This window comes from Clarias gariepinus, chromosome 18 (assembly GCF_024256425.1).
Source record: "Clarias gariepinus isolate MV-2021 ecotype Netherlands chromosome 18, CGAR_prim_01v2, whole genome shotgun sequence".
In the NCBI taxonomy this organism is placed as follows: Eukaryota; Metazoa; Chordata; class Actinopteri; order Siluriformes; family Clariidae; genus Clarias; species Clarias gariepinus.
Window position 1 is genome coordinate 30,215,870 of NC_071117.1, and position 128,575 is coordinate 30,344,444.

The 128,575-nt window shown below is 41.6% G+C and overlaps 7 protein-coding genes across 10 annotated transcripts in view; 6 read left to right on the forward strand and 1 right to left on the reverse strand.

Moving 5' to 3' along the window:
- lratb.1 (lecithin retinol acyltransferase b, tandem duplicate 1) overlaps positions 1-1,302 on the forward strand; it is a 12,480-nt gene extending 11,178 nt beyond the window's left edge. The window contains exon 20 of the mRNA XM_053477505.1: positions 739-1,302. Coding sequence (XP_053333480.1) covers positions 739-813 — 75 coding nt within the window. The 3' untranslated portion in view covers positions 814-1,302. The remainder of the gene's footprint in view (positions 1-738) is intronic.
- Positions 1,303-8,674: 7,372 nt separating this feature from the next.
- On the forward strand, positions 8,675-15,358 carry LOC128506220 (lecithin retinol acyltransferase-like). Its single transcript, XM_053476560.1, has 2 exons — positions 8,675-9,364; positions 15,026-15,358. Exons 1-2 carry the CDS (start codon positions 8,780-8,782, stop codon positions 15,176-15,178), a joined length of 738 nt encoding a protein of 245 aa, XP_053332535.1. The 5' UTR covers positions 8,675-8,779; the 3' UTR covers positions 15,179-15,358.
- Positions 15,359-16,222: 864 nt separating this feature from the next.
- On the forward strand, positions 16,223-28,723 carry LOC128506573 (probable RNA-binding protein 46). 3 transcript variants are annotated; one of them, XM_053477095.1, is made up of 6 exons: positions 16,223-16,849; positions 21,970-22,117; positions 23,319-23,656; positions 23,733-23,862; positions 26,856-27,683; positions 28,324-28,719. In XM_053477095.1, the coding sequence occupies exons 1-6, from the start codon at positions 16,352-16,354 to the stop codon at positions 28,515-28,517; spliced, it is 2,136 nt and encodes a 711-aa protein (XP_053333070.1). In that variant the 5' UTR covers positions 16,223-16,351; the 3' UTR covers positions 28,518-28,719. The 3 variants fall into 3 exon arrangements, with proteins under 3 accessions (XP_053333070.1, XP_053333072.1, XP_053333071.1); XM_053477096.1 differs by lacking the exon at positions 16,223-16,849 and adding an exon at positions 20,272-20,561 and having other exon boundaries at positions 28,324-28,723; XM_053477097.1 differs by lacking the exons at positions 21,970-22,117; positions 23,319-23,656; positions 23,733-23,862; positions 26,856-27,683; positions 28,324-28,719 and adding an exon at positions 19,566-20,197 and having other exon boundaries at positions 16,260-16,849.
- Positions 28,724-46,178: 17,455 nt separating this feature from the next.
- Positions 46,179-49,629, forward strand: npy2rl (neuropeptide Y receptor Y2, like). The gene is made up of 3 exons (XM_053476803.1): positions 46,179-46,810; positions 48,701-48,857; positions 49,306-49,629. Exons 1-3 carry the CDS (start codon positions 46,179-46,181, stop codon positions 49,627-49,629), a joined length of 1,113 nt encoding a protein of 370 aa, XP_053332778.1.
- Positions 49,630-60,980: 11,351 nt separating this feature from the next.
- eif3f (eukaryotic translation initiation factor 3, subunit F) lies at positions 60,981-80,680 on the forward strand. 2 transcript variants are annotated; one of them, XM_053476434.1, is made up of 9 exons: positions 60,981-61,082; positions 76,839-77,059; positions 77,299-77,369; positions 77,578-77,657; positions 77,732-77,869; positions 78,980-79,071; positions 79,785-79,921; positions 80,355-80,468; positions 80,576-80,680. In XM_053476434.1, the coding sequence occupies exons 1-9, from the start codon at positions 60,997-60,999 to the stop codon at positions 80,651-80,653; spliced, it is 1,017 nt and encodes a 338-aa protein (XP_053332409.1). In that variant the 5' UTR covers positions 60,981-60,996; the 3' UTR covers positions 80,654-80,680. The 2 variants fall into 2 exon arrangements, with proteins under 2 accessions (XP_053332409.1, XP_053332410.1); XM_053476435.1 differs by lacking the exon at positions 60,981-61,082 and adding an exon at positions 76,733-76,773.
- A 1,298-nt stretch (positions 80,681-81,978) lies between these two features.
- Positions 81,979-92,487, forward strand: zgc:77880 (zf-DHHC domain-containing protein). Its single transcript, XM_053477716.1, has 9 exons — positions 81,979-82,116; positions 82,813-82,901; positions 87,794-87,867; positions 88,669-88,781; positions 88,908-88,969; positions 89,127-89,247; positions 89,427-89,499; positions 89,603-89,753; positions 91,515-92,487. The coding sequence occupies exons 1-9, from the start codon at positions 81,986-81,988 to the stop codon at positions 91,604-91,606; spliced, it is 906 nt and encodes a 301-aa protein (XP_053333691.1). The 5' UTR covers positions 81,979-81,985; the 3' UTR covers positions 91,607-92,487.
- A 5,787-nt stretch (positions 92,488-98,274) lies between these two features.
- On the reverse strand, positions 98,275-107,283 carry LOC128506387 (carbonic anhydrase 4-like). The gene is made up of 8 exons (XM_053476805.1): positions 107,125-107,283; positions 104,294-104,344; positions 104,026-104,187; positions 102,754-102,902; positions 101,549-101,641; positions 100,941-101,043; positions 99,677-99,834; positions 98,275-99,550 (listed from the first exon to the last, which is right to left on the reverse strand). The coding sequence occupies exons 1-8, from the start codon at positions 107,183-107,185 to the stop codon at positions 99,359-99,361; spliced, it is 969 nt and encodes a 322-aa protein (XP_053332780.1). The 5' UTR covers positions 107,186-107,283; the 3' UTR covers positions 98,275-99,358.
- Between the last annotated feature and the right edge of the window lie 21,292 nt (positions 107,284-128,575).

The following is a 128,575-nucleotide window of genomic DNA, read 5'->3' on the forward strand; positions in this document are numbered from 1 at the left end:
TGAATTTTCCTGTTGAAACAAAGCATAAATAAAAATATTAAAGATTTAAAGATATAAATTACAGCAGGTAAGAAAACTAAGAAGTCTGACGTGGGCGTGGTCAAACAGCTGGGGGCGTGGTCAAACAGCTAGGGCGTAGTCAAACAGCTGGGGCGTGGTCAGGATCTGCTCTGCAAAGGGAGGTAAAGTGGGAAAGGGTAGAGAGAATGTGGTTAATTACAATAGTGTGTGTGTGTGTGTGTGTGTGTGTCTGTGTTGTACAATTGATTTAAAGGTTTATTGAGTTAAAACTAGAAATATAAATTCGTGTCACAGCGACACACACACACACAATTAGCCACGTCCTTCTCAGGTGTGTAACTCCACCCACTGACCTGACTCTCACTTCCATTACTGAGCTATGTGTGTGACCACGCCCCCGGCACGGGTGTGACCACGCCAATGTTAGAGAGCTGTGAGTGGCCACGCCCCCAACACCACAGCACACCTCCTTCCCTGATGTTAGCGCTGCTCGTGGCCGGGGGTCAGAGTGTGAGGCTCGTACCCTGTGGGTTTTTGACAGTGCCACGCCCAAGCACAGAGAGGCGGGGCAACTCCACATGCCATGATGTCACCAACTATCGACAGTTACATTTGTTTAAGAACGTTACTCAGGGTCTCAGACCCGCACCAGGGTTTCTCTGGTACAGAAAAGTCTAACTCTGATTATTAAACTGTCTCTGTGTCTCTGTGTCTCAGGGAAAAGCGTATGGACAGATGTTGCTGGACTTCAGACTGAGCGGTTTGCCCGACCTCACCTCACTGGTGAACTGATGAAAGCACCTGAACCTCACGTCAGCGTGACTGAACCAGTGACTCCAGTAACAGGAGCTGATTAACGTCGAGGAGTTTAAACACTAACTGTCTCTACTCTTTATATAAACACTCAGAATTATTCCTCAAAATTAGGAGTTTAAAGTTAAACCCGCCCTGAATCATGTTCCATAAGTTCAGATGGGCGTGGTCAGTGATTCTGCTGCTCCTCATTATTCCTGTGGTGTCACCGGGGGGCGCTCTGATGATCAGTGGAGTTTATTAGGAGGTTAAATGAAGCCACGCTGTCTCTCAGGATGACCAGTGATGAAGCGGTTCATCGTGTTAATGAGGAGTGTCGAGTGGAGATCACGCTGGACTTAAACTCCCAGAATGCAGTGCAGTATACAGATTGTGAACACATCTGTGTGTGTGTATGTGTGAAACATAATGATGTTAGAGTCACACTGTTAGTTGTGCGCATTTTAATAAATACTAAATGTGTATTAATTTTAGTAAACTGTGTGTGTGTGTGTGTGTGAGAAAGTCTACACTCCAGGTACATAAATGCTCAGTGGTTCAGGTTTAAACCCCAGCACCACCAAGCTGCCCCTGTCGGGCCCCTGAGCGAGGCCCCTCCCCCTCACCTGCCCTCAGATAGAGAGATGAGATGTACATCACAGCATGAGGGTGTGTGACTGATGTTAATGTAAAACATTCCTCTGTGTGTGAGATCACCTGAACATCATTCCTGTTATTAAAACTGATGGACATGTGATGTGGACACACCCCATCACCCCACCCCCCAGGAACACTCCCCCTCTTTCATCTGGACCCTCGGGATAGAATTTACTCCAGTCCAGACACGATTATTACTGTTTCTCTCTGAAAGATCCTGTTTCTCTTTCTTACACACACACACACACACTTCAGGGGTTTGTTTTTGTTTAAAAGCCTAAACCTCAACCATGAGACCGAGTCCACAAGCTGTTCAGGTCTGTGATTGGCTGACAGGGAGGAGGCGTGACAAATGTGTGAGCAGTGTGTGATGAGTGTGTGTTTGGTGTGGGATCAGTGTGTGTTTGGTGTGGGATCAGTGTGTGTTTGGTGTGGGATCAGTGTGTGTTTGTGTGTGATCAGTGCGTATGATTAGTGTATGATTGGTGTGTGCTGGGTGTGTGATTAGTGTGTGATTAGTGTGTGTTTGATGTGTGATTAGTGTGGGATGAGCGTGATCAGTGTGTGTTTGGTGTGGGATCAGTGTGTGTGTGTGTGATCAGTGCGTATGATTAGTGTATGATTGGTGTGTGTTGGGTGTGTGATTAGTGTGTGATCAGTGTGTGTTTGGTGTGTGATCAGTGTGTGTTTGGTGTGTGATCAGTGTGTGTGTGATCAGTGCATCTGATTAGTGTATGATTGGTGTGTGTTTGGTGTGTGTTTGGTGTGGGATGAGTGTGTGATCAGTGTGGGATAAGTGTGTGTTTGGTGTGATGAATAGTGTATTTGTCACATACACAGTTATACACAGTGCCAGTGACCTTAAAAAACAAGATTATCAATAAGAAATTAATTATGGAAAAAAATAAGAATAAATTATAGCTTTTGTTTTTTTTTTTAACCTTAAAACAAAATAAAAAAAAAAAGAAAATAAAAACAAAAAATTTAAAGTATAAAAAAACAGCAAAAAATTGGCAAAAATGTACAAAATATAGAATCTTGTGGAAATTGACACAGAATTTAAACAGAAATGTCAGGAGTGAGAGCAAATGTGCATGAATGTGTGGATGTGTAATGTCTTTAAATTGTCCATAAATGTTGTAATGTGTAAAAATGGGTCAGTACTGTGTGGTGGTGTGATTGAGATTAAAGGACCGTATCGCCTGCGGGAAGAAGCTCCTCCTCAGTCTCTCTGTGTTGGCCTTCAGGGGGCGGAATCACTTTCCTGACCTCCACAGAGTGAACAGTCCATTGTTGGGGTGGCTGAGGTCCTTCACTATCTTCCTGGCCTTGGTCCAGCACCGCCTGCTGTAGATCGAGTGCAGGTCTTACTGACGTTCAGGCGGACGATGTCCCTCTGGCACCAGTTTAACAGATTCCTAATGTCCTCTTTGTGGGCCGTCTTGTTGATGTCAGTGATCAGACCCACCACGATGGTGTCATCCACAAACTTGATGGTGGTGGTGGAGCTGGTGGTGACCACGCAGTCATACGTGTACAGTGAGGACCGTGAGTGTGTGATCGGTGTGTGTAATCGGTGTGTGTGATCGGTGTGTACTGAGGGTTAAAGCTCCTGAAGATGCTGTGGCGGTGACTCTTCCTGTAGGAGACACTGAGGTGATGTTAAAGCCATAAACCTTTTGAACTCTGGTCCTGTTAGATTATCTACTCACTCTTCACACAGGAAGTTACGGAGCAGAGGGAGAGTGTGTGTGTGTGTGTGTGTGTGTGTGTGTCTAGGCGGGTTTTAATGCCCTGCATGTTCACACACTTCTATACAATTCAAATTCATTTATCACACACCCTTTTGAGCAGATACACACACACACACACACACACACACACACACACTCTCTCTCTCTCTCACGGTCTCAGTGACACTTGAGAAGAAATGAAGATAAATCTGCAGTAATTTATCACGGCGTCTCTTCCAGAGCTCACTGTGTGTGTGTGTGTGTGTGTGTGTGTGTGTGTGTTCTCCACCCTGAGGCTCCCTCACTAAACCCCTCTAAAGGACCCGCTCTAACCCTTACTGTGCCTTTGTTTCTGCTCACACACACACACACACACAGGATGGAGTCTCACTCCTTCACCCACACACAAGGGGGGAGGGGGAGGGGGGGGCGAATGGTGTGTGTGTGTGTGTGTGTGTGGAGCTGAGAGCAGAGTGGAGTTAATCTTCTGCTCTCTGTTCAGAAAAAAATACTTTAGCAGAGGAGGATTCTGGGTAATTAAAGCCTAAGATTGTAAAGTTTCAATATGTGTCAATATACTCACAATATGATTTTTTAAATAAATTAGTGCAGCCTATACACACACACACACACACACACACACATGTGGATGGATGCAGGACATTTAATGGACACTGTGTGTGTTTGTCCCTGTGAGGAACCTGAACCACAGAGCAGAACACTTCACTGAGAGCTGGGTCTCTACACTCTCTCTCTCTTACACTGCACATGTCTTTCAGTTTTTTGAGACACACACGTACACACACACACACATACACACACACACGTACACACACATAACTGTAAATAGGGTTGGTGAAAGATCTGGACAGATGGCTGTTGTCAGTGAAAGTAGAGGTTCTGAGACGTCCGCGGCTTCATTACGCTGCAAGAGTAAACATGTCCTAAAATACTCTCTCTCTCTCTCACACACACACACACACACACACACACACATTCCTGCTCCTCCCACATTCCTCCTCAGCTCCCTCCATCCTCAATCCTGTCTCTCCCTCCGCTCCTCTCAGGTCCAGGGGGAAAATACCCACAAGGCAGGTGTCTTTGGGATTGGGATTTCAGTCTCACCTCCACTGTGTGTGTGTGTGTGTGTGTGTGTGTGTGTGTGTGTGTGACTCTTCCATAAAGACCAGATTTGTGGAGGTCACAGCTAACAGTCGTCCTGTGGACAGGTTCCCCCACCTGAGCTGTGGACCTCTGCAGCTCCTCCAGAGTTCCCATAAGCCTCTTCCCTTCTTCTCTGATTGATGCTCTCAGTCCCCGTCCTGTCGGGTTAGGTGGACGTCCATATCTTGGTAGGTTTGCAGTTGTGCCGTACTCTTTCCATTTTTAGATGATGGAGTGAACTGGGCTCAGTGAGATGTTTAAAGCCTGGGATATTTATTTAGAACCTCACTCTGCTTTAACTTCTCCACACCTTTATCCCTGACCCTGTCTGCTGTCTTCCTCGGGCTTCATGATGCTGCTTGTTCTCTAATGTTCTCTAAGGAACCTCTGAGGGCTGAACAGAACAGCTGTATTTATCCTGAGATTAAATCACACACGGGTCGAGTCTGTTTATTAATGAGGAGACTTCTGAAGGTGATCAGTTCCACTGTGTGTTAGTCAGGGGGATCAGAGTAAAGGGGTGAAGGTCTAAGATTGTAGAGTAGAGTTTGCACACAGCACTTTTCAGATTTTTATTTGTAAACAAGTTTGAAAACTATTTATCGATTTCCTTCCACTTCACAGTGATGTGCCACTTTGTGTTGGTCCTTCACATAAAATCCCAATAAAACACTTTTTGTGGAAATGTTCAAGGGGTGTGAATACTTTTTCAAGGCACTGTATAGTCCTGTACAGGGTAATGAATGATTGATGTTTCAGGTGTTTGTGTGTTTTTGGGTGTGTGTTTAAATGTTTGTGTTTAAAGGTGTATGTGTGTGTTTTGGTTTGTGAGTGGTTAGGTGTTTGTGTTTAGGTGTGTGTGTTTAGATGTTTGTTTAGGTGTGTGTGTGTGTGTTTGTATTTAGATGTTTGTGTTTAGGTGTGTGTGTGTGTGTGTTTAGGTGTTTGTGTTTAGATGTTTGTGTTTAGGTGTGTGTGTGTGTGTTTAGGTGTGTCTGTTTAGGTGTGTGTGTTTGTGTTTAGATGTTTGTGTTTAGATGTTTGTGTTTAGGTGTGTGTGTGTGTGTGTGTGTTTAGGTGTGTGTGTGTGTGTTTAGGTGTGTGTGTTTAGGTGTGTGTGTGTTTGTGTTTAGGTGTGTGTGTTTAGGTGTGTGTTTGTGTTTAGATGTTTGTGTGTGTGTTTAGGTGTGTGTGTGTGTGTGTTTAGGTGTGTGTGTGTGTGTGTGTTTAGGTGTGTGTGTGTGTGTGTGTTTAGGTGTGTGTGTGTGTGTTTAGGTGTGTGTGTGTGTGTGTTTAGGTGTGTGTGTTTGTGTTTAGATGTTTGTGTTTAGGTGTGTGTGTTTGTGTTTAGATGTTTGTGTTTAGATGTTTGTGTTTAGGTGTGTGTTTGTTTGTGTTTAGATGTTTGTGTTTAGGTGTGTGTTTGTGTTTAGATGTTTGTGTTTAGGTGTGTGTTTGTGTTTAGATGTTTGTGTTTAGGTGTGTGTTTGTTTGTGTTTAGAAATTTGTGTTTAGGTGTGTGTGTTTAGGTGTGTGTTTGTTTGTGTTTAGATGTTTGTGTTTAGGTGTGTGTTTGTTTGTGTTTAGATGTTTGTGTTTAGGTGTGTGTTTGTGTTTAGGTGTTTGTGTTTAGGTGTGTGTGTGTGTTTAGGTGTGTGTGTGTGTGTTTAGATGTTTGTGTTTAGGTGTGTGTGTGTGTGTTTAGATGTTTGTGTTTAGGTGTGTGTTTGTGTTTAGATGTTTGTGTTTAGGTGTGTGTGTGTGTGTGTGTGTTTAGGTGTTTGTGTTTAGGTGTTTGTGTGTTTGTGTTTAGGTGTGTGTGTTTAGGTGTTTGTGTTTAGGTGTGTGTGTTTAGATGTTTGTGTTTAGGTGTGTGTGTGTGTTTAGGTGTGTGTTTGTGTTTGGGTGTGTGTGTTTAGATGTTTGTGTTTGGGTGTGTGTGTGTTTAGGTGTGTGTGTGTGTGTTTAGGTGTGTGTGTGTGTGTTTAGGTGTGTGTGTGTGTGTTTAGGTGTGTGTGTGTTAAGGTGTGTGTGTGTTAAGGTGTGTGTGTGTGTGTGTTTAGATGTTTGTGTTTAGATGTTTGTGTTTAGGTGTGTGTTTGTTTGTGTTTAGATGTTTGTGTTTAGGTGTGTGTTTAGATGTTTGTGTTTAGGTGTGTGTGTGTTTAGGTGTGTGTGTGTGTGTTTAGATGTTTGTGTTTAGGTGTGTGTGTGTGTGTTTAGATGTTTGTGTTTAGGTGTGTGTTTGTGTTTAGATGTTTGTGTTTAGGTGTGTGTGTGTGTGTGTGTGTGTGTGTGTGTGTGTGTTTAGGTGTTTGTGTGTTTGTGTTTAGGTGTTTGTGTGTTTGTGTTTAGGTGTGTGTGTTTAGGTGTGTGTGTTTAGATGTTTGTGTTTAGGTGTGTGTGTGTGTTTAGGTGTGTGTTTGTGTTTGGGTGTGTGTGTGTGTGTGTTTAGGTGTGTGTGTGTGTGTTTAGGTGTGTGTGTGTTAAGGTGTGTGTGTGTGTGTGTTTAGATGTTTGTGTTTAGATGTTTGTGTTTAGGTGTGTGTGTTTGTGTTTAGATGTTTGTGTTTAGGTGTGTGTGTGTTTGTGTTTAGATGTTTGTGTTTAGGTGTGTGTGTTTGTGTTTAGATGTTTGTGTTTAGGTGTGTGTGTTTGTGTTTAGATGTTTGTGTTTAGGTGTGTGTGTTTGTGTTTAGATGTTTGTGTTTAGGTGTGTGTGTTTGTGTTTAGATGTTTGTGTTTAGGTGTGTTTGTTTGTGTTTAGATGTTTGTGTTTAGGTGTGTGTGTTTGTGTTTAGATGTTTGTGTTTAGGTGTGTGTGTTTGTGTTTAGATGTTTGTGTTTAGGTGTGTGTGTTTGTGTTTAGATGTTTGTGTTTAGGTGTGTGTGTTTGTGTTTAGATGTTTGTGTTTAGGTGTGTGTGTTTGTGTTTAGATGTTTGTGTTTAGGTGTGTGTGTTTGTGTTTAGATGTTTGTGTTTAGGTGTGTGTGTTTGTGTTTAGATGTTTGTGTTTAGGTGTGTGTTTGTTTGTGTTTAGATGTTTGTGTTTAGGTGTGTTTAGATGTTTGTGTTTAGGTGTGTGTGTTTGTGTTTAGATGTTTGTGTTTAGGTGTGTGTGTTTGTGTTTAGATGTTTGTGTTTAGGTGTGTGTGTTTGTGTTTAGATGTTTGTGTTTAGGTGTGTGTGTTTGTGTTTAGATGTTTGTGTTTAGGTGTGTGTTTGTTTGTGTTTAGATGTTTGTGTTTAGGTGTGTTTGTTTGTGTTTAGATGTTTGTGTTTAGGTGTGTGTGTTTGTGTTTAGATGTTTGTGTTTAGGTGTGTGTGTTTGTGTTTAGATGTTTGTGTTTAGGTGTGTGTTTGTTTGTGTTTAGATGTTTGTGTTTAGGTGTGTGTGTTTGTGTTTAGATGTTTGTGTTTAGGTGTGTGTGTTTGTGTTTAGATGTTTGTGTTTAGGTGTGTGTTTGTTTGTGTTTAGATGTTTGTGTTTAGGTGTGTTTGTTTGTGTTTAGATGTTTGTGTTTAGGTGTGTGTGTTTGTGTTTAGATGTTTGTGTTTAGGTGTGTGTGTTTGTGTTTAGATGTTTGTGTTTAGGTGTGTGTGTTTGTGTTTAGATGTTTGTGTTTAGGTGTGTGTTTGTTTGTGTTTAGATGTTTGTGTTTAGGTGTGTGTTTAGATGTTTGTGTTTAGGTGTGTGTGTGTTTAGGTGTGTGTGTGTTTAGGTGTGTGTGTGTGTTTAGGTGTGTGTTTGTTTGTGTTTAGATGTTTGTGTTTAGGTGTTTGTGTTTAGGTGTGTGTGTGTGTGTGTGTGTGTGTGTGTTTAGATGTTTGTGGTAGGTGTTTGTGTTTAGATGTGTGTGTGTGTGTTTAGGTGTGTGTGTGTGTTTAGGTGTGTGTGTGTGTTTAGGTGTGTGTGTGTGTGTGTTTAGATGTTTGTGGTAGGTGTTTGTGTTTAGATGTGTGTGTGTGTGTGTGTTTGTGTTTAGATGTGTGTTTGTGTTTAGATGTTTGTGTTTAGATGTTTGTGTTTAGGTGTGTGTTTGTGTTTAGGTGTTTGTGTTTAGGTGTGTGTGTGTGTGTGTTTAGATGTTTGTGGTAGGTGTTTGTGTTTAGGTGTGTGTGTGTGTGTGTTTAGATGTTTGTGGTAGGTGTTTGTGTTTAGGTGTGTGTGTGTGTGTGTTTAGATGTTTGTGTTTAGGTGTGTGTGTTTGTGTTTAGATGTATCAAGACGCATCTGTTTCTCCAGTACTTGAACTAAAACCCAAGTGTTGGTGTAAAACCCTGTGTGTGTGTGTGTGTGTGTGTGTGTCTCCGCCCGCGTTCCTCCTGCTGTCTGTGACGTCACGGTGAGGAGAGCCCGGAGGCCCGGAGGCCCGGGGAGCGGAGGCGCTACTTCCTGTGTGGAGACACGATGCTGGACTCGGTGCTGCTGCTGGTGCAGAAAGCCCTCCTGCTCGCGCGCGTGGATTTCCTCAGCGCCGTGACCCCGGGAGCGGAGGGGCGGCGGCGGCAGCGGCGCGCGGACAGGACGGACAGGACGGAGGGGGTGACGGAGGGGGTGACCGGGGGGGTGACGGCGGCGGCGCTGGAGCGCGGGGATCTACTGGAGGTTCCCCGCACGCTGTTCGTGCACTTCGGGATCTACCTGGGCGGCGGGCGCGTGGCGCACCTCATCCCCGACATTCTGCCGCTGCTCACACGTGACCCGAACCGCGCGCGTTCCGTGGTGAGTAACGGGCGGCTCGTGCTCGGCGTGCTGTGCCGCAGGGCCGCCGTGCGCGTGGACACGCTCGAGGACTTCGTGTACGGAGCGCGCGTGCTTCTCGTCAACTCCATGGACGGCGCGCTCGGCGTGACGCCCGCGCCCAACGAGGAGGTCGCGCGCACGGCGGAAAGGCTGGTCGGCGCCGTCCGGTACAGTTTACTGTGGAACAACTGCGAGCATTACGTCACCTACTGTCGGTACGGGACCGGGCTCAGTCTACAGACCGACAAGGTACTGACACACATCATATATACACACATACACACATCACAACACATCACACACACTCACACACTCACTCACATCACATCACATCATACACACACACACACACTCACATCATACACACCACATCACATCACATCACATCATACACACACACACACACACACACACATCACACACACCACATCACACACACACACACACACACACTCACATCACACCACATCATACACACACACACACACACACACATCATACACACACTCACATCACATCACATCACATCACATCACATCATACACACACACACACACACACATCACACACACCACATCATACACACACACACACACACATCACATCACACCACATCATACACACACACACTCACATCACATCATACACACACACATCACATCACACCACATCATACACACACACACACACACACATCACATCACACCACATCATACACACATCACACACACACACACATCACATCACACCACATCATACACACATCACACACACACACATCACATCATACACACACACCACACCACATCACACATCCACACACCACATCATACACACACACACACACACTCACATCACATCATACACACTACATCACATCATACACACACACACACACACACACACACACACACTCAATTCAATTCAATTTTATTTGTATAGCGCTTTTAGCAATTTTCATTGCCGCAAAGCAGCTTTACACAGTCAAAAGAATTATTTAAGTTTGTATGAAATGTGAATTTGTATGAATCAAAATGGTCAGTTTGTCCCTGGTGAGCAAGCCGAGGGCAACAGTGGCAAGGAAAAACTCCCTGAGATGATAATAGGAAGAAACCTTGAGAGGAACCAGTCTCAACAGGGAACCCATCCTCATCTGGGTGAAACAGAAAGCAGTAAATGATCTGCATTCATACAGTGTGTAGGGTGGGAGGCAGTTCAGCTATAATAGCTGATGTTAATTGATGTTACTATGGAGTCCAGGTAGTTATTGAAGACTCAGGTAGACATGTAAAAAGTTCCAGTCATGAACTATCGAACTGTCAAGTCCCCAGAGAAACAGTTGCCAACACCAGTCAAGGCCAGAACCATTTTCTAGGTAGAAAGCATCATTCCCAGACGCCAGACGCATCCCAGAGAGACACACGGGGCATCCATGTGACGAGATCTTCAGCCAGAAGCGGGGCACCAGGATGGGTCAGACAGGTCCGGAGGGCAGAGGGAGTCTGGATTACTGGCAGCTCAGGAACGACATGTGTAGCTCGACAGAGAGAGAGAGAAAGAGTGAAAGGGGGAGACAGGAGGAGAGAGGAAAAAGAAAGAGGGGGGGAAAGAGAAGAAGAGGAGAGATGGCAGTTAGGTATGGTCACAGTCACACAATGTATAATGTGAATGTATATTAACTGTAGAGTGCAAGCAGAGACTCCGGCAGGACTAACTATGACAGCATAACTAAAAGGGAGAGCCAGAAGGAAACACAAACATGAGGGCTTCCTGACATGTAAAGCAAACAATCACCTCACCGTCAGCAAACCTGAGTGATCAATGAGAGTGAGGAAGACAGCATCCAAACATACCAGTTCACCATAATACTCTACGTCCATGAGTCCCCCAGATCTGCTCCTTTACCTATGGCAAATCTATTTATAAAAATGCTTGGCTAAATAAATAGGTTTTAGCTGAACAACCAGACAGTAAGGCATTACAATAGTCCAACCTAGAGGTGATAAAAGCATGAACTAGTTTTTCTGCATCGTTTAGCGACAATAAATTTCTTATTCTGGCAATATTTCTGAGGTGAAAAAAAGCTATCCTGGTAATATTATCTACATGTGCTTCAAATGAAAGGCTGGAATCAATAATCACACCAAGGTCTTTTACTGTTGCATTTAATGGAACAGAAAGGCCATCTAAAGTTACGGTGTGATCTAAAATTTTACTCCTGGCTGTATGCGGTCCTATGACTAGAACTTCTGTCTTATCCGGATTTAGCAGAAGGAAGTTAATTAGCATCCAATTTCTTATGTCCTGCACACATTGCTCAATTTTAGTAAGCTGTTTTTTCTCGTCAGGTTTTGCTGAGACATATAACTGTGTATCGTCAGCATAACAATGAAAACTAATACCATGCTTACGGATTATGTTGCCCAGAGGAAGCATGTAAAGGGAAAAAAGCAGTGGACCTAAAACTGAACCCTGCGGAACGCCAAACTCCACTAGAGAACATGCAGAATAATCACCATTTAAGTCTACATACTGATAACGATGGGTCAGATAGGATCTGAGCCAGGAGAGGGCTGTACCCTTAATTCCCACTACATTTTCTAATCTGTGAAGAAGAATAGCGTGATCAACGGTGTCAAAAGCTGCACTGAGGTCAAGTAGTACAAGCATAGTTACACAACCCTGATCAGAGGCCAATAGAATGTCATTTACTACTTTAACGAGCGCTGTCTCTGTACTGTGATGAGGCCTAAATCCTGACTGATACAGTTCATGTATGCCATTTCTATGTATATATGAGCATAGCTGCTCCGCTACTATCTTTTCCAGAATCTTAGAGATAAAGGGGAGGTTTGATATTGGTCTGTAACTAGACAGCTGACAGGGGTCGAGGTCAGGTTTCTTAATTATTGGTTTGATAACTGCTAATTTAAAAGATTTTGGAACATATCCAATGCTGAGTGAAGAATTAATTATTCTCAACAGGGGTTCTACTATTGCTGGTACTATCTGTTTAAGAAAATGTGTCGGTACAGGATCTAATATACAGGTTGATGAATTTGAAGAAGAGATGAGTGAAATTAGTTCATTCTCTTCAAGAGGAGTAAAGTATTCTAGGTTCTGATCTGACATGGCTAGATTAACATCTGCATCAATTACATTGTTCGGTTTCAAAACCTCAATTTTATGCCTAATATTTACAATTTTATTATTAAAAAAGTTCATGAAGTCCTCACTATTGCATGATGTTGTTGTGGAGATTTCTCCAGTGGTCTTATTTCTGGTTAATTTGGCTACAGCATTAAATAAGAATCTAGGATTATTTTTGTTATTTTCTATAAGAGTTGAGAGATATGTTGATCTAGCTACACTAAGAGCTTTTCTGTAGTTCAGGATGCTCTCCTTCCATGCTATTTGAAATACTAGTAATTTAGTTTGACGCCATTTACGTTCTAATTTCCGAGTGGTCTGTTTTAAAGTGCGCGTGTGATCGTTATACCAGGGAGCAAGTTTCTTATCTCTAATAATTTTTCTTTTGACTGGAGCTACATTATCTAAGGTATAGCGAAATGTCGACTCTAAATATTCAGTCGCCTGATCGAGTTCTGTGGGGTCAGACGGCGATCTAATCGAAGTTGGGAACTCTGGGAGATTACTGATAAAACTCTGTTTGGTAGTTGATGTGAATGTACGTTTCATACGGTAGCGCGGCGCTGTGTGTACATTATTATTGTGACACACTTGAATTGAGACAAGATAGTGATCTGAGATAACTTCAGATAGTGGTATTGTGAATAAATTTCTTATACTTAATCCAAATAATATTATTAAATCTAAAGTGTGACCTGCTTTATGAGTGGGTCCTACTACATACTGATTTACTCCTACCGAGTCCAGTATAGACATAAATGCAGTTCTCAGAGGGTCTTCTGGGTTTTCAAAATGAATATTAAAATCTCCAGCAATTAACACTTTGTCTACAGAAACGACTAGATTTGAAAGGAAATCTGCAAATTCACTAAGAAATTCAGAGTACGGCCCTGGAGGTCTGTAAATGACAGTTAGCGGGATCGACTGAGCTGACTTAATATAGTTAAATACACTTATGTTACTATAAAGAATTTCAAATGAATTAAATTTGTGTCCGTGTTTTTGTACAATAGTCAAATTATTATTGTGAATAACTGCGACGCCTCCTCCTCTACCAGTTAACCGAGGCTGGTGTATGTAGCTGTATCCAGGAGGACTAGCTACACATCACATCACACATCACATCACACATCACATCACATCATACGCACACACACACACTCACATCACATCACATCATACACACACCAGGGTCAGCCTGCAGACCGACAGGGTACTGACACACACGGACACACACAAACCATCACACACATACACACAAACATACACACACATACACACAAACATAAACACAGACACACACACACACACACACATACATACACTCCTGCAGGTTCCTGTGCTGTGACACGGGAACAGTGAGCATGCTCTGCTTTGTTGTGTGTCTGTATGAATGTGAGTGTGTATTAGTGTGTGAGTGTCAGTGTGTGTGTACCTTGTCGATCCGCAGGCTGACCCCGGTGTGTGTGAGTGATAGTGTTTGTCGGTGTGTGTGATGGTGTGTGTGATGGTATGTGTATGTGTGTATGATGGTGTGTGTGTATGTGTGTATGATGGTGTGTGTGTATGTGTGTATGATGGTGTGTGTGTGTGTGTGTGTGTGTGTGTGTGTGTGTGTGTATGGTACAGTCAGTTAGGTACACACCTTACACTCAAAAGATGAGGAGGAGCGGTTCTGTTCTACTGCCGGAACTTTAGGGTACTGTAATGGGAACTGTAAGGGTACTGTAACTGTACTATAGTCTAAGGGTACTGTAACTGTATTGTAGAGTAAGGGTACTGTAGTGTAAGGGTACTGTAACTGTATTGTAGTGTAAGGGTACTGTAGTGTAAGGGTACTGTAACGGTACTGTAAGGGTACTGTAGTCTAAGGGTACTGTAACTGTATTGTAGAGTAAGGGTACTGTAGTCTAAGGGTACTGTAGTCTAAGGGTACTGTAACTGTATTGTAGATTAAGGGTACTGTAGTCTAAGGGTACTGTAGTCTAAGGGTACTGTAGTGTAAGGGTACTGTAACGGTACTGTAGTGTAAGGGTACTGTAGTCTAAGGGTACTGTAGTCTAAGCGTACTGTAGTGTAAGGGTACTGTAACTGTACTGTAGTGTAAGGGTACTGTAACTAGATTGTAGAGTAAGGGTACTGTAGTGTAAGGGTACTGTAACGGTACTGTAGTGTAAGGGTACTGTAGTGTAAGGGTACTGTAACGGTACTATAGTGTAAGGGTACTGTAGTGTAAGGGTACTGTAACGGTACTGTAGTCTAAGGGTACTGTAACTGTATTGTAGAGTAAGGGTACTGTAGTGTAAGGGTACTGTAAGGGTACTGTAACAGTACTGTAGTGTAAGGGTACTGTAGTGTAAGGGTACTGTAACTGTATTGTAGTGTAAGGGTACTGTAGTGTTAGGGTACAGTAACGGTACTGTAGTGTAAGGTTATAGTGTGGTGAGAATAGTAGTGTAACGGTACTCTAGCGGTACTGTGGTGTAACGGTACTCCAACGGTACTGTGGTGAGGGGGTATTTCAGGTTGTTTCTGTGAGTCTCCTGATGGAAGCCGAGCTGAAGATCCTGAATCGACTTAGTGAGAAATAAACACACAGTTACACACAAGGTTCATTTGAACATCTTCATTGTAAATAACTTCACACAAACATCTTTCCAAACAGCTTTGTGAGAGTGTGTGAGAGTGTGTGAGAGCGCGCGCCTGTGTGAGAGTTCTGAACTCAGTCCTGTAACACACTAACACTTTTCTCCTCTGCAGTTCTGCGAGTGTGTGCAGTGTGTGATCCGGGACCAGAGGACGGTCCTGGTCACTGCAGTCACTGGGATTTTCTGTGTGATGTTACTGGGATTCTCCGTCACCACTGCACTTCCAGTCCTCACCATCACCTTCATCGTCTGGATGCTGGGATAAGAGACTTTGTGTGTGTGTGTGTGTGTGTGTGTGTGTGGACGAGAGATGTCACTAAACTGTACTGTCAGTGACTCGGTGCTGCTCTAATATCTCAATACGTTTATTTTAGTTTACCAGTTGTGTGTGTGTCACATGTTTTTGTACTCTGTCCCGTTAACATTAATAAATGTTCAAAACAGATTCTCAGCCTCTTATCATCAGAGAGACGAATCACTTTATTCATCTCAGGGAAATTCACACTGTGTGTGTGTGTGTGTGTGTGTGTGTGTGTGTGTGCGCGTAATAGAATATAATCGGGAGCAATAAAATAAACATATTCCATAAACTTCTGAGCAAAGGCCAGACACGTGGAGCTTCAGTGTCGTCTCAATGCAGCGAGCCAAAAACTAGCCATGTGCACTCACGCCTTTACATGTCCTGGTACAATGTGTGTGTGTGTGTGTGTGTGTGTGTGTGTGTGTGTGTGTGTGTGTGTGTGTGTGTGTGTGTTGGAAGTAAATCAGAGGTAAATGGACAACTGTATGAACAGTGTACAGGTTGTGAAAGTCTTTAATGTTTGAGTTCAGATGTATAAATCAGAATTTAATGCCTTTGTATGAATTTATAAGTTTTGTTATTAAATAAAATCGCTGCAACACGTAAAGGACTAAGAAAAAATCTTAGTGGAACGATTTATTTCACATTGATGTAAAAGTGTCGAGACTATTTGAATGAATATCTAATTTAACTACGAAACATAAACAAGTGTTTACTGTCCTGAAGGTTTACTTTATTTAGTTTGTAACAGTGTGAGTATTAATTAAAGCTTGTGAGAGTTATAGAGTTGTGTAATAGATTTCCTCAGAGTGGGTCACGTTGTGTAACAGTAAGTGTTTAGATTTCCACACAGATCTCTGAGAGTTCACGGTTGCACCACCTGACCTCCACCGAAAATAGAAAGCGATTTCTGTTTCTGCAAGATTCGTTCTTGTTTTTCCTGGCGTTGGCGCGCAGCGGTGTGAAGCTGCTTGGTTGTTGAGTCGCCCATTGTGTATTGTGTTTCTCTAGACATGTGACATTCTTTTCTATAAATCTGTATGAGAATAGGTCGGGGTCAGTAATCCTCACACGCCCCCCCTCAGCCTGGATATAAAACCTCCCCGGCCTCTCGGACGCGCGCTCCACTCTCACACCATGTTCCTCCTGCAGCTCCTCAGCAGTTTGTTCACCGCGCTGATCGAGGACAAGCAGAAGCCGAAAGCAGGCACCTATGACCTCTCGCTGTTTAAGCGCGGGGATCTCCTGGAGGTTCCCAGAACGCTCTTTACACATTTTGGGATCTACCTGGGCAACAACCGCGTGGCTCACCTCATTCCTGACATCCTGCCGCTGATCTCCGCCGACGAGAGCGCCGTCTCCAAGATGGTGACCAACGACCGGCTGATTCTGGGCGTGATCGCGAAAAAGGCCAGCGTCCGCGTGGACTCCGTGGAGGACTTTGCGTACGGAGCCGAGATTCTGGTGAACAGCATGGACGGGGTGTGCGGCCGGCCGCCGCTGCGGGGCGAGGAAGTGGCCGGGCGCGCGGAGAGGCTGCTGGGATCCGTCAGCTACAGTCTGCTCTGGTTCAACTGTGAACATTACGTCATGTTCTGCAGATACGGAACCAGCATGAGTTTCCAGACCTACCAGGTACCTCGTTATACAGTACAACACAAACCCCAGGCTGAGGAACCTCTCACACCACCGCGTCTTACTCTCACATGGACACTTTGTTTGGGACTAAAGTACTGAAGTGTCCATAACAGTTATTATATCATTTTAGTTTCAGTTTTAAGATTTAAAGCATTTAGCTTTTAGTTTGCATTAGATTCACACATTTAAGTCATCTTTATATTTTATATCGCATCAACTTTACACAAATTCATCTTTTTTCTCCCAGCTGTTCAGTTTTTTACAGTTTTAGTCACCTCACATATTCTCAGGTTATGATAACATTATTTATGACGTCACACGTGTTTACTGGAGTCCACACGTGCAAAGGGTAACAAGTAGAACGGCATTTCAGAAATTTTCCAGATGATCACGTGTGAGACCTGAGATCCTCTTGACTGATATTTATAGTTTAATGATAAAAATAACTTTTGAACTAAACTGAACTAAAAACCAACAGTAACGTGTCTAATGAATTAAAGTTTGTGTTTTTGCAGCAGCGTACAGTATGTAATATGTTCTTAAATCTCAGAATCTCATGTTCTTGATGAGAGACAGTGAGTTCAAACCCAGCGCTCGGTGAATCTGGATGAACAGAACGTGTGGAACAGACGTGTGCAGCTCTGCTCTTGTTTGTCCTGAAACACTGGACACTGATCTCAGACATCAGACGTTCCTTTAGACTTTAATGTCTGTGTTGTGTTCCTGACTGCGTGTTGTCAGACTCATCGCTCCAACCTGAAGATGAACTGATTGTGTTTCATCAAGTTCACAGCAAGGTCAAATATCTGAAATAGTTTCTTCCTCTTTTTAAGTATATTTTAAGGACATTTAAGTATAATCTGAAGTTCTGCTTTGATGAAAATGAAACTAACTCTCCATGTAGGGATTATGAAATGTAACAGGCAGGACAGAAAGTGAGTCATTTCACCTTAAACTGAACTGAAGTCAAGTGGAGACACGTCAGATATTTTACTGTTGAATATATCATAAATCAAATGTCTCAATGTTCAATTTTCTTAATTACACTTGAAGACCTAAAGATTGTTTTGTCTAGCTAATAAATTTCTCTTTATCACTCCTTTTTGATCATTCCTTTTACACTGAGGACTTTACCTGATAAATATGTTCAGTTCTGTTGTATTTGTTAAACACCTTTTAGCTTCACAGAAGTTTGCCTTGGTGGTGCTGAACCCCCAACCTTCTCATCGGTGTGCAGGCACAAACTTGTAAAGACACTGTACTGTGTGTGTGTGTGTGTGTGTGTACAGGAAGTTTAGTGAGCAAACTAAGGCTAAACAGAATGTACAACATACATTTCTGAAAGTGAAAGTGTTCTGTCTGTGCCGGGTCGATACTCACTAAACAGCACTGTGGGGCAGAACGACCTCGCTGCCGTGGGGCAGAACCTGCCAGGGTTCACTTCACCTGATTGTTTGTCGCTGTTAAGATCTGCAGAACATTTAGTTGTTATGGTGAGTTACTCTAACGTTAAGACACAAGAAGAGGTCTTTCAGTGTTCAGCAGCTTCATGAGGTTCTCCAGCAGTTCCTGCACACTGTGAATCACACTGTACGTATCTCCATGGTTTTGATGCTCTCTCAGGTCGGTCTGATCCAGGATGGTCTCTGTGGATTTGTTTACTTTAGATAACACGAAGGCAAAATGTGAACTAAACAGTGACATCTACTTAGAGTTAGAGGAGGCACACATGTCCAGCACCGGGGGCTTTTCTGATCATGCCCTAATATCAGCTCCTCACTGCTCTCCCCACAGATCAGTATTTGGTCTCACACTTTGGACCTTTAATTCTAAAGTAAGTCTCACTCGCCCCCATCATTACAGCATTATTTTATAACGTTAGTGCGTCTCTGTAAATACAGTAGTTCTATTGTGAGCAATAATCAATATTCGCTTTTATCTCAGGACATTGCACTGATGAAACACTTTACATTTTACTTTTTATTACTCAGTGATTTCATGACGTTATTGACATCAGGATTAAATAGTAATAATGATAAGACCTTAAAAATAAATATCATGTGAGATGTTGTGATGTGCTTTAGAGCATCAGAGAGGAGTTTTATCGCCACCCAGTGTTCTGGTTTGTAATCCTGACTGTCTACTTCACCAGGTGCTTCTAGGAAAGTGTGGAATTTTAGTAGTTTAAATATTATCTTATTATTATTGTATATGTTTTTTTTTCTGACTTCCTTCATGACTTAGTAGTCATACTAAAAAGTACTTAAAGTGTTTATTACAGTACATTTACATTTGGGCATTTGGCAGATGCTCTTATCCAGAGCGACTTACATTTTTTTTTTCTCATTACACATGTGAGCAGTTGAGGGTTAAGGGCTGCGCTCAAGGGCCCAACAGTGGCAACTTGGTGGTTGTGGAGTTTGAACCTTCGATCTTCCGAACCGTAGTCCAATGCCTTAACCACTAAGATACCCCTGGCCCAGTAAGAGGTGTATTAATTATGTATATGTATATAATTATCAGGAGGAAAGAGACTAACTGTACCAAAGTCATGGAACAGAAAATGTTAGTGTCTAATAATGCTACATTTATTTTAGGGTAATTAATCATTACACACACACACACACACACCCTGTATTTTCTGCATGTGAAATATGAATTAAAGGTCATAACCCCCCCTCCCCCCATCTCTATCCCTCTGCTCTGTTTGCAGTTCTGTAAGTGTGTGAGGAAGACGGTGTTCAGCAGGACCAGCTCGCTCCTCAGCCTGGTGGTGTGTGTGTTCATGGTGGTGTATCTGGGCAGTGTGTCTGTATGGGGAGTGTTATTCACACTGATCGTTCCCTTCACCATATGGATGGCGTCGTGACCCGCTCTCTCTCCTCAGGGTTCCACAGCCCGGGGTGGAGTAACCTCACCGTCCTTCACTGCATTGTTCTTACTAAACACTGTACTGTAGATAGGAAGTTCTGACTGTGTTCGTCTCCCTGCTGATGTACAGCGTAACTGTAGAGTAGAGAATAAAATCTACAGCGTGCTGATGGAACGTTCCAGATCGAGTGTAAGCACTGAACCTTAGGTGAGAAGATCTGAAGCAGTTTATTGGTGTACTGTACACTTACAGGTCTGATGGTCTGGGGTATTGGGGTGTGTGATATGTTCGCGTCTCTTCACCTAGCCGATGTGTGTGTATGGTTTATAGAGAACATGTACATTAGGAAATAAACCATAAGAACTGTGTCAATGTAAATAAATAAACTGTATTTCTGTCTTTATATAAAGATGTATTTTTCAACCCCAGTGTGTCTAATTTTGGATTAATTAAATAAAAGTATGTTGACGTTCTGTGTGTGTGTGTGTGTGTTATTAATAGTTATGTGCTGAAACATCAACTCCTACTCTACTCTAATCACTAAACCCGGAAGCGCGCGTGCTTGAAGTACAGGAGTGAAAAGTGCGGGTGATTAGTGCGCATGCGCCCGTATGAACAGCGCGCGAACTGCACGCGGCGGTCTATCGGTCCGCACGCTGGCGTGTGTGCGCGCGCGCGCTGTCGCGTCACAGTCTGTCTCGCGCTCCTCAGGACTGCAGCAGTACTCTCGCTATACTCAGTGTGTACAGTAACCCTCAATACTCCGTCATTTCACTTTAATTATTTTATTAAACTCCTTCATTAATCAGTCGAACTCTCAAGAATAACATCTCTCAGGTAACCAGGCAGGTTTATTTATTTATTTTCGGTTAATCTTTGTAACAGTTAGCTAACTTCTGAACTAAGTCAACCTCCAAACTGTCCATTCAGTTTAAATTGATTCGATATACATTTTATATATCGATATATTTTTATTTATATTTGGTGATATATTTTCCGGGTGTTTTCGCCGTTTCGGTAATTAATTGTGTGATAAACCTGTAGTGTAAGTTAGCCGTTAGCCGCTAACAGTGCGGTTACCTCAGGAGCAGCAGGAGCGCGTGCGCAGTGAGCAGGAGGAGCACCAGGGCCCTCATCACACACACACACACACCAGTATCATATGCTCTGTAGTGTATCTGATGGTATTTCGATTTATTCTCAGTTTCTTATATCAGGTGTGTGGAATTAGCAGTGACAGGTATCTGAGTTGCCCACGTTACCATGGTAACCTGTTGCTGACATGGTTACACCCCTGACATAAAATATATCGCATATAAACCGAAATAAAATCTAATAGATTTCAAAACATGTGATAGTTAAATGTATGAAGCTCTTGAACGACCGTGTGAATAATTTATAAGATTAATATGAAACATTAAATTATTGAGTACTATACATGAAGAAGTCTTACAAATTATTAATTTAAATTATTAGTATAATTTTTTTTACAAATAATGATTATTTTCTCATTTTATTTATGTATTATATTAGAATATTATATTTATTTTTAATATCCTCCGGTCCCGTGTCCACCATCGACTGGGGATGAGTTTCGTGTACACCGCTACGTCTTTATTTTTCAGGTGAAAGTCAGCCGCCATCGCCGGGGTATTAGTCCTGACACTATGATGTAATCAGACTGGAGACGTGTGCTTTTTGAAGGATGCATTGCTGTAACCAGCCTTTCTGTTGCCACTGTTTTTATTGTTATTAAGAAAGTGTGTGTCACAGTATCGTTATCGTCCTGTTGCTCCATCTTTTAATGTGCTTCGGCGCGGCTAAGGGACTGATGGGTAATCATGCTTGTCTGCTTCCGGCAAAACGATAAACCGTTGTTAAGGTGTTCACTTTAAAATGAGTAGTTTCACACCATACAGTTTGTAACCTAAATTAGGATTTCTGAATTCCCTGTGCGTGAAGCCGCCCACTGATCCCGGCTCATTCAAACCCCCTTTATCAGTCCTGTATACCAAACACCATCCACACAAAGACCGAGCGATCCGGCGTACAGTCATCATTATCACATAACGCTTACAGAGTGCAGCTGACTCAGTTTGTTACACAGAACTCCAGGTTAAATCTGAGTTCACCTGGTTAGGCTTTAAAACCCTATTAGGATCCTATAAGTTCTGGGATTCAGGATTAATGTTTGTCTGATTGATTATAATTGCTCTAATGTCTATGTGTGTGTGTATGTTATTAGGTGGAGATGAGTGAGAGTAGTACAGATGAGTGTGGAGGGAGTCAGACAGCCGTCTCCACTGAAGCTGCGCTGCTCGCCCTGATGGAGAAGACCGGCTACAGCATGATCCAGGAGAACGGGCAGAGGAAGTACGGAGGTCCACCACCAGGTCAGACTCTAAACACCATCAGGGGGAGGAGGTCTTATTACTTATAAAAATTAAATAAGGAAACGATTTTCTGTTTGTTGAGGATTTTATATAGAGTGTGTTAGGAGCGTTACTGTTCTAAGTTTAAACACACTCACACCACTGTGAAATATTAGCGTTTGTCACGTGTGGGGTTCAGCAGGCGAGACACAGAGCAGAGGAGTTTAAGAAAGAAATATCAAACATCATGCTATGACCACAAGAGAACTAAAACCTGAACCATGGCAGAAGAAAACAGTACAAACAGCATAAATCAACAGTAGGATTAATCAGAACAGATACAACACGAGACTGAACTCAAGAAATGAGTATTTATAACTTAAGTCATCAACATACTCTGCTAAGGTGAGTGTAGTCATCACCTGTCTGAGTGAGAGGCATTCTGGGAATTGGAGTCCTGCCTAAATGTAGTTTCCGGGCACACGGCGCCCTCTAGTGGTCATTCCTGACAGTCTTTATGCACATCTTCCTAAAAGAATAGATAGAGAGAGAGAGACGGAAAGACAAAAAAAAATAAAAACAGATTAAAGTGAGGAATGTGTGCAGATTCTAAGCAGCAGTTTAAGATGTTTAGAGGAGAAGCGGATTAAAAAGCCTAGTAAAACGTTTCAGTGGCGTCTCTTAGGCGAGAGCCGGGGGTGCTTGTGTGTAATTTAGGATTAGGATTAGGATTCCAGAGGGAGTGTGAGTGTCCTGAGAGGAGTGAGTACACTGATTGGGTAAAGAATGAAAATAGATGTAAATTAATTAATTTCTATATTGCAACTTTAGAGTTAGTGACTTAATCATCAGATTATACACTGTGTGTGTGTGTGTGTGTGTGTGTGTGTGTGTGTGTTACTGCGTAACCATGGAAAGCCTGTGTAGTACCACATCCTCACTGATATGACACTGTCCTACTCACAGCTCATATTAGACATGTAGTTTTTCTTACACAAAGAATTATTGATTGTTTTTTAATACACACACTCACACTCTCTCTCACACACACACACACACAGGTAGTTTATGTTCCTTGCCATTTAGCGACCCTATTTATATTAATGTCTGTGTGTTTATTTCTGTAATCACGAGGACCAGAATTAGGCGATGATGTTAGAGGTGTGACGTGAGGTGTTTGGAGACGTTGGAGACATTAGTGTTTCTTGTGTTTGTGTCCCAGGTTGGACGGGTCCTCCTCCTCCCCGAGGCTGTGAGGTGTTTGTGGGGAAAATCCCCAGAGATATGTACGAGGACGAGCTGGTGCCGTTGTTCGAGCGCGCGGGACGCATCTATGAGTTCCGGCTGATGATGGAGTTCAGCGGAGAGAACCGCGGGTACGCCTTCGTCATGTACACCACCCGAGAAGCGGCGCAGCACTCCATCACCCTCCTCAACAACCACGAGGTACGACCGGGGAAGTTCATCGGCGTGTGTGTGAGTCTGGACAACTGTCGCCTCTTCATCGGCTCCATCCCTAAAGACAAGCAGAAGGAGGAGATCCGAGAGGAGATGATGAAGGTCAGGGTCTCAGTTCATCGGGTACAGGGTGCCATTACTTTAGTCCTGAGTGTGTTGGCTGTGACTGTGTGTGCAGGTGACAGACGGAGTGGTGGATGTTATCGTGTACCCCAGTGCCACCGACAAAACTAAGAACCGAGGCTTTGCGTTTGTGGAGTATCAGTCTCACAAAGCCGCCGCCATGGCCCGCAGGAAACTCATCCCAGGTACCGCCATTACCACACACACACACACACACACACATACCTCAGCAGTGCCAGGACGTGGACTAAGCGAAGGTTAGGTACGATTGTGTACAGTATATACCAGCGCGTGTGTGTGTGTGATGTGGTAACTGCCAAAATACATTGATTCTAAATAACGTTGGAATCTCTGTGTTGTAATGATTTGTTGATGTGTGAGCAGTACATGGTGTGTGTTTCCCCACTTCACGTGGTACTATAGTACACATCACCATAGGGCTGGACAATAATTATATATATATATATATATATCACGATATAATTTTTTTCAATAACAGTGATATGAGTTTTGATATGAGTTTTCCCCGCGGGCCGGCCCAGTCAGTACGCAAATATATAAGAAATGACAGAAACCATAATATTGAATCTTTTTCTTAACCATATGGATGAGTGCGTTGATCGCACGGACGGCGCAGACAAAGAGCGTGTTGTTGCGGGAGAGAGAGGTTGATTTACGACAGCTGTTTATGGGAGTGTAGTCCAGTGTGGGAGATGCATTGTGGGTAATGAGGTCCGGTTTGTGTGAACGCGAATGCGAGATGTAAACTGGGATATAGAGTTTTGTTTTCTTTTCAGTAGTTTTTAGTTGGATTTAAGTGCAGGATCCACCCGAACGTTTGTACTATAACCTGACAATGCAGCAAATAAAAGAACGGGGGCACCGACCAGTTTGTCCATCTCATTATTACACACCAGCATGAATTAACGGGCTGTTACGCTACCACGAGCAACATTAAAAATATAGTGGAGAAGCTAACAGCGTGTTTATGTTAACACGCACCTTCACTTTTAATTTACGGAGGGAGAGATACTGATCCTTTCTGGATGCAGCAAATTTTTTTGAGCAAATTAATAATAATTTTAATGAATGAAAAGGAGAAAGATGAAAAGGTGGAGCTGAAAGTTACACGAAAAAAAGAAAAAACTTTAGAGGTAAATGCGGTAAATGCTGCTTCAAATGAACAGAATCTGCCTTTGGTGTGAAGGAAAGTTCCAGTTCCGCTTTGACGGCTCTAACATTAGAGTCACGGACAGCGAGGCTGAATCCAGCAGCCCACCACATCTCACATCATAATACACTGGATCATTAAAGTGGAGATTAATGTTTAAAACCACATACTAGTATAAAAATATAACAAACAAAAACGTAAATAAAAAAGTATCACTGAAAATATAATGGTTTATATTTGTAAAACAAAGAAAAAAAAAAAAAAAAAGTTCATCATTCAAAGTTATTCAGATCAGTGTAAAGTTAGTATGATTTTGAAAATGCTGTAACTCCACCTGGCACAGTTTCACCCCAGTGGAACAATCTGACTACATGTGCAGGGCCATGGAAAACTATTTGCCCCTTTCTAGAAACCTCTAGAGCCTGTCATAGGGTGTCATTAACACTCAACAATCTTCCGGCCAGAGCAATGTGTTTTTGTTGTTGCTCACTTTTATTTTATTTAGTTTCTTTATCCTGGCTAAAGCAGTTTGTTTGTTGTTTCAATTTATATGAATAATCAGCCTGTTTTAGTTTAAATGGAAATATATTATTATATATATAAAATATATATATATATATATATATAATTTTAATAGGAGGAGCCTGGAGGTATTCAAGACTTTGTAAATTCAGTTTGCAGACATCCATTGTGTGTGTCCTCGGCAGTTTTTTCCTGAGGATTTTTAATATTGTCCATATCGATATCGAAATTATATCGTATCGACCAAAATTAAGAAATATATCGTGATATAAGTTTTTGCCATATCGTCCAGCCCTACATCACCATATAATAAGTGTTTTTTACATGTATAACTATAGATTAGCCATTTAAAATCATTAACATTATGACTCTCCACTGAAGGCCGCCGTGGTGTCTGGCACCAGGAAGTTGACAGCAGATCCTTTGGGTTGGGACCTCCGTGGATCAGCCTGGTTTGTCCAGTTGTCGGGTCGGATGGGTGGGCCTTTGGTCCCCGCTCGCATGGGTGGGCCTCCGGTGCCCCTGATCCTGTTGCCAGGTCACTGTTGATCAGTGTTAATTTGTTGGTGTGAGGGCTAATAACGTGTAAAGCAGGCTGCGGTTGTGTAATTTATTATAAACAATAATAATAATAGGAAAAAGTTCAATAATATTCTTATATTTTGAGGGTAGTGGCAGCAAATTGGGTCGAGGACAACATGTTGAGTTTTGTTCCACACAAAAACGTGTTTTAATTACAAAAACTGTACAAACATTATAAACAATACAAAATCTTCAGTTTCAGCGTCATCAGTCTCGTCCTCTCATCCAGTTTCAGTCTCACTTCAGTTTCAGTTTATTTCTACAGCGCTTTAAACAGTGGCCACTGACTCGAAGAAGCTTTACACAATTAAAACTATACAATTTATGGAAATAACCGTGAATGTGTGAAAACATGAATAACTCATATTGATCAGATTGTTCGTGGTGAGCGAGTCGAGGTCTATCACAGTTCACTAATGTAGTGTTTAACCAACACCGTTTCCAAACACAGCCACACCTAAATCCAAATATCATCCAGATGACATAATGTCCTGTAGTACAGAACGTATTGCTCAGAAAATGTATTTACTTCACTAATCAAAAATGGTCTCCAGACTCCCCCGACTCCAGTCTGATTGAGCACCATGAGATACACCAGACATACGAGTCTGACTCGTCCTTGTCAGAGTCACTTACATCATTACACTCACCCATTTTTCCTGCTTCATTTGTTAAAATAAAGTTGTTGATATTGCCTTTGACATTAGACTGGAAGTTAAAATCACATTTATGATTTTCTTTACCTAATTATTACTTTTCTGGTGTAAATTACACCCTATAGATGTTTATATTTAATCTACTGATGGACGGCTCAGTGATGAAACACGTACTGTTGATGATCAAAGTGTTGATTATGATTAAATATGAGTTATGATCTGTGGGTGTGTGTGTGTTCCGTTACAGGGACGTTCCAGCTGTGGGGTCAGACTATTCAGGTGGACTGGGCGGAGCCTGAGAGAGACGTGGACGAGGAGACGATGCAGCATGTGCGTGTGCTCTACGTGCGTAATCTCATGCTGCACACGAGCGAGGAGACTCTTCACGTGGAGTTCGGTCGTCTGAAGCCCGGCTCCGTGGAGCGCGTGAAGAAACTGACGGACTACGCCTTCATCCACTTCTACTGCCGCGAGGACGCGCTCGCCGCTCAAAAGTCCATGAATGGCAAACTCATCGATGGCTCTCGCATCGAGGTCACGCTCGCGAAGCCGGTCCAGAAAGAATCGGGTCGACGATTCAGAACCCGAGCCGCGCAAAACGGAACGCCGCCGGCGCTGTACGGCGAGTCCGACCACCACCTGATACAGAACCACGACGACTCGGGGATCAGCCTGGGCTCCGGAGCGATGAGCGATGGGTTCCCCCCTCACGCCCTCGGCCTGTCTCCTCATCTCGGTAGCGGGTTCTCCGTCGAGCGAGACCGCTGCATGCACCCGTTCCTTCCCGGGTCCAGTCTGGTCCCAATCAGTCTGCAGATCCTGAAGCCGAGTCAGTTGAGCTCCGCCGTGTCCCTTCTGGAATATTACTGCCAGAAGAACGGCTGGTCCCTCCCGGAGTATTACCTGTACACCGCCGCTGTGGGCCCCTGCCCCGCCCCCGCCCATGAAGGGAAGACCCTGCTGGTGTACAAGGTGGTGATCAGCAGCACACACAGCAGCTTCATGCCCAACAAGCTCTGCACCGTCCTCGAGGACGCCAAGGAGCTCGCCGCCCACAACGCGCTCTGGAACCTCGGTCAGTCTGATCACACCTTCTCACGCGTCATAAACGCTAAACACCATGATGTTAGATAAAGACTTGTTTATTAGGAATTCTACTGAATAACTGGAAACACCACAGATCAGACACGAGAGAAAAGGCACAAGGCAGGGTTTGTCTGGAAAAGTTTATTTTCATATTTTACTGTATCTATTTACACTATGAAGAGCTTAGTGCTGCACTTTCAAACACTTATTTACTAATTTATTTAATTCATTCATGTTTTAAATTTTAAATCTTAAAAATACGACTCTGCTGCTCATCAGTCTCAGTGTTATTGCTGCACTATAGGTTTAGTACTAACCAGTGTGGCATCGACAGCTGACGGCCGCCCAGAAGGGTACATCTGATCTAATCTGATCTCATCTGATCTCGTCTGATCTAATCTGATCTAATCTGATCTTGTCTGATATAATCATGTATAATCTGATCTTGTCTGATCCAATCTGATATCTCATCGTATCTCGTCTGATCGCGTCTGTATGAGATCTCTGATGTCCGGCAGCAGATCAGCAGTGAACACGTGTGGAAATGTCTCTACTAGACTAATAGTAATTATATCTACACTGTCCTGTGTGTGTGTGTGTGTGTGTGTGTGTGTGTGTGTGTGTGTCAGATCTCTCGTTGTACAACACAGGTTCCCCGAGCAGTTTCTCCCCCCCCGCAGTGGCCCAGAGGGCAGGTTTGTTGTCGTTTGCGTGCCGAGCGGTACCTTACCCAGCGTATTCGGTGGCTCCAGTCTCACCCCCGCTGTCCGTCTCCAGCACCCGGAGCTCTCGGCTCTACCTTCCCGGCGCGTCTCCTTTCTGACAAGCGACGGCGCGAGAGATGACCTCTAGGTGTTATTCAGTTGTGTTGTTTTTTTGTGTCTACTCAGTTTTTGTTTTGTTCCTCTGCAGGATTTCCTGATTGTTACATCTGCTGTTTTCAGTGTCTCTAAAAGGCTTTTTTTCTAAAGAGCAAAAAAAAAAAAAAAACAGTATTATTATTATTATTAAAAATATCAATTATAAATATCAGACTAAATGTTTAATCCATTAATAAAAGTTCAATTTGTTTTTAAATGGTTGTGTAATGATTCTTTCTCTGCTTTAACTGTAACACATTAACAGGATTCCCCGAGTCCCAGACTTACAGATGAGTTCTGTTCCAGGAACATGCTTTTAAGTCTGACAAACATATATATATATATATATGTACACAAATATACAAAATAAAGCACAATAATCCGCAGGATTAAATATCTTATTAAGTCTTATAGAGGATTTGAGGATTTCCCTAAATTTAGGATTATTCACCATCAGGACGGCTTTACAGGACAGACATTTTTTATCATCCAGCTCCCGAACTGATCCACTGAAACCGCTGGATGACTTCATCATCAGTGACTCCTTAAAACAAACACCTCATTCATAAACAAATTAACTCCTAATTATTAATAGGAAAAATAAATAAGAGAATAAAGTTGATCAAATTCTCCTCAAAACAATTTTGACATGAGCATAAATACACTTTATTACACTAAATACAACTTTTATCCAATAAAGGTACACACACACACAGGGTTTAATACTGAAACTACACACACCAGCACTCGGAACGCAGACAGAACCACTGACCTGAGCGTCATCCGGAAGTTCTGCCCAAGTGATTAATCTGTAAATACACTTAAACACACAGAACGTGGGAGGAGGAGACGTCCACATAGGAGGAGACGTGTCTCGATCAGACACATGGATTATCTGTGAAGTGAATATTTAACTGATGAAATGAGGAATAAAGTTTTTTTAGTTCTCAGATTCTCCTTCACACTGTGGAGACACAGAGTTACCACAAACATGTCATTTAGATCATTGTTGGTTATATTATTAATTTAATTAGACATCATGTGACTGGTGACGTCTTCTGGATCTAATCAGGTGAGAGGAACGAGATCCTGCACAGGAGACGAGACGGGACATTGTCTGGAAAAAGACAATCATTTAAATGATCATCAGTAACAGTTCCACACTGAGGACAGGATCCTGGACTCAACAGTTCTGAGAACTAAGAAACATTTCCTTAATCTCCCTGTAGGGGGCAGCACTCCACTGTCATGTCTCAGCTCTTCACAGCTGCAGGGATGAAGTGGACTGTTCACACGCCTGCCAGGCGCTCAGTGATCAGATGAAGCTGTGGTGAGCCTTGCAATGTCTGAAGACCTGACGTGGGATTTGAAGCACCTGAACACGTCCCTGCCCGTTAGGACACGGGTTGTTTCAGGCATGATGTCGAAACAAGCATACAGGACAAACAAAAGCAACTGCTGTGAGAAAGTTGGACCTGCAACCTATCGCCCCACTGCCCTCCCTCATACTCACATTAGACTGGCAGTCTGTAGCCCTGTGCCCATCCGACGCCCAGTCTGTGTACAGAGCCCGGTTCTACAAAACCCTGCACAGGAAATACTCAGTAGAGGGGACTGAGCATGAAAATGTACTGCTGCGTGGAGACATGGACACGGTGGTAGACAAAATCAAGACTAGCTCGGGTGCAGCCGGCCTTGTTTTGGGCTAAAATGATCTCAGATGTTGATATCATTATGTAGGAGGTGGTGAGGGAGGTGAGGGGTTCCTTCAGTGTGAGGCCCTGCAGGTCGTCCCTGTTGTCCCTGTCCCTTCGTCCCTGTTTCCTGAGGAGGGTTAAGACATGATTTAGATCATCAATGAGTCAAACACGGCTGAATAATGTGGCTATCTGTCACGTGCACCAGGAGAAACTGGACGGACTGGACCTGGACTACCGCAGGCTTTTATCGATGTTAATGATGGAAGCAAAAAGACAAATAAATTTTTTTTTCATTCTTTACTTAAAAAATGGCCAAGTCGAAACACGTGGAATTACATGGAGAGGACATGAGGGGATGGAGAGAAGAGACGAGGTGAGGAGTAGAAATGACCCATAAAAATAAAAAAACCTTCTGTAATGAAATGTAACTCTTTGAGATGTCAGTCGTTTTGATGACGAGTGCTAGAAGCTTTGGGCCTAAAAGAGATTTATTATTTATTATTTATTATTTTGATAAACAACACAGATCATTTAATTGTCGTGATTATGGATTATGTTGCAGATGGTTAGTGTACCGTCTGTGAATAACAGATAATAAAGACACCCTGACCTTATCGTACACACTCTGGGTGTTCCTCCACGTTTTGATGCATGTTTTTTCAGGATTGTAAACCATTTAGACCGGTGTTGTTTATCATACTGATATAATTTGTTTAAATAAAACAAATATAAATATGTTTATTACAGACTGATATAAATTCTCAGACTCTCTCACTGCCGAGGCTTCATCAGCAACAGACAGCATCAAAATCCTCAGCCGTCAAATTAGACCTCCAGAAATATTTTGATTTTATAGCTGAGATCTTAAATACAAAGTAGAGACTAATCGAAGGAGTTCAGCTGTTATATTAGTAGCAGCTCAGAGACATCAGGTCCTTAATCCTGCTTGAAGAGCTCAGTGTGGTTTCATATTAAAAATAAAAGGGTTAAATAAGAAAGGTGCTTCGCTGTGGTGAGGGAAGGTTTCAGCTATATGGAGAGCAGTGCTGGGGGGCGTTACCTTTTACAGTAACTAATTACATCACAAAATGACTGTCATTCAAAAGTAATCAGTTACATTACAGCGTTACTTTCTGATAAAAGTTACTAGTTCGAGTAGTTCGAGTTTTCCACTGCAAGGCAAGTTTATTTGTATAGCACATTTCATACACGATGGTGATTCAAAGTGCTTTACATGAAAGAGAAGAAAATAATCACAGCAATAAAACTTTTAAATTTGATTTAAAATAAAAATAAAAACAGTTTGCAATAAACCTTTAAACTAATGAAAATTTAATTTAAAATAAAAATAGAAAACTAATTAAAACAAATTAAAATTTTATTTAAAATAAAAATAAAAACAGTTTGCATTAAAACTTTAAACTAATTTTTTTTTTTAAATAAAAATAGAAAACTAACTAAAACAAATTAAAATTTTATTTAAAATTAAAACAAAACAGTTTAAAGAAAACTTTTAAATTTGATTTAAAATAAAAATAAAAACAGTTTGCAATAAAACTTTAAACTAATTAAAATTTAATTTAAAATAAAAATAGAAAACTAATTAAAACTAATTAAAATTTTATTTAAAATAAAAATAAAACAGTTTAAAGAAAACTTTTAAATTTGATTTAAAATAAAAATAAAAACAGTTTGCAATAAAACTTTAAACTAATTAAAATTTTATTTAAAATAAATATAGAAAACTAATTAAAACAAATTAAAATTTAATTTAAAATAAAAATAAAACAGTTTAAAGAAAACTTTTAAATTTGATTTAAAATAAAAATTAAAACAGTTTGCAATAAAACTTTAAACTAATTAAAATTTTATTTAAAATAAAAATAGAAAACTAACTAAAACAAATTAAAATTTTATTTAAAATAAAAATAAAAGTTTAAAATATTAGATAAACATAAAATAGTACAGTCAGTTCGGACGTAGCACAGTGCTCATTTAATAAATGCACAGCTGAACAGATGAGTTTTAAGTCTAGATTTAAATGTGACTAATGTTTTATCACATCTGATCTCTTCTGGAAGCTGGTTCCAACTGCAGGCAGCGTAATGGCTAAAGGCGGACTCCCCTTGTTTTGTGTGAACCCTTGGTATTTCTAACTGACTCGATCCTAACGATCTGAGAATCTGTTAGGATTATATTCAGTGAGCATATCTGTAATGTATTTAGGTCCCAGGCCATTAAGTTATTTATAAACAAGTAAAAGTACTTTAAAATCCATCCTAAATGTTACAGGAAGCCAGTGTAAGGACCTGAGGACTGGTGTGATGTGATCAGATTTTCTGGTTCTAGTCAGAATCCTGGCAGCAGCGTTCTGGATGAGCTGCACCTGTCTAATGGTCTTCTTGGGAAGGCCGGTGAGGAGACCATTACAATAATCCACCCTGCTGGTGATAAAGGCATGGACTAGTTTCTCCAAGTCTTGATTTGAGACAAAACATCTAATTCTTGCAATGTTTTTGAGATGATAGTATGCTGATTTAGTTACTGCTTTGACATGACTACTGAAACTAAGGTCTGTCTCCAGAATCACCCCAGTGAAGGTATGCATTCACCTTCAGAACTTCATCTTTGTTTCCAAATGCAATGACTTCAGTTTTCTCCTTGTTTAATTGAAGGAAATTATGGCACATCCAACTGTTAATTTCATCAATGCATTTGCAGAAAGAGTCTATGGGGCTGTAGTCATCTGGAGATAAGGCTAGGTAAAGCTAGATATAGTGGATTTTAAGTTTCGTCTTCCGCCACATCCACTCAGCTTTTCGACATCGTCTTTTCATACTCTAAACTGCTGGTAGTTTTCTCCATGGTGATTTCTGTCTGCCCGTCTTTCGGACCTTTTCCGGAGCAAAATATCATCAATAACATTTCAAACTTTTGAGTTAAAGGAATGAAGGAGAAGATCAACAGAGTCTGCGGAAATGCTGGGTGTTAAAGACATAGCCTTCATAATGATATAGCCTTCATAAAGATATAGCCTTCATAAAGTTATAGCCTTGTGTTCTCATTAATGCATCTCTTCCTGACAGACACAGATCTAGAGTCAGTGGTAACAGATCAATATATTGAATAAAATACAGAAGTAATCAGATAGTGCTACGTCCTTTATAATAATGGATGAGATGTTTAGACCCTTACTGATGAGTCAGTCTAGAGTGTGTCAACGATTATGTGTTCGCCCGTGCGCATGCTAAATCAGGTCAAAAGTGTTTAAAACACTTATCATGTCTTTTGTAATATTGATCTCTACATTATCAATGTGAATATTAAAGTCCCCTGTTATAGCAAAACAGTCAAACTCGGAGGAAATCATCGATAGCAGTTCGGTGAACTCTTCAATAAAGTGTGGAGAGTATTTTGCAGAAGATGAAAACTCCTTTGTGATTCCTCATGCATGTTGTTTTAGTCGAGACTTTTATAATTATTCTACCATCATCACTCAGTCAAGTTCAGCCCATAATCTGTTAACAGCAGGAATAACAGAGGGGGGTGGGTTATCGGGACAGGGGCGGGGCTTGTTAGATAGGGGCGGGGCTTGCTGTGTTAGGTGATGATAAGGTATTTAATTAATTCATTTATGTATATTTATGCAAGAGATACAACACCAGTGTTTATTCCGTTCACGTCCAATCTGTTTAGTTTTTTTATGGTTTTATGTAAACCCTTCCTGAAGTATTTATGACGTCTGTGTGGCTTCACACATCACTGCCTGAGTGACTCTGCAGATGGAGCTCGGCTTCAGATTTTAATTTCCATTTCAATTTTTCAGACAGCGCTGGCAGATAAATTATTCACCTAGAGTAGCTCAGGCTTGGCGCATGAAATCATCAAAGCAGCAAAACCATCTACACACACACACACACACACACACAAATCTTTAACTGTATTAATGTACTTTATTAGACAGTTTTAATGTAATAATATTATTGTGATAAATGATGTTTACAGTCTGAACCCCAGTGGCAGTGTTTAGACACGGCCTTAACACTGAGGTATTGAGGTGGTGTTTAATGAGTTCACTTCTCTAAGCACTGACTTACTAAATATAGTTTAAGTAAAAAGAATCATGGATTTATATCTTTAGTAAAACCCAAATGTCCCCACAGTGACGGTTTTACGCGGATCACGAAGGAAAACTGCAGCTGAAACGGGTTTCCTTTGGCCTTATTATTAGGGTTAGATCGTGTGTGTGTGTGTGTGTGTGTGTTGTGTCTCCTGTAGATCAATCATCTACCTTTCTGTCTATTTTCCCGTCCCTCCCCAAGGCAGCGTCTCATTTTTGTCTTTTCTGTCTGAAAATTTTTAATTTCACACTCCATTATTATTCTCACTTCCCTTCCTCCTGCCGTTCTCTAATCACATGCTTCTGTGTGTGTGTGTGTGTGTGTGTGTGTGTGGTGTATGTGTCCCATTTTATTTAGTTTACTCATCTTCACATATTCCAGTTTGACATCCAAAATGTTCTGTTTTTATTTGACTTCTCTTTATATCCTCATTTCTGTTTAAATAAATGCCATAAGATGTTTGAAGAGCACTTTAGCACGACTGACTCTCCATTTAACCTCTAAAAGTCATGTTTAAAAATAAGATGAAAGTCTAAGTCTCAGAGCTTCTACAGTCTGAGTCCACATTAGGTTCTCCACTCAGATGTTAGTGGACGTACTGACTGAGAGCAGTGAGCATCTGTCTGGATCTCATTAGTGTTCAGTTCCATTAACAGCTGCTCCACCTGAACTCTTTACTCCAGTTATCATCCACTTTTTAGTATTTTAGTTCACAGCACCAGTCAACAGGTATTTTGATGTTTTTAGGGAATTCAGTAATTAAATAACATCAACATCAACACTAACAGTCGGTTGTTTATTATAAGACATGAAGGTCTGGTGTTCCGGACCAGGTTTCACAAGAACAGTATCGTGTGGAGTGTGTTAGTAAAACCCATCGAGCTCCATGATGATGAAACTGTCTCTCATGAAGACCAACACTGAGCTCTGCTGCAGAGGAGAAGTTCATTTAGAGTCACCAGCCTCAGAAATCACCAATTAACAACCAGCAGCTCAGATTAGAGCCGTTATGAAGCTTTACAGAGCAGAAGAAGCAGATAAACATCTCAATATCAACTGTTCAGAGGAGATTAGTCTGTGTTTGGGTTGTTTTACAGTGTAGAGAGAAATAAACATCAGGGACGAGCGTGGGATTAGAAGGGGTGTACAAACTTTTGTTTATGTATCCATCCATCCAGCTTCTTCTGCCTACCCGTGTCTGGGTCGTGGGGCATCAGTGTAAGCAGAGCTTAGAGACATCCTTCTCCCTCACCGTCTCCTCCGTCTCTCCCGTCTCTTAGGGACACTAAGACGCCCCCAGGACAACCTAGAGGAAGCTCGTGTCCACAGCTTGTAACATCCTCGTCCTGTCGGTCACCATGGGGGGGCGTGTTTCTGTATAAGTGGAAAATCCTTAATGGAAAACACTCGTCTTCTGTGAGTACCATGTGATCGTACTGTATGTGAAAAACACGTGAAGGCGCATGACATTGCCGTGACATTGTGCACGTGACAGGAGGTGAAGCATGTGCTAAAAAACATCAGAAAAAAATAAATCACATGGGAAACACACGAGAGAAATAAACCTGTAATAAATAAATAAATAAATAAATCACATCTAATGAGCAGAACTGGACACCAGCTGTGTGGACGGGGACGTCTTCTCACTGCTTCATACTGATTTGTATTTCACAAACACACACACACACACACACACACACACACCTATAAATCAGGAAATCACTCAGAGCTCATTAGGATCTCATCCACCTGATCATCTCAGAAAGTTCTTCACCTGAACTCTGGAACATCAACTCCACAGATGTTCTTGTATTAAGGATCGATCATACGGAGTGTTCCTGAAGCCGAGCACTAAACAGGATGTGTAACATTAGTAATGCAGCAGGAAATCTTTATCTCTAGGGCAAAAAAGAGAGAATATTCTGTAAAAGATCATTTTTCAGACAAATAAACCAAAAGTAAAACTTCTGTGTTTTGCTGCACACTACATTTCACTACATTTCGTACTGTGTATGTTTGTGTATGTGACAAATAAAATTTAAATTTTGAATTTGAATTTGCACGAAAGAAGAAGCAGCTGATTAGAACTCAGATGAGCCAAAGCTGCAGGAGGTTCACACACTTACACACACACACACACACACACACACACTGTTCCTGAGACTGTATTTTAAGCAAACGCTCGTCACACCAGTTATTGACTTTGTTTCATGAATTACAGTTTACTGTTTTTAAAGTATTGTGGCGTGGGCGGGGTTTTGACTGGCTACCATCATGCTTTGCGGTAGGGATTGTTTTGTGTTCACCCTGTTGGGAAAAGGTGTTTGGGTTAGTGACTTCGGCCAGGGATGTGTGTGTGTGTTAGATGTGTGTTTTTAAGGAGATTGAATGTGCCAGTATTGTGATTTCGTGCTACTACAAAATAAACTACTCCCAGCCATTTGCATTGGGCAGCAAGGAAGCTCACCCGTCTCTCCAAGTGCCTGCTTAGCGGTGAAAAACGCTAGAAGTGGGATGGAGAGAAGCGGGTTGGAGCGCACCCCGGAGGAAATCCGAGTAGGCCGCCGAGTAGCAGAGCGGCTGAGGAGGAAGAAAACTCTCCCTGACGGGGCCAGCACGAGCAAAGAGCGGCGACCGGAACGGAGCGGCACGCTTCAGGTTCCGGCGCTGGATTTTGGAGGGGATTCCTCCAGTGACGCAGGGCAGGAGCAAGCTGCCTACAACGGCGCCGTCGAGCCCCACGCGTTCCTCGCCCAAGTGGAGCTAGCCGCCGACTACGTGGGCTGGTCCCCGGCGGAAACTGCCGTCCGGGTGGCCCTCTCGCTGGAAGGTGACGCGCTCCGGGCGTTGGAGGACCTCCAGCCTGATGAGCTGGGCGAAGCTGGGGGCGTTTGCTATGGACTTGAGATTTCTCGCGCGCCGGGGCTACCCGGAATTTGAGCATGCCCAGCAGGAAGAGCTAGCTCATCGCGCGTTCCTTCTGGGAATCCGGCCGTTGCGGCTGCGCGAGCACATCCTGGTTAGTGGCACCGGCTTCCCTCTCTGAGGCGCTGCGCGAGGCTGAGCGCACCGAGCCCATCATGGCTGAACACCACGGCGGAAGAGCCGGGTGATCTCGCTCGGTAGGTGAACCTAGCCGGGGACAGGGCCCCTCGGACTACCGCTGCAACATTCTCAGGCCTGAGGACAGCGTACCCCAGCAGCCGTTAAACTAGCTTTGGGGGGCGCCGAGGGGAAGCCGCCTCCCACAGCCGTTTTTGTTTCCCCAACTGCTGGATTTAACTTCCAGTCGGGACGTTTAGGAAATCGCGCGGGTGTGTACGTGAACTGTGGCCTGGACGACGTTTCGCTGCGGGCGCTCGTGGACACCGGCTCTACAGTTTCGCTGCTGCGCTGGGGATTATTGGAGTGTGGCGAGCGCGGTTGTATGCTGCCGGTTGTATTTGAACATTTGCACCGTGTCGGGGAGTTATCTGAAGATACGGGCCTGTCGCACAGTGCGAATACAAGTAGGTGCAATCATTCTTTCTCATCCATTCTTTGTGGCAGACATCGAGGATGATTGTATCTTGGGATTAGACATTTTGCAAAGGTGGGGTGCGGTACTGAATCTCGCGGACGGGACTCGGGTTAGCTAGGTTGCTAGTGCCCAAAGCACATTAGCTAAACGGGCTATCGCTGAGCAGAAGCTGCATGAGATGGCCGACTCGGGCGTCATAGAGCCAGCGTCTGGACCGTGGTCTTCGCCGGTTGTGCTTGTGCGTAAGAGGGACGAATCGTGGCGGTTTTGTGTGGATTACCGGCGGTTAAATGAGGTAACTCGCAAAGATTCTTATCCGTTACCGCGAATAGATGATGCGCTTGAACACATTGCGGGCCGCGGAAGCACGTCCTAAAACGGCGTTCTCGATCGGACAAGGGCAATGGCAATTTCGGCACATGCCATTTGGCCTATGTAACGCTCCAGCTACGTTCGACCGCTTGATGGAGAAAGTATAGATATGGCAGATATTCCTCGCAACCGGTGTGTCGTTTACTTAGACGATTTACTGGTGCACGGCAAGGAATTTGAGGTCGCACTCGTCCAGCGGGCGAACTTGCGGCTCAATCCCAAAAAGTGTCAGCTGTTGCGGCTAGAGACCGTATTTTTGGGACATGTGATTAGCGCCCAAGGAACCTTTGGCGCACCTTTCTCTGGTTAGCCTCGTACTATCGCCGGTTCATAAAGGATTTTGCCACAATCGCCAGCCCGCTGCACGGGCTCACGAGAAAGAACCAGCCGTTTCACTGGGACTGAAAGCACGCGCAAGCGTTCACCCAGGTACGGGAAGCTCTGGTCTCGTCGCCCGTTCTCGAATATCTCGGACTGATCACGCTTCGTTAGTGTTGCTGCTTAGCTTTAAAGAGCCTGAAGGGCAGTTAGCGCGCTGGCTCGAGCGGTTGCAAGATTACGATTTTATCGTTCAGCACCGAGCGAGGAAACTGCATGCTAACGCTGATGCTTTATCCCGCCGACCATGCAGCAACAAACGTTGTCGGTACTGCGAGAGGGTGGAAGCGGCGGGTGATTGCGACGTCGAGCACTCTCCGAACCCCATGAGTCAGAACAGTCTTCCTGCGCAGTCCTCCGGAGCCCCCGTCGGTAACCAACCGTCCGAGCCGGCGTGCAGCCGAGTTACTGCGTTGCCTAAGCCATCGCCTATAGTCGTTGTGCCTGTGCCACAGCTGGACTGTGAACAGCTAATCGCCGAGCAGGAGAAGGATCCGGCGCTGCAGCAGGTACTAGGTTGGGTTAAAGGAGTATACCGCGGTCGCCCACCTGGGCCTAGAGGTAAAAGCGCTCCATTCGCAGTTCGACAGACTATCGTTGCGGGGGAGCCTACTCTATCGCCACTGGGAACGGCCGTTCGGCGCTGGCGAGTATTAGGGATGGTCCATGGGCACGCGGGCGCGGGACACTTCGGTGTAACGAAAACTTTGCGGCGGCTGCGCGCTCGTTTCTACTGGCCGGGCTGTCACACTGATAACGAACTCTTTGTGCACAGATGCGAGGTCTGCACGGCAAAGAAGGGCCCTACCCAGCGCTCGCGAGCACCCCTGCAAGACTTTCGGGTGGGGGCGCCTATGGAGCGTATGGACGTGGACATTCTCGGGCCGTTTCCCATTTCCGATCGCGGGAACCGGTATGTGCTGGTGGCCATGGACTACTTCACCAAGTGGCCGGAGGCGTTTGCTGTTCCTGACCAGAGCGCTTCCACCACGGCTCGAGTGCTGGTGGGTGAGGTGTTCAGCCGTTTTGGCGCCCCGGAGCAGTATCACAGCGATTAGGGGCGTAACTTCGAGGTGGAGGTGTTTGCGGTGGTGTGCGAGCGCCTCGGGGTGAAAAAGACCCGCACCATGCCCCTCCACCCACAGAGCGACGGCCTCGTGGAGCGTTTCAACCGGACACTCACCACCCAGCTCGCCGTGCTTACCAGCGCCCGGCAGACATTATTCATATTTTAATTTTAAATTTTAAAATGAGTTTTATTTGATTTGATAAACTAGACCTGAGAAAGTTCAAATTGCTCAAAAATTTTTTATTTATTTAATTTAATTGAAAACGACACTTATTGTGTGTTGAGTAAAAAAATGTTTTTTTTGTTAAATAAAATTCATTACAATTTTAACTTAAATTTTTTATTATTTATAATTCTGAGTTTCTGTCTGCACCGTCAGACATTTCTACAAAACATTCCTTTTCTTTTTTTCTTTCACTAGACTGTTTTTTTTTGTTGCCAGTATATTGAATATTGTATGTTGAAATGTTTGCTCTGGCTGTCAGATGTATATTGATCTGCCTCTGTTGTTCTGGTGTTGTTAAAAATCAATATAATATAATATAATATAATATAATATAATATAATATAATATAATATAATATAATATAATAAATAAGGTCAGGCAGTCTGGTGGTCACCCGAAACTCCAGGGATGTCCTCATGACATGTCTGTTTGTTCTTCAACCTGTTCAGGGTCTTGTAAGGTAGATCATTTTTTATATTCTAAAAGTTTTGACTGATGTGGTCACAACCATAAAACGTCAACACTGTATCTCTTAAATTGTGTTTAATTTGTGGTTTTGTAAAATGTATTAATTTCAAACACATTAAAGAGATTTGTAGCAAATTCTGTAAACACTAACTGGCTCCCACATAGATTAGTTGAATGTGCTCAGTCCTTTATCACATGTAGAATAGGATTTAAAAATAATTACAGTAAAAATACTGAAAAACCAAGATGGCGCCGGTGAGGTCGGCTGCCGTCACGACTGCTCCGACCACCTTTTCTTTGTTTTTGTTTTTTAAGTTAGTTTTTAGCGTTTTAAAACCAGTCAAATTACCACCATGGAGTACATTAGTTATGATAGAGACACTCTTGTTTCTATTGGTATACAATGTACTCACAATTCGACGTTTTTAACTCCGGATCCGAGCTGGCCGAGTGAGATCCTGAGGGACAACAAAGGTCGCGACGCGAAGCGGTGGCCCCGAGGGAAACGAGCCGGCGTCAGGAACAGGTTGAGAACCCGTGCACACCGCACACCTCTGCCTAGCATCCTGCTCGCCAACGTCCAGTGACTGGAAAACAAGCTTGATGACCTCAGGGCCAGGATAAAGTTCCAGAGAGACATTCGGGACTGCAATCTCCTCTGCTTCACCGAGACATGGCTGAACCCAGCGGTACCGGACCACGCCATCCAGCCGGCCGAGTTCTTCTCGGTTCACCGCATGGACAGGACACGGGACTCGGGGAAGTCAAGGGGAGGCGGCGTGTGTTTAATGGTGAACAGCAGCTGGTGCAACAGCGCGAGCGTTGTTCCTCTCACACGCTCCTGCACACCAAACATGGAACTACTGTCCATCATGTGTCGTCCTTTTTATCTACCTCGGGAGTTTACATCGGTCATAATCAGCGCCGTTTATATTCCACCACAAGCGGACACGGACACTGCCTTATGGGAGCTGCATGAGGCACTCACACAGCACCAGACACAACACCGGGACGCTGCGCTTATTGGCTACAAGGCACAATCTCGTCCACCGTTTGGTAAATCCGACCACGCCGCCATCTTCCTTATGCCAAAGGAAGATGGAAGTTCCGGTTCAGAGGGAGGTCGCGCGCTGGACGGACCAATCGGTGGCTGCGTTACAGGACGCACTTGATGACGCAGACTGGGACATGTTCAGAAACAGCTCCGATGGTGATGTCAGCGTGTTTATGGAAGCGGTTGTGGGATTCATCGGGAAACTAGCGGATGATACCGTGGAAAAAAAGACTATTAAAATGTTTCCCAACCAGAAGCCGTGGGTGGATAAAACCATCCGCGACGCTCTGAAATCTCGCACCGCTGCCTACAACACGGGACTCGCGTCGGGGGACATGGAACCGTACAAGGCTGCGTCATACATCGTCCAGAAGGCGGTGAAAGAGGCGAAGCAGCGCTATGGGAGGAAACTAGAGTCACAGCTCCAACAGAGTGACTCTAGGAGCCTGTGGCAGGGATTAAGGACAATTACTGATTATAAAGCACCAACATCCGGTATGACGAACGCGGACGTGACTCTGATAGACGAGCTGAACACTTTCTATGCTCGCTTCGAGGCTGCAGCTAAAGACGCTAGCGATGCTAATGCTAACGGCTGCAGACAGGAAGTCACTGCCAGCACCGGAAGCGCGTTCATCATCACCGAGCATGACGTGAGGAGAGCCTCCAAGAAAGTGAACACCAGGAAAGCAGCAGGACCAGACGGCATCTCAGGCCGTATCCTCAGAGCCTGCGCAGACCAGCTAGCACCTGTGTTCACTGAGATATTCAACACCTCTTTATCTCAGTCGGTGATCCCCACATGCTTCAAGAGTCCATCATTGTTCCTGTCCCAAAGAAACCACATCCTGCTTCTCTTAATGACTATCGCCCTGTAGCCCTCACTTCAGTAGTGATAAAGTGCTTTGAACGCCTGGTCAGAGACTTCATCATTTCTTTACTACCAGACACACTGGACCCACTACAGTTTGCATACCGTCCAAACCGTTCCACAAACGATGCAATCTCACATCTCCTCCATACATCTCTCACTCACCTGGACACTCGGAGGGGGAATTATGTGAAAATGCTCTTCATCGACTACAGCTCTGCATTTAATACCATAATTCCCTCCACACTTACCACCAAGCTGGAGCACCTGGGACTCAGCTCATCCATGTGTCAGTGGATCTCCAGTTTTCTGACTGGCAGACCACAGGCAGTAAGGATGGGCGGTCATGTCTCAGCCTCCATCACTCTCAGTACTGGAGCCTCCCAGGGTTGTGTTCTGAGCCCCCTGCTGTACTCTCTGTACACCTATGACTGCGTGGCCACTACCAACTCCACCACCGTCATCAAGTTTGCTGACGACACTGTTGTGGTGGGCCTGATCACCAACAACGATGAGACAGCCTACCTGGAGGAGGTTGGAAATCTGGAGAACTGGTGCCAAAGAAACAATCTCCTCCTGAACGTCAGCAAGACAAAGGAGCTGATAGTGGACTTTAGTACAAAGCAGGTGAGGAACTACCAGACCCCCATCATTAACAGGAGCCCAGTGGAGAGAGTGGACAGCTTCAGATACCTCGATGTTCACATCACGCAGGACCTGGCATGGTCCTGTCACATCAACACAGTGGTAAAAAAGGCCCGGCAGCGTCTCTACCACCTCAGACGCTTAAGAGACTTTAGACTGCCCTCCAAGGTGCTCAGGAATTTCTACTCCTGCACCATAGAGAGCATACTGACGGGAAACATCACGACCTGGTTCGGGAACAGCACCATGCAGGACAGACGAGCTCTACAGAGGGTGGTGCGATCAGCTGAGCGCATCATCCGCACCGAGCTCCCTGACCTGCACTCGATCTACAGCAAGCGGTGCTGGACCAAGGCCAGGAAGGTCGTGAAGGACCTCAGCCACCCCAACAATGGACTGTTCACTCTGTTGTGGTCTGGGAAGCGATTCTGCTCCCTGAGGGCCAATACAGAGAGACTGAGGAGGAGCTTCTTCCCACAGGCGATAAGGTCTCTCAACCACACCACTATGCAGAATTAACACAATATTTTCACAATTTTTACAATCAATCAATCAATCTTTATACATACATGGACACTATGGACAACTCCATGCACATCTACACTACATGTTTACGTTTACATTCTGGACCATTGCACAAAGACACTTTAATAACCATTGCACAAAGTCACTTTTTCTATGCATATTTGCACACCATTATATTTCTATTTTTACAGTACATTTCTATTTTTAGTTCTATTTTTCCTAGTTAAATTTTATTTTATTTATTTTTTTATTTAAATTTTCTATCGTATTTCTTTTATTCATATTTATTACTATTTAAGCTTCAATTTTCTTTTTAAGGTCACTGGCAGTCGTGTAAGCATTTCACTACATTTCGTACTGTGTATGACTGTGTATGTGACAAATAAAAAATTTGAATTGAATTGAAAATAGATGGTGTTTAATGAAGAGATTATCAATGACATTTGAGGAGCATAAATATAGGAATAATCGAATGAATCGAATAAATCTATGGCAAAACAGCAGCTGTGAGTGGAAGAGTGAAAAAGATGGAATACGGAAAAGAGAAAGAAGAAAGAGAAGAGAGAAGATTTATACAGACCCTGAACGGAGTGATATAGAAGGAAAGGTGGAAAAGCAGGATAAAAAAGGCAAAATACAAAACATACTGTAATTGATCTGAATGAAAAAGAAAAGAGGCTTAAAAGAACGGCTTGGAAACGTTAAGGGAGAAAAACAGCATTGGCTGAGTTCACTGTGTTTCTCCAGATAAAATCTAGATCAATTTAAGAGTTAGAGGAGCTCATGGATGTGTAATGTAGAAGAAATCACTGACACGGAGTCCAAAAGTGCATGAAGTCCAGTGATGAGGCATGAAAGTCACATCTTAAATCTCACTCACTCACTCACTCACTCAGTGTCTCTGTACAGAGGAGGAGAAAGGGACAGGAGATTCCAGGGACAGGAGACTCACAGCCACAGCACCATCTCTCTCTGTCTCTGTCTCCTTCAACCCCCCCCCCCCCCCCCCCCCCCCATCCATCCACATAACCCCCCCCCCCCACACACACACACACAGGGGGATGTCGTTGTCAGATCTCTCTCTCTCTCTCGCAGAAACATTCTGCTCATCTTCACCAGAGACGGAGACGCGTCTTTGTCTGTTCCTTTAATGTAATAATTAAAGCTGACTTCTGCATTAGTGAAAGATCTTAAACACAAAACTTTAATTACATGATAAAGCTGCAGGATCACTTGGATGAGAACCTCAGGTAAGTCACGTTCTGGTTTACACACACACACACACACACACACAGTAGTCCTTCCGATGCTCACATTTATATTCAGTTGCTTTTTCTATTTTTATGACAGAAAAAAGCATTAAGGAAGTTAATTTAAGAATGTAATTATAATTTTAATTGGCCACACATTAAATCTAAGCTGCAGCGGGCCGGCTCTTCTGCACCGCCCACATCCCTGGAAACAATCTTTAATTTGACATAAACTAAAATTAATTAGTAGCAAAAAATGTACATGAACTTGATGTTTTGTGTTTATACAGTGTGTGTGTGTGTGTGTATATATATATATATATATATATATATATATATATATATATATATATTCAGGTTTATTATCCCGTGTTAATGTTTCATGTGTGTGTTAGTGGTTTTATTGTTCAGAGGAGTTTTGATTTGTCTGTGAGTTCATACAGTTCACATCATGTGTTTATTTACAGATGTTTTACAATAAACACATTATTGTTGTTGTATACACAGATGTGGACATGTCCAAATATTTCACATTGTAGTTGATATGATTAATGTGTTGGTGTGTGTTAAATAGGATAATAGACCATGTGTGAGAATATAAAGAATATAAAACATACAGAGTAACATAACGGGTGTGACGTGTGACCTACAGTCCTGTAGTGTGAAATTCCATAAGGTTGTGTTTTTCATCTGGAGGACAGAAAGCAATTTACACACACACACACACACACACACACACACACCTGTATGTATGTATTGTTCATTCTTATTGTTTATTACTATATTTAATTTGTGTGTGTGTGCACATGAAGGACGTTCAAGTCAAACCGGGACTGTAATGAACTGTTTCAGGTAAATAAAGGTATATAAGTGATTTCCAGAATTTCCAGAAGCCTTCAGTCACGGTGCGTTGATGAGACTCTTAGCCGCAGTCAGACTGTCTATGGTGCAAACGCGTCCCCTGTACAGTCCTGACCTCACTCCAAGACATTTCCACATGTTTGGGCTGTTCAAGGAGTTCCTGGGAGGCCGGTGTTTTAGATGTGTATGAAGCAGACAGTCCTGTCATGACTCTGGCGTACTGAGAAAACCTGTCCAAGCTCTAGTGAGACACTGGGATCAGTGTATTAGTGTATCAGGGGATTATATAGAGACATAAAGGGAGTGTTTACTCTCAGGACTGAGTTCTGTTATTCCGTACAATTACAAGTCCCGCTTTGACTCGAACATCTCCTTACACATGTACACATTTATATAAAATAAATATAATTGTTTATTAGATAATTATTAGAAATAGATAATTTATTTCAAAATTATTGTACATTTTTATTAAAAATACATTTTGTTCTATTTCATACTATATGAGGATGAAAATCTTTTTTATCTCATTACATTAAATTAGAGCTCAGTACGATTATGTGACCAATGGACGTCTTCAGTTTTATCAACGGTTCCTCCGAGGTCCCGGCCGGTGGTGCCCCTGACCCCCCTAACGACTCACTGTCCCGTCCATTACTGCACCTGGGGGACAGCACCAAGCACCTGGGGGTTCAAGTCATCCTGATTCTGGCCTACAGCACCATCATCCTCCTGGGTGTGGTGGGAAACTCCCTGGTTATCTACATCGTGTACAAGTTTAAAACTCTCCGCACCGTCACAAACTTCTTCATCGCCAACCTGGCAGTAGCGGACCTGCTGGTCAACACGTTGTGTCTCCCCTTCACTCTGGCCTACACGTTACTCGGCCGGTGGAAGTTCGGTCGCGTGCTTTGCTTCGCTTTGCCGTACGCGCAGGGTCTCGCCGTCCATGTCTCGACTGTGACCCTAAATGTAATCGCACTCGATCGCCACAGGTGCATTATTCATCACCTGGAGACACGCCTATCAAAAGACACCTGCTTTCTGGTCATCGCTCTCACCTGGGCTATAAGCGCTGTCCTGGCAAGTCCACTCGCCATCTTCAGGGAGTATGGGATTGTTGATCTCTCTCCAGGTGAGTCCATCGAGGTGTGTGGAGAGAAGTGGCCGGGTAGCAGCACAGACGGCACTCTGTACTCGTGAGTAAACCTCACACACTGACACACACTTCCAGCACTTTCACTCTGACCAACAGTCCAGCGCAGGGAGATAGCTCAGGGGTAGCTCAGTGGTTAAGGCATTGGACTACTGTTCGGAAGATCCCGGGTTCAAACCCCACAACCACCAAGTTGCCACTGTTGGGCCCTTGAGCGCGGCCCTTAACCCTCAACTGCTCAGATGTGTAATGAGATAAAAATGTAAGTCGCTCTAGATAAGAGAGTCTGCCAAATGCCTAAATGTAAATGTAAACACGACCTCACTGTAGCTTCACTCGCCACCGGTCTGTAGAACAGATCTAAACCGGGTTGGTGATGTTTCTCCACGCAGCACCGACACTGACCTGCTCCGGAGACTTGGGAGACTCCATCACATGTTCAGCACATCTGTAGTGTGGAATAACTCTATGTACCTGTTTCTTTAATCTGTGATCTGATTCAATAAGAGAAGTTCAGACTCAGTGTTGGTGAGTCAGCGTATTCAGGTTATTAACTACACCGCTGTCATTTAAAAAGGGTTTTAAAACTCTTTGGGAAACTTCGTCCAAATGTCATTAATTATTAATCAGACAGCGAGAAGTAGATTTAAATTTCAGATCTCAAAATTTCATCGAGATTCAGGATGTTCTGTCTGTTGGAATTTACATCGAATCGTCCACTAATGAACTGATACGCACACACACTAACACACACCAACACACACCAACACACACCAACACACACTAACACACATCAACACACATCAACGCACACCAACACACATCAACACGCATCAACACACACTCAACACACACTAACACACATCAACACGCATCAACACACATCAACACGCATCAACACACACATCAACACACATCAACACACACCAACACACACCAACACACACTAACACACATCAACACACATCAACGCACACCAACGCACACTAACACGCATCAACACACACTAACACACATCAACACACACTAACACACACCAACACGCATCAACACACACTAACACACATCAACACACATCAACACACATCAACACACACCAACACACACTAACACACACCAACACACACTAACACACACTAACACACACCAACACACACTAACACACACTAACACACACTAACACACACTAACACACACTAACACACACTAACACACACCAACACACACTAACACACACCAACACACACCAACACACATCAACACACTAACACACACTAACACACACTAACACACATCAACACACATCAACACACACTAACACACATCAACGCACACTAACGCACACCAACGCACATCAACGCACACCAACGCACACACTAACGCACACCAACACACACACTAACGCACACCAACACACACTAACACACACACCAACACACACGGACACACAAATGCACACTAACACACACTAACACACACACTAAAGCACAGCAACACACACTGACACACACTAATAAATGTGAAGTATATCTGACCAATCTGATTATAATTGCAATAACACGGCACGCCCATCTGACTTTAGAAAGGTAAACACTAGTTTACTAGAGGACACTAGAGTCAGACATTTTATCTAAATCTTTATCTTAATGTAATTCTCTCTGACTGATCCTCGATTCGAGTGATAAATAAATGATGGACTTTTGTACAGTATTTCTTTACTTAATAATATAATTACAGTATGTGATATTTAATTAGATTTATGTCTTCTGTATTGTTCTACTATGTGGAAAACAAACAAATTAGGGAACAAAGTGTGTACAGACATTTCACTGGTCTTGTGGAAATTGTCCCTATATTCATATTATCTGATTGACACGATGTAAATTTCGATTGTTCATCATAGACGTTTCTTTTAATGTATTTTTCTCTTTAGCGTGTCCATGCTGCTGATTCAGTACGTGTTTCCACTTGCTGTCATTTCTTTCGCGTACATTCGGATCTGGAGTAAACTCCGTAACCACGTGACCCCGGCCGGACACAGCGACTCCCATCACCGGCGCCGTAAGACCACTAAGATGCTGGTCACCATGGTACATAACACTGATTAGTCCTCATGGTGTATAATACACTTATCTAATAGCACACAAGATCAAAAATGTTCCATAAAGTAGAACAGAAATGTAAAATAAATAAGAAAATATAAACAGATTTATAGATAATAAATAAAAACCATTAGAATCTTTTTAAAACACATTCTCTCACATTATTACTCAGTTTAAAAATTAGCGTTAGGGTTAGGGTTAGGGTTCAGGATTTCAATCAGAGCCGTACTTAAGTGTAAAGTTAATTCCACACACTCCCACAGTGAGGGTCAAACAGGTTAGTGACGTTAATAATGGTGTGTTGTGTTTCCAGCAGTGTAGCGTGAAGTAATGATGGTGCTTTACAGACGCTGTTATGAGAAACAGTGATCGAATGGATTTATTGGGGTTTGGAGAGGGCCTGCGTGTCTGTAACAGTATTGTTGTCCCGGTGCAGGTCGTGGTCTTCGCGGTGAGCTGGCTGCCCTTCCACGCCTTCCAGCTAGCGATCGACATTGACAGCAGTGTCCTGGTGATGCGAGACTTCAAGCTTTTGTACACAGTTTTCCACATCGTGGCCATGTGCTCCACCTTCGCCAACCCGCTCCTCTACGGCTGGATGAACAGGAACTACCGGAGTGCCTTCCTGGCAGTGTTTAGATGTGAGGACCAACTCGGTTCAGGACACCCTGAGCGTCACGTCGCCGTGATGGTTCACACCAAAAAGGCTCTTAAGGTCCATAACGTTCTCACAAAACACCTGAATGGCACAAAAGTTTGAAATAAACTAAAAATATTACATTTTGCACTCTGGGATGATCTGCACGTGACTCCATCATCAGGAGCTTCAGTCCTTTAGAATCTGACTGAGACAGACACAAAGAATGTCTTTAGTACAATGATTTTAAAAATGTTAATATTTTCTTCACAGTGTTCCTTTTATTGCATGGCTTAGTGTGTAACTTGTGAGAATCAGTGGCACTGAACATGCTTTAGGGCATTGGACTAATGATCAGAAGGTCCCAGATCTCAAAAACCCCACAACCTCCAGGTTACACCTGTTGGGTCCATGAGTCAGGCTCTTAACCCCTCAACTGCTCAGATGTGTGATAAAATAAAAATGTGAGTCACTCTGAAGAACAAAGAGTTGCGGAACTTCACTACCCATCAGCCCCAGCAAGTCTCATGACACTCATCAGTCACTCTTACCTGCATCTTGTTTAACTGCTCAATTCATATTTTATGTGTGTTTGCTTTTAATAATCGTTATTGTCCCAAAGCAGCTTCACATCATCAAAAGAATTATTAAAATTTGTATGAAACCTTGAGAGGAACCAGACTGAGAAGGGAACCCATCCTCATCTGGGTGATAACGGATAGAAGGGATTGATCGGCACTTATACTGTGTGTCAGAAGGCTGGAAGTTCAGTATAACAGGAGATGTGGAGAAGTTCATATGGAGTCCAGTTGGTTATTGGAGACTCAGGTAGACTGTAGGAAACTCCAGTCCTGAACTATCGAGCGACTGCAGCCACAAGTCCTCAGAGAAACAGTTGAAGTGGAACCGTCCCCAATCACCACACGGCGCGTCCAAGTGATGAGATCTCCAACCAGAAGAGGGACATCAGGACGAGTCAGACAGGTCCAGGGGACAGAGGGGGTCTGGATCACTGGCGGCTCAGGAGAGACAAAGAGATGTGTAGAGAGAGAGAGAGAGGGAGTGATGGAGAGAGAGAGAACAGAACAGTTAGTTATGGTAACTCTGTGACAAACATTATCACTTAAGTCTTGGTTTTCAGTGACTGATGGCTTCTCTTGTGATTGTAGCGTGTTGTAGCGTGTTGTAGTGTGTGTAATTGTGTGTAATTGTGTATAAGTGTGTGTGCCACAGTATCGCTGTAGTCTGGATGATTTTGGCTCCACGGGTCTTATAGACCAACTTTGTTTCACTTTGTGGTAATTTTTCTGTACTTTATGTAATAAATAAGTAATCATCCATAACAGAGAAGTAGAACCTGCAGTAGAACACACACCTGATTATTTATTTGTTTGTTAATTTTTGTTTGTTTGTTTGTAATATATAAATGTAATCAACGTAATGCTACTTACAGTATTCCTGTGTTGTTTCACGTGTGTTTAAATTGTATTGAAAATGTGATATAGATGGTGAATATATTGTAGATGTACTGAGGTGCATGTTATTTCCAGATGTTTCTACTGTGTATTTTTTACGTTAGTCCACACACTACCTGCACTCCATTAAAGTAAATCAACACTAAAGAAATGTTATTAAATAAAGTCACTACATTTCACACAAAATTTATTTTCCTTCTGGTTTTTCCAGTGTTTCATTATAACGCAATATGGTGTAATATCAATAAGTGTATTGTTTACATCAGAAACTCATAAACAGTGAGATAAACCCTCATGAGTCGTGCATGAAAACGTTAAATATGAATAAGTTTATGGGTTCGAATTTCCCCTGCGATAGAGAATAGAGATGAGATTGACCTCCACACTGCAGGATTGATCTGTTTGACTGAAACGGCTCGCAGGAGATGAGAAATTGATATTTAATTAGAAGTATTGGTTTCTGAGTGCTTTCTTATTCGATTTGTTCTGTTGTTTCAGAAGAGAGCTGATGTGAAGCACTTACTGAGGATTCAGCACTCGGTCAGAAACACACTAAATAAAGATATAAAGGAGATAAAGTCCTCTGACTGATAATGGCGTGACTCTCACACCGAGGGAGAAGCAGTGGTGCCCTGAATGTGCCCGGGTTACCAGGGTGGGCCTGGATATGCCAGGGTGTAGAATTTTGTTCCAGGGGGTGTCTGTGCTGCCTACAGTAATCCTGCACACATACACACACACACACACACACACAATTTAAAATATTTCTGATTTGGCTTGATCTTTCCAACATGTCTTGCACTGATGAGAAAGTTCATGCATTTGCTGGATGATTCAAGTCAAGACACACCCATATGGAAATGTTTATTAAAAAACACCTGTGATTCTTATATGTTCCAACAGAATATTGTAAGGGACATATATGTTGCAAAAACCACATATGCAAAATGCATAGTATTTATGTATTTTCAGTCATAAATGTTATCTATGTCCTACACATGACTAAAGCCTTATTGATTTTTATGATGCTAAACAGTGTGCTTTAGTTTTCTAAATTGGATTCTTCTCCACTGGTAAGAAACCTTCACTCTGTCTCTCCTTCATCTGTGTCTTCCTGACCCTATCATCCCTCCCAGACCCAGACTCCTTCTCCTCTCTACCACTAGAGACTGCGACTGAAACTTTCCTCTCCTCTCTCCTCATCAATAGATCTCCTTTGCCCGCTGTCATCTAAACCAAGGAAGACATTTTGTCCTGCTCCTTGGCTATCTGATGTACTGCACAACAACAGGAGAGAATTAAGAACTGCAGAGAGAAGATGGAAGAAATCGCAACTTCTCATCTCATCTCTTAACAGACTCTTCTCTCCAAATTCTCATATGATGTGACTTCTGCCAAAACCACCTTCTTCAGAGAAAAGCTGGAAGCCTCTGCACATGATCCTGACAAACTCCACAACATTTTCTCCACACTACTTAACCCACCGACTCCTCCTGCCCCTTCCTCTCTGACTGCTGACGATTTTGCCACATTCTACGATGGGAAGATTGCAGCAATCCGCCAGTCCTTCGCTCCCAACCAAACTCCTACAGCAGAACCTCAGGACCTTCCCTTCCCTCCCTTAGCAGAATTCTCCAACCTGTCATCTGATGAGGTTCAGCAGATCATCTCGTCATCTAACCCCACCACCTGTTCATTAGACCCAATCCCTTCCACAATGCTCCAGGCCATCTCACAAGACCTCCTTCCCCTCACCACAACCATCATTAAAAATTCCATATCATCTGGTCATGTTCCTGCTGCTTTTAAGAAGTCAAGGGTTATTCCCATCCTCAAGAAACCCTGCCTGGACCCATCAGAAGTTAACAATTATCGCCCCGTATCACTTCTCTCTTTTATTTCCAAAATTCTTGAAAGAACAACCTTAATGATCCCAACCAATCTGGATTCAAAGTGGCACATTCTACAGAGACTGCCCTTCTGTCAGTCACTGAGAAGCTCCATGCTGCTAGATCTGCTAAACTATCATCTGTCCTCATCCTCCCGGACCTGTCAGCTGCATTTGACACACACAAGATTCTAACCAAGATTCTATTACCACAAGATTCTATTATCTATTCTTACAAGCCTTGGAATTTGTGAAACAGCGTGGCAATGGTTTGCTTCTTACCTAGAAGATAGGTCATATGAGGTAACATGGAGGGGATCTACATCTGCCCCATGTAGACTCTCTACTGGTGTCCTGCAGGGCTCAGTACTTGGTCCTCTTCTGTTCTCCCTCTATACCTCTTGGTAAGGTCATATCATCGCATGGATTTCATACCATTGTTATGCAGATGACACCCAACTTACTCTCTCCTTTCCTCCCTCTGACACTCAGGTTTCCACCCGGATCTCAGCATGTCTGGCAGACATCTCATCCTGGATGACTGCTCATCAGCTGAAGCTCAATCTCAGTAAAACAGAACTGTTGTTTATCCCTTGTGACTCATCCCCATGTCAAGACCTTGTGATATCCCTGGACAACAACCAAATCACTCCTTCAACCACTGCCTGTAATCTTGGGGTAACTGTGGACAATCATCTGTCATTTTCCCCACACATCGCTAACCTTACTTGCTCTTGTAGATTTCTTCTTTACAATATCAGAAGAATTCGCCCATTTCTTTCTTCACAGGCTACTCAGGTGCTTGTTCAGTCCCTTGTTATTTCAAGACTGGACTACTGCAACTCACTTCTGGCAGGCCTGCCTCTGTCTACGATTCGTCCTCTGCAACTGATCCAGAATGCAGCAGCACGTCTCGTTTTTAACCTTCCCAAGTTCTCCCACACCACCCCACTCCTCCGCTCCCTGCACTGGCTTCCTGTAGCTGCCCGCATTAAATTGAAAACGCTGATGCTTGCCTACAAAGCTAAAAATGGCCCAGCACCCACTTACCTCTCTGCTCTAATCACACCACGCACTGCACCATGTTCCCTCCGATCCACCAGCACTGCTCGCCTCATTCCATCTCTCAGGGATCGAGGGCGGCATTCATCCAGGCTCTTTTTTGTTCTGGCACCTAGGTGGTGGAATGAACTTCCTCTAGATGTCCGTACATCAGAGACTTTGACTATCTTTAAACGACGACTCAAGACGCATCTGTTTCTCCAGTACTTAAACTAACCCTCCCCCCCACAAAAAAAACCCTCTTCCCAGTTGTGTTGGACTAATGGCACTTAGTTATAAACCGAGTTAACCCAGTGTAAGTATGTATCCAATGATGTAAACTTTAAAGCACATTTTGTAAGTCGCTCTGGATAAGAGTGTCTGCCAAACGCCTAAATGTAAATGTATTTAGGGTATTTTGTTTCTCCTGGGCAAAGTTCTGTTCCCTTTCAAAAGCTACACTCGATGCTGCGCGAAAGCGCTATGGGAAACGATTCCTCGTGACCGGTTGTGAAGCACGTGTGTGTCAAACACGCCAAATATTTTGGCATCTATAACCTCAGGCAGGTGACGTCAACCGATGAGGTGCACCTGGAGGTTATAAATAGGCATGAACCGGAAACACTCTCAGATCATTTTCTCTTCAGGATCCATGTTGTGTGTGTGCGTGTGTGCAAGCATTTTAACAGAAAGCGAAAATAGAAGTGTCTTACTACTCACCAGTAAGATGGCCCAGTAAGACACGAGTCCGTCCCTCCGTGTAGAAGAATATCTCGCTGAGGGCGATCTTCGCGTTTCTGTCTGAGTGTTTGGGGGAGGAGCACGCTATCTCGGGCTTCAGGGAGCAGGTAAGTATTGCGATTTTCTCCCTATTAAAGTCCCGCGCGCTCGGGTTCGCCGTCTTAAAGTGAAACCGCGACCCGCAGCGCATTTCTGGCGTGCAATCTGGCCGAGGTGCGCGAGACAGGATTTTCCTTTTCTCTCGCTCTCTCGCCGGATTATGAGTCTTTTACCTTCTACTTCTCCAGCGCGCTTCGGCGCTTCTGGTGAAGGGGGGAAAAACTTTCTCTCTCGCTCCCGCGGAGATGGAAACTATCACTCCAGACCGCTCCTCTAGTGATGAGCCGGTGTGTTAGTTCGTGTTAGAGGTGGTAACGCGCGGTCCGACGCGTACACCTCGATTCGCGGTAAAAATAAAAATAAATTAATTAAATAAATCCCCCAAACGCTCACGGTCAGCCGACAGGTGTCTGTCAGGTGGCCGGAGGAGGAGGGACCTCAATGATGGCCCCTCCCCTCCTGGCGACCTCCATGAGTTAACTCTTTCATGGAATAAGCCATATTTATCCTGTGTTTTTGTGCTATTGACATTTGGTTTGTTCCAATGTCATGGATGAAAGCGCGGTCCTTTATGATGATGTCCCAGATCAGAGAGACGCTCACGGGCTATCTCTCCCCTGGGAGCTCATCCTCTTGGGAAAAATCCACACTCCCTACCAAGCGTGTAGACTAACATCTTCGTTGGTGGGAGAAGATTTTTCAGGCAGCGGATTAGCCTGGTGCAGCCCTGCACACGATGGCTTTGCAGGCAGACCAGACTGACCTACTGAGAGCTGCACCTTTTAGAGCGGCTGGCAGTGGGGAACCTACTGCCAGCTATGTCTCTTTAGGTACGAAGCTATGAAGAGGACCAGCATCCTTAGGAGGCCGTGGTTCAATCTCCGCCACCATTGGTGTTTCGGAGAGCAGCGGTCTCCAGTGACACACCCATCTAGCCGAGGTGTTAAAGTTCTCCTGCGCGCGCCGAACTCATTAAAGCATACTCTAAAGGAGTATAAGCTAGGCGAGGTGGTAACGTCACCGCTCCCAGAGTGGTTTCAGTGGTGGCTCAGTGCCGGGGGATTTCATCCAAGGGCCAATCCCCAGAGGCAACAAGGGTTACGCGCCGGGAGCTTCGTACCCTTTCTATGTGGTTCAGACCCTCGTCCTTGACTCTGGGTCCCACTCTAGGTCCGTGCTGTCGTCGCGAGTTGCTAACGGCAGACGTTTTTCCCTTAGGGGCCGGAGCGCGACCTTAGATGGCCGCCCAGCCCAAGGGAGCTGGAGAGGTCATCTTCTCGCGTGGCACACTAATTGCCCCGAAACGATGACTCTATTTCTGGCCCTGAAATACTCCCTCCAGCAACTGAGAGGCAACAAAGGTTACGCGCCGAGAGCTTCGTACCCTCTTCATGGAGCTAGCGCCTTGGCATTAACATGTCATCGTAGCTCACCTCGTTTTCTTTAGGATCGAGTCTCAACGCCATGGAAAGCGTTCTCTTTCCTACACAAAGCATACATTGAGTGTCATGTGAGATCCGACCGCACTGCGGGCACAGCTGTCTTCTGCGCGCGTCAAGTCCATTCTGAACACTCTAAAGGAGTTCAAGCTAAGCAGGAAGTAACTTTCACCGCTTCTGTGGTGGCTAAGTGCCTGGGGATTTCATCCAAGGGCCAATCCCCAGAGCTAATAAGGGTTACGCGCCGGGAGCTTCGTACCCTTTTTATGTGGTTCAGACCCTCGTCCTTGACTCTGAGTCCCACTCTAGGTCCGTCCTGTCGTCGCAAGTTGCTAACGGCAGACGTTTTTCCCTTAGGGGCTGGAGTGCGGCCTTAGATGGCCACCCAGCCCAAGGGATCTGGAGAGGTCATCTGCTCGTGTTGCACATCAATTGCCCCGAAACGATGACTATTTCTGGCCCTGAAATACTCCCTCCAGCAGTCAGGAGGTTAACATGTCCTAGCGTGGAAAACTACACTAGGACATGGCAAAACATGCAGACCCAGTCCACTGCCGAACTGCTTCAGTGCTGGAGCTTCTGCAAGAAAATTGACCTCAGACTTTTGCCCTAGTGCACTCAGAACATACGTAGCCGCTCCTCGCCTACGTCCTGACTGATGGGGCTGGTGGAAAGCACCCCTTAGTTGCAGGCTTATTCACGGGCCTCATCAGCCTTCTTATTGTGCTTAGGCTTTGCCATTGGCTAGCTAGAGCTATTCTGCATCCTCACCCAGCTATCCTCTGCAGTTGTCTTCGAAGCTTCTGTTCTCCGCCGTTACAGCCACGGGGCAGTAAGACTTCATTAACTGCGTCTATTTCATGCTCATTAGGATTTACAGTACACCACCGCACTAGCCAGTGGCGTAAATCAGAGCAGATTTCATATGTCTTGGGGCCGCAGCCGGAGGGCAGCCGCCATTAGACGAGTTGGGTTAAAGATGCTAGCGCTCTAGCCTAGGAGTACAGGAGAAATTCTGTCCCTCGGGACCTTTTACACTCCAGCCCAACTATCTTCCACAGTCGAAGCCTTCTGTCCTCCGCCGCTAGCTCCGGAGCAGTTAAGACTTCAGTCGCTGTGTCCAGCTCATGCTCTTCAATTTACAGCGCACCTCTGCATTAAGCCAGGGCCGTAAATTAGAGCAGGGTTTCATACGTCTTGGGGGCGCGGCCGAAGGGCAGCCGCCATTAGACGAGTTGGGTTGGAAATGCTAGTGCCCTAGCCTAGGAGGACAGGACAAATTCTGTCCTTACATTCCAGGACATAAAACATGTAGACCCAGTCCACTGCCAAACTGTTACAGTGCTGGAAGTTTCTGCAAAAAAAAAAAAAAAAGCCGTTCTGCATTTTTACCCAACTATCTCCCACAGTTGAAGCCTTCGGTCCTCCGCCGTTAGCTCCGGAGCAGTAAGTCTTCATTCGCTGTGTCCAGCTCATGCTCTTCAATTTACAGCGCACCTCTGCATTAAGCCGGGGCCGTAAATTAGAGCAGGGTCTCATATGTCGTGGGGCCGCGGCCCAAGGGCCGCCGCCATTAGACGAGTTGGGTTAAAGATGCTAGTGCTCTAGCCTATGAGGCGCGTGGCATACTTCGCCTCTAGTGATTAGGGCCGTTCGACCAGGAAGCTTGCCTTTGTCTATTGCTCCGGCAAGAGGGGCTTCCAAAGATGGCATGCGGCAGGCTGCCTTTCCGCAAGACATCGGTCAGGCGTCATGGTTTGATGCCATGCTTACGGGGTCTAGGACTCCTTGGGGGTACTGTGCGCACATGACACAACCCTGGGGGTCCAGACACTTGCAGTGCGGCGGAGTGGGTATTCTCGTTCCCATAGCGCTTTCGCGCAGCATCGAGTGTAGCTTTTGAAAGGGAACGTCTCGGGTTACTTTGCTCTAACCCTGTTCCCTGAAAAAGCGGGAACGAGATGCTGCGCTACAATGCCGCACTGCATGCGTGACTGGACATCCTTCAGACAAAATTGACCTGAGGGTGTTTCCGGTTCATGCCTATTTATAACCTCCAGGTGCACCTCATCGGTTGACGTCACCTGCCTGAGGTTATAGATGCCAAAATATTTGGCGTGTTTGACACACACGTGCTTCACAACCGGTCACGAGGAATCGTTTCCCATAGCGCTTTCGCGCAGCATCGAGTGTAGCTTTTGAAAGGGAACAGGGTTACAGCAAAGTAACCCGAGACGTTTGCTATCAAGTTGGAATTGTACTTATGAGGAGTATAAATTGATTGTATGTCACTTTGCTTGAGTTGAAATAAAAGTGGTCCATTGCAAATTTGTATAAGTCATTGACTGAAATCATATATAATTAGTATATGCAGACATATCTTAATATTGACTTAAATTATGTATAATAATTATATGTAGATTTATAGTAATTTAATTGCTGTAATATAAGGAATTAGGTGGAATCATATAAAGTTTGAAGAGCAGGCACACAATTTCCCTATTAAAACAATATAAAATCTGTATGAAACATAAACAAAATGTAAATAAATCCTATATGACTTTTATTAGATTAGCATACAATGCAGTATAAGAACTTTACATGATTTGTATATGAATATTAGTAATTTCCTTTATTTTTTACTAATACCATACATATTTGCACACTATTGTCATGTAAAACTCATATAAGACTTCATACAGTATTTATATATGACCCAAAAAATCCCCTACAAGTTGTATGTGTGCTTTTTAGTATGAAAGTGGCCATAATCGGTCTGATTTTGCATCAGACATGTATTGGGCTTACATGAAACATAGAATGTAATTCTGACCTGTTTAAGTAAGGAATATATATGATTGCTTTATATAAATCATGCAGTTTTTTTTCATATGGGACATGCAGCAGCTGTATGATCTTTGATGTTGTATTTATTAGATGTTCTTTGTAAAACAGTTAAACTGCATATTGCTGACTGTAAATAACGTTAGCATCGAGCGTAGCCCTGAGTCTCTGCACAAGTTTATGGGTTCTAATGCACTCATTGATTTTTCTGTTCCTCTGTTTCATGGTGTTTTATGAGATGTCTCTATTTCTCACTCTGAACCTCAGATGTTTCGCTCCTGCAGTCGTGACGAGCGTTAGAACCCGACTGAGACTCGACATTCGTCCCTATGAGTTTTGGTAAACTGAAAACAATCCACTGGAAATGAAAGTAAACAACGTGTGCACTTTAGAATCAGACCTGATCCATCAGCTCTGTCAGCTTTTTATTTGTAACTCAGTGGACAATTAATGAGTTCATAAAAGTAAATGATGCAAGTTTGAAATTGTATTAAAGATCAAGTGGATTGGATTAAACATCAAGTACTGCATGTGTCTCTGAAACTGATTTTTACACACACACACACACACACACACACACACACACACACATAATCAAATTTATATGAACACTTGTTTACAGCTTTTAAATCAGAATTATGACAAATTTTTACCACACAATTATGAAGAATGCTGAAATATTTTCATTTTTTCTCAGTGCTGTAGAATCCTGCGCTCTGATTGGTCAGAAGGTGTTGATCTGGGGGACTCATGGACGTAGAGTATTATGGTGAACTGGTATGTTTGGATGCTGTCTTCCTCACTCTCATTGATCACTCAGGTTTGTTGACGGTGAGGTGATTGGTTGCTTTACATCTCAGTTCCCCCACATGTCTGTGTTTTCTTCTGGCTCCTCCCCTTTTTAGTCATGATGTCATAGTTAGTCCTGCTTACACTAAATACATTATACATTATGTGACTGTGACCAGACCTAACTGTTATCTCTCCGTTCTCTCTCTGATGTTGGCCTCGACTGATGACTTGACTTGGCTGCAGTCGCTCGATAGTTCAAGTCTACCTGAGTCTCCAATAATGAACTGGACTCCATATGAACTTCTCCACATCTCCTGTTCTACTGAACTTCCAGCCTCCTAACACACAGTATGAGTGCAGATCAATCCCTGCTATCCGTTATCACCCAGATGAGGATGGGTTCCCTGTTGAGACTGGTTCCTCTCAAGGTTTCTTCCTATTACCATCTAAAACCAAGTTTTTCCCTCAGCACCGTCACACTCAGCTCGTTCATCAGGGACGATCTGATCATTCTGATTCACACACACTCACACACACACACACACACTCACATCTCATACAAACGTAAATAATTCTCATGATTGTGTAAAGCTGCTTTGTGACAATGACAATCGTTAAAAGCGCTATACAGCGGAACCTCGGATTACGAGTAACGCGGTTTACGAGTGTTTCGCAAGACGAGCAACAATTTTTAATAATTTTTGACTTGAAAAACGAGCATTGTCTTAATTTACGAGCACCGAGTATCATGTTTCACGGATGCGCTTCACGCATGCGCACGCACACACTGTGTGTGTGTGTGTGTGATGTGCGTGCGCGCGCACACACATTACCGGAGAGACCATTTTTAAAACCTTTTAAAAATTTGCGAGGAACATTCCTAGTCACACTCACGTGAGCGCATACTAACAGGATCACTGCTGTAAGTAAAACAACAACAAAAAACAAATTAAACCTTAAACCTCCTTACCTTTGAAAACAATCGCGACAGAGAAGAGTTTGTGTGTTTGTTTGGCAACCTGAGAGGAGGGGAGCTGTAAAGCCGAGACCTATCGTCTCCCCTGCTGGGTCTTAGTGCCTGCAGTGTTTTTGAGTGCGCGTGTGTGTTTGTGTCTGTGTAAGGCAGAGTGTTTGTGTGTTTGTTTGGCAACCTGAGAGAAGGGGGCCGTAAATGCGAGCGAGCCCCTCTTCAGCCCCCCTTCTCTCAGGTTGCCAAACAAACACACAAACTCCTCTCTGTCGCGATTGTTTTCAAAGGTGAGGTGCTGTTTAATTAGTTTTTTGTTGTTGTTGTTGTTGTTGTTGTTTTACTTTACAGCAGTGATCCTGTTAGTATGCGCTCACGCGAGTGTGACTAGGAATGTTCCTTGCTAATTTTTAAACAGTTTTAAAAACGGTCTATCCGTTAATGTGTGTGTGTGTGTGTGTGTGTGTGTGTGTGTGCGCGCACATTCTACACACATACACACTGCATGCACGAAAACCCTCATCTGTCAGGATTTATTTTTAAAATTTTTTTAAGGTAAAGTACAGGTTAATTTGTTTTATTTTTACTTTATATTTTGTATTAGTTATATTTATGTATTTATTTTTTGGGGCTGTAGAACGAATAATTTAAGTTTTCATTATTTCCTATGAGTAAATTTAATTTGGTTTACGAGTGTTTTGTACGGTGGCCCTGAAATGCAAAACAAATTAACAAAACTGAACACAAAATAACAAAACCTAATACAAAATAACAAATTCAAAACCAAATTAACAAAACGGAAAACCAAATAACTAATATCTGACTGGCCGAGAAGTGCAATACAAATTAACAAAACGGAAAACAAATTAAAAACCAAATAACAAAACCCAAAACAATTTTTTTTTGGGGGGGGGGGAGTTTTGTTGTTTTGTTTTCAGATTTGTTAATTTGGTTTTGGATTTGTTAATTTGGTTTTGAATTTGTTAATTTGTTTTCCGTTTTGTTAATTTGTATTGCACTTCTCGACCAGTCCGATACAAACCGGAAAAGGTAGGTATAGTTAGCGAATGAAATGCTTACCACTGATTGGACGAGACATCTGTCACTCAAGATATACAGGAAGTAGGAACTTGTTTCTTTATCTTTGTTTCTTGTGTGTTCTGCTTCACTTTAAACTATGATGGCCGTGAAGTGCAAAAAAATTAACAAAACTGACTTCAGGGCCACCGTAAGTTCGCCATATTTGAAACCACAATAATGTTTGCACATTCATACACACGCGAATCTACCGCTACTACAGTACTTCCTGTATATCTTGAGTGACAGATGTCTCGTCCAATCAACGGTAAGCATTTCATTCGCAAACTTATACCTACCTTTTCCGGTTTTGTATCTTACTGGCCGAGAAGTGCAATTCAAATTAACAAAACAGAAAACAAATTCAAAACAAAATTAACAAATCCGAAAACAAAATAACAAAACCAAAAAACAAAACAACAAAACTCCCCCCCTCCAAAAAAATAGTTTTGGGTTTTGTTATTTGGTTTTTAATTTGTTTTCCGTTTTGTTAATTTGTATTGCACCTCTAGGCCAGTCAGATATTAGTTATTTTGTTTTCCGTTTTGTTAATTTGGTTTTGAATTTGTTATTTTGTATTGGGTTTTGTTATTTTGTTTTCAGTTTTGTTAATTTGTTTTGCACTTTAGGGCCACCGTAGTTTTGCAATACGAGCCCACTTCCGGAACGAATTATGCTCGTAATCCGAGGTTTCACTGTACAAATAAAATTTAATTGAATTGATTAGTTCTGTATACCAGCAGTTCTGACAGTAGTGCGGTGCTCGTTCACAGGGACGTGTGCGGCAGTCAGGATGCACACTTTGTTACTAATGATGAATTTTAACATTTTTAGAATATTCCAGAAAAAAAGACTCCAGTGTCTGAACGTTATTACGGCCAGTAAATCTTTTTCTAATTATAAATGATTAAATCACTCGACTCATTAATAAATTATTCAATTAATTTAGAGAATATTTATTAGAATTATTTAATTTAGATGAAAATGCCTCCTTTATTGTCTGAAGAACTTCTCCTGGATTCAAGTTTAAACATCAGTGCAGAAGGAAGGACGAAACCAAACTTCAGTCTGATGAGACTCTACACACTGATGAAGTGAAAGTGTGATGTGATTATGTTCACTTTCTAACGAGAAACCAGAATTTACTCTCTGCATGTTTGTGACTGAAGACGTAAAGTGATAATAAAGATAAAGTGATGCTACGACACCACGCGTATGGACTTCTGGAGCAGGTTCTCACTGAATAAACTCTCTCAGGTTCTCTAACCAGACGCAGTAAAGGATCAGGAGTTACTGTATGTGAACCATCATTAAAATAAGAGACGTATAAACTATTTTATATTTGATCTCCTCACACACATTTCCTCCTGAGACACGTTTACAGATGCAGCACGATTAGAGAGTGTGTGTGTGTGTGTGATGCTGTTATGCTTAATTAGAGGAGACATTATGACAAGTTGTATTTTCTGCTTTTTCCTGCCAACGGTGACAAACCAGGTGTCGTGTGTGTTACAATATGTTATACATGGGCAGCAGGGTGTGAGGGTGTGACACACCATATATGGTTGGATTGGAATTTAAGTGTGTGACATCATTGAGCTACGCAAGTGAAGTAAAGAAACTAGCACAAGGAAACCTGCGTTTCTGAGATTCCTTGTTTATGTGGGATCATTGATCACCGGAGTCAACTTCAGTCATACACTTCAGTCAGTCTACTGTAGGGCACCAGACACACACACACACACACACATACACACAAACACACACACACACACACACACGCATGCACACACACACATACACACACCCACACACTCACACACACACACACACGCACGCACGCACGCACACACACACACACACACTCACACTCACTCACACACACACACTCACGCACACACACACTCACGCACACACACACAGTGTGATTAGAACTCACAGGAATAGAATTAAACAACTGTGTGTCAAACATCTTTAAAGTTGTTTGTTTGTTTATTTGTTTGTTTGTTTGTTTGTTAGTCTACATAAAGTTTCTTCCAAGTTATTCACATTTGAATGTCTGTAGTTCAGCTGGCTTTGTGTAAATAATAAACCTGAGTGTTTCCATGAATAATTCCTTCTCTTTATCTAAATGTAGCTCTTCTGAATTACACTCTCAGAGGGTGATGAGTCCGTTATCATATTAATCAGTTCTAGTCCTAGTTTTAGATCTGACCTGTGAGAGAAGGTGATGGCCTCTTGGCCTCTGATCAGGGTTGTGTAACTATGCTTGTATTACTCGACCTCACGCTATTCTTCTTCACAGATTAGAAAATGTAGTAGGAATTAAGGGTACAGCCCTCTCCTGGCTCAGATCCTATCTGACCCATCGTTATCAGTATGTAGACTTAAATGGTGATTATTCTGCATGTTCTCTAGTGGAGTTTGGCGTTCCGCAGGGTTCAGTTTTAGGTCCACTGCTTTTTTCCCTTTACATGCTTCCTCTGGGCAACATAATCCGTAAGCATGGTATTAGTTTTCATTGTTATGCTGACGATACACAGTTATATGTCTGATGAGAAAAAACAGCTTACTAAAGTTGAGCAATGTGTGCAGGACATAAGAAATTGGATGCTAATTAACCTCCTTTTGCTTAATCCGGATAAGACAGAAGTTCTAGTCATAGGACCGCATACAGCTAGGAGTAAAATTTTAGATCACGCTGTAACTTTAGATGGCCTTTCTGTTCCATCAAGTGCAACAGTGAAAGACCTCGGTGTGATTATTGATTCCAGCCTTTCATTTGAAGCTCATGTAGATAATATTACCAGGATAGCATTCTTTCACCTCAGAAATATTGCCAAGATAAGAAATTTATTGTCGCTAAACGATGCAGAAAAACAAGTTCATGCTTTTATCACCTCTAGGTTGAACTATTGTAATGCCTTACTGTCTGGTTGTTCAGCTAGATGCATAAATAAGCTTCAGCTAGTCCAGAATGCAGCAGTGAGAGTCCTCACTAGAACCAGAAGATATGAGCACATCACCCCTATCTTATCTTCACTGCATTGGCTCCCTGTGAAATTTCGCATTGATTTTAAAATACTACTCTTGACATATAAAGCATTAAATGGTCTCGCGCCGCAGTACCTGAGCGAACTGCTAATGTCTTACGATCCGCCACGCCTACTTTGATCAAAGGATGCAAGCTGATTATCAGTACCGCGTATTATGAAAAATACAGCTGGGGGCGGAGCTTTTTCTTACAAAGCCCCAAAATTATGGAATAGTCTTCCAAAATAGTGTTCAGGACTCAGACACAGTCTCAGTGTTTAAGTCCAGGCTAAAAACCTATTTATTTAGCCAAGCATTTTTATAAATAGATTAGCCATAGGTAAAGGAGCAGATCTGGGGGACTCATGGACGTAGAGTATTATGGTGAACTGGTATGTTTAGATGCTGTCCTCCTCACTCTCATTGATCACTCAGGTTTGCTGACGGTGAGGTGATTGTTTGCTTTACATCTCAGTTCCCCCTCATGTTTGTGTTTCCTTCTGGCTCCTCCCCTTTAGTTATGCTGCCATAGTTAGTCCTGCTGGAGTCTCTGCTTGCACTCTACAGTTAATATACATTCACATTATACATTGTGTGACTGTGATCATACCTAACTGCCATCTCTCCTCTTCTTCTCTTTCTCCCCCTCTTTCTCTTTCCTCTCTCCTCCTGTCTCCCCCTTTCACTCTTTCTCTCTCTCTGTCGAGCTACACATGTCGTTCCTGAGCTGCCAGTGATCCAGACTCCCTCTGCCCTCCGGACCTGTCTGACCCATTCTGGTGCCCCGCTTCTGGCTGAAGATCTTGTCTCATGGATGCCCCGTGTGTCTCTCTGGGATGCGTCTGGTGTCTGGGGATGGTTCTCTCTACCTAGAAGACGGTTCTGGCCTTGACTGGTGTTGCAACTGTTTCTCTGGGGACTTGACAGTTCGATAGTTTATGACTGGAACTTCTTGCAAGTCTACCTGGGTCTTCAATAACTACCTGGACTCCATATTAACATCAATTAACATCAGCTATTATAGCTGAACTGCCTCCCACCCTACACACTGTATAAATGCAGATCATTTACTGCTTTCTGTTTCACCCAAATGAGGATGGGTTCCCTGTTGAGTCTGGTTCCTCTCAAGGTTTCTTCCTATTACCATCTCAGGGAGATTTTCCTTGCCACTGTCGCCCTCGGCTTGCTCACCAGGGACAAACTGACCATTTTGATTCATACAAATTCACATTTCATACAAACTTAAATAATTCTTTTGACTGTGTAAAGCTGCTTTGCGGCAATGAAAATTGCTAAAAGCGCTATAAAAATAAAATTAAATTGAATTGAATTGAATGATCAGGTCTGATGTCATCCACAGGACGGAGGTGGACGTGTCTGTTCTCAGCACATGCTTGGCCTCAGCTACTCTGTCCCCTCCATTAAACCGTCGTACACACCGAGCTACAAATCTCCAGGAGGTCACAGGGAGGATAGCGGCACGGCCCGAACCCAGGACAGATAAACTGCAAACAGCCTCGTCACAGAAATCTGCAGCAAATCCTGTCGGCCTGACGCCGTGAGATTAATGAGACGCCTCTAAATCTTTTACTTTCTGAAACTCGTAACACCTTGATTTATGTTTACTGTTATTTTTATACATGAAACAAATTGGTACAAGGTGGAGACCGAGATGTGACGTATGATGTCCTCAGAAAAGCCATTCTGTTGGCTGTAAAATGCTCTGAAACCGTAATAAATAAATAAATAAATAAATAAGTTAATTTATAAAACCCAGGGCAGCTGAAGTCTTTTTAAACTGGAACAATAAGAGTGTTTTTTGGGTGTGTAAATGTATTTAGGTGAGAAATGACTGAATAATTAATAATTAAGGCGACATGAGTGAAGAGTTAGGGTTAGGGTTTAACCTAACCCTAACCCTAACCCTGTATACACACACTACATATACAGTATATACAGTACAGGTGTGTGTTTTGGATAATGTATTAGCTGTGGACAATGAGGACAGTGAGGACAGTTAGGTATCATCGGACCATCAGGAGCTTCTCCGTCTGATTTAATGTACACACTTCATTCCCGCACTGCACTTAAACAGTGTTTATTAACATATTAAATATGATTAAGGAAATTCTTCCTTTAAAAGATAAAAATTTTTTGGTTTCTATGGGGATATTTTTCTGATTATTCCAATCGGTTTTATGTTGAGATTCATGAGAACTTTCACTGCCCGGTTTGATTTGAATATTTGGTTTGATATTATTTTCTGGTTCTATAATAAGTGTATTTAAGCTGTTGTACTTGTAAGATATTTATAAAAATGGTATATTGCATGTGTGTATTATTACAAATACTTGCAATATAATTAAATAGTTAATATTATTTGATACTCAGTTTGTTTACATTAAGTTTATAAAACACAAAAATAATCACAAAATTAATCATAATGTATCTCTCAGTTCTTTACAGTTTTTTTTACAATCACTATGACAGTTTTTTTCAAAACATTTAACAAGTTTCCTAAACTCTTAACACGGTTCGCACAACATCCGTCTTTGTAGGCTGTACAATTAATACATTTCTTGTTGCTTTGATACAAAATGCATACAGTTAACACCAATTTAAAATGTTTGAACTTCTTTTACACACAAGCTGAACCAAGACCAAAACAATGTCATTTTACAGTCAAATGTACAAATGCTTTCACACGGTACGCCAGAACAGATAACATCATGTTCTAAACATAACTTATAGAGGCTAAAGTCAAAGTCAACAGCTGTTCATATTGTGAATCAAAACACAAATATATTCCCTGTATTTTATTCCATTGCCAATGAGAAACAGTTTATTGCAGTTATATAATATATAAATTACAGCTGATTCCCATCGAGGAACCACACTCAGGTGGTGAGGGTTTTCCCAAGAAGGAAGGAAGGAAGAAAGAAAGAAAGAAAGCTTCTCCTACAGCAAGGTGTAAATAATTTTACCGTTTACTGTATTAGAGTGACTGTATGCCTCCGGTCTCTAATATGTAACTGTATTTTGTCCCTCTAAAGGCTCAACGTCTACCTCCCTTAGGGGGCAGAGGAAAGCTCGTGAATGAAGAACAGGAACTTGTTATTGTCAACATGGTGATGACAATGAAATAAAACTGAAGGACATTCACTCCAGAGTTGTAGAGGACAACCTTATCTTTGGGAACATTGCAGCAGTCAGTATAAAATCCATTTTAATAAAATGGGGCAGTGGTAGCTCAGTGTGTTAAGGCTCTGAGTTACGGATCGGAAGATCTGCGGTTCGAGCCCCAGCTCCGCCAGGTTGCCGCTGTTGGGCCCTTGAGCAAGGCCCTTAACCCTGTCTGCTCCAGGGGCGCCGTAAAAATGGCTGACCCTGCGCTCTGACCCCTGCCTACTAACAAGAAGCTGGGATATGTGAAGAATAAAGAATTTCACTGTGCAGTAATGTATGTGTGACGAATAAAGGCTTAACACTTAACACACTTAACTTTCTCGGACTCTTGCTAAAAACACAGAGTCCGAATGAAACAACTTTACAAAGTTCCTTTTGAAAGGAACAGTGAGCCCATCAAAGAACTCCGTCACCAATACGTCCAGGTAAGGTTATGCAATACAGTCATTACTGTACTATACACAGTATGTTTTGCAGTAAACTACTCTATAAACCTGGAGTGCATTAGCACATACAGTATATATACAGTACAGCACAACATTTACATACACTGTGTGTAATTACTTTCAGAGGGTCATGGAGTTGGAGGCCAATCAAGTCCCACATGAAATTATCTATTTTGACGAGGCTGGCTTCAACTTGGTGAAAAGTCGTCGCCGTGGGAGAAACATAATAGGCCAAAAAAATTTAAACAATAAGAGCAGCCAAATGAATGGTAATAAAAGAATGGTAATGTCCATGGTTGTGCAATCCACATATTAAAAGTGACTTATGCAGTGCAAATATGCTTAAAGTGATTTATTTAAAGTGACTTGTGATGGAGTGATTTGATGACCACCAGGTGTAGTTGTGCAGTGGCCACTAAAGTGTAAACAAATGTCCAGAATGTCCAGTGTGTGTGTAAAAACCATATGTGTGGGTCAGTACTGTGTGGTGGTGTGATTGTGATTGAGAGACTGTATTGCCTGCGGGAAGAAGCTCCTCCTCAGCCTCTCTGTGTTGGCCTTAAGGGGGTGAAATCACTTTCCTGACCTCAACAGAGAGAACAGTCCATTGTTGGGATGGCTGAGGACCTTTACGATCTTCCTGGCCTTGGTCCAGCACTGCCTGCTGTAGATTGATTGCAGGTCAGGGAGCTCTGTGCGGATGATGCGCTCAGCTGATCACACAACCCTCTGTAGAGCTTGTCTGTCCTGCATGGTGCTGTTCCCGAACCAGGTTGAGATGTTTCCCATCAGGATGCTCTCTATGGTGCAGGAGTAAAAGTTCCTGAGCACCTTGGAGGGCAGTCGGAAGTCTCTCAAACGTCTGAGGTGGTAGAGACGCTGTCGGGCCTTTTTCACCACTGTGTTGATGTGACAGGACCATGACAGGTCCTGCGTGATGTGAACACCGAGGTATTTGATGCAAACCACTCTCTCCACTGGGCTCTCGTTGATGACGGGGTCTGGTAGTTCCTCTCCTGCTTGGTGCTAAAGTCCACTATCAACTCCTTTGTCTTACTGACGTTTAGAAAGAGGTTGTTCCTCTGGCACCAGTTCTCCAGATTCCTAATTTCCTTCAGGTAGGCCATCTCTTTGTTATCAGAGATCAGGTCCACCACGACGGTGTCGTCAGCAAACTTAATGATGGTGGTGGAGCTGGTAGTGGCCACACAGTCATATGTGTACAAAGAGTACAGCAGGGGGCTCAGAACACAACCCTGGGGGCCTCCAGTGTTGAGAATGAATGAGGCTGAGACGTGTCCGCCCATCCTTACTACCTGTGGTCTGCCAGTTAGGAAGTTGGAGATCCACTGACACATGGATGAGCTGAGTCCCAGGTGCTCCAGCTTGGTGGTGAGTGTGGAGGGAATTATGGTAGTAAATGCAGAGCTTTAGTCAATGAAGAGCATTTTAACATAATTCCCCCTTCTAGTGTCCAGGTGAGTGAGTGATGTGTGGAGGTGATGAGAGACGGCATCGTCTGTGGAACGATTTGGACGGTAAGCAAACTGTAGTGGGTCCAGTGTGTCGGGTAGTGAAGAAATGATGAAGTCTCTGACCAGGCGTTCAAAGCACTTCATCACTACTGAGGTGAGGGCTACAGGGCGATAGTCATTGAGAGAAGCAGGATGAGGTTTCTTCGGGACAGGAACAATGATGGACTCTTTGAAGCATGTGGGGATCACCAACTGAGATAAAGAGATCTTGAATATCTCAGTGAACACAGGTGCTAGCTGGTCTGCGCATTATCATCGCTAGCGTCTTTAGCTGCAGCCTTGAAGCGAGCATAGAAGGTGTTCAGCTCGCCTGCCAGAGTCGCGTCCACGTTCGTCATACCGGTTGTTGGTGTTTTATTGTCCGTTATTGTCCTTAATCCCTGCCACAGGCTCCTAGAGTCACTCTGTTGGAGTTGTGACTCTAGTTTTCTCCCGAAGCGCTGCTTCGCCTCTTTTACCGCCTTCCGGACGTTGTATGACACAGCCTTGTACGGTTCCACGTTCCCCTGCCGCGAGGCCCGTGTTGTAGGCAGCGGTGCGAGATCTCAGAGCGTTGCGGATGGTTTTATCCACCCACGGCTTCTGGTTGGGAAACGTTCTAATAGTCTTTTTCTTCACGATATCATCCGCTAGTTTCCCAATGAATCCCACAACCACATCCGTAAACATGCTGACGTCATCAGAGCTGTTCCTAAACATGTCCCAGTCTGCGTCATCGAGTGCGTCCTGTAACGTGGCCACCGATTGGTCCGTCCAGCGCGTGACCTCCCTCTGAACCGGACCTTTTTGTTTCAGCCTTTGTTTGTATTTTGGCAAGAAGATGGAACCTGAGGAAGATGGCGGCGTGGTCGGATTTACCAAACGAAGGGCGAGATTGTGCCTTGTAGCCGTCCTTGACCGTTGTATAGCAGTGGTCCAGTGTCCTTTCACCCCTGGGGGGGCAGCTGATATGCTGATAAAAGTTCGGCGCTGCGCGTTTGAGGTTGGCACTATTAAAGTCCCCCGCCACAATAAGCACAGCGTCCCGGTGTTGTGTCTGGTGATGTGTGAGTGCCTTATGCTGTTCGTATAAGGCAGTGTCCGTGTCCGCTTGTGGTGGAATATAAACGGCGCTGATTATGACCTATGTAAACTCCCGAGGTAGATAAAAAGGACGACACATGATGGACAGTAGTTCCAGGTTTGGTGTGCAGGAGCGTGTGAGATGAACAACGCTCGCGCTGTTGCACCAGCTACTGTTTCCCTTGACTTCCCCGAGTCCCACGTCCTGTTCATGTGGTGAACCAAGAAGAACTCGGCTGCCTGGATGGCGTGGTCCGGCACCGCTGGGTTCAGCCATGTTTTGGTGAAGCAGAGGAGATTGCAGTCCTGAATGTCTCTCTAGAACTTTACCCTTGCCCTGAGGTCATCGAGTTTGTTCTCCAGTGACTGGATGTTGGCGAGCAGGATGCTAGGCAGAGGTCTGCGGTGTGCACGAGCTCTTAGCCTGTTCCTGACGCCGGCTCGTTTCCCTCGCGGCCGCCGCTTCGCGTCGCGTCCTTTGTTCTCCCTCAGGATCTCACTTGGCCAGCTCGGATCCGGAGTTAAAAACTTCGAATTGTGAGTACATTGTATACCAATAGAAACAAGAGTGTCTCTATCATAACAAATGTACTCCATAGTGGTAATTTTGCCGGTTTTAAAACGCTGTAAACTAACTTAAAAAACAAAAACAAAGAAAAGGTGGTCCGAGCAGTCGTGACGGCAGCTGACCTCACTAGCGCCATCTTGGAATACTTCTGAACTGTGATGTGGATGAGAACATGTGGCCAAATGCAGAAGACCGGGCAGAAGATTATAGAAGATTACTTTTTTTAATTATAATTCTGGTGCTTTTTCTGTTTGCATATCTTGCAGTAATGTCCTTTTGCAAATAAAGTCTTTACTGCAGTAGTTCTGTGTCTATATTTTTTTAATAAACTGTACAAAACAAAAATATAGAAAGGCTTCAAATACAGTATAAGGGCAGACCTGAAAATAATGCAGTTTCTGTAATTTTAGCTGATGATAGTGTTTTTTGTTAATGTGTTATGATTGACTAAATGTTCCTGTTGGAAGAGAACATGTGTTACTGTTTTGAATAATTATTTGATAATTTTTATTAATTATACACAGTGTGTGTAGTGTGTATAGTGTGTGTGTGTAGCGTGTGTGTGTAGTGTGTATAGTGTGTATGTGTGTATAGTGTGTGTAGTGTGAAGCATGTGTAGTGTGTGTGCAGTGTGTGTAGTGTGTATAGTTGAGCAATGTGTGCAGGACATAAGAAATCGGATGCTAATTAACTTCCTTCTGATTAACCCTGATAAGACAGAAGTTCTAGTCATAGGACCGCATACAGCTAGAAGTAAGATTCTAGATCACTCTGTACCTTTAGATGGCCTTTCTGTTTCATCGAGTGCAACAGTAAAAGACCTCTGTGTGATTATAGACTCCAGTCTTTCATTTGAAGCTCATGTAGATAATATTACCAGGATAGCATTCTTTCACCTCAGAAATATTGCCAAGATAAGAAATATATTGTAGCGTTTTACCGCCGGAAATGATGTTGGAGAGACGAGTGAGCTTCTTTGCTGCCCAATGCAATGGCTGGGAGTACTTTATTTTACACACGCAGTCATACAAAAGCATGAGCAGCACATTCACACGAAGCCTACCTCCAATTTAGCCTAAGCATGCACCGGAGCACATTTCACACGTCACACACACACCACGCACAAACAGGGCAGAAGCCACTAACCCAAACACCCTTCCCCAACATGGTGAACACACAGACATCCCCACAAGGCATGCTGGTCGTCAACCGCCGCCCCGCCGACGCCACAATATTGTCGCTAAACGATGCAGAAAAACTAGTTCATGCTTTTATCACCTCTAGGTTGGAATATTGTAATGCCTTACTGTCTGGTTGTCTAGGTACATAAACAAGCTTCAGTTAGTCCAGAATGCAGCAGCGAGAGTCCTCACTAGAACCAGAAGATATGAGCACATCACCCCTATCCTATCTTCACTGCATTGGCTCCCTGTGAAATTTCGCATCGATTTTAAAATACTACTCTTGACATATAAAGCATTAAATGGTCTCGCACCGCAGTATCTGAGTGAACTGCTAGTGTCTTACGAACCGCCACGCCTACATCTCACCCACTAATACCACTAATATCTCTCCTACTAATACTCCCATCTCACCTACTAATACCCCCATCTCACCCACTAATACCCCCATCTCACCCACTAATACCCCCATCTCACCTACTTATACCCCCATCTCACCTACTGATACCTTGGAGAATTTCAGTCAGGTTTCAGGCCCCATCATAGTACAGAAACTGCACTAGTTAAGATTGCAAACGACTTGTTTTTAGCTTCGGACCAAGGCTGCACCTCAATTCTAGTCTTGCTTGATCTTAGTGCTGCATTCGACACTGTAGATCATAACATTCTCATAGATCGCTTACAAAATCACATAGGTATTCAGGGACAGGCATTAAAATGGTTTAGATCATACTTGTCTGATCGATACCATTTTGTAGACCTAAATGGAGAACTGTCTGGTGTAATGCCAGTGAAATATGGGGTCCACAAGGGTCAGTTTTCGGACCTCTGCTGTTTAGGACCTCTGCTGTTCTCAATATACATGCCTGGGTAACATCATTAGAAGACATGGGATTAGTTTCCATTGTTATGCTGATGATACCCAATTATATATCTCAACAAAACCAGACGAAATACCTAAATTGTCTAGATTAACCGAGTGTGTCCAGGACATAAAAGATTGGATGACCAATAACTTTCTTTTACTAAACTCAGACAAGACAGAGATATTACTCATCGGCCCAAAAACCCGCACACAACAGCTTTCACAATTCAGCCTGCGTTTAGAAGGATGTACTGTTACTACTAGCTCAACAGTAAAAGACCTGGGCGTGATATTAGACAGTAACTTGTCCTTTGAAAATCATATTTCCAATATCACAAAAACAGCCTTTTTCCATCTTAGAAATATCGCCAAACTTAGGAGTATCCTATCCGTATCTAATGCAGAAAAGCTAGTTCATGCATTCATGACCTCCAGACTGGACTATTGTAATGCATTACTAGGTGGTTGTCCTGCATCCTCAATAAACAAGCTTCAGTTAGTCCAAAATGCAGCCGCCAGGGTTCTCACTAGATCCAGAAAATATGATCATATAACCCCAATATTATCGTCCCTGCACTGGCTACCTGTTCAGTTTAGAATTAATTACAAAATAGTATTACTTACATACAAGGCTTTAAATGGTTTAGCTCCCACATACCTAACTAGTCTTCTAAAACGCTATAATCCACCACGCTCCTTAAGATCACAAAACTCTGGACTTCTTGTAATTCCCAGAATTTCAAATTCTACAAAAGGGGGTAGGGCTTTTTCAAATTTAGCTCCAAAACTTTGGAATAGCCTTCCAGACAGTGTTCGGGGCTCAGACACAATTTCCCAGTTTAAAAGTAGACTCAAGACGCATCTCTTTAATCTGGCATACGCGTAACTCATTCCATAACTTCATACTTCAGTACATCTATCCTGAATGGCAACTACGCTAATTCTCTCCATCTGTTCTGTACTTTTCTACCCATCCCGAGGCATCTGGAGATTGTACCAGCTTCAGTAGATAAAGGCCAACCCTGTGAGGATCCTGAGGCATCCAGAGAAGGACCAGCTCCAGCTGAATTCTGCCTTATTATGATTGGAGCTACACATCCTGCTCCTGTGCTCCCAGTGATCCAGACCCCATCTGCCCTCTGCACCTACTGACTCATCCCTATGCTGAACTGGACTTCATGTTAATTTAAATAATTTCTGTTTATATTGTACTCTCAGCTGCATAACACACATGGTGTTATATTATCTCTATCTGTTATCACCCAAATGAGGATGGGTTCCCTGTTGAGTCTGGTTCCTCTCAAGGTTTCTTCCTATTGCCATCTCAGGGAGTTTTTCCTTGCCACTGTCGCCGTCACCCTTGGCTTGATCATCAGAGAAATTTCATTCATTCATCTCGTTATTATCTAGAGACACTTTTCTCACACACACACAATTTATTATATATATATATATATATATATATATATTTTTTTTGTGAATTTCTTTCATCTTTGTGAAGCTGCTTTGAGACAATGACCATTGTTAAAAGCGCTATATAAATAAAATTGAATTAAATTGAATTGATACCCCCATCTCACCTACTAATACTCTCATCTCACCTACTAATACCCCTATCTCACCTACTAATACCCCCATCTCACCTACTAATACCCCCATCTCACCCACTAATACCCCCATCTCACCTACTAATACCCCCATCTCACCTACGCGGGGCTTGTAGGACGAGTTTCACACACACACACAATAACAGATTGGGAATAACTGCTGTCTGGCTCACGGATTACATAAATTGTCTGAATAGCGGATTACATTTAAATAATAAATAAATAAATAACTGCAGTACTAGGGCCTCTGAGTGGCGCAACTGTAAAGTGCAGGCCCCTATCATCCGGAGACCGCAAGTTCCCAGATGATGCTGTAACCTCTCGCAGCTGGAGGTCTAGAGATCTGATTGGCCGAGCTCTCTCAGAGGGGAGGGACGAGAGGTACTTCCACATTAATCATGGCTCTACAGCCAATCAGGGGCGTCTGTGAGCTTACACAGGCAGAAAGAGCGGATAGCGGATAACTCTGAGTGTGTTACTCCGCCCCCAACGGTGCGTGAGTAAGCAGTTCGAAAAGATGCGGTCGGCTGGCATCACGTGGGTCAAAGGAAACCATGTGATAGTCTGAGTGGTAGTAGTGGCCTTAATGTGGAGCCCCCTAGTGAAGGGGAGGAATTGGACACAACTAAATTAGGGAGAAACAAACATAAAATAAATAAATATATAAATAAATAAATGAGTACCTAAATGGGGGACCTAACGTTTTAAATTACTCATTACATTAAAAAAGTTATCTGAGTACTCTAACGCGTTACACCCAACACTGATTATAAAGAGAGAACGTATTTTTCTCATTTTCTTTAAATTTTTTTCTAAAATGTGACCGTAATGCTTTGACATTTTTCCTTTTTTTTGATGAACATTAAGACATTACACTTTTATTAATCATGACTATGTTAAACCATTTCCCCTCAGGGTGTGTAGACTGCTTATATATTAATCTTAATATCTTCACACAGAACTCATTGGTCCTGACCGGTGAGAAGTGCACTGTTTTCAGTCTCCTAAAACGCCGGATCCGTGTGGACGAAACCCCAATACGATAAAAAATGTATACGTATACAGTGAAACGCGTCTCCGTGTGGACAGGCCCTGTGACAGACAGGCTGAGGGAGAGGAGGGGTTTCCTTCTGTCTCACACACATCACCGTGTTTCAGTAATCTAACCTAGAATATATCCTCCCGAAGATTTCCGTTTGATTCCTAAAAATATGGAACAAATTGTGTCTTTTGTCAGTTCAATACGGAGCAGGGCTTTTAGGGCTTTTACAATACAGGGAGATACAGCATCAGCACTGCCAGGCCTATGATGTCATGGTGCTGGTGTTTCCTCTTAAGGGTTCATGCCATAAACTCATAAAGAACAAAGCAAAACTCGCAGTAAGATTTAAGAAAAAGATTCAGAGCACCACGCAGCTACAGTGAGTGAAACAGAAACAGAAATGTCCTTTTATTGTATTGTTTTATTATTGTCATTTTCTAACAGCAATACCAGCACGCCGACACTAGAGGGCAGAAGCGGGGATTTCCGCCGGTGTCCTTCACGCAGTTCTTCTACGGTTCGTGCTCAGAGCGTCACTTCCTTTTCCAAGATGGCGGCGGTGCACGGGCCTGTGGTGAAGATCCACCCGGTGGTTCTCGCGTCTATCGCGGACTCGTACGAGCGCAGGAACGAGGGCGCGAGCCGGGTGATCGGGACTTTATTAGGTGAGCTCTCTCTAAATCCGCGTCTGGACTTTATACCCGACATGTCACGTGATCGTGTGTGACTCCACTCGCTTCAGATGCTAATGCTAACGTCGCGTGCCTGGTGAGATGGCGCGTGATTGAATTCTGGTGTTTTTTCGTGAAAAGGAAATAATATAATATAGTTTCAGTCGGTGTGATATAATATATAACACAATAATGATGGAGTGTGATATAAATGTTGTATTTTCTGTGTGTAGGAACGATAGATAAACACTCAGTGGAAGTGACCAACTGTTTCTCAGTTCCACACAATGAGTCTGAGGATGAGGTGAGGCTTTAATATCACACAGTTTATTATTATTATTATTATTAATAACTTCTGTTCAACTGTTCCTAATAAACTGGACAGTGTTGTGGTGAAGGTGTGTTAAAGTGTTTATTGTTCATTAATAACATGTTTCCCCTGTTACTCGTGTAGTCTTTATAAATGAACAGTTCTGTAAGGTGTGTGCGTGTGTGTGTGTGTGTGTGTGCAGGTGGCTGTGGACATGGAGTTCGCTAAGAACATGTATGAGCTCCATAAGAAGGTCTCTCCCAGTGAAGTCATCATCGGGTGGTGAGTGGAGACGCAGGGACGTTACTGTATCAGACAGTGTGTGTGTTTCACATTAATGTGTTCTGTGTGTGTAGGTATGCCACAGGATATGACATCACAGAGCATTCGGTGTTAATTCATGAGTATTATAGTCGTGAGGCTCAGAACCCCATACACCTGACTGTGGACACGGCGCTGCAGAGCAACAAGATGAGCATCCGCGCATACGTCAGGTCAGTGCTCTCTCTCACACACACACACACCTCGCTCTGCAACTGAGATGTTACAGAATCACACGTGGCGCTGGTGATGTCGTATCTGCTTTAATTAGGGCCCAGGCACTATGACATCAGCACTATGACATCACAGTGTGTAGGGCCCTGTTGTTTTTCTCAGGATTATTTATTTATTTATTTATTTTCCACCATTCAGGGCTTTTTGGGGTCTTAATCTGCTCACAAACTCAGGTTGTTATCTGCTGACATTCGGATGTCTGAGAATTTCATACCACATGCAGCAAAATCTTACACACATTTTCATGTAGGCACACTTGACTCTGTACTCATTTAGAGCTCATTGAGCCGAACAACTTTCACCATGCATGTCTTCGACTCAACAGGGGGCCGGTTATATTGGGTCGTTTGCAAAATGCACACACTTTTTGATATTCTTGTAGAATTATACGTATACAATTTATACAATCGCTACCAAACTGGGCTGATGTGAGCCAAACACATTGAGGATGCAGAATTGTAGAGGGATATTTAATCTCGGATGGGACGGCTGTGACGAGGCCTTAGACTTGCGCCGAAAAGTGGTTAATGACTTTGTGTGGGACTTCATATTGAGTGACATCATAGTGTGAATCTGTGTGATTGTCTAAGGCTTTTTAGAGGTCTTAACATGAAGTTCCCCCTATTTCTAAAATTATGTCTTAATGGTATTGGTATGTGCCCTTTTGTGTTGCATGTGTTTGGTGTGTCCTCTGTCTTTCTGGAGCACCAGGGTGGCGATCTCGCAGGGTGCTTGGGCCTGTTTATTCCTGCTTGCAACTATATTAAATATTATCGTTATGTTCCATCATTATGGAATATAATTTTCATATTATTTAATATTTTCTCATCTTTATATGAAATATATTTATCATACTTAATTTATCTTTTTTATGTTCTTATGTAATTGTTTTTTATTTAAATATTCTATATATTTTAATATTTTATTTTTAGCTCATAAAACATTTTACTGTAAATTACACTGTATGTGACAATTGAATTTGGGTGAATTTGCTCCAAGGAGCTTCTTTTGTTTATTAGCCTTGTGTGTGTGTGTGTGTGGTGTCTTAGTGCACAGATGGGCGTTCCAGGGAAAACTGTTGGTGTGATGTTCACGCCTTTAACAGTGAAGTATGTTTTCTACGACACCGAGCGGATCGGAGGTTAGTCACACACACACACACACACACACACACACAGCTCCTTGAGCTTCCTGTGATTCCAATATACAGTGCAGTGTAAGGCGAGTCGTGATGAAGTGAGTCTCAGGTCACACTACAGTACAGAGCGCAGTGGAGGAGAAGCACGATGATGGAAAGCTCAGTCCTGCAGCTCACCTCTTTAACTGGCTTTGTGTGTGTGTGTGTGTGTGTGTGTGTGTGTGGGTGTGTGTTTATGGAGAAGATCTGCACTGTTTGTGATTTGGCTTCAGATGTTTGTAAATATTTCAGAGTCTCTATACCTCACCGTCTCCACACAGAGCCAGACACACACCCTCTCTCTCTCTCTCTCTCTGAATGAACTACAGGTTATTTAACAGCTTCATTACAGAAAAGTTCGGCTGTAGTTCTCGCTGTAGCAATGGTGAAGTACTTTGGTGTAAATACTTTACATGTGATCATGCTGGATACAGAACACCAGCCGTGTTTAATATAGATACAGTGAGACGTGTCCTTATAAACACTGAGCAGAACGTCAGTGTGGAGATTTACTGAAACACAAAGGACATGAACACAGCTGCAGTCTAACACACACGCACAAAACGTTTCTTATTCCTTGGTATTTTCCCCCCCTTTTTTTGGTCCTACCAAGTACAACAAAATCATATCATCGTCCCTTTAATTAGAAGTGTGTGTGTGTGTTTGTCTCTTTGCAGTTGATCTCCTGCAGAGGTCTCGTGCGTCTCCCAGTCGCACCAACGGCCTGACCTCTGACCTGTCTCAGGTGGCGAGTTCAGCTGGACGCATACAGGAAATGCTCACCATCGTCCTGGCGTACATTGAGGACGTGCTGGTGTGTGTGTGTGTGGTGAGGGGAGGGGTATGGGGGGTGACAGAGGGTGGATGTTACACTTGACCCTGAAACACCTTCAGTATGTCTGTATATAATTATGTGTGAAGTGTTTAGTCCCTTGTTGACGGATGTGTTTGGGCGGGGTTTACATCTCTATGAGCACGGCATTGTGGGTAATGTAGGAAACTGTTACCATGAGATAAGTTCAGTTAAACATGACCTTAGAATAAATTGTAAATGAAATCTGGGTTTCTGTTGAAGGTCATGTGTTCATTATGAAGATTAGTGTGTGTGTGTGTGTGTGTGTGTGTGTGTGTGTGTGTGTGTGTGAGATCAGGGTGGAGTTTTATTTTAAACAAACTAGCATGAGTTCGGATTGGTTTTAATGATGAAGTGTTTAAATATGGATCGTCTGTGTTTTGTCTGCTGTCAGTCTGGGAAGGTGACGGCAGACAACAGTGTGGGTCGTAATCTCATGGACCTCGTCAACAAAGTGCCCACCATCTCAGCAGAGGACTTCGAGAGCATGCTCAACTCCAACATCAACGTGAGCGCCTCAAACAGGCTTCAAGGCTCTGTTTGTTTGTTTGTTTGTTTGCTTGTTTGTTTGCTTGTTTGATTACTGTGGTTAATGTTCTGATCTGTTTTCTGCAGGACCTCCTGATGGTCACGTACCTGGCGAATCTCACTCAAGCTCAGATTGCTCTTAATGAGAAACTTGTTGTTTTGTAATTAAAAATAAAGACATGTTTATCCCTCTGTCAGAGTCCCAGTGTGTGACAGATGTGTTTATATTTATCTTGAATGCAGGTGTTTATTTACCCTTTACTGTGGGGAAACTGGATGCCTATAGATTATTTTTATTATAATAAGTGAGATCAGGTTTTGTAAACGTCATGTTTTACTGTACATCGTGAGCCTCCTGCTGGACTTTACTGCAGAAGTGTTTTTTTTGAAGTAATAATTAAGTGTTAAACCCTCTCTCTCTCATCCTAATATTATTATTATTATTATTATACACACTGATTACTATTATACACTGATTATTATACACACTATTATTATACAAAATTATTATACACTGATTAATATTATACACACATTATACACTTATTATTATACACACTATTATACACAGATTATTATACTGTACTATTGTTATACACACTGATTATTATTATTATACACTATTATACACACTATTATACACACTGTTTATTATTATTATACACACTGATTATTATTATACACACTATTATATACACTGATTATTATTATATACACTGATTATTATTATTATACACACTGATTATTATTATTATTATTATACACACTGATTATTATTATTATTATTATACAAAATTATTATACACTGATTAATATTATACACACATTATACACTTATTATACACACTATTATACACAGATTATTATACTGTACTATTGTTATACACACTGATTATTATTATTATTATACACTATTATACACACTATTATACACACTGTTTATTATTATTATACACACTGATTATTATTATACACACTATTATATACACTGATTATTATTATTATACACACTGATTATTATTATTATTATTCACACTGATTATTATTATATACACTATTATTATACACACTGATTATTATTATTATTATTATTATTATTATTATACACACTGATTATTATTATTATTATTATACACACTGATTATTATTGATATTATACACACTGATTATTATTGATATTTTACACACTATTATTATACACACTGATTATTATTGATATTATACACCCTGATTATTATACACACTGATTATTATTATTATACACACTATTATTATTATTATTATACATACTGATTATTATTATTATACACACTATTATTATTATTATTATTATTATACACACTATTATTATACACACTGATTATTATTATTGTTCTTATTATGATGAATCGATGACCGTGATGACGTATTTAAGGTGTAACGCTACGTCACACTTGTCAGCGATCCTGATTGGTCGGGGCGGCAGCACGTCATCAGTGTGAACCCGGAAGTGTGGAGATGGCGGCGGCGGCGCTGCGCTGTCGGAGGGACCCGTGCGGGTTCATGTGTCTCATCCTCACCTACTGCAGTGTGTTTTACTCTGATTACGTGGTGGTTCAGTACGTGTTGATCCCGGTGTATTCCGGAAGGTAAGAGTCTACTGTTACTCTACACACCAGGGGCTCAGTGTGTGAGTGTGAGTGTGTGAGTGTGAGAGTGTGTGTGAGAGTGTGTGTGAGTGTGTGTGTGTGTGTGTGTGTGTGTGTGTGTGTGTGTATACACCCCCCTCCTCCCTCAGTGTGTGTGTGAGTACCCCCCCCTCTCTCCCCCTCTGTGTGTGTGTGTGTGTGTGTGTGTGTGTGTATACACCCCCCTCCTCCCTCAGTGTGTGTGTGAGTGTGTGTGTGTGTGTACCCCCCCCCCCCTCTCTCCCCCTCAGTGTGTGTGTGTGTGTGTGTGTACTTGGTGCTGTGACTGTGTGTGTGTGTGTGTGTGTACCCCCCTGACCTCCCCCTCAGTGTGTGTGTGTGTGTGAGTGTGTGTGTGTGTGTGTGTACGCCCCTGCCCTCCCCCTCAGTGTGTGTGTGTGTGTGTGTGTCCCATTGATCCCCCCCCTCAGTGTGTGTGTGTGTGTGTGTGTGTGTGTGTCCCACTGATCCCCCCCCTCAGTGTGTGTGTGTGTGTGTGTGTGTGTGTCCCACTGTCCCCCCCCCCCCTCTCCCCCCTCAGTGTGTGGTTTTGTCTCCACGGCTTCGTGTTTAATCTCATTCTCTGTGTGTGTGTGTGTGTGTGTGTGTGTGTGTGTGTGTGTACCCCCCTGACCCCCCCCCCCTCTCCCCCCTCAGTGTGTGGTGTTCTCTCCACGGCTCCGTGTTTAATCTCATTCTGCTGCTGCTGCTGGTGTGTCACTGTAAAGCCGTGTTCTCTGACCCAGGTGAGTCTCACACACACACACACACACACACACACACACACACACACACACACACACACACACACGAGGCTGAAGTTAGCTCCTTATTCGCCTGGTTACTAACGGGGGTGTTCACGTTGGCGAAGCTGCACAGTTTATCAATAAAACGTTATTCTGGTGATTTAAACATTCTGGGCCGAGCGAATATAAACTATACAACACCGAGCAGGTACCCAACTATATAGTAAAAGTGAAATTGTCCTGGCACAGATTGATCTTACACTTTAAAAAGGATGGAAATATTTGACTTTTTAATTGTATTATTAAATCGACTTTTGAATTAAAAATTTGTTTTATTTAATTTTTTCATTGTTATTTTTAAATGGTAGTGATTTTAATGTCAATTGATCTTTAGAACAGAATTTTCCAGTGTATGGAGCGCTCTGACTGATTAATGGATATGTATTAGTTATTCAGCAATCACTATATTTTTAATATTTGCTTACTTGCTTATTAATATTATCTCTTACTTGCTATATACACTCGCTAAATTATAAGTATGTTAGGAGAGTATGCTACTATTCAAACTGATACATTTTAATTCTTTTATACAGCACATTAATGATAGTGAAAAATGTTGCACATAGCAATAATAACTAATAATAACATTTTATTAAAAAATTACCCAAACAGGTATTAACAATACAGAGATACACATCCAAAATGCAATGACAAACTATACGGGATTATCCTAAATATTTTGACAGTAAACTAATTCAATTTTCATTGTATCTCTTACATTTTACAAAAACACCAGCAGGTCCTTCATTTTGGAGAAGACAAATGAAAAATTCACTAAAATATCTTCTTTTTCATCTTCTCAACATTTTCTAGTGTGTCAGATTTACACAGGGCCGTCTCTGCTTCATCCTTGTTCATGTACAAGAGGTGAAGCAACATTTCCACCAGAAAAGCTGTTTATCTTCATTGCGCCACCTCTCAGCTTCCAAAATGCACTAATATACCTGGTGACTCTAAAATCAGGAGATATATTAATCTCAATACATATACAGTGATTAACACAGTGATTAGTTTACTGCTGATGTTGATGGCAAAAAAGAGAATAAGGGCCTGTCCACACAGAGACGCGTTTCGCTGTATACGTATACATTTTTTATCGTATTGGCGTTTTGTCCACACGGATCCGGTGTTTTAGGAGACTGAAACCGCTATTTTTTGAAATCGGGTCCCAAAGTGGATAAATCGGAAAACGACACCCTTGCGTCTTCGTGTGTACGGCCAATCCGTATATTTTGGGAAACGATGATGTCATCACATCACGTGTCGGCTGCGTCACACGTAACAGCAACAACAATAATGGCGGACTACATGATTGTGTTCGTGTTGCTACAAAGCCTACTAGCTTTATTACAGCAACATCTATTGTTTCTGTGCAACTGTTATGAGCAACAAGCGATAACGGACAACACCATCTTGGTTCGTATACAGCGCGAAGGTTATGCGCATGCTCAAAGTCTTCTTCTCCGTGTATAGTGTATCTCTATGGCAGAATTACAGCCATAGTAATACTATGGTCTGGCATATATACTACAAGGTTTTAGTGTTTAGTGTTTACGCAAAAAAAAGATCGGATAGGGAACGTACCGGCTTCGTGTGGACGGAGTCTAAAATAGGCTGTATTTCAGTTTGTTACAAAAACCTTAAACACTGTTCAGTCTATGGCAGTAAAACTTTTGATTCCATTTCTTCTGTTTAGTCACTGAATATGCTGAAGAAAGGATAGACAACCACACAAACTAATTTAATTAGCATATATACTACATTTTACATATATTACAAACATTAATATACATTATACGCATTACCATAAATGGAGGCTGATCTGACTGGTAACCCACTTCTGAATTGTCCTGCTAAGATAACAGAAATTAAAATATTAATTGTACAATTAGAAGCAAAATTAGACCTGGTAGTTTGTTGATAAAATGTAAAAATGGTTGATAAAGTGTGTAAAGACATTAAAACATTTGCAAACTCTGGTCCGACACTGACTCTTGCAGTATGATGTATATTTTTATGTTACTAAATGCTAATAAGGTAATGAAAGAAAGTTTATTTATTTAATTAGACTTAATTAAAAGGCAACCAGATAAAGAACCGTTACAGAAATTAAATGCAGTGCATACAACTTTAGATATCTAAGTTCCACCTGGCTACTTTTTTTTTTTTTTTTTTTTTCTGTTGAGTAAACTGGGATATTTCTAGCCACTATATATATATATATAGTTGTATATATAAAAATATAATTGTGGCTAGTCTAATTATAGTCTAATATCTTTCAATACCATTAAAAAAAAACAATGAAAAAAAAAAAATAAAACGAATTTTTAATTCAAAAGTCGATTTAATAATACAATTAAATAGTCCAATATTTCCATCCTTTTTAAAGTGTAAGATCAATCTGGGCTTGGACAATTTCCCTTTTACTATATAGTTGGGTACCTGCTCGGTGTGGTATAGTACATATTCGCTTGGCCAGAATGGTTTAAGCCACCAAAATAACGTTTTATTGATAAACTGCACATCTTTCGCCAATGTGAACACTCCCGTTCGTAACGAGGCGAATAAGGAGCTAACTTCAGCCGCAGAGTGAGACGCTGCGCAATAAGAAGCCAAACTATGGAACAGAACACCATCTGAGGGTTCACAACACACACACACACACACACATGCTCATTTCACAGGTGTGTGTGACAGGTTCGGTGTGTGTTTGTGTTGTGGACCCTCAGGCTGTGTTCTGTTCCATAGTGAACTTCACTACATGCAGTTACAGTTTTTGGCCACACGCTGGCAGTGTGAGGGGAAAAGGGACAGATTTAGGCGAGTGGCTTAGTTGCTTTACATTTGTATATTTGTGTTAAAGGCGTATAGGACTCAGTTTGTCGGACTTAAGAACAAATCTGACTTATGAACATGCTCCAGGTACAGAACATGTTTGTAAGTCAAGTGGGCCGTAGGGATGTACTGTACTACTGAAACATGAATAACTTCATAAATAACTTTAACTGTTTATGATGAGTGTAGTGGAGTCTTCACGGAGTTCGAGACGCTCTTATGCTCAGTTTAAAGCATTCTGTTTCCACTCTGTACTCTGTTTTTGTTTGTTTTTTTTAATCAAAGTTTTTTTAATATATACTGTATATTTTTAAACTATATGAAACCAACCCCCCATCTTCCCCTACACCAGGATAACAATCAGATGTCCATAAAAAATAAATAAAATAATAGTTATAACATTAGTAATCTTCCCCACATCCTTTCTTTACAGTACAATATTATCTGTGTTCATGTCCTCCACATGTGTTGTGAAGACACGCCCCACAGAACTGGGGGGCGGGCTCAGCTGAGATCATAAGCATTTAAAGGAACATGTACTGAAACAGGTTGCTGAGAACAGAGCTAGTTTTTACCAGTTAAAAGTAGTTTTTTTTTTTTTTACACAACCATTAATTAAAGTATACAGTGGAACCTCGGATTACGAGCTTAATTCATTCCGGAAGCGGGCTTGTATTCCAAAACACTCGTTAACCAAATTAAATTTTCCCATAGGAAATAATAGAAAACTTAAATGATTTGTTCTACAGCCCAAAAAAATAAATACATAAATATAATTAATACAAAATATAAGGTAAAAATAAAACATATTAACCTGTACTTTACCTTAAAAAAAATTACAAATAAATTCCGTCAGATAGGGGTTTTCGTTTGTGCACGCAGGGTGTATGTGTGTAAAATGTGCGCGCGCACACACACACACACACACACACACACACATTAACGGATAGATCGTTTTTAAAACCGTTTAAAAATTAGCAAGGAACATTCCTAGTCACACTCATGTGAGCTCATACTAACAGGATCACTGCTGTAAGTAAAACAACAACAACAACAACAAAAAACAAATTAAACAGCTCCTCACCTTTGAAAACAATCTCGACAAAGAGGAGTTTGTGTGTTTGTTTGGCAACCTGAGAGAAGGGGGGCTGAAGGGGGTCTCGCTCGCCTTTACAGCCCCCTTCTCTCAGGTTGCCAAACAAACACACAAATTCTCTGCCTTACACAACACACAAACACACACACAAAAACACTGCAAGCACTAAGACCCAGCAGGGGAGACGATAGGTCTGGGCTTTACAGCTCCCCTCCTCTCAGGTTGCCAAACAAACACACAAACCCTTCTCTGTCGCTGTTTTCAAAGGTGAGGAGCTGTTTAATTTTTGTTGTTGTTTTACTTTACAGTAGTGATCCCGTTAGTATGCGCTCACGTGAGTGTGACCAGCGATGTTACTTGCTAATTTTTAAACTGTTTTAAAAAACGGTCTCTCCGCTAATGTGTGTGTGTGTGTGTGTGTGTATTCACCCAGCAGGAGAGAAGACTACCTACAATTCCACTGCAAGAAAGAGAAAAACCGTTGGCTCAGTTGTGATGACGTAACGCTCGTTGTTAAAACAAGAAGCGCATGCGTGAAACATGATACTCGGTGCTCGTAAACTAAGACAATGCTCGTTTTTCAAGCCAAAAATTATTAAAAATTGTTGCTCGTAAACTGTGTTACTCGTAATCCGAGGTTCCACTGTTTTACAAAATTTTCATTAGTACCCTAAAGAATCATATTAACATTTAATGAAAAATGGGACTGGATGACCCCTTTAAGGCAGGACATCACTTCCCTTATCCAGAGGCTGACTGTTGGTGGATGAGGTCTTTTATTTAGTCAGTATCAGTCTCCTAGCCAAAGGCCATTTATTGAGAATTTTAACCCTGATTTAATATCAGTTCAAAAATCTTTAAAGTAAAAGTGTGTGAGTGATGGTTTATTTCTCTCTCCCAGGTATGGTTCCTCTTCCTGAGACGGCCATCGATTTCTCAGACTTGAGGTCTCAGTCCAGTCGCGTGAGTGACCGGGTAAGGCAACACGCACCGTACTGAACACGCACCGTACTGAACACGCACCGTACTGAACACGCACCGTACTGAACACGCACCGTACTGACCGTACTGAACACGCACCGTACTGACCGTACTGAACACGCACCGTACTGAACACGCACCGTACTGAACACGCACCGTACTGAACGTACTGAACACCACTGTGCTGCTGCTTAAACAGAATCAGTGTTTAGTGGCGTGAGTGTATTTTGCGTCAGTCTGACCCTGCTGTTAGTGTTTGTTGAACGGGTCGCTGTTGCTCTGCTGTTGATCCGCTGTTGATCCTGGACCATTGTTAGTGTGATGAGTGAAGGCCGAATATTTGTTCAATAAAGTCAATATTATAGAAGGACTGAAGGACTAAAGTGTGTGTGTATGTGAACATGACCGTGTGTTACTTATGAATTATAAAGTATAAATAATGCTGTGTGTGTGAAGTTCTGGATTTTCTTCATCATCTTTGTGTATTAACGTGTACACCACAAGAGGGCGCACTTGCCTTTATGTGCTGTGCAGTATTAGATTCTCCTTCATCATTCGCTCCTGTTTATTTTAACTGTTCAAGGTTCAATTATTTGTTTCACAAAACGAATTAGTTGTGATTGTGTCACTCGATCGGTTTCAATAAAACTTAAACTGAAATCTAAATCTATCTTTCATTAGATGTATTGATTATTGATTATTTACTTGTTTTACCGTCAGTTAAAGACGTAGTGAATTAAAACTCGGCTCGTGTTTGTGGAGTTTAAACGTTAAGTCTCTTTCTGGTTTGTGAAGGGCTGTGAGGGCTGGACGGTGTGCAGTCGCTGTGAGACGTTCCGTCCTCCTCGAGCACATCACTGTCGAGTGTGTCAGCGCTGCATCAGACGCATGGACCACCACTGCCCCTGGTCAGACCCCCCCCCCCTCCCCCCCGTCTGTCTGTCTGTTATCAATCACACTGCTAGAACTTCTGTCTCTCTATTTATTTATTGTTTGTTTGTTTTTGTGTGAATTTTCCCTCTAATGATGTTTAGGATCAATAATTGTGTCGGCGAGCTGAACCAGAAGTACTTCATCCAGTTCCTCTTTTATACCGGTGAGTGTGGACGGCTGTGTGTCCGCTTTAGTTTAGATTCCTGTAGAGACGGAGCCCCTGGTTCTGAGAGTGATGGACGCACTGGCTTTTCTGTTTGGTGTCTCTACACTGTGTATTCAGGATGAAACAGGTTTCTTTCTCCTTCCCGTCTCCTAAGGCGTGGCCAGTCTGTACTCCATGGCCCTGGTGGTGTCTGCATGGGTGTGGCGGATACGCAGTGAAAGAGACGGAGACGGAGAGAAAGAAGGAGACGACGTTCCCAGCAAACATCTAATAGTGTAGGAAAAATTAATCTATTACAAAAAGTCTATTTATAACGTGATGATAAAGTAAAAAAATACAATTATTTGTTAAAACAGAAGAGAAATTCATCATTTTGAATAATCACACATGTTAACCTATAAATGTATTTATTATTCTGTTTATTCTTTTGTTTTGTTTTTATAAACTGTGACAGGGCGCATTACATCATCTTGTTAGTGGAATCCGTCCTGTTTGGTGTTTTTGTCCTGGTGATATTTTATGATCAGGTTTGTACCTTACTTCAGTATTTCATTATGACACACACACACACACACACACACACACACAATATTGTGTAAGGTTTTGCCGTGTGTCCTGTGTGTCCTCCAGCTGGTGTCCATTATCACAGACGAGACGCCGATCGAGCAGATGAGAAACAGGCTGATGAAGGACAGAGCGGACAGCAGACAGTCAGCGCACACGACACACACACACACACGCAAACCCAAAGCGGCGCTGCTGAGGGCGGTGTTTGGGAGAGGTGTGATTTATTCCTCACAGGATGTTCAGTGTGTAAACCTTCACTCAGTCTTCTGTGTCCTTTAGTGAAGACACTCGCGTGCAGGTCCCTGTTTATGATCCGATCTGATTTAAACACTCCTTTAAACTCTGAATATTATTGCTGTCATCGCTTTCCTGTGACGGGGGCAAAAATATGTCATTAATTTTTATTACATTTTAAAGAGGTTAGATTTAAAGCTCACAAATTTTACATAAAAGACATATCATTATTATTCAGACTCATAAATGTGTTAAAAAAGAAATCCGTCTCCGGTCCTTCAGTGTCTCCTGATTCTTTCACTCCTTTTCTAAAATGCACCATTTCAGTGGGTGAAGTGTTGGGCCCTTGAGCGCGGCCCTTAACCCTCAACTGCTCAGATGTGTAATGAGATAAAAATGTAAGTCACTCTGGATAAGAGCCAAATGTAAATGTTAAATAAATCACTCTGGAACACGTTTCCTCCCAGGCAGTAAGAAACATCTAAGGCTGCAACAACTAATCGGTAAAATCGATAATCATCGATAATGAAATTCGTTGTCAATGAATGCCGTTATCGATTAGTTGGGCTGCTCACGTCACTGAGGCGCGCGACCACACGATGCACAAATACACACAGATACACAGCCGCTCGCGCGATGGAGGTTACAGGGGCGTCTGCAGGATTAAAGCGCGCGCCCCGAGTCCTCCAGGGTCCGGGAGTGATTTACATTAAACGCCTCTAAGAAGACAGTCACCTGCACGATATGTAAGACCGAGCTGTCACGGCATGTCATGCACGAGCACTTAAACAGAAAACGTGTTGGTGTTACGGCTGGCGAAACGTCAGCAGGGTCAGTAAAAACTGTATCTCTTCATCGTGTAAAGGTTGTATAGTTTAAGTGCTTTAGTTTAAACTGTTTGCTAACTTCGGGACAGTCGCGCGCTAGATCTGTTCACGCGCTACTCACGAGCATCACATTGCGCAATCACCTCACGAGCAATAGTGATTAGTTAAATGGCGCTATTTTATATTATTTTAAATTACACAGTGGGAATAACAGTAAAATATATATAACAGAAATAACACAATAATAACAGTACATTTGTGACTATTAGCTTTATGCATTTCTACAGTTTTTTTTATAGTCCACTACAAACTTACTTATTACTTATGCATACATCATTTTATTATATAAAAAAAGAACATTATTTTAGCTGTTTATATCTTAACAACTAAATATGTCAGTGTATTTTTTAAACTATATATTATATACATTTCATTTAAGGTTTAAAATGTCAAAATTAAAGAACTCTATATGTGGCTTTTGCATTTTTAAAAGTTTATTTTTACACATAAATAATACCCCGATTTATATATATTTTTTAAATAGTTCTAAGCAAAACATCAAATTAAAGGAGCGTTTTGGTTTTATCCGATTAATCGGGGGGGGGGGGGGGGGGGAAATAATCTCCCAACTAATCGATTGTCAAAATAATCGTTAGTTGCAGCCCTAAAAACATCGAACAAAAACAGACAGGTAGTGCTTTTCTCCTGTTTTTGACTACACACACACACAGAGAAGAGAACCATGTTTACTGTCAGAAATGATGAAAACAGCGATAAAACATACATGAAAACATACTGAATCTGTAAATTCGCCTAAATCCCACCTGTAAAACCACCTGTTTACATCGCTGCTGTTATTCTATAAAGTTTCTATGTGACTTTGTTGTATTTAGTGTGTGTGTGTGTGTGTGCAGGGTCTGTGCTGTGTTGGCTGTTACCGTTACACTCCTCTCCCCCGTCCGCTGGAGGAATCGGTTACACACCTGTTCCTGATTACGATGTGTGAAGAACACCGACGTCACATCACTTTACACTTCAGATGAAGGATGTGTGTAAAGTGGAGCACTGTGTGTTCTGTAGTGGCTCTTATTCCATGTATCACATTTGTTTTTTTCTCTTTCATCCTTCTTTCAGCTGTACGACATCTTTCCCTTTCATCGTGTCGTCTCAATGGTTTACTGTCACAAATAAGACAAACACATAAATATTAAGATCTGATTAATCCAGACAGTTCAGTAATGACAAACTAATCATAAATCTGTTCCTCACTCATGTCTGGTGTGTATGAGAACAGGTGGGTTTAATGCATGAAAATGCATCTCTTAGCTTCTCATGTTTTTACTTTTTGCCAATAACGCTAAATAATTTAACATCAACAGTATAATATACTTGAATATAGAGCTTGAGAAAGTTTCAGAAGTTGTATTTGTTTAAATACAGTAGAAGAAGAAGCAGCAGTATTGAAGACCAACACTGTGGTATTTAAACCAGAGCTGTAGTGGAATCACATCACTGTCGCGTCACTACAATGTTCAAGACCCACTGAACATCACATCCGACTTGCACTGAAACTGTGTGTCTTTCCTTTGTGAATGGTAATTTTTATCTATTTATCTATTTATCTATTTATTTATTTTGACTCTGTGACCTGTCAGTCACCTGGTTTTAAGTCTGTTGGTGTTTGTAGGTTTTAAATGTATTTTATAGCATTTGATGCAGGGAAAGTGTTTACAGTATGTTCAGGGTTCTGTTCCGGCTTCAGTAACATGCTTTTCTGTAATTTGACAGATTGAAGGATGCGTGTTTATGTACGATGTTTACACTGATATTTATTGTTCTTTAACTGTCTAAATGCTGCTGAATTAAAGTAAAAGACATCTTTTAATAGTATGGCATTTTGGCTCTGCTTAATTATACAGTATTATAAATAAATATACAGTCTATGGGGTTAAAAAATTAAAAAGTGTGCCTTACAGTTTCACATAAAGCAAAATTTACACACTGCCAAATTGTTTAAGGATAACATTGAAAATTGGCATTGCAGTAGATAAAATATTTTATATAATATTTTTTTCCCTGTAGGTTTTGTGAATTTGTTAATTAAAAAATATATTTTATAGTGATGTGAAAATTATATTAGCAAATCAGTATTACACAAATACCAAGAATGGCTTTTATTGAGACCAGCAAACAACTCTGTAATTGTTTGGGCTGAATCCTAAAATACATTCAATTTAATCACATTTTATTTGTATAGCACCTTTAACTATTGACATTGTCGGAAAGCAGCTTTATACACTCGACAGAATTATTAAAGTGTGTATGAGATGTGAAGGTGTGTGTGAATCAGAATGATCAGATCGTCCCTGATGAACGAGCCGAGGGTGACGGTGCTGAGGGAAAAACTCCCTGAGATGGTAATAGGAAGAAACCTTGAGAGGAACCAGACTCAACAGGGAACCCATCCTCATCTGGGTGATAACGGGTAGCAGGGATTGATCTGCACTTATACTGTGTGTTAGGAGGCTGGAAGTTCAGTATAACAGGAGATGTGGAGAAGTTCATATGGAGTCCAGTTGGTTATTGGAGACTCAGGTAGACTGTAGGAAACTCCAGTCCTGAACTATCGAGTAACTGCAGTCACGAGTCCTCAGAGAACAGCTGTCTGTATCAGAACAGAGGACGGACCGTCTACATGGTAAACTGGACCCGTCCCCAGTCCACACGCATCCCAGACTGACCACACGGGGCGTCCATGTGACGAGATCTCCAACCAGAAGTGGGACATCAGGACGAGTCGGACGACAGAGGGGGTCTGGATCACTGGCGGCTCGGGAGAGATAGAGGGAGAAGGAGAGAGAAGAGTTAGGTTTGGTCACGGTCACATAATGTATAATGTGAATGTATATTTACAGTGGCTTGCAAAAGTATTCGGCCCCCTTGAACTTTTCCACATTTTGTCACGTTACAGCCACAAACATGAATCAATTTTATTGGAATTCCACGTGAAAGACCAATACAAAGTGGTGTACACGTGAGAAGTGGAACCAAAATCATACATGATTCCAAACATTTTTTATAAATAAATAACTGAAACAAATTAACATACTATCAAACATACTAGCTATATTCTTCCGTCTGTGAGAAATGTTTAGCTGTTGCCACACATTTCGTAATTAAATGGCCACATATTTAACAGTATTTTTAACAGACATTTGCAATTGTGGTGTTCGGACAAGAGTAAAAGGGCATAATTTCACATTTAGAAACATTAAGAGATAATCCAATTGTTTAATCACAGATAAAGCACATGATACTTGAGATTTATCCTTAAAACAAAAAATAGTTGTATCATCTCCTAACTGTGAGGTTTTAATCTCTATCAAAAATACGATGCCTTAAAAAATAGGATCATTCTGAATATCTCAAGCTCCTTAATCAATAATATAAAAAGGACAGAAATTGGACAGCCTTGCCTGACTCCTCGTCCTAAACTGAACCTCTTTGAGGTACCAGATAATAGTATGACAGAGTGTTTATGTCATTATAGAATACGCTGGTTGGATTAAACTCCAATCAAAAACTGTGTTAAATTGTGTCAAATGCTTTAGAAGAAAGTCAAACAATAAAGAAGTTGTCTTCAAATAAATGTGCATAGTCCAAAAGATCTAGACGAGCCCAGCATATTACCAGGTGTTTTAACCTTTTTAAGTGATATATGGTACAAACTTACAAACAAAATAATTTTAGTTAAGTAATTAATTTTAATAAAGGAAGAGACAGCACATGAGATTTCTATTGGATCTGTGCACTGTTCCTTAAGAATGGACAATAGTTTGCAATCTTTTTTAGAGCAAAAAATAGCTGATAACTTCTCACCATTTTTAAACCGTTTGGTACGAGATCTAATGAAAGCAAGTTTTGCCAATACCAAATATCTTTGAATGCAATCTTTGAATTTAATTTGTGTACTAGTTAATTCTGTCTCTTCCTCAGGTGTAAGAGTGTTTAAACACATTAAAACTGTATCTGTGAATGTGGACATTGCTTTGGAGGTGGATAAGGACGGCTGAAACCAAATAAAAAAGGTCTCATCATGTTCCTGTATAGCTTTTAATTAAATACAATTAAATTCAATGTAGTTTATATAATGTTTTTAACAATGGTCATTGTCTCAAAGCAGCTTTAAAAGAAGATTATGGAAATGTGTAGGATCAAGTAAAAATGTGTATAGATCATAATTAGATTCGATTGTCCCTGATGAGCAAACCAAGTGCGACAATGGAGAGGAACCAGACTCAACAGGGAACCCATCCCCATCTGGGTCATACCACACAGCAGGACTTTTTTTGCAGACATACTGTGTTAGGCAGCTGGAAGTTCAACATAACAGAAGGTGTCTAAGTTACTATGGAGTCAAGTTCAGTTCGGCACCAGCATGGCACAAGGGTGAGTCAGACTGGTGCAGAGGGCAGAGGCGGTCTGGATCGCTGGAACTCAGGAGCAGCGTGTGTAGCTCCAAACCATCATAAAGCAGAATCCAGCTGGAGCTGGTCCTTCTCTGGATGCCTCAGGGTCCTCGCAGCGTTGGCTTTTGTCTACTGGAGCTGGCACAATCTCCAGGTGCCTCGGGATGGGTAGGAAAGGAAAGAACAGCTTTACAAAACCAGCCGAGCACAATCACAGACTTCCACACACTACTCCTGATTGGCTGTTCCTTCTCTAATCAGCTGGCAATATCGACCGCATAACGGAATTAAAGTCTATTTAGTTTTATTTGTACAGCGCTTTAGAAAATGGACAGCTTTACAGAATAAAAAAAAGAAATTAAAATTATATTATTATATTTAATGTATATAAATTTAAGGAAATTATATTGTAAATGTAATTGTAATTTACATTGTAAATAAAGTTTTATTTATTTATAATATTGTAAACAAATATTATAGTATTACATTTTTTATTGAATAAAGTATTAGTATTTCCCAGTTTCCTTTATCCATTGTGTTTTTGTTTACTTATCTAATCATCCCTACAGCGCATCGTTGGACGACGTCGACAGAAATGTAAACTAGACAACTCGGTCACTTCACTTATAAACCTTTATGTACAACCCTTTGGTCATGCGGTCGATAGTGCCACCTGATTGGCTGTTTCTTAGAGTAAAGGAAACTTTTAGACACTCAAATATTATATAAAGCATAATTTAATTACATTTCTTTCTGTCTCAAAAATAAATTACTAAATCAATAACAAAACCTGAAAAAATCTCTTCCCCTTAGTTACGGTTTATCCATTAAACAGCCACTATTATGCTTTTTCAAATATGATCTTTCATGCAGTGTGTCATGTAGCTGTATGTGAACATAAACTATCTGCACTATCTGTGACGTCGGCTCACATTCGCCTAAATAAGTCGTTAGCAATTAGAATCTTTCTCTGTTACGGATCCACGTCACTCCGTAACATATTTGCATAATGTCCGTCCACGTTCTACGTCGCGAACACATTGCCCGCCATCTTACAATTAACGTTACCACACTCTTGATAATGTGACCGAGCGTTCATGCCGGGTTCACTTAAACACTTTGTAATATAAAAAAAACATAAAAAACGAGAGCACACGAAATCCTTTTTACCTGTTTATTCTCCACCATTCACCAAAACTGAACAAGCCGCGAGGGGAAAAACGCCGAAGTGCACACACACACACACGCACGCGCGCGTGAAGTGTAAGGGCACGGAGCATGCGCACATCGCACATCACACACTTGTTGTTTGGTCGAGAGAAGGAGAGATTGTTGTGGATCATTTTCTTTTGAAGATTTTTTACCCAGATTATCTTTGACTGGACATATTCCCCGGACTTCTCACCCTCCGTCATCGGCCTCTCTGACTTTATTAACCCCGGTGAGACCGAACTATACTCGGTATACTCCTCTAACACGCATATAATAAACACGGACTTCGGACATTCTCCACTCACTTGCACTCGCACACGACGACATACCGTTTATTATATATCGTTTGTAAATATTATTTATATCTTTGTTTGGTTGTTGTGAACCTTTTTCATTTACTTTATTTAGTTTTTTATAATACACGTTTGCTTTATCTACTTGTTTGTGTTTGTCCTTTTTGCTCACCCGCCTTTTAACGCAACACCGACACAAAGATAAAAGACCTCTGGATTTTTGTAGCCACAGTTAATATAAAATTAGCTGGTTGTTACGCGGTAAAACCGACGCCATCTTTTCTATGTATTGACGCGTCTCCAGAGCCGTCATTCAGTGATGGTCATGGGCGTTACGCTGTAGCGGTAGACCAATCATAAATCACCGCGCCATCTGACCAATCACAGCAGTGAGGGCTCACGGAAAGGAGGAAACTGCTTCACATGAGTCGTTTACGAGTCATTTAGAAATAGTGTAAAATTAATTCTATTTTTGAAGAAAACTAAAGTGTTTTTTGACCTTGCATACATGTAAACCTGTTTTAAAAGACTCATTAAGCAATATTAGCAACCTTTAAAATGGCATAATTGGGGCACTTTAAGTACATTCTATGCTCAATTAATGGTGTATATTTGGTTTTGTACATCACAAAAAAAAATCATCCTTTAAGTGTAACACTTAAATTTGTCGCAGTGAGCCTCACATTTCTGCCCTTATCTCTAGCCCTAGCCAGATTAGACTTTAATACTGGCACTGCTGCTGTGGGGTGACATTAAGGTTAACAGAGCATCGAGTATCACTGCCCTGTGTTTCTGTATCTATGGTCCATGTCCACTGCAGCTCGTAGCATTCAGACGTGTCTAGTTTAGAAGGTTAACTGTAGCAGTGATCCTGTGGGAATTCTCACCCAGAAGCCTGCAGAGGGAAATGCAGTGCAATCTTTAACTTAGGTTTGCTGACATCTGCTGGCCAAGTGTCAGAACTACACCAGCATATCAGAACCTAGTTGGACCCAGTTCATTAGATTAATATTAAGTGAGGTGGAGGTGTTAGAAGGATCTCTGTAGGACAAGGCTTGTCTTCCCCAGTTTAGACACATTCTGATCGTCTGCGCATGAGTTACACAGAGATGGAAAATTACGTAAATTAGCGCACCCACCAGGCAAGTCAAAACTCCAATGTGCTGCCCAGTCCAATATTTCTTACTCATAAATCTGACTCAGTTTGACTTTTCACTGCTTTTTGTTTTGTTTTGTTGTTTAATAAGTGAACAGTTTGACTGTAGAATATCTCCAGTATAGCAGGTGGAGAGAAATCTCTTTATTTTAACAAGAGAGCAGGAATCACAAAGCTGTTAAAAATATTTTGTGCATTGTAACTATGAGTCAGTGTCAAAAATCACAAATGACAAAATCTAAAATCAAAATTGGTTTTAGTACGATCTCGCAAAATCTCCCACAGCCGCGCTCAAGGGCTCAACACAGGCAGACCGACTGGGCACCTGGGTTTGTGGGCATGGACACGGGCCATTTGTATCACTCAATGTGTTACTGGAGTTTTAATATACAGGAAACTCATGTGTTTTTGTAGTGAGTCACTGACCTCAAACTCCACAAATATGGGAAAAAATGCACATGTAACACAATTATTCAACGGGTTCTGTATGTATTTATTTATCTATCTTCAAACAAAAGCACTATATAAACACAAAGCACCAAGATGAAGATTAACAATGTCAAGATTATTTATATATGTATTTCGTAACACTCAAAAGGTTGAAAGTGATACTATGAAAATTATGAAGTGATAAATTACAAATGGTAGAGTAATTTAAAACTTTTGTTTAGTTTTATTAATCTGCTAGTTTTTAATACGTATTATATATTTAAAGGGTTTATTTATTTCTTCTGTTTATCTATCTTTAAACAAAAGCACTAAGCTGAAGATTAACAATGTGAAGAATTTTATGCATTTTCAAGCTTTGTTTTTTTTTTCTTTTAAATAACCTGTACCCTCAAAACGTTTACACTATGAAGTGATAACATACAAATGGTACAAAGTGATTTAAAACTTTTGTTTACTTTTATTAATCTGCTAGTATTGAATATCTTAATATATATTTATATATAACATTTATTCATTACTTTGTTTTGTTTGTTTATCTTTAAACAAAAGCACTAAGCTGAAGATTTACAATGTCAAGTTTTTATGTATTTTCAAGTTTTTTTTTCTTTTAAATCACCTGAACCCTCAAAACGTTTACACTATGAAGTGATAACATACAAATGGTACAAAGTGATTTAAAACTTTTGTTTACTTTTATTAATCTGCTAGTATTTAATATTAATTTATTTTCCTGTAAGCTTTAAACCTATATTTAAAGGGTTTATTTATTTATTTATTTATTTATTTATCTATCTTTAAACAAAAGCACTACGCTGAAGATTAACAATGTCAAGATTTTTATGCATTTTCAAGTGTTTTTCTTCTTTTAAATCACCTGTACCACTCAAAACGTTTACACTATGAAGTGATAACATACAAATGGTACAACGTGATTTAAAACTCTTGTTTAGTTTTATTAATCTGCTAGTATTTAATATCTATTTTATATTTAAAGGGTTTATTTATTTCTTTGTTTTGTTTGTTTATTTGGTTATTTACCTTCAGCACTATCCAGCCACAAAGCGCCAAGCTGAAGATTTACAATGTCAAGATTTTTTATGTTCTTTCAAGACTCCTCATGTTCTCTGACATTTTGACGTTTTGTTTGATTTTTAATTAAAAGTGAGAACTGTGTGGCTCTATATGAGCTGGTAACAGCCCAGGGCTGCACTCAGACACATCAGGATGAAGGTGAAGCTGACCCCGAGGACTGCACCAGAACTGGGGATCCCACCAGCGTACACTACTCTCCCATGAAGAGGCTGCACTGGTCTATAGTTTTTCACCAGGGCGTTGGCTTCATCAAACTTCACTTTGTGGAATTCATCAATCTGTACAGGACAACAGAAATACAGAGAGACAAATAGTTTCCAATGACAGACAATTCTTTTAGGCTACAGGTACAAAGCATCACATAACCAGCTTGTTAAAATGACTGAGTCAAAGATTAGGCTTACTTGGGTTTGAGTAAGTTGAAGCGCCTTCTTAAACACGATCCAGATCGCTGGCTGACAGCCGGGTTTGGTCAAAGACCCTTTATAATAATAGTAGTCCTTCATGTCCTCCTCAGTGAGGATCAAGTCATTCAGGGCGATGTTTAGATCTTCCATAGCGTCTGGTCAAAGAAATAAAAAAATAATGTATCATAATAAGTTACTCAGACATAAAGTTCAATCACTTTTTGTCACTAGATGATTTAAGAAATAAGATTAAATTGAAAACACAAGTATCCTTGCACATTTAAGGTCAAGAGGCTTTAGATATTAAATGATGATTAAATGATTAAAAGACGACTGCAAGAATAAAGCAGATGTGTACAGATGTTCCTACTGAAGTGACATAAGTACACAATACTTTGTAAAAAGTCTTCAGCCACCCTGCATTTCTTTGTATTTTGCTCCCAGACTTTCTTGTATTTTATTAAGGTGACCTTGAGGAATAATTCTCCAGGCTTTGTAAGGGACTTTTTTTTTACTTTTTTTTGCCTCTTTTTTGACAGGCTGTTGCCTCACATCTTCACTCAGAGAAATGGCTTTTGTTTGTTAAGACACACAGCGACCTTTGAAACATTTAAGGATTAAAAATCATCTGCGGCACGAACCGGTGAGAAACAGGAGCAGATGATGACAGATGATCAGGCCGGTGATCAGTTATACTGCTGATGCTGAACGCTGAGTGGTTGGAACAGACGAGAGGGGAAATGGTGTTGCTGCTTTAAATGATACCTTTAGGCACTTTGCAGCCGGTCACAGTAAAACATTTTCTCCAATTTCTCTATTTGAATCTTTAATCTAATCATTTAGGGGTGGCTCTGCACTGTATGTGTTTACGGTCATATATCTCTTTATTCATGATAGTTTTGTTTCACTGATTTCTACCTGATATTCTTGTTAGGTAGCTGCAGTAAGTTGTAGATAATAAAGCTGCCTCATGGGATTTTGCTAAAGTGACGTTTACTTCATGTCATTCTAACTATGATATTATTTAATAATAACTCATCTTTTCTATTCTCAATTTGCCTGTTAACAGCCTAGAACTACTTAGTACAGTCTTTTAGTTAACTGTATGTTTGTTTCATCAATAAATATAGCAAAAAACAACTATTGTACATGTACCGGACAAGAGGCCAGTCTGGAGACTCAAACTGATTGTTACGTCATATACTGTATAAATCTGACCGAAAGTTTAGGAAAAGCAAGTGTCACATTGAAACAGGCCTACCTGGTTCTATAATCTTTGTCACAGCTTCAACCAAATCTTTGTACGACTGCTTATCATAAGTCTGTTCACTAGCCGGGGCTTCTTCAGCCGGGGGAGAAACTGCCTGGAATAAGAAATTCCCCCCCAAAAAATCAAGCTAAAATTAAACATATGTAATTGAACACCACCAATTCTGTCATGAACAATAATCAAATATTTAACCAAAGTTCTGCTGAAGGCATGTTGATGGCTACCAAAAGTGTTTGCTAAAGGTGAAACCTGCTAAGGCACATTCGTTTAATATCAGATGTGCTGTATACAGTATATATATATATATATATATATATATATATATATATATATATATTACAGACTTTGTGTTAATTTCACCAAATCTTTTGGGAAAATGAAGTTCAATCCTCCAGGATATTTCAAGAAAGGTGTATTCAGGTCAAATGTTCTGGTTGCTGATGCCGGCCCAAAACAATACTAAGACGTTTATGTTGTTTTCCCATTACACTGTCACCTATGGGTGTGATGGTTCATTGATATATGATAGAAATAATGACTTTTAAACATTAATTTACAGTAAAATGGCTTAAAATTTCAGCAGACCATGAAAAGCAAACCTCAAAGAAAAACGCCAAAATTGCTACTCCGGTTGGGTCCTTCTCTGCTTCTTCTATCTTGGTGTATTTGTCCTTTAAATGCAGGACTTGCATCTGAGAAAGAGAGAGATTACAAATCTACAGTACCAGTCAAATGTTTGGACACACCATCTGATTCAATGTGTTTTGTGATTTATTTCCTACATCATATACCATTAATGGAGATTTCATAAAATTATGAAATTACACATGGAATTATGTAATTAAATAATAATAAAAAACAGTCAGTTTCTATTTTAAGACATGAAAATAAGTTGTTCTGGAATAGTTCTGGCAAGAACAATATTGTCAAATGCATTTGCAAAACCCATAAAGCACCGTGATAAAACCATGGCTACCATGAGGAAAGATTAGAGTCGTTCTGAAGTCTTTACAGAGCAGAAGTAGCAGACACGTCTCAATAAACTGTTCAAAGGAGATTAATGCATATTTTGGACGACTTCAGTATTGTTTTTCGATGTAGAAATAAATAACAATCAGGAACGACCATGAAATTAGAGGGGGTGTCCAAACTTTAGACTGGTAGTGTGAGTGTGTGTTCAGATCAGATTAGATTAGATTTGACTTTATTGTCATTGTGTAAAGCACATGTACAAAGCCTGTGAAATTCAGTTAGCATCTAACCAGAAGTGCATAAGTGGCCAATTTACAATAAATAACAGTGTGTTAAACGAGTGTGTGAGGCCACATGTAAAGGGGTGATAACATGGGAAAACATGGACGTGATTATAAACAACAACAACAACAACAACAACAGTTCAATTATCACTTTAAGACATGAAGGTCAAAGAGCTGTTCTGATATATACGCTATAGATAACTAGCATGCAGCTACGCTGGGGTCAATAAAACATAGCACATGTTAACACATCTAATTCAAACACTCTATACTCACTACAGTAGGCTGTTCGCTACCAGTACAATGTGCACGTATTGTGTGTTCACCTTAAATAGTGTGCAAGACACCAGATATAGTCTTAGATAGTCATTAAACCCACATCACACACTTTCACACCCTGGGATCTCACTGCATTTCTCATGGGAAATATAACTTCAGATCAATACATACTGCGTTAAACTTGATAAAGAAACATCTACATATATCAGTTCATCAGATAATCATATTTATTATGACTGTCAGTGTGCCAAAGGGAATCATGACTCTACCTCCATTGGATACTGCTTTTCATCAATGGTGTGTTCAGACCCTGGGTTTTCATTACCCTCGCCCCAGTGGAAATCGATCCTTATAGCTTTGTACTTGCGTGAAAGCTGTCCCCATGTCAATGTGGCCCCAGGAGATATTGTGAGCGTAACTGCAAGGAAATAAGGAAGGTGTTACAATAGAGCGGCACTTCCTTAAAGGGAATACTGTCTAATGTACTGAAAGTGATACAGGAAGGAAGGAATTCTGAAACGTGTTCAAACGTGCGGAGGAATCTTAATCTTAGAGTCACGACTGTGCAAAGACAGAAGACAGAAATATAAAACATTAATGAAACTAAAATCTGTCTTTTTCAAGCGATACATAAGAAGAAAATACAATCTATGACTTTAGGTGTTTTACAGAGAACAGCATGAACGAGACTAGACAGACCGATCTTTATCACACTCCTGAGAAGAACAGCTTGGTGTCCAGAGGCCTGTGAGTTTACATGGCGTCCTGCAGTCTTCATGTACTCAATGAAACAGAACAGTGGCCTCCAACCAATGAGCTGTGAAGCGGTACTGAGCCATGATCATTTGGCACACAGAAAGAACTAAATATATATTTTTATTTAATTTCTATTTTATTGCCTTTAGGAGTCTGCAGAGTGTTATTTAGAAAAATAATCAGAGAGAAACAGATGGCATTTGTTTTGATGGCTGATAAAATGAATCTAATGTTACAAGTTAACTCCAGCTCAAAGACAAATGTCTCTAGAGAGTCTCTTTAAAAAAGGGTAAATGATGACACAGCAGATAAGACTTTAAGACAAAAAAGACTTCTGCATTAATCCTACCTAAATTACGGGTTTATCACAACAGGTGATTGACCAAGGTGCACCAAGGCCGCTCTATATAATAGATATGGCCTTCAAATATAATAAATAATAATATCAAAGCAGAATATCTTCATGATATGAGATGAGAGATGATATTTTCATCTCTTTGTCTGCATTGACAGCAACAGAAATCTAATTACGAAGCAGACGGCATGAGGAATAGACTTTGGGTGTCACTCCCCTTTGCATGTTATTGCCTGTCTTTAATCAAAGCACTGCAGTTACTTCCTGGACTGGAGAAATTATAGAACCCATAGAAAACAGATGCGGTGAGGAAGTGACACGGCTGACTGAGTTTCCCTTTCAGACCTCTACACACCTGTCAATCTCAGGAGTGACACTTGGCAAATATTACTATAAGGTACATGACGTGTACAGTAAGTTCCAAGATTACCAGTTTTTTTATCATTCTTCATCTTCATGGTCCGTGTCACGTCATAGCCAGTGAATTTTAATTTGGTCGGTTGGGGCTTTTCAGTTTCACTGGCCTTTATGGCGATGGGAGATTGTTTGGCACCACCACATGTCACATTCACCACGCACCATTCGTTTGGGCCTGCACACAACAGAGATTTGAACAGGATTAGAATAGAATTTACCTGAATTTTTTTTTACAAAACTACCAAAGGCAAAAATCTTCTGCTGTGCTCACTTATCATTACCTCTGCATCCTTCGATACCGGCCTTCTGGGAGTCGTAGCACCAGACTGGATCTGCATCAAAAAAAAGCATCAGTAGCTACACGCAGATTTGCAAACACATTTCATGCAATCTTAAACAACATTAATTAAGAATCTCATATTTAACGCCGTCAGCACCGTGGATTAGAGGTTGGCACTGTTGCCTTGCTTAGTGGGTTTCTTCCCAAAGACATGCAGGTTAGGCTAAGTGGTATTCCCAAATTACCTGTAGTGTGTGTGTGTGTGTGTGTGTGTGTGTGTGCGTGTGCGTGTGTGTGTGTGTGTGTGTGCTATTGTGCCCAAAGTCTCCTGAGACAGGCTCCAGGCCCCTGTCACCCTTTACAGGATAGTCGGTACAGAAGAAGAATAAATGTATGAATGAATATTGAACATGCCATACTGTAGGTTTTAAACTGATCTCCATGTGTACTTAATAAACCTTCATGATACTTTATGAACATTTAATCATGGGGTACTGTACATCTACCCATGTATACACGTTTAAAAATGATAACTTTCAGAAATTGTCTAACTTTATATTTGTATGAATGATGCCCCCTAACCGTTTAGGTCTTCTGTAAGACACCGTAGATTATAATAAATCAGAGTAGTATGGTGAATAAAACACTGTCAGCCCTTTTTAAAGCTTCCCTCTCTTCTCTTTAAACATTCAGATATTCAGGATGTTTCCATGCTCGCCTGCTGAGCCCCTGGTAAAACAAAATTGACTTTGTAGCCATAGTGGCAAAGAAACAGTTCATAATGGCACTTCAGAGGTACACTGTGATATCCTCAGGCCTTTTTGTACATAAAGCACGCTCATTTAGAACGTATGTCTGCGTGATGATATAATTATTGCCTGTTTATTCAGCGATCAGCACAAAAGTTATTTTCTCCCTTAATCTTACAAACAAAAATTAAATTGTAAATACAAGTTCAACCAAGCAGTATGGTTTATACTATAATAAGATTCTTCAATTCATTCCTCCCAGTTTTATTCAACTAGAGTATATTTCAGTTGGATCTGAAACTATTTAAAAAAGGTGGGATACATGTATCTCCATCTCGGAGTTGTATTGGATGGCCAATGGACAGCAGAACGAACCTTTAAAAATTGTACATGTAAAAAAAAAAAAACACTTTATGACCTTGGTACGTGAAGTTGAACTGGCAGGAAATACAAGCAGCTCTACCACCAGACTCGAGCTGAAATTCAGCCATTTTGGAGAGATGATTTTATATGGGCCTCAAAAATGGCCATTTTTCAGCGCTATACTGTCTCGCTTCAAACAATAATAATTTAAAATGCAAATTATTCATATTCATATATATTAGTATTGATACTAAAATTGGTTTCAGCCTTTAGAAGCATATGACCTGTTATAACAGTATAAGTGTTTTTGATAAAACATTAAAAAGGGAAAATCTGTAGTGTCTGTAACCATGTCAAATTCATGTTGCAATATCTTAACAATTTTTCATTTTAGAATAATTTTCATTAAACTTTTTCAAGTTTTTGTCGTTTCATGTGAAATCTAAATTGGCCAAGTAAAATCTGAATGACAATTAAGAGCATTGCAAGATCTAAATTTAAAAAAGTTACGGACACTACATAAAAGGGCATGAAATTGTATTTAGCAAATTTGTGTTTTATTTAATAGTGTTTAGCCATAAAGAAGTGTGCATATTTACAGGAAATTGAGCATGGATAGTGCGACAAGAAGTATTAAGTATTATGACAAATGGTGTTATCTGATGCTATCTGGAAATTCACTTTTTCACCTACTTAGTGAGACACATTTTAGCACTGATACCTTATTTTGGTTGTATAGATGTTGTAAATAATAATATATTTACAACACCAACAATGGGTGGTTTCAAGCACCTGTGACAGCACACTATGATGTCACTCAATATAATTTCACTCGGGATGATTTTAGCCCATGTTTGCACAAGTTTTAGTGTGATTTCATAAATGTAAAGTCACTCAGTGTGATGTAAGTCATATCGAGTTTGCCATTATGACATAAGTTTGCCATAAGTTTAAGGCCTCGCCACAGCTAAACCATATGAGATATAAAAAAATCATTTCTCAATTTTGCAACCTCGATGACTTAAAATCATACGGGCTTGGGTTGGTGGTGATGCAACAGTGCATTGGACCATTATTAGGGTCCAAGCACTATTACATCAGCACAGTGGCGACATATAACATTATGATGTATTAATAGTAATGATGTCAAAATGTGCGAAGGTCCCTTTGTTCTTCGGATGGCATAGTAGTTGGGCCTTAAATATAATAATCCTTTGAAGAACAAAGGGACCTACTACAAAATTAATATTAATTATTATAAAATATTAATAAAATAGTATCTTCTTAAAGAACTAAACCAAATTGTCTGACTCACTGAAGTATATAGATAGCTGCCCGATTAAAAACTAACATTAAAAACATGTTAAAAACAAGTTTGAACTACAACTTAAAACTAAATCAAATGAAACTTTCCTCATAATAAAGCAAGCTGGCTATCGTCTAACCAAACCCTCCTCATTAAACTCATTAAAGCCAACAGTCAAACTAATTTCCTTAAAGACCTTATAGGGAGTGAAAGAAGAAAGCACATAAAACTCCAGTAAAATGTCTACATAACTGAACACATATCGAGCACAATATTAAAAATACTGCGGTAACATTTACTCATTTAGACGTTTAAATATGCACAATACAAACCAACTTTGTTAGGTAAACTAGTTAAAACTAGTTAAAACATTAACCCGGGCGAACAGTTAAACTGCCCCTTCGTGTTACTCACCATCACAAAGGCAGGTTTTAAAAACTGAAACCAGAAGAAATGAGAAAATTAGTGGCATCATGTTGGATAAACCCCAGAGAACTTCACCAGACAGTTAACACACACACACACACACACACACACACTAGTGTCTCGACCAGCGATCAGTGATAAAGTGACTCGTCACAAAGTCGCTCGTGAACTAGTCTTGTTAGAGAATTGATTCTCTTTTGGGAGTCGACTCTTTTGGGAGTCGAGTCATTTGAGAGTCGACTCGCATATAAATCATTCACGCGGTTCTTTTTCCGTTTTCTTTCCTTTTTGTTTAAATGAAGGCGATATCTCTAAAATATTTACCCGAAACAATAAATGTGCTGCTTGTTAGGAGGAATGAGGTGTGTTTGTGAATCTGTGTGTTTAAATCTCGAGGATTTTAATAGAGAATATAATGTGTAAGCGGATATACATGCCGAAGGAGTCGGTTCCTACATGTGATTCACAGAAAGGACTCGGTTCCCTCATGAACTGCGTCACTAACGGGTTTTTGTTTGTTTGTTTTTTTACGTATCAAACGTTTATATATATAAACATTTAATCAAGTTCCAGGGGATTCGAACAGACCAACTCCTATCAGCAGCTGCTCAGTGACACTTTGTTTCTGAATGTTGCCTCTCGAGTCCCTTTAGCCTTTAAACTGCTTGATTTCTTCTCTAGAGCTTCTGGTCTCCCTTTAAACATAAACAAGTGCACAAGTGTGACTTACTGTCCCTTAACATCTGTAATATTCCCTCTATATGTGAAAGATCAATTACAGTTGTGTTCAAAATAATAGCAGTGTGTAGAAAAAAAGTGAGTAAATCTCCATATAATAACTTTTAATTTAAATCACATTAATGCATTGGACTCCCTGCACGTTCTATTCTGGATCACAACATAAAGAAAAATGTGCTAAATGTATCATTCATCTTTATAAAGTGATGAATTTACTGTTTAAACAAAAATGCTTGAAGTTTAATCTTCTTGTGCATCTCTGAACTAATATTTAGTTGTATAACCTGCTGTCTGAGAACTGCTTCACATCTGTGACAATCGTACTACACGCCACAATTCCTCTGTGTTTCTTGGTTTTGCTTCAGAAACAGCATTTTTATTGTCAGGCCACAAGTTTTCTATTGGATTAGGGTCTGGGAATCGGGCTGGACACTCCATAACGTCAATCTTGTTGGTCTGGAACCAAGATGCTGCTGGCTTACTGGTGTGTTTGGGGTCGTTGTCTTGTTGAAACACCCATTTCAAGTGCATTTCCTCTTTGGCATAAGGCAACGTGACCTCTTTAAGTATTCTGATGGACTCAAATTGGTCCATGATCCCTGAAATGTGATAAATAGACCCAACACCACAGTACGAGAAGCTTCCCCATATCATGATGCTTGTCCCTCCATGCTTCACTGTCTTCACAGTGTACTGTGGCCTGAATTCAGTGTTTGGGGGACAAACTGTCTGCGGCCTCTAGACCCAAAAAGGACAATCTTGCTTTCGCACCATTTCCCTTTAGGCCAATCAATGTGGTCTTTAGCGAACTGTAACCTCTTCAGCACATGTTCAAGTTCAAGTAGGCTTTATTGTCATTACAACCATATACAGTTAGTACACAGTGAAACAAAACAACGTTCCTCCAGGACCAAGGTGCTACATGCAACATAAATTACAACATAAATTAACAGAAACTAACTAGCTAAGTATAACATTTTTACAGACAACATAAAGTGCATGTGCAAATGTGCAAACAAGAGCAACAACAAAATGTCTTTTCAACAATGGGACTTTGCGGCGGCTTTTTGCTGATAGATTGACTTCACTTTTTTCAACACACTGCTATTATTTTGACACACTATTTAGGCTTCGTAATTAATAAAGACATTTATACATTTGATGGCGATCGTGATAGTGCGGGTGCTTGGGCCAGTCGTCGCTTGTGTAGAATATGTAATTTGTGTGTGTGTGTGTGTGTGTGTGTGTGTGTGTGTATGTGTGTGTCTCCATTGTTTTGCAAATGACCCAAAATATCTGTCCTGCTGTTGGATTAAGCCAATGACCTTCATAGTGAAAATAATTCAGCTCAATGAGCTCTAGAAGTTTACTGAGTTTGACTTGTTTATGTGTAAGTACAGTAGCTATACATCAAAGTATACAAGTCACACACACTCAGGGCCCAAACTCGCAGGCGTCCTAATGGCAGCAGTGTGTGAGCATGATAAGACCTCCAAAAGGGCCTGAAAAATTGACAAAGAAAGAAAAAAATATGTTTTTTAATCCTTAGAAGAACAATTTGGCCTTTTATTATGACATCAGCACTATTAAAGCAGCATTTTCAGAGCAATGGCGATGACGTCATATTAATGTTGTAACTGTGCTGATGTCATAGTGCTTTGGCCCTAATAATAAAAGGCTCAATGGATGTAAAACTAATAACAAGCACTGAGTTATATTTTCTTTAGTGTAATCCATTCTATAAAAAACCTAAACATAGACAACAAAAGGCCTGAAGATGTCGCTTCTGACTACGGCACAATTCTGGTTTTAGTGACAACGATGCTTGGCACTGCATTTTGTAGGGTTCCCTCAGGAAGAACCTCTTGTCCTGAAAATCCTCCCACACAGCTTACAACTTGATGTCAAATTTTTGGTCTGTAAAAGCTGATTTTAAAACTCATCAAGCTCATTGTGGACACCTGACTGTTACACATACAGTCCCCAGACTGTTGCCCCAAATTTAGGAGCAGACTTTTGTACAGTATAGGAGTAGCTCTGTATAGCTGTAGATTTACACTTTCCCTTCAGTGGAACTAAAAGGCCCAAACTGATTGCAGCTTGACATTGGACCTGTCCAAAAAGTGAGCTCCATGCAGACATGGTCTGTCAAGGCTGGAGCAGGAGGACGGAGTGTCCTGTACAAAGTTGAAGCCACACTCCAAAACCGAATGTAAAGCTTTACCTGTAGCACTGTATCATTTAGTGCATAAAAAAGATGGGGCTCAGCAGACACAAGGATGTTGACTCGGCCCCCAAATTCTCCAGATCCCAATCTGATTAAAGATCACTTCAAAGCTACATAAATGTAAGTTTTGTCCAAGGTTAATTTCTTTTTTAACAGGAAAAGAAAAATGCATTAAAAAGAAGGCAGATCCCACAGACATTTTTTTATTTATTTGCCCCATGGGATTAGACTTGAACAGTGCAATTCTTTACAATATTTACTAAAGTGACAAATTCCAGCCACTATAGGTACAGATAACTATATAATGAGAAGTGACATGGTGCAGTCGACACGAGAAGAAAAAATTAAATGAAAATAAATGGAACTAGTATTTCAAAGAACACAATAAAATAATATATGTACAGCTAGGAACATTGTCTGCTAAAATTAAAAAAGTACCCTTTTTAAAAAATATATATTCGAAGATATATTTTTTTTAAGGATTTGCGTAATGCTATTCTGCATGTTTCAATTAAGCGACACACAAAATTAAACTTTACTCGGGTCTGAACAATTCACTGGCTCCGTGAACTCCCTGTTTCAGAACTGTTAGGCTGCCAAAGGGAAGAAGAAAAAGAAAAAAAAGGTTAGTAAATTGTATTGTTTTTAATTTTTAAAGACATAATTTTGCATTAAAAAAAGAATACAAATTTGCGATGTTGATATGTAATCGGTCTGACTATTTTATTCATTTAAAGTTCCCTCTTTTTGTTTGAGGCCCAGGAAGTTTAAACAGAACTGGTAGCAGAAAGCACTCCTTAAAATATTTCACCCACCTGTTCATGTTAATCTGTACTTCAGTGGTGATGATAAGGATCCCCTGAATGCACAAGAGCATGAACAGAATTACAACAAGGAGAAACAGTACAGCACTGATGCTGCATCTTTTAGCATCCCTTCACTTGTTAAAACTCCTGCTATCTTTTTTTCATTATAACTGGCTTCAGATCAGTTTTAAATGTCAACACCCAGCAACATCTCTTCAGTGGCTCCTTTCAGACATAAAAAAGACAAACAGTACATTTAAGTTCAGACCACTAAGACCACAAAGAGTAAACAAAGCGTGTATTTTCTCCCCTTCACCTGGGTTTGGTCTCGGATTTCCCTCAGATTTAAATTATCTAAATAATAATACAAAATTAGATTTCTTTTAAATACTGTGGCAGCAGCAGCAGCATCTTTAATACGGCGGAGCGTCTGGGTGGAACACGCGACCTTGGAGTCACTGGGGTCAAGGGCAAACCAGAGATTGTCCTCTATGGTACGTTTATATTTGCAGTTGTATTTAATATAAGTTTGAGAGCTAAATCTGTGTCCCAACACCACCATGCACAGATTTCTATAGACTTCTGGATACAATGTGACTTCTTGTTAAGATGAAGCGTCTTTTTGCACCATGGACACTGTAGCCACAGCGCCCCCTGGTGGACTTTTGGAAATCAGGCTTTCTCTGTGAAAGAGAGATAGAGATTTATAAGTTCAGCTTCTCTGTGTGATTAAAAAACCTTCACCTCTTCCTCCGTTTTAGTCTCCATTCAGTCATTAAATTGTTCCCTGACTCAGTCTTGTATTTTCTTGCCCACGTCCTCGCAGAGCTTCAGCTCAAAACAACCCATTAATTCCCACTAACCAGCCTGGCCGTCACATCTCTGCCAAAAACGTCTTCAGAGGGCAGAAGTCTTTACAGAACACGTTTCCACAGTTCCTGTAGAGACAGACACATCGCTATAGTTAATATCTGTACAATTACATTTCTTAACCAATTAACCAGCTCTTAACCAGGTTACATCATGTATGTTTGACTGGTAGTGTATTTAAAATGTAATTATCTGCATATGATCGTACTGGTCCATCACAGCACATTAATTAACAGCCCGGTGTGTAGTTCATGTTGAATGAAAAGTTCTTACCTGCAGTGATGGCGTCTCTTCTGTCTCACTGTCACAGTCGAAGCAATGCGAGCGAGGCCATGTGGTCTGGAACCCATCTGGTAACCAGGTTCAGAAACAAGTCTGGGTCAGATCTGATTTAATATAGACTTATTTTATTTATATTTATATTTAATGACAAGCTTATATGGCTAAAATATGACTAAATCAAAACTTTCAAGGCATGAAAACAGACACACACCACCTCCCACTGCTGATCTGGTAAATGACCTAAAGACCCGAATCTGCAGGATTTAATAAACTGCACTACTGCAGCAAGATACAAGTGTTCACTATGTAGTGACTGGTGAGTGAGTATAATGGTTGCTATTATTAGGGTAAAGCAAGTCGGAATGATTTGTCTATATTTGAGTTGCTGACACCGGAGATGTGAAACTGGCAGAGCTGGTCATACAGTCAGATTCACCTCGGTATCTTTTCTCTCCACTCGATTCCAGCTGCAGTCGCTGAGGCGATCCTCGCTGTGGGCCGATAGAGAGTCCTCTTCATCATCATCCTCATCATCTGACTCTCGAAGGCATGTCTGTTTAAATAAAAAAATACCATCGATGTTCCTCTGTTCTATGCAGTAACTGGGGTGGCGCTCACAATGTCATCCTCGTAGTAGATGTCTGGCTTGGATGGTGTCAAGCTGTACTGCCTGCTCTACAGCTTCATCTGCAGCAGTTTGACCCGCCGCCGCAACCCCTCCACCTCCTGCTTGTAGCTCGCCTCAATTTGACGTAGACGTTGCTACACGGCATCCAGCGCCACTGGCAGGCCGTCGTCATCTACGCAGTGGGCCGCTGACGGAACGATGGTCCTAGGGCTGAGGAAAAGGATGAAGAATTGCAGAGTGCAGAAATTTTTACTGCTGACATCCAACCAGGCTGGACTGGACTGCTCAGATTATGCTGAGCCTCTCTGTACCCTGCGTGGGTGTTACCAGACTGGGGACGGAGGAGCTTCCTAACACCCTGGGTCCATGTTTCATCATTTGTAGCCAGAGCTGAGACCGGAGCCTTACCGTGTTGACCTTCTGAACAGAATGCAGCTCGGCCACGGTGCCATACTCGTCCTGTATGGTTTCAGTGGAATCCTCCAACTGGACAAGCGTAGTGAGTTTTTTGATCTCTAAAAGCTCTGCAACAGTAGGTGAAGGGAAGCCTGAGGGCTACGCCATTTTCAAAAGCGCACAGCAAGTTGTCCATCGAGCGCGTCTTGTGGAGCCTGTATTAAAATAAAACAGCTCTGTAACTCCCTTTTACAGGGTACATAAAAGTATCGTTTAATTAAAGGTGATGTAACAAATATAGAAGAAGAAATCTTAAAGAATTTGTGGAATATTTTATCTACGAGCACGTGAATGTAGGGCAATGCAATAATTAAGACCTTAAATTCTTTTTTTTAAAAAGAACAAGGCATGTTCATAACGTGACCGATTTTCTCGGTTACCACAGCTTTCCAGATGAGGGCAGATTTTTCTCACAATCTGAATTCTTTTTCAGCTCTTTGATCAGCACCAGTTTGATCAGCACAGGAGAGGCTGCTGTACTGACGTGTGGAGGAAACGTGAGGTGAGCTCCTCTCCCTGAGATGAGGGGTTCAGATGGATTCCCATAGCGTCCACAGCTGCAGTACATGGGAACGAGGTGGGCAAATAAACGGCCGTCCACAACTGCAGTGCTCGTGCTTGGTTTTTACCAACATTCCATCAATAACACTGTTTGGAAAGTAACAACCAGTCAGTGTAATTATACTTGTAATCACTGCAATCGAGCAGAAGTCAATAGATCTCAGGAGCAAAGACATTACTCAAAACCTACGTATGGAATAAATCAGCTTATAACTTGTTAACCCTTTAACTATCAGAATTTACTGTCATCCTCCTTCGAGTTATAACCACACCCTATAAGGTTCGGCCTAAAGCAACAAATAAAAAAAGGGTAAAATATTTCTTTCTAAGTGACCATATCATGGCAGGGGATGTGGAGAAAGTTTTGAAAGTTCTTGTGGCCGGCACGGAGCAGGGACCAGACAGAGCATGTCCGCTTCTAGATGTTTCGGGATTGCAGCCTGCAAACTTATGACTGAAATCCAACCACTCGGTTTCCACCAGCACCTGGAATCCCTGGTGAGATCAAATAAAACATGGATCAAAGTCATGCAAAAAAATACGTTTCTTTCTAAAACCTTGTAGCAAAAAGGATCAAGAAAATGAAGTTAGGAATCATGATGGCATTGCATTCAATAAGAGAGGGAAAAGGGTCAGAGTCTGTTATTCAGTTATACCGGATAGTGGAATTATACAGTGGAATTATACATTATACAGGTGCAGAAAACACTACTGAAGTTGTTTTGTAGGAGTATGTTGTATGTAAGAGTCCTGGGATGAACACAGCATAGTATTTAGGGTTACAGAAGCTCGAGTACAAATCTACTGCATACAGGTGAAACTCGCAAAATTAGAATATCGTGCAACAGTTCGTTTATTTCAGTAATGCAACTTAAAAGGTGAAACTAATATACGAGATAGACTCATTGCACGCAAAGCAAGATAGTTCAAGCAGTGAACTGTAATTATAATAATAATAATAATAATAATAAAATATGAGCACTAACCAAATGCAAGGCAACTTCAGAGAGAAGGTCATCTTTAAAAAAGAAAGAAAAAGGGAAAAAAAATCCCTTAATTCTGGTTTATGTCAAACTGTCTCCCATCATTGAATGAGTAGAGAAAATAACAGTTTCTTCTCTGAGCTGATCCAAGTGACTTTGCTCATCTGTGCACTATTTATTCTCTTGCACAGTGTACTTAGTTCTGTAAAGCGAGATGACCTGTGTTTATTGCATTGTGCTGCACATCTTTGTAAATGCTACAAGAGTATAAAACAGTTTGTGCATTAGAAATCTGTATCCAGCATTCAATGTTTTGTCCCTTTGTGTACGCATTTTCTAGCTTAGATGTTACCTCGATGGTTCTGTAGTAGGGGTCGAGCAGGACCTCGGCAAGGGCCGCTATCTGAGGTGTGCGGTCCCAGCCGTCAGAGCAGTCTACACCAACCTCTGTAGAGCTGGCAGATCGCACCAACCTCTGTAGAGCTCGTCTGTCCTGCATGGTGCTGTTCCCAAACCAGGTCGTGATGTTTCCCGTCAGGATGCTCTCTATGGTGCAGGAGTAGAAATTCCTGAGCACCTTGGAGGGCAGTCTGAAGTCTCTCAAGCGTCTGAGGTGGTAGAGACGCTGCCGGGCCTTTTTTACCACGGTGTTGATGTGACAGGACCATGACAGGTCCTGTGTGATGTGAACACAGAGGTATCTGAAGCTGTCCACTCTCTTCACTGGGCTCCTGTTGATGACGGGGGTCTGGTAGTTCCTCATCTGCTTTGTACTGAAGTCAACTATTAGCTCCTTTGTCTTGCTGACGTTCAGGAGGAGATTGTTCCTCTGGCACCAGTTTTCCAGATTTCCAACCTCCTCCAGGTAGGCCGTATCATTGTTGTTCGTGACAGTGTCGTCAGCAAACTTAGTAGTGGCCACGCAGCCGTAGGTTTACAAAGAGTACAGCAGGGGGCTCAGAACACACCCTTGGAGGGCTCCAGTGCTGAGAGTGAGTGAGGCTGAGACATGTCCGCCCATCCTTACTGCCTGTGGTCTTTAGAGATCCACTGACACAGAGATGAGCTGAGTCCCAGGTGCTCCAGCTTGGTAGTGAGTGTGGAGGGAATTATGATATTAAATGCTGAACTGCAATGGATGAAAAGCATTTTTACATAATTCCCCCTTCTAGTGTCCAGGTGAGTGAACGATGTGTGGAGGAGATGAGAGATGGCATCATCAGTAGAACAGTTCGGGCGGTATGCAAACTGTAGAGCAGGGGTCACCAACTGTCCGGATCCGGACCGCAAGATGCATCCATCCGGACCACGATGCCTTTTGACTTAATGAAAAAATAGCAGACGCTATTTTCTAATGAAATAAAATGTATATCGGGCACGTGAGGGTCAGCTCGGTAAAGCCATTTGGGTCCTATGGCGCCACGGGTTGCTACTACAGTTACCACGCCAACTGTTATGTTCAGATGTGCAGTCATGCGTGCATTGAAGAGAGCAAAAAACGAGAGCAGCGCACAGATAGATTAGCGTTCAAAACTGTGAAAAGTTGATTCGGAAAACCGAGTTTTCCAAGATAAATGGGTGGGAAAATATGCATTCATTCTTCCTGCATCAAGCTCTACGAGGCCCGTGTGTGTTATTTGCTCTGACTCTGTTGCGGTTGTCAAAAGTGGAAACATTAAATGCCATTACGAAGCTTAACATAGACACTTTAAAGAAACTTACCCCGGCAGTCTGAGGTAAGGGCGAGGAAAATAAATGAGCTTAAAGTGCAGTATGAGCGATCAGGTCCTCCCTCACACACTTACCGCCCAGCAATGAGCTTATGAATGTTCACTGAGAATACAGGGGATCTTAGGAAAACATAACAAGCCCTTTACAGATGGGGAAATAAAAAAGGGGTTGTTCATTTTTAAGTTGTTGTCAACTTTTAAGTTGTTAATGTTGAAATTAATTTATGTTCTGTTCAGATTCAGATTTTTGTTCATCATATTTTTGTCAGACATTGTTACTGGTTTAAATAAATAATTTTGTACCAAAGCAACATAAAGGACAGAACAGAACAGCATTAAAATGAGATCCAATTTGTGAAGGATGTAAATTTGTCTGTTTATACTAGGACTGGGTGATTCTTTAGATTTTTTTGATTAATTTGAATTGTGTTTTAAGACGATTTATTTTTTTCTTAAATTGAGGTATCGCGATTTTTTAAATAAAAATATTAGATACATTGTAATTGCACCAATGGCAGAATAATTAACAGGCATGTCCGACCACATGATGGCGCGCCTAATTAACCGCTTACTTGTGAGAGTAGAGCACTTTATGAAACAACGTAATAGGCTACTGCAGAGACCACATCATAGAGATGGACGGCTCTTCACGTCAGGATGACCTTGTGCTAAAGAAAGGTAGTAACATTTCCTCTGTGGTTTGGAAATGGTTCGGATTTGAGAGATCAGACGTCGAACAAACTTTTGTCAAATGCAAAATATGCAGAAAGTCAGTTGCAACCGGCAGTGGCAGCACCACTAATTTATTCCAACATTTGCGACAAAGGCACCAAGTTGAATGAGACGAATGCTCAAAGTTAAGAGATGAAGACAAGCTGGGTCCAAGTGCAAAAGGTCCACCTAAAATTGCAAAACGGCAGATGTCATTAGCGGTATCATTTTCCAATTCCGTTCCATACGATAAAAAGGCGCCCCGATGGAAAGGAATGACCGATGCTGTGGCGTTTCATATCGCTAAGACATGGTTCCCATATACACCATTAAAAAGCAAGGGTTCATAAAAATGCTACCCACTGCTGAGCCAAGATACAAGTTGCCGAGCCGCAAATATTTTAAAGACGTATTCCCCGAATGTACACTGAAACACGTGAAAAAGTAGCGGAGCAGCTTGAAAAGGCATCTTTTTTTTCTACGACGACTGACCTGTGGAGTAGTCGTACTCTTCAGCCTTACATGAGACTTACAGCCCATTACGTTGATGCAAAATGGAAACTGCGCAATTTTTGCCTTCACACGTATTATTTTCCTGACGATCATACTGGGGAAATAATTGGTCATGGGCTTAAAGATGCGCTGGCGTCTTGGAAGCTTGTGGAGGATCGACAGGTGTGCGTGACCACTGACAGTGGAACGAACATGATCAAAGCAATGAAGATAAACGAGTGGACCCATCTTTAGTGCTTTGGACATCATCTACACAATGCTATTGGTAAGTATGATTAATAATTCAAGCAATAATATTTAGGTGTTATTTTATTAATAAATGAAATTATGATAATTTATTATTATTATTATCATTATTATTATTACTATTATTATTATTATTATGTTTTGCTTTTGTAATAACAGTGCCAATCACGTAATATAAGTTTGTTGGTTATAGATTCATATTCTGAAGTTCTGAAGGAGGAAGCTCTTCACAATATTTCTGTCAAAGTACAGTGAACTGCTATTTCAAATAAATTTTTTGTTGCTTTGTTTTAACAGAACATGTGTGAAAGACCACAGAGTTGACCATGCACTTGCAGTGTGCAAGAAGGTTGTAAGTGTGTTTTCCTTCAGCTGGAAAAAGAGAAGAGATCTTGCATCTGCACAGGCTGAGCTCGGCCTACCTTCTTATCAACTCATTACAGAGACCCCCACCAGGTGGGGTTCAAGACTAAAGATGATCGAGTGTGTTTTAGAACAGGAGAAAGCCATAGCTCGGGTTCCTGGCTCTGATAAAAAAAAAAAACTTGGAAGCTTGTTCCAACGTGGCAAGACATCGATGTCATGGAATCCATAAATAAAGCTGCAAGAGTTCACTGATGCATTGTCAGGTGAAGCAAATGTAAGTGTGTCGTACCTCAAACCAGTGCTCCATCTCTTTAACAGTAGCATTTTACAAGCACAAGATGATGACACAGCTTTAACAAAATGCATCAAAAGCACAATACTGCAGTACCTCAACAGCAAATACAGCGACCCAGTCACAGATGAACTCCTCGATGTAGCTTCTCTGATGGATCCCAGGTTCCGTACAACTTACATCGAACATGACAAGTTGGAGGGAATCAAGCAAAAAGTTGTTAAAGAGCTGACATCTTTGTTGCCAGACAAAAATCTTGAGACAACAGTTCAGATGACTCAGGACGTGGAGCAGGAAGAACAGAGAACAGAAGCTGGGGCCAAAAGGAAGAAAACCTTGGGAAGCTTTTTTAAGAAAACGACACCAGCATCAGCATCACAACCTGTCATTCAATCAGAGGAAGACAAAGTCAATGCCGAGATGACAGCCTATTTGATGTCTTCTGATGTAGATTCGGACACAGACCCACATCACTGGTGGAAGGCTAATGAGGCAATCTTCCCCAGGCTCAGCAAACTTGCAAAAAAATACCTCTGTATTCCTGCAATGAGTGCCCCTTTTGAGAGGGTGTTCAGTGCAGGTGGGAACATTATAACCTGTCGCCCAGCCCTAGTTTATACATACGAAAAAACATGTTTATCCATATGAAAACATATATTTTGTTCAATAAAAAATGTTATCTACACCTAAAGTATCAGTAGCTGTTTTGGGTTGTCTGGACCTTATCTGGTGAGGAGTGTTTATTTACCGGACCTCAAGCAATTTTAGTTGAAGACCCCTGCTCTAGTGGGTCCAGTGTGTCGGGTTGTGAAGAAATGATGAAGTCTCTGACCAGGCGTTCAAAGCACTTCATCACTACTGAGATGAGGGCTACAGGGCGATAGTCATTAAGAGAAGCAGGATGAGGTTTCTTTGGGACAGGAACAATAATGGGCTTTTTGAAGCATGTGGGGATCACCGACTGAGATAAAGAGAAGTTGAATATCTCAGTGAACACAGGTGCTAGCTGGTCTGCGCAGGCTCTGAGAATACGGCCTGAGATGCCGTCTGGTCCTGCTGCTTTCCTGGTGTTCACTCTCTTGAAGGCTCTCCTCACGTCATGCTCGGTGATGATGAACGCGCTTCCGCTGCTGGCAGTGACTTCCTGTCTGTAGCCATTAGCGCCGCTAGCATTAGCATCGCTAGCGTCTTTAGCTGCAGCCTCGAAGCGAGCATAGAAAGTGTTCAGCTCGTCTGCCAGAGTCGCGTCCGCGTTCGTCCTACCGGATGTTGGTGTTTTATAGTCCGTTATTGTCCTCAGTCCCTGCCTGTCGCGGATGGTTTTATCCACCCACGGCTTCTGGTTGTAAAAACGGTATCATCCGCTAGTTTCCCGATGAATCCCACAACCGCTTCTGTAAACATGCTGACGTCATCGGAGCTGTTTCTAAACATGTCCCAGTCTGCGTCATCAAGTGTGTCCTGTAACGCGGCCACTGACTGGTTCGTCCAGCGCGCGACCTCCCTCTGAACCGGAACTTCCTGTTTCAGCTTTTGTTTGTATTTTGGCATGAGGAAAATGGCGGCGTGGTCGGATTTACCAAACGGAGGGCGAGGTTGTGCCTTGTAGCTGTCCTTGACTGTAGTGTAACAGTGGTCCAGTGACCTTTCACCCCTGGTGGGGCAGGTGATGAGCTGATGAAAGTTACAACGCTGCGTGTCTGAGGATGACCCTATTAAAGTCCTCCGACACACTGAGCGCAGCGTCCCGGTAATGACGTGGTCCAGCACCGCTGGGTTCAGACATGTCTCGGTGAAGCAGAGGAGATTGAATAAATCATGAAATATTCCAAGAAAGAGTGTGCTTTATATTTGGACTATAATGAGCTGCCAGGAACATCAGCATCTGTTCTCTGGGAAGCAAAGCTGTGATGAGAGGTAGAATAATCTCATTCTCATCACAGAAAAAGAAAAGAGAAAATAAAAGTATTCAGGAACTAGAAGAAACCAGAAAAACTTTAGAGGAAGCTTACATATCATCATTGCTCCAGGAACAGGAAATACTGAAAAAAATAAATACAAATCAGGTTAATTCCTAGCTAACCAGTTAAAAATAAATAAATAAATAACATCTGTATGTGCTGTTAAAGATTTTATTGGGAACGTAGTTTATACGACCCTGAAAGAATAAACAACACTTTCAGGGACTTTTATGAATCTTTATATTCTCCACAGATAAACTCATCTAAAGACAATTTCTTAATAATAGAACTCTTCTGAAATTATCAGACAATCAAGCGATGGCATTGGATTGAGATCACTGACATCAGATGACCTTCAGGAAGCCCTGAACATTATGTCTAATAAAAAGGCTCCAGGTCCAGATGGCTTTTCAGCAGAATTATATAAAGAATTCTAGGCACCAATATTCCACAGAATGTTGCAGGAAACCAAGGAAAACTGAGATTTCCACCAAATATGAATTCTGCCAACATTAGACTTTTGCTAAAACCAAGTAAAGACCCTGTATTGCCTACCAGCTATTGTCCAATATCCCTTATTAATGTGGACATTAAAATAATCTGTAAAGCTCTCTCGAAAGGAGTAGAGAAGATAACCCCTCTCATAATTCATTCCGACCAAACTGGTTTTATAAAAGGGAGGCACGCCTTAACAAATACACGTAGGTTAATAAACTTGATAGATTATTCATGCAATAAAAACCTTCAAATTACAATATTGTCTCTAGATGCAGAAAAAGCTTTTGATAGGGTTAACTGGAATTTGCAACTTTAGACAAATTTGGTTTTGGAAATTCTTTCATAAACTGGTTATAAATATTATATAACTCCCCAACAACATGTGTCGAATGACCAAACATCCTCCAGCTTGTCTTAAGAGGGGCACCAGACAAGACACTGTTTGCAGTTTTTATTGAACCTCTAGCAGCAGTAATTAGACAGGCTACACTGATTAAAGGCATCAAATGCAGGAATGTGGAACATAAAGTTAGTCTTTACGCAGATGATGTGTTACTTTTTCTTCAGCATTCGCAAACCACTCTTTCTGAGGTTAATAAATTAATAAACTCTTTCTCAAGAGTCTCAAATTATTCAATAAACTGGTTAAAATTTACAGTTCTTCCAATTAATTGCTCTTTCCAGAACTCTTCCACTCCATTGCAATTTGGAAATATTAAATATTCAGGTATTAATGTTTCACCTAGGTGTCATGAGTCCGGGTGTAATGGCTGATGGTGCAGCCGTGGGCTTAAAGAGGCGGGCATAAACACAGAGGGTCTTTTCAAAATAAAGAGTCTTTTATTTACAAAAAACAACTAAACACACTGAAACTAAACAAGCAAAAAAAAAACACTGGCTCTGTAAACATAACACACACACAGGGATACTGGGAACAAACATACATGGGCTCTGGAAACCCATCACAGTTAACACGCGCTTAGTGTTGGAACCTCGGCTTTCTAACACAGACATACATACAGGCTCTAATGCCTTAGACAAATGACAGACAAGCTCTGTGTTAGGCGCACCACTGTGGCTATGTGCCGTGACAAAGGCCCCAAAGCCTCTCTTAAACAGATCACGTTAACAAAAACTCAAACAGACAAACGCTACAACACTTAAACCTGGTATGCTTCTACGAGCGGCTCACACACGCACGCTCCTATGAGCCGCATTCACACGCACATACACGCTCCCACGAGCGGCCCGCACACATACACCCACGCGCTCCTACGAGCGAACCTCACACATACACGCGCTCAACCAAAGATAAACTTAATCCCTTAAACACTGAAAACAAACCCTCAGAGCCAGTACTAACATACTGTAACCCGGTTTTCAAACAAAACAAAACAAAACAAAACAAAAGCCCACTAGACAATAACAATGCTCGGCCCAGTTTCCCAGAACTAACAGCTTTTTTATAATGTCTCTAATTGGCTGCCTCGGTGCAGGTGAGCTCCTTCCTCACCTGACCGAGGTGCCTTCTGGGAAACTGGGTCAAAACAAACATAACACACAGCCACAGTGCCCTCTAGGTTGGCAGATTTAATTAAATTAAATCACATCCCACTTTTAAAGGGGTCATACAGGCCTACATGCACTTTTTCAAGCTGTTTGGACTGAACTGTGTGTTAGGAGAGTGCGTACACAACCACTCTACAATGATAAAGAGCCGCCCAGTGATTTTCTTTTTATTTATTAAAATAACATGCTCCTTCTGAAATCAGGCCAATCTCAAATGCCTGTCGATGTGACGCCACACTGAAGGAGGCCGCTCCTACACTAGCTGATTGACACTGGTGTTTTAGCAAAGACCCGCCCCGAGTGAGAAGACGCTGTCGGCCATTGTTGTTTCACCGCTGGAGCAAAATGTCGCCTAAGCGAGTGTGGTGTGCAGTTGTTGGGTGTAATAGGGAACACAGCAGTTGTCATTCACTACCGACATCTGAGCCGCTGAGGATGCAGTGGCTGAATTTAGTTTTTGAAGCTAAGGTCCCAGCCGATTTATCTAAATGCGTTCATGTTTGCACTAATCATTTTTCACCAGACTGCTTTATAAACGCGGGTCAATATAAAGCAGGTTTTACTAGGAAGCTGCTCCTAAAAAATGGATCTGTACTAACGCTTCGTGTTCCTGCTTAATCTTCACCAGGCTCAGTCTGTACTTTCTGACCGGTAGGCCTCAGTCAGTACGGATCGGAAACTGCACCTCCAGCACCACCACACTGAGCACTGGGGCCCCACAAGGCTGCGTGCTCAGTCCCCTGCTGTTCACACTGCTGACTCACGACTGTGTAGCAACACACAGTTCGAACCACATCATTAAGTTCGCTGATGACACGACCGTGGTGGGTCTCATTAGCAAGAACGACGAGTCAGCGTACAGAGAGGAAGTGCAGAGGCTAACGGACTGGTGTAAAGACAACAACCTGTCTCTAAATGTTGACAAGACAAAGGAGATGGTTGTTGACTTTAGGAGGACACGAGGCGACCATTCTCCGCTGAGCATCAACGGCTCCTCTGTGGGAATCGTCGAAAACATCAAATTCCTGGGTGTCCACCTAGAGAAGGACCTCAGCTGGTCCCTCAACACCAACTACCTACACAAGAAAGCCCAACAGCGTCTCTTCTTTCTGAGAAGACTGAGAAAGACCCAGCTTCCACCACCGATCCTGACCACCTTCTATAGAGGAACTATCGAGAGCATTCTGAGCGGCTGCATCACTGTCTGGTTTGGGAATTGTGCTATATCGGATCGCAAAACCCTACAGCGGATAGTGAGGACAGCAGAGAAGATCATCGGGGTCTCTCTCCCCTCTATTGAAGACATCTACACCACACGCTGCATCCGCAAAGCCACCAGCATTGTGGCTGACCGGACACACCCCTCTCACACACATTTCACACTCCTGCCATCTGGAAAAAGGTACCGAAGCATTCGGGCACACACATCCAGACTGTGCAACAGCTTTTTTCCACAAGCCATCCGTCTCCTCAAACAAAAAGGGACTGGACTGATAAACACACACACACACACACACACACACACACACACACACACACACACACACACACACAGACACACTAACACAAACATTATCACACAGCTTAACTCAACTACCTCAAAATATTGGGACTGGACTGACTAATCAACACAAGTGCAGACACACTGACCTACACCACCAAATTATCGTACACACCAACCTGTAAATGCTTCACTGTTTATCTTTTTGCACAATGATCATTACTGGACTAATTTTTGCACTAATTCCTCAATTCTTGCTGCTGTTTTTAAAGAATGTTTATGTTTCCCCACTACCTCAACACCATATTTTTATGTTCTGTTATGTCGTGGTTGCGCACTGTCACTTTGTTGTTGCTCTTGTTTGCACATTTGCACGTGCACTTTATGTTGTCTGTTAAAATAGTTACACTTAGCTAGTTAGTTTTTGATAATTTATGTTGTAATTTATGTTGCATGTAACACCTCGGTCCTGGAGAAACGTTGTTTCGTTTCACTGTGTACTAACTGTATATGGTTGTAATGACAATAAAGCCTACTTGAACTTGAACTTGAACTAAAAGTCACATACATGATTGTTTGAGTTAGACAAATCAAAATAAATGCCTAAAAAAAAACAATTATTCATTTTGTCTTAAATTTACATTATAATTTAGGTTTACTTTACTAGTAAAAATCAGTTTTTGACTAACTTTGTTATATTTTTAACATGCACTTAATATTTTTTGATACATTTCAATCAAAATATCTGTTAATGGAGTAATTGTACTGATTAGTTTCAAGAACTACAATTATCACTCATTCCAACTCAATATTCTTTATGTTTAACAACAAAAACTTAAATAATTGAGTAAATTGCCCTGTGCAAGTGCTCATGGGACGTCTGGTGTAACATCAGAGACAAGAAGGCTGTGAAGATGTGAGAATGGACATGAAGCACCTGGAACATTCTGGAACATTCCTTACAAATCCTGGTGAGTAAACAGCTAACACAAGTTACTGTAATAATGACTCTGTCTGCCTGCACACACAACTTTATAGTGTGTCAGTTACTGTTCTGAATCCTGTCACAGCCGAGCTCCAGAGCTAACGATAGCTAGCAACAGGCCAGTCCTGGGGTTCAGTTTGATTTAGCTTGTTTGTTCCAACCACCAAACTGCTCAGCTAAAGCGGCGTTAATACAGACACTTAAACTCTGGTGTAAAAGGAGAGATTTAACACCGAGCAGCAGCGCGTGCATGTCCGGGTTTCCTCCGGGTTTCTCGGTGTAACCGGCGGCGGTTGTGCCGCAATATTTGAATTTCTCCCGCCAAATGCGGTGATTTTGCGCAGCCAACCGCCACTGTGGCGAGGATATAAAACTAACATGTTCAAATACAGTAATTAACGCATGTGTACCGGTCCACCTCACACACTGAACCGCGAGTCTGCTCGGTCACTCCGACACTTTAAGGAGGAAACACAGAACAAATCCGGTTTAAACAGCAGAAATGAGGTGCAGTGTCCGGGTTCTGGCAGTGTTTTATCCGTTACTGTATATGAGTATTTTTAACATGATTAAACACTGAGCAAGCAGCGGCAGATGTTATAAAATAAATGTGCTAAGTACTGTACTAATAATTAAAGCTATGAAATATAAAGATTTAGTGAAAATACAACATTTCTCTCAGAATTAGAATTGGGAGAAAGTAATATGAAATTAAAATATTGAAGTGAAACATTATGTATGTTCTGATATGTAAGTAAAAGAACCTAAAACTGATTGATTGTGTGTGTGTGTTTGTGTGAAACATGTTATATATTTTCTATATCTCTTTCACAGCACCAACACCACTAATGAAGAGAAGTTGAATAGAGATAAAACAGAAGGTAAATGTCAACTTTTTTAAATGTTACAGAAGTATTAAATGTGTAACCATTGAATCAAAGATAGAAATAGACTATTAGTCCAAAAAGTATGTATTTGAACGGAAGTACTATTTTACCAGTCTGGTAGACTTTATAGTAACAGTCACACTTGTACTTACTTGTATACTCTTGTATACTATTGTTCCTTTTTCAGGTGCCAGCTTATGGTATGCCGGTGTAAGCTCTGCACATTTGTCGTATCATCAAAAGGAATTTCGATCATTACCGAGTGAAGCATGGTACTGTTGGTCATGGATATTTACTGTCCTGTCTTCATTTAGACTGTCATTGCTTCTTTAAGACCTGAGAAGGTCTGCACACACATTTGTATGGATCCCACAGTTTGCAGGAAACTGAAGTGTGAAGGTGTGCAATCTTTCAGATGTAAAATGTGACTCATTAGATTCTAATACAAAAGTCTACTTTCCATGTTAACTGTATAATACTTGTGGCAGAAGTATTGTTTCTGAAACTGTTTACTAATAACATAAATTCAGCTCTTTGTTTATGATCTTGTTACATGTCATTTGCAAAGTAAACCAGGTTGAGTTTAGACTTCATGTCTTGTCAAAATTGGCAAATAAATGTTTAATTAAAATGAAAATGTATGTATTGTTTCTTTCATTCAGTTAAAATATTTAGTAAATGTAGCACATTTGTTTGTTAAAAAAATAGTATAATTTTCAGTATCTTCTACCTTCCATTTCAATTATATCTACTCAATTATTTTACTCATTTTCACTTTGCATTAACTTCTGATTTTCATTACATTTACTCAATTTTGTACATCATGTACCAAATATAGTTATTCAGGTCTACTTAATTTTTTTACTGACTTGTACTCAATTCATGAAGTATATTTTACATGATTTTTTATATTTTATATTTTTTATTTTATATTTTTTTATATCTACTCAATATTTTTAAGTGTAAAAATGTTTCACCAAAAAAATTGAGTACAGCACAGTTTTATTTTTTAGAGTGTGGGTGAAACAGAGAGCAGGAATTGATTTGCATTTATACAGTGTGTAGGGTGGGAGGCAGTTCAGCTATAATAGCTGATGTTAATTGATGTTAATATGGAGTCCAGGTAGTTATTGAAGACTCAGGTAGACTTGTATGAAGTTCCAGTCCTGAACTATCGAACAGTCAAGTCCCCAGAGAAACATTTGCCAACACCATCTCCTAGGTAGAGAGAATCATCTCCAGACACCAGACGCATCCCAGAGAGACACACGGGGCATCCATGTGACGAGATCTTCAACCATTAGCGGGGCACCAGGATGGGTCAAACAGGTCCGGAGGGCAGAGGGAGTCTGGATCACTGGCAGCTCAGGAACGACATGTGTAGCTCGACAGAGAGAGAGAAAGAGTGAAAGGGGAAGACAGGGGAAGAGAGGAAGGAGAAAGGGGGAGAAAGAAGAAGATGGCAGTTAGGTATGGTCACAGTCACACAATGTATAATGTAAATGTATATTACCTGTAGAGTGCAAGCAGAGACTCCGGCAGGACTAACTATGACATCATAACTAAAAGGGAGAGCCAGAAGGAAACACAAACATGAGGGCTCCCTGAGATGTAAAGCAAACAATCACCTCACCGTCAGCAAACCTGAGTGATCAATGAGAGTGGGGAAGACAGCATCTAAACATACCAGTTCACCATAATACTCTACGTCTATGAGTCCCCCAGATCTGCTCCTTTACCTAAGGCAAATTTATTTATAAAAATGCTTGGCTAAATAAATAGGTTTTTAGCCTGGACTTAAACACTGAGACTGTGTCTGAGTCCCGAACACTATTTGGAAGACTATTCCATAATTTGGGGGCTTTGTAAGAAAAAGCTCTGCCCCCAGCTGTATTTTTCATAATACGCGATTTGATCGAAGTGGGCGTGTTCGTAAGACACTAGCAGTTCGCTCAGGTACTGCGGCACGAGACCATTTAATGCTTTATGATGAAAGAATGCTATCCTGGTAATATTATCTACATGAGCTTCAAATGAAAGGCTGGAATCAATAATCACACCAAGGTTACGGTGTGATCTAAAATTTTACTCCTAGCTGTATGCGGTCCTATGACTAGAACTTCTGTCTTATCCGGATTTAGCAGAAGGAAGTTAATTAGCATCCAATTTCTAATGTCCTGCACACATTGCTCAACTTTAGTACTCATCAGGTTTTGCTGAGACATATAACTGTGTATCGTCAGCATAACAATGAAAACTAATACCATGCTTACGGATTATGTTGCCCAGAGGAAGCATGTAAAGGGAAAAAAAGCAGTGGAACTAAAACTGAACCCTGCGGAACGCCAAACTCCACTAGAGAACATGCAGAATAATCGCCATTTAAGTCTACATACTGATAACGATGGGTCAGATAGGATCTAAGCCAGGAGAGGGCTGTACCCTTAATTCCTACTACATTTTCTAATCTGTGAAGAAGAATAGCGTGATCAATGGTGTCAAAAGCTGCACTGAGGTTGAGTAATACAAGCATAGTTACACAGCCCTGATCAGAGGCCAATAGGATGTCATTTACTACTTTAACGAGCGCTGTCTCTGTACTGTGATGAGGCCTAAATCCTGACTGATA

Bases quoted from the DNA above. Each gene is read 5' to 3' on its own strand.
- LOC128506573 (XM_053477095.1), top strand. From the start codon at position 16,352: ATGTTCCTCCTGCAGCTCCTCAGCAGTTTGTTCACCGCGCTGATCGAG. The intron at 16,850-21,969 runs GTACCTCGTTAT...GTATGTTATTAG, and splicing joins TGAGTTTCCAGACCTACCAG to GTGGAGATGAGTGAGAGTAG. The intron at 27,684-28,323 runs GTCAGTCTGATC...TGTGTGTGTCAG, and splicing joins CAACGCGCTCTGGAACCTCG to ATCTCTCGTTGTACAACACA.
- eif3f (XM_053476434.1), top strand. From the start codon at position 60,997: ATGCGAGCGAGCCCCTCTTCAGCCCCCCTTCTCTCAGGTTGCCAAACA. The intron at 77,370-77,577 runs GTGAGGCTTTAA...GTGTGTGTGCAG, and splicing joins ACAATGAGTCTGAGGATGAG to GTGGCTGTGGACATGGAGTT. The intron at 77,870-78,979 runs GTCAGTGCTCTC...GTGGTGTCTTAG, and splicing joins AGCATCCGCGCATACGTCAG to TGCACAGATGGGCGTTCCAG.
- LOC128506220 (XM_053476560.1), top strand. From the start codon at position 8,780: ATGCTGGACTCGGTGCTGCTGCTGGTGCAGAAAGCCCTCCTGCTCGCG. The intron at 9,365-15,025 runs GTACTGACACAC...TCTCCTCTGCAG, and splicing joins TCAGTCTACAGACCGACAAG to TTCTGCGAGTGTGTGCAGTG.
- LOC128506387 (XM_053476805.1), bottom strand. From the start codon at position 107,185: ATGATGCCACTAATTTTCTCATTTCTTCTGGTTTCAGTTTTTAAAACC. The intron at 101,642-102,753 runs GTAGAGTCATGA...TCTCTTTCTCAG, and splicing joins AAAAGCAGTATCCAATGGAG to ATGCAAGTCCTGCATTTAAA. The intron at 99,551-99,676 runs GTAAGCCTAATC...TGTCCTGTACAG, and splicing joins TTCAACTTACTCAAACCCAA to ATTGATGAATTCCACAAAGT.
- npy2rl (XM_053476803.1), top strand. From the start codon at position 46,179: ATGGACGTCTTCAGTTTTATCAACGGTTCCTCCGAGGTCCCGGCCGGT. The intron at 46,811-48,700 runs GTGAGTAAACCT...TTTTCTCTTTAG, and splicing joins ACAGACGGCACTCTGTACTC to CGTGTCCATGCTGCTGATTC. The intron at 48,858-49,305 runs GTACATAACACT...GTCCCGGTGCAG, and splicing joins CTAAGATGCTGGTCACCATG to GTCGTGGTCTTCGCGGTGAG.
- zgc:77880 (XM_053477716.1), top strand. From the start codon at position 81,986: ATGGCGGCGGCGGCGCTGCGCTGTCGGAGGGACCCGTGCGGGTTCATG. The intron at 87,868-88,668 runs GTAAGGCAACAC...TGGTTTGTGAAG, and splicing joins CCAGTCGCGTGAGTGACCGG to GGCTGTGAGGGCTGGACGGT. The intron at 89,754-91,514 runs GTGTGATTTATT...GTGTGTGTGCAG, and splicing joins GAGGGCGGTGTTTGGGAGAG to GGTCTGTGCTGTGTTGGCTG.